The sequence below is a fragment of the Myotis myotis genome, unplaced genomic scaffold (genome assembly GCF_014108235.1).
Source record: "Myotis myotis isolate mMyoMyo1 unplaced genomic scaffold, mMyoMyo1.p scaffold_m19_p_14, whole genome shotgun sequence".
NCBI lineage: Eukaryota > Metazoa > Chordata > Mammalia > Chiroptera > Vespertilionidae > Myotis > Myotis myotis.
Genome location: NW_023416318.1, coordinates 36,048,174 through 36,190,924, shown reverse-complemented (window position 1 = coordinate 36,190,924; position 142,751 = coordinate 36,048,174). Strand labels below are relative to the sequence as shown.

General features: G+C 42.2%; 7 protein-coding genes, 1 long non-coding RNA gene and 1 other non-coding gene across 20 annotated transcripts in view; 5 read left to right on the top strand and 4 right to left on the bottom strand.

Annotated features, from left to right (window-relative positions):
- The window catches only part of GALM (galactose mutarotase), a 47,498-nt gene extending 16,928 nt beyond the window's left edge, over positions 1 to 30,570 (top strand). The window contains exons 4-7 of the mRNA XM_036334804.1: positions 911 to 992; positions 26,669 to 26,810; positions 28,171 to 28,345; positions 29,412 to 30,570. Coding sequence (XP_036190697.1) covers positions 911 to 992; positions 26,669 to 26,810; positions 28,171 to 28,345; positions 29,412 to 29,489 — 477 coding nt within the window. The 3' untranslated portion in view covers positions 29,490 to 30,570. The remainder of the gene's footprint in view (positions 1 to 910; positions 993 to 26,668; positions 26,811 to 28,170; positions 28,346 to 29,411) is intronic.
- On the bottom strand, positions 20,364 to 20,487 carry LOC118669551. Its single transcript, XR_004972020.1, has one exon. It is a non-coding gene; the product is annotated as a small nucleolar RNA SNORA28 (small nucleolar RNA).
- A 9,421-nt stretch (positions 30,571 to 39,991) lies between the features above and the next one.
- On the bottom strand, positions 39,992 to 45,526 carry SRSF7 (serine and arginine rich splicing factor 7). Its single transcript, XM_036335543.1, has 7 exons — positions 45,337 to 45,526; positions 44,362 to 44,542; positions 43,474 to 43,650; positions 42,525 to 42,605; positions 42,336 to 42,437; positions 41,849 to 41,902; positions 39,992 to 40,289 (listed from the first exon to the last, which is right to left on the bottom strand). Exons 1-7 carry the CDS (start codon positions 45,524 to 45,526, stop codon positions 40,235 to 40,237), a joined length of 840 nt encoding a protein of 279 aa, XP_036191436.1. The 3' UTR covers positions 39,992 to 40,234.
- A 260-nt stretch (positions 45,527 to 45,786) lies between these two features.
- LOC118669084 (tetratricopeptide repeat protein 39B-like) lies at positions 45,787 to 53,483 on the top strand. Its single transcript, XM_036334797.1, has 2 exons — positions 45,787 to 46,098; positions 51,302 to 53,483. The coding sequence occupies exon 2, from the start codon at positions 51,459 to 51,461 to the stop codon at positions 53,226 to 53,228; it is 1,770 nt and encodes a 589-aa protein (XP_036190690.1). The 5' UTR covers positions 45,787 to 46,098; positions 51,302 to 51,458; the 3' UTR covers positions 53,229 to 53,483.
- A 9,525-nt stretch (positions 53,484 to 63,008) lies between these two features.
- On the top strand, positions 63,009 to 67,516 carry GEMIN6 (gem nuclear organelle associated protein 6). 5 transcript variants are annotated; one of them, XM_036334803.1, is made up of 3 exons: positions 63,009 to 63,114; positions 63,644 to 63,787; positions 66,812 to 67,516. In XM_036334803.1, exons 2-3 carry the CDS (start codon positions 63,654 to 63,656, stop codon positions 67,185 to 67,187), a joined length of 510 nt encoding a protein of 169 aa, XP_036190696.1. In that variant the 5' UTR covers positions 63,009 to 63,114; positions 63,644 to 63,653; the 3' UTR covers positions 67,188 to 67,516. The 5 variants fall into 5 exon arrangements, with proteins under 5 accessions (XP_036190696.1, XP_036190695.1, XP_036190694.1 ...); XM_036334802.1 differs by having other exon boundaries at positions 63,014 to 63,114; positions 63,582 to 63,787; XM_036334801.1 differs by having other exon boundaries at positions 63,053 to 63,383.
- Positions 67,517 to 68,424: 908 nt separating this feature from the next.
- On the bottom strand, positions 68,425 to 118,059 carry DHX57 (DExH-box helicase 57). 6 transcript variants are annotated; one of them, XR_004971876.1, is made up of 25 exons: positions 117,990 to 118,059; positions 115,925 to 116,130; positions 111,547 to 111,705; positions 110,350 to 110,535; positions 108,902 to 109,740; positions 107,126 to 107,304; positions 105,155 to 105,276; positions 103,496 to 103,691; positions 102,303 to 102,427; positions 100,023 to 100,156; positions 98,576 to 98,630; positions 96,635 to 96,840; positions 90,948 to 91,064; positions 87,750 to 87,846; positions 86,795 to 86,968; positions 85,418 to 85,618; positions 83,574 to 83,850; positions 81,323 to 81,418; positions 81,152 to 81,235; positions 78,607 to 78,741; positions 77,863 to 77,937; positions 75,328 to 75,462; positions 74,098 to 74,298; positions 71,811 to 72,181; positions 68,425 to 71,623 (listed from the first exon to the last, which is right to left on the bottom strand). XR_004971876.1 is itself a non-coding variant. In XM_036334787.1 (24 exons), exons 2-24 carry the CDS (start codon positions 116,122 to 116,124, stop codon positions 72,038 to 72,040), a joined length of 4,137 nt encoding a protein of 1,378 aa, XP_036190680.1. In that variant the 5' UTR covers positions 116,125 to 116,130; positions 117,990 to 118,059; the 3' UTR covers positions 71,735 to 72,037. The 6 variants fall into 6 exon arrangements, 5 of the variants coding, with proteins under 5 accessions (XP_036190680.1, XP_036190681.1, XP_036190684.1 ...); XM_036334787.1 differs by lacking the exon at positions 68,425 to 71,623 and having other exon boundaries at positions 71,735 to 72,181; XM_036334788.1 differs by lacking the exons at positions 68,425 to 71,623; positions 117,990 to 118,059 and adding an exon at positions 117,870 to 117,970 and having other exon boundaries at positions 71,735 to 72,181.
- On the top strand, positions 104,112 to 104,444 carry LOC118669082 (60S ribosomal protein L35a-like). The gene has a single exon (XM_036334793.1). The coding sequence runs from the start codon at positions 104,112 to 104,114 to the stop codon at positions 104,442 to 104,444; it is 333 nt and encodes a 110-aa protein (XP_036190686.1).
- An 11-nt stretch (positions 118,060 to 118,070) lies between the features above and the next one.
- MORN2 (MORN repeat containing 2) lies at positions 118,071 to 124,426 on the top strand. 3 transcript variants are annotated; one of them, XM_036334794.1, is made up of 5 exons: positions 118,071 to 118,208; positions 120,590 to 120,640; positions 121,303 to 121,409; positions 122,442 to 122,578; positions 124,189 to 124,426. In XM_036334794.1, the coding sequence occupies exons 4-5, from the start codon at positions 122,442 to 122,444 to the stop codon at positions 124,289 to 124,291; spliced, it is 240 nt and encodes a 79-aa protein (XP_036190687.1). In that variant the 5' UTR covers positions 118,071 to 118,208; positions 120,590 to 120,640; positions 121,303 to 121,409; the 3' UTR covers positions 124,292 to 124,426. The 3 variants fall into 3 exon arrangements, with proteins under 3 accessions (XP_036190687.1, XP_036190688.1, XP_036190689.1); XM_036334795.1 differs by having other exon boundaries at positions 121,303 to 121,450; XM_036334796.1 differs by lacking the exon at positions 118,071 to 118,208 and adding an exon at positions 118,413 to 118,558.
- Positions 124,427 to 128,277: 3,851 nt separating this feature from the next.
- LOC118668767 lies at positions 128,278 to 135,717 on the bottom strand. Its single transcript, XR_004971758.1, has 4 exons — positions 135,627 to 135,717; positions 133,257 to 133,337; positions 132,355 to 132,456; positions 128,278 to 128,437 (listed from the first exon to the last, which is right to left on the bottom strand). It is a non-coding gene; the product is annotated as an uncharacterized LOC118668767 (long non-coding RNA).
- Between the last annotated feature and the right edge of the window lie 7,034 nt (positions 135,718 to 142,751).

Sequence of the window (142,751 nt, the reverse complement as noted above, 5' to 3'; positions counted from 1 at the left end):
CATTGTCAAATTCTTCCCCGGTGGGGCAAAATCGGCCCCTGTTGAGGACCACTGGTTTAGCTTATTTTTGAGGTTTCCCTTTCTGTATCTTCTGCTGTGGAGCTTTAAAATAAACTCCTATTAATAATCAAAATAATCCCTTAAATTAGAAACGTACATGTGCATCTTCCAATTTGCAAGCAACGCAACACATCTTTACTAAACTGTCCTTCAGAAGAGCCCTGGAAAAGGTGGGGGCACCGTTAGCCCAGTTTTACACAAAAGGAAATGAGATTCCAGGAGGTTATGTGACTCCCCGGGGGCCATTCAGTGGGAGCTGGAACTAGACCACAGGCCTCTGCCCACTGACCAGCCTTTGACTCCCTCAGGAGAGCAGGTGCTTCTTTATGGAGATGGACAAACGCTCTAAGGCAGGGACCCCAGTTCTGACTCCCGGGCTTCTGTCATGTGGCAGGGAATTGGGCCAGAGAAAGGGTGACGTGCCCCACCTCTGGCGAGCCTGGAGGCAAGGCCTTGGCCGTCCAGCCCTGTGTGCTACGGGTCACTGACCCTTGCTCTTGTGTTTCCCAGCGTGTGAGGAAGGTAGAAAAAACCCCTCTGCTAATAAAAGTCGAAACCCAAAAAGCTTTCAGACTACTGGTGTCGCCCTGACTTTGCACCTTTATACTTTCATTTAGTAAAGAACATGCATGCTGGGGTCACGCTTGAAAGCTTCTCCCAAATGTATCAGCTGCTATTTTGAGGCCCTGTCTACCCACACTTCAAGGAACGTATCAGCTGTCTCAGCGGTCACATGGGATGTCTAATGTTTTTGTCAATGCCTGAAAACATTTTTGCAAGAGAAGTTATAAAGCAAATATATGAAATAGGACTAAGCTTTAAATCCTCCTCCCTACCCCTTCCTTCCCAGGGTTCCCCGAATATATACGACCATGAAGTCACTATAGAAGCCGATGCCTTTTTGCCTGTGGACGAAACCCTGATTCCTACAGGTTGGTGAACTTTAACTTTTTATAGGAACATAGAGCTGGGGTGCAATTCGAGAAACATCGAAACGTCTTTTACCTAAATTTATTTTCCCTGTTGGCCTACCAAAATGCCTATGATTAGTCATTTATTTTGGTTAAGGTTGGGTGGCCATATTATTAAACAGAGAAATCAGGACCCTTTTGAGAGGGAAAGGGGATGCTATTACTGATTAAGCCAGGGCAACAGGCACACACGGGGTCAGTCCCAAACACACGGGGTCCTCTGGTCATCCTAGCCCAGTGGTCGGCAAACTGCGGCTCACGAGCCACATGCGGTTCGTTGGCCCCTTGAGTGTGGCTCTTCCACAAAATACCACGTGCGGGCGCATACGTACAGTGCGATTGAAACTTCCTGGCCCATGCGCAGAAGTCGGTATTTTGTGGAAGAGCCACACTCAAGGGGCCAAAGAGCCGCATGTGGCTCGCGAGCCACAGTTTGCTGACCACTGTCTAGCCGAGCCTTAGGTTCCAGCAGTTCTTTACTAAAATGTGGATCTGAAAAAATAAATAAATAAAATGTAAATCTATTGCTTGTTAGCACCTTAGCAGAGATAAATTTACCTAAATATTACCTCACAAATGCAGGGCACTGATAGAACACGTGGTCTTTGATAGAAGAGGGAAAAGTAGAATGAGTTGTAGCCTGAGCAGGACAAATGCAGACAAGTCACCTCTGGGACACAGCTGGGGGGTGGGGTGGAAGAGGGAGTGCCGAGTATCAAAAGGGGAAGCGAGGTGCTGCCAAAATCAAACTTCATGGATGTGTGTGTACACAAGGTTTACATCACCAGCAATGAGACATTTAGACACTACATTCCGCCTCGTACGCTGCACTGGAAAAGCACATCATTTGTGTGGTATTCTTTTTTTTAAAAATATATTTTATTGAATTTTTACAGAGAGGAAGGGAGAGGGATAGAGAGTTAGAAATATCGATGAGAGAGAAACATCCATCAGCTGCCTCCTGCACACCCCCCACTGGGGATGTGCTCGCAACCAAGGTACATGCCCTTGACCGGAATCGAACCCGGGACCCTTGAGTCCGCAGGCTGACGCTCTATCCACTGAGCCAAACCGGTTAGGGCTGTGTAGTATTCTGTCCAAAATGCATAACCTCAATCCAGCCAGGGGAAGACATCCCATGAACCCCACTACAAAATAATTGAGCAGTACTGTGCAGTAGGATCAAGATCATGAAAGTCAAAGGAAGATTGGAGAACGGTCACAGAGGAGATACCAAGGAGATGTGACAACAAAATGCAACGTGGGGTTCCAGGTTGGATCCTGAGGCTGAAAGGGGGCATCCGGGAACTCAGGTGAAGTTCTAGTGAGGTCTGTTGTTTAGTTAACTGCACTGTCCCCAGGTTAAACTTCGTAGTTGTGATCTTGTACCACAGTCAAGTAAGATATTAACATTAGAGAAAGGTGGGTGAAGGATACACAAAGATATACTATTTTCACAACTAAAATTATTTCAAAAAAAAGAAAAAAGAAAGTCCAGGGCATTAAGCAAGACATTACTTTAAGTTTACTGGGCACCGGCCTTACTTTAGGTGAGACCTTTTGTTCTGCTCTGGCCTCTTTAAAACAATGGGGTTGTGTTTATGGTGCCAGATCAAAATGCGTAGGAGGGAAAAGGTAAGAATGTGAGCCTGCATACTAAACAGCAACTTCAGTTAACAGCAGGAACTAGAGACACCCATAAATACAGTGACCATGAAACTAATTAGAATAAGAATGAGAAATCAGGATAAATGGATTCAAATTTTTGGCATCACAGTGTTGAATGTTTTCCTGGCTCCAGGGTTGGTTTTAAAGGCCTTTTTATATTTGTCTTGGTGACATGTGTCATCTTTTGATATTGACATAGCTCAATAGACGGGCCTGAGTAAGCTGGCCCGTCTTGTCCTCGATGCAGAATCGATGCATTTGAACTATCCGTGGTGAACTATACGTTGTGAACTGCAAGTGGTGGCGGCTGTTCTGTGACTGATAAGAAAATGAACTAAGCAACTTATAAGCAGAAGTGATGAACTAGGTGCCTCTTTATGCTGTCCTATTGAGTTTTGATTAGACAAAATCACACAAAAATGTGTAATTCATGCTGTGTACAGATTATTTGTCATGACTGTAAGAGATGACTGTGGCAAAGCACAGCAGAGCTTCCCATGCTGTCTCACAGACGGCATAAAATCGTGTTCATCTTAGTTTTATTTTATTTAATTTATTGATTTGAGAGAGAGAAACATTGATTTGTTGTTCCACTTATTTATGCATTCATTGGTTGCTTCTTGTATGTGCCCTGACCATGGACCAAACCCCAAACCTTGACATAGCGGAACGATGCTCTAACCCACTGAGCTACCCAGCCAGGGCTTCACCTCAGTTTTGCACTGTAAGTGGTTTTAGGATCAAATTCTAGACTCCACCAGCACTGCACACCTGTGAAGTGGAGTAGGATGTAGGAACTCCGGACTCTGGGAGACAAGAGCCCTGGTTCTGGTCTGGGCTGTGCTGTTTCCTAGCGAGGGGACTTTCTGTGCTTGGATTCTGCTTTAACAGTTAAGCTCTCTACACTCTCGTTTTCTTTTCTGCAAATAGGGATGTTGAACTCAATCCAATTTTATGGGCCAGTAAATTTTATTTAAACAACAATTTGGGAGACTCGTCTGGGGGTGCCCAACTTTTCATTTTGCCCAAGTTAGAAAACTATCATATATATAGGAATATTAAAAACTAATTGGGATGTGTGTATGTTATATTTCAATACATTTAAAAAAAACTAATTGTGATAATAATGAGGAACAGAGAAAGACTACATTTATTTCTTAAATTCCAAACTGCCATTTATAATGACTGTCTTTTCATTAAAAAAAAAAAAGACTATTTTAATATGACAAAACTGGGGAAATTTTAATCTCAGACTAAAGAACAATCCTTTAAATTGAATTCACCTTGTTTTTTAAAGAAATGTGATAGATTATCCAAATATATCTCAATTTTCTGTGGACCAGTGAAAATTTTATCATAAACTCATGATTGAAAATGAGTAATTTAATTTGTAAGATCACTTGTAGCTCTTACATTCTGTGATTCTCTGAGGCTCCCCGTAGAACATTTTACTGCTATTTCCTCCACCCTTCAGACCCATCAGAACTCTCTCATGAAAGTCACTGAGTGGCAGGGGTTGGCGATGAACGTCGCTCTCCCTGCATATGAATGAGTTTCACTCCATCAATCAGTTACTTGGCTCACCATCCCCATCCTTTGCATTCTACCCCAAATCCTTGTTTGTGTGTGTATGTGTTTGTTTTTGAAATCTGTCTTCCTAAGGCCATAAAAATCCTCCTTATTTTTAGTTGGAGCTCCTAGAGAGAAAAGTCTCTCATCCTCGTCATGGTACCAAAAAGAAACCCAGGACTCCTAACTGCACCCAGTGTCACAGGGGCAGAGAGCGCTGAGCACGTCCGAAAGAGCGCCTCCTGCAGGCGCACTGTGTCAGGTTTGAAGGACACTCCGGGCCACATTCTAAGTCTGAGGCCTTTTGTCAGATCCTTCCCCGAATTCTGTGTGGGCTTGTCCCACATGTGTAATCTGACCAATTGCAGTTTGTTGGGTTCATTGGGTCAGCCTCCGATGGACTTTCAGCCAAGCCTCCGAGGCTGGCTTCTAAGCGTGTGACACAAAGATGTTCAATAGTCCCAGGCCCTGCCTCCTTCGGCTATTAATTTAGACTCCTGTGGCATGTTTTTCAACTCCTTTCTCTTTGCCCTTCATACACGCTGTCGCCTGAGTAGATCTGGAGGGAAATGCTGATGCAGGTCTAAACTCTGGGCGTGTTTTTCTCCTTGGGTACAGACGCTTGGTAAGTGATGTTTCAGGTGATGGGAAAACCCACTGTGGGGAGAGAAGAGCACCCCTTATTTTACAGTAGCTAACCTGTGGCCCAGGCACTCTCTAAAAAGGGACCTTCCCTAGTGTGTGTCTGGGAGAGGGGTGACGTCCAGGCCTCCGTTTTGTTTGTCATCCGTTTTTGTTTTTGTTTTGTTTTGTTTTGTTGTTTTAATCCTCACCCGAGGATATTTTTCCATTGATTTTTAGAGAGAGGGAAAGACAGAGAGAAATATCCATGTGAGAGAAGCACATCGATTGGTTGCCTCCTGCACGAGCTTCGACCAGGGCCCTGGCTGGGGAGGAGCCTGCAACCAGGGTATGTGCCCTTGACCGGAATTGAACCCAGGACCCTTCAGTCCGAAGGCTGACGCTTTATCCACTGAGCCAAACCGGCCAGAGTTCATCCGCTTATTGATCGGATGTTATCACAGAGAAAGGGAAGGCGTACAGAGAAAAGCCAAAGCAAGCACATAGGATGAAATCCCCTCATCTTAAATGTATAGCCCCATCGGGACCATCACCCCAGGCAGAGCCCACAGACCTCCGGCGGCCTTGGGCACCTGCTCTGCTCCTGCCTTTTTCCTGTAGGCAGTTTTGGAGGGAATAGAAAATATGGGAGACAACAGCCTGTATTATATGGCTTCCTCTGTTGTCCCCTTTCTCTGCTCTGCTCACTATTAAGAAGCTGCCCCTTCCTCAAGCCCGTGGAAATGCCTACATCAGTGTGGGGGTATTTTAAAGTAATTTAAAGTCACCCCTATTTTCCCCATCAGAAATTTCTGCCACTCTTCAGCCCTGGAGGCTTCCTAATATAGGCGAACAACATCCCTTGTGTTTTGTTAGGCTGCAAGACTCAGCATCTTTGTTTTTCTTCTGGGGGAAAAAAAAAAGAAAAGAAAAGAAATGGTTGGTTGGAGTAGCAGCATAGAATCCATCAGCTGGCTTCCGAAGCTACTGCTCTGAATGGAATTTTAGGTACCTGGAGTCGGCAGTGGTGTTTTGAGCACAAGGTCCAAGGTCCTTGCTCTCAGGTGCCTCTCGGCTGTGCTGCGGGTGCGGACAAAAGGCCTTTCTCTGCGAGGCTGAGGGCTCATTTCACCGCAAACCAGAAGCAAGGTTTGCAGCTGAGCTGTCAGGCTGGGTTTGCATGTCGGCAGTTAGTTTAGCTTTGCTTCTTCCGAGCAATTGTTTTCCTTACTTAAAAGCCAATTGCAGGCCATAAAGCATTTGCTCCTGCTTAGGATGGGCACGCACTCTGTTATTGGGCATCTTCAGTACGTGTGTGTGTGTGTGTGTGTGTGTGTGTGGTTATTGTCAGGGCTGTCCCTGTAGTTTCCCAGAGCTGGAACTCCTGGAAGCCATGTACCAGGAAGGACAGGTATGTAAAGGTGTCCAGAGAGAGCGCGCTCCAGGCCCAGATCCCTGGGCTGCCATGCCAGCAGTTTAGCTTTGGGACCAGAGCCCAGTGCCCTGCCTGTGGCAACAAGGGGAAACTGGTCCCCGGTGCCCTGTTCATACTAAGCTGGCTAACTGTGAGCAGGTGAGAAAATGCAAACTCTGTTTCTCCAGAGACAGATTCATCCCCGGGCGGCAAATATCACATTTCACCCTTTCGCCTTACACAACGGTGAGACTTAGAGGTGATCTGGGCAGCCTGCCCAGCAAGACATTTCTGATGTAGACAGCACAGCGTGGAGCTAAGCATGTGTCCTAACGGCAGTTACAGCACATGGCTTTTTTTTCTCTTTTAATTTTGCTGCTTTTTATTTGCAGACAAGGAATCGAGGAAGAAAGAAATGAATGCTTTGACTAGGTCCTTTGCCTCTTAAAATAACATTAGCAAAAGCCCATCTTATTCTTTTTCTTGAGAAAAGATACCTTTTATTTTTATAAAAATTAACCGAACCCACTCTTTCCCCCAGCCCATCTGTGTTCACTTGCTATTCTTGCTGCTCTGTTTTTAAAAGCTCGTTTTAAAATTACATGAAAGCAACCCCATTATGACAAAATTAGAATTCTGGTAGGAAAGGCTTACCGTAGGCTGTGGGGAGACACCCAGCAAGCTCTGTGTATTTTATCTCAACCTCTCTGGGTTCAGCGTACAATTCAGTCAGTTTTATAATTACTTCCCTAGGGCAGGTGTGAGTGTCTGCTCTGGAGAAATAACAAATTCCAAAAGTAGACTCCTGGCTCAAAGATGGCAGAGATGAAGTTTGTTTTGATCTGTGTCATGTTTTTATCTTTCTGGAGCTTCTAACAGAAAATGTCTTTAGACGTCATATAATTCTAAAATATTGGACATATTTCTTTCAACCTTCCATCAATATGCTACCTCTTTCCTTTTCAATCCCACCTCTTCCCCACCCACCCGATATTGTTAGTCGTCGGGTCCTGCTGATTTTTAACTCCTAAGTATTTCTCAAATCTGCTTCCTCAATATGTATTATTGATTCTATGGCTCCATCTTCACAATCATTGTCCTGGTTTAGGCTCTTCTTGTCCAGGTCAGTGCCTGGCTTATATTATGAGCTTCATAAATTGGGATCAGTGAATGAACAGATGAATCTGGACTATAGCTCTATAATTGGGCGGGGGAGAGGGGTTCTCTTTCAAGCTATTTTCCATCCAGTTACTAAAGTTATCTATCTAAAATGCAACTCTCGCTTTGATACTCTTCAGCTTAAAAAACCAACAACACCTTAGATGGCTCCCAAGTCAAATACCAGCTGCCTCCAAACCCATCTCCCACCCTGCCTCACTCACACCCCACCCTGATTTAGAACTGCCCTCCCACCTATAGGGACCACCCAGTACCCCCTTCTTTGATGCATAAACCCCCTACTCTTTCTTTAAAAAAAAAAATCCTGAGAATATAAATTTATTGATTTTAGACAGGGGGAAAGAGAGAGAGAAATGTAAGAGAGAAACATCCATTAGTTGCCTACTGTACCCTCCCCAACCCGGGATCGAACCTGCAACCTTTTGGTGTACAGGACAATGCTCCAACTAACCGAGCTACCCAGCCAGGGCTAAACCCCTACTCTTTCTTCAAAGCTCATATTTTCTCCTTAGAAATCTTTCCCCCACTTCCTGGGCACAGGAGATTCTTTGTTGCTTGGAGTTTTGTAGTGACATAGATGTTTAGAGCTCATCTTGTGCCAGAGCTCCCCTGTCTTCCCCTCCACAAGTCTACCTCAGATGATCTATCAGGATTTCCTTACGGAGCCAACGTTGGGGCCTCAGGCTTGGTCTCTTTGGCTTGAAGCTAGAAAACCAATCTTCACTAAACACAAAATGAAACCAAGCAATAGCCAGACTATATAGTCTGCTCCTTCCTTTCCCCCCCAGTCAGTCTGTCTCTACTCTTCTCCTTTACATTTGTTTTCAACATAATACGTCAAAGCAATACTGTGGGATAACAGATTCGTTAAACCTGGGTGCCTGCAAGTCTTGGTTCTGCTACCCACCACCGACGCCCGTGGTCAGCCTCATAACCTCACCTGTAAAGTCTCATTAGATGGCGGTTACACGAGTTGAACTCTGAGGTCCCATCAATTTCTGACACTGATTCAAAGGCCACATGGAACCTCTAACCCAGATCTTCTCAACCAGGGTTCGTACTTGTACATCTGGGAAGATGATCAAAGAACTTCAAGGGATTCACGAGTCCCTGAAATTCTGTGTAATTCAGGCCTGGCCGTCAATCCGTGTGAGTTGATCATGTCCCCTAAGTCTACAGAGGGGTTTTCGGGCCTTTTACCTCCCTCAAGGTAATGATAGTTCATGGTTGTCCTGCTGTGTTATTATACATGAGTGTCATCGTTTTTGAGAATAGCAATAGTTTGCTTTCCTTTTTGTAATCTTCAGGGTGGTTTTTATTTTTTACTTTTAATATATTTTTTATTGATTTCAGGGAGGAAGGAGAGGGAGGGAGTTATAGAAACATCAATGATGAGAGAATCATTGATCAGCTGCCTCCTGCACACTCCCTACTGGGGTTCGAGCCCATAACCTGGGCATGTGCCCTGACTGTGAATCCAATCTGTGACCTCCTGGCTCACACCTGCCAGGCCAGGGTGGTTTTTAAATTTGTTTTGTTGTTGTTAATCACCATTAGATGTTCTAAAGCAGTGGTTCTCAACCTTCTGGCCCTTTACATACAGTTCCTCATGTTGTGACCCCAACCATAAAATTATTTTCATTGCTACTTCATAACTGTAATTTTGCTACTGTTATGAATCGTAATGTAAATATCTGATATGCAGGATGGTCTTAGGCGACCCCTGTGAAAGGGTCGTTCGACCGCCAAAGGGGTCTCGACCCGCAGGTTGAGAACCGCTGTTCTAAAGAAAGCTGGAAGGCTAGCTAGAGGGGGAAGATGGTGCATCAAGAAGAAAAGTAACTTCCCCCAAGTTCCACCCAGAGGAGCAACAGCAGCCAGCGTTCTTGGTTTGGAGGGCCAGCTTTTCTGTTTCCGCTTGATCAGATGAATGAAATTGCTTTCCAGTATCCACCAGCCCCCAGGTGCCATCAGGATGTCAGGCCTGGCCATCAAGCTGTAGAGCAGGGGTGGGAAACCTTTTTTCTGCCAAGGGCCATTTGAATATTTATATTTATATCAATCATGGGCCATACAAAATTATCAACTTAAAGATTAGCCTGCTGTATTTGGTCAAACATTTAATTATCTTACCCTTAATGCCTTGGCAGGGCCAGGCCAAATGATTTCTCGAGCCTTATATGGCTAGCAGGCCGGATGTTCCCCACCCCTGCTTCAGAGCGTAGGAGCGGCAGCCGTGCTGGGACCTCAGTGTAGGTGGAAAGTCAGGGCGTGGTGTTCTGGTTTTCACTCTTAGCTCTGCACTTCTGCAGATGAGCCCCCGCAGCTCCAGGCCCACTCCCCAAGTTTCTTCTTTTCCCATTCTCCATCACCAGCTCCTATCACGTGCCTCCTGTGTGCCAGGCACTATGCTAGCCCTACGGGAGCAATATTGAGCAAAACAGGTATGGAGAACACACAGCCATGCACATAGCACAGGTTTGTCCTCAAAGGAATAAGGCTAGAGTCCAGAAAAGGCTTGACGAACACTGAAAAGGGCAACTCCTGATACTGGATCTTATGGCATGTTATTCACCCTGGAGCTGTTTCTTCTCCGGCAGGTCCCTCCTCAACAGTGTTGAGGGAGGTTCAATAAGAAGCTCTAAGGACCTCTTCTGGAAGCAGTGATACTCTCCAAGGGAGTGTATTACTGAACCACTCTATAAAAATCCCAAGAAGAGTTTTATGAGGGCCCAGAATAACTCCCAAAGCTCCTGTGCTCTCTGCTAGACACACATCACCGCTGAGAGATTGGTAGACATGAGCCGGCACGGTGGAAATTTGGCAGGAAGCTCAGAAATTAGCACTTGGCCAGGCATTGTGTAATTCCTATGAAAATTTCAGGCTAACATCAAGTAAATTTGTCAGGAGAGTTATTTGCTAGAGCTCTGACTACCGCCCTTGGAGAGCTGAGGGTTTAACACTCCCTCTGCCCCACCCCGGGTGTGGACAGGGGCTGGCTCTCGTTCAAACCTGGCGCACAGCCATCTGTAGAGGTCACCGCATTGTGAAGGGGCCGGAGTCAACCGTGGGCTTTGCACCCTGGGCAGGAAGGCTGACTCAAGCAAGCTTCCAGGGCAGAGTTGCATACAGCTCTGCTAACAGTATAGATCCGTGGTCGGCAAACTGCGGCTCACGAGCCAAATGCGGCTCTTTGGCCCCTTGAGTGTGGCTCTTCCTAAGCCTTAGGAGTACCCTAATTAAGTTAATAACAATGTACCTACCTATATAGTTTAAGTTTAAAAAATTTGGCTCTCACCCGAAGCCGGTTTGGCTCAGTGGATAGAGCGTCGGCCTGTGGACTGGAGGGTCCCGGGTTCGATTCCGGTCAAGGGCATGTACCTGGGTTGCGGGCACTTCCCCAGTGGGGGATGTGCAGGAAGCTGCTGATAGATGTTTCTCCCTCATCGATGTTTCTAACTCTCTGTCTCTCTCCCTTCCTCTCTGTAGAAAATCAATAAAATATATTTAAAAAAAAAAATTGGCTCTCAAAAGAAATTTCAAAAAAAAAGAAATTTCAGTCGTTGTACTGTTGATATTTGGCTCTGTTGACTAATGAGTTTGCCGACCACTGGTAGAGCACTTACTGATTGCTTCCTGCTGCCCCAGGCACGGGTCCTGGAAAAAAGACTGACCGCTGTCTCTACACTAGAGAAGATTCTCATGTGCCCAGACCACATTGGAAGACCATCCAGTGTGGTCAGCACAGTGACGGCGATAATGCCCAGAGGACTAAGGAAGCACAGAGACCAGGGGGGAGGAGGCTTGCTCGAGAGCACCCTGAGCTGCGAGAAGCTTCTTCTATCTGTAAAGATCCAGCAGCAAGGAGAGTGAGAGTGCTAGAGCACAGAATGTGGGGGTGGGGATGCGTTGTCAATCCAAAAAGCTAGAGAAGCAGCGGGCAGGGTGGGGTTAGGGTGATACAAGAGACGTGCAGCAGCTAGGGTGCAACATTTAAGGCAGCACTCACACTCAGGGTTGTGACCCTGCTGGGTCAGCACCTGAGAGTGAGTGCTGCCTTAAATGTTGCACCCTAGGTCCTCACACTAAAAGCGCAAGGGAAATGATCAGAAGAGGCAAAGAAGGAGGAAGGGTGACCAGAAGTCTTGGAGAGACCGACAGCAGCCGTATTCCAGAGAGGTCAGGCCAGGGCATACGTGGGCTGTAGCGGCTGTTCCTGCTGACCCCATTTCACAGAGTGCAATGGTTTGATGCCGGCCTGTGACAATTGGACGAGTAACTGAATGTGAGGAGAGTCAGGGAGTACCGGCCAATGAGCAGTTCCTAAGGAAGGCAACTTCCTTAAGTAACGAATTCCAGGCCCCACCCAGAGATTCCGGTTCATTTGCTATAGAATAGACCCAGGAATCTGCACCTCTAGAAACCACCGGGGTTGACTATGCTTTCAAAATGCTGTGAGAGGAAGAAGAGAAGGTGCCTCCATACGGTGGAGATGCAGGACCAAGGGAGAGGTTTTTGGGGGGGAGAGGAGCTGATTGAGGGCAAGTACAATGTTTGCCTGAGGGTGCGGGGAAAGCAGGTGGGGGCTGAGACCATGAACGGGCAGTGGCCTCAGTTGGTGCGTCCATGGGTTTTCTCCGGTTTCTCTCAGCCACATGGAGTGAGGAGCCGAGAAGGCGGATTGTGGGATGATCCAAAGTTGGGGTTTTGTCGTGTAGAAGGGGCAGCAGGACAGGGTGTAAGGTAAGTCAGTAAGAGTGTCACTAACCAAGTGGCCCAGAGACAATGGGCTCAGGCAGGCAGCAGAGGACCTGACGGCCCGACAGGTGCCATGGCAGGGGCCCTGGAGAACAGGGCCCACTCAGGAGGGGACAGGTCTAACAGGCATGCCCTGCAGGAAGTCTGCAGTCAGACCATGGGCAGCTTTCAAATGGCAGCAAATCCCTGGATGCCCTGTTGATGGGAGTCTAGGATGGAAAAATTCTCTGCGTGAAAATTTTCTTCTGCCCAACCGTGAAGTGTAAAATTACCTTCTTATCTGAAAACACCATGTAACTGGGTTTAGCATACCCTCCCCCACTGCAAGTCGAAGTAAAATCAGAAAATACGCAGTGGAAAGAAAAAGAGAAGAAAACAGCAGCAGCAGAATAAAGCGGCAAACCCCAAAGGCATCGGCAGAGGAAAGGGCAGACCTGCAGCAGAGACGAGCTTTGACACTGTGTGATCTGTGAACATTTACAGAAACGTGACTTCACAAAAAAACCACGGTGCTTTACTTGCCAACCACTGGAATGGAGTCAAAATCCCCACCCAGGGCGTTGCTTTTAATGATCATTCTCTTGATGTTGTTTCCTAAAATAATAACAGGCATTCTAGAGGCGATTTCACCAAGATGGCTTAATTAGGAGTCACATGAGTACCTGTGCCGTGAGCCCGTTACCTCTGCTTCCTTGCGCAAATTTGACGGACTGTTCTGAACCTGACTAGATAAAGAGACTTAATTGGAGCAGCTGGGCTGGAAGCACAGCTGGGCCGTCCCCATGGAGACCAGACTCCCGCGCTCTTCCCATCGCCCCAGCGTTCCTCCCCTCCCTTTCTTTCCTGAGATGAACGCACAGCACGCCTGAGCCTGGGTCTCCCTTAGATGATCCCCACATCAGTGCCTTTCGCCTGGAATGTGCACACAGATCGCTGGGGAACTTGTTCATATGCAGATTCTGGCTCAGCTGGCCTGGGGTGGAGCCTCTGGGTCCACATTTCTAACCACCCCTAGGGGATGTGGTGCTGGGTCCACACTCTGAGTGGCTATTTAAAGGCTCTATAAAGCTGTCTAGCCTCTAGTGACGTTGTTGCTTTTTCCTTTTTGGCACCTATTTGTCCCCATTTGCTCCCCTCCCCAGCAACCCTGTGTCCTCCTGCTGCCCCCTTAGCTACCTTTATTTCTCTCCCCCTCCAGGCTGCACACACCTACTCGGTCCTCTCTTATCAAAAGCCATTGTCATTCTACAAAAAGCAGCTCTCAGCCTATGGCCTCTGTAGGTAAGACAAGCTAAAAGTTTGACTTTAAAAAGAAGTAGGAGACCCTAACTGGTTTGACTCAGTGGATAGAGTGTCTGCCTGTGGACTGAGGGGTCCTGGGTTTGATTCTGGTCAAGGGCACATGCCTGGGTTGCCGGTAGGGGGTGTGAAGGAGACAGCCGATCCATGATTCTCTCTCATCATTGATGTTTCTATCTCTCTCTCCCTCTCCCTTCCTCTCTGAAATCAATAAAAATGTATTTTTAAAAATACATTATTTCTATTTATTTTTATTATTAGTTAAGGTATTACAAATGTGTCCTCATCCCCCCCCCATTAACCCCCAACCTCCCCCCCCCCCCCCCCACCCCGCACACTCATGCTCCCATCCCCCTGTTGTCCATGTCCATTGGTTTGGCTTATATACATGTATACAAGTCCTTCGGTTGATCTCTTCCCCTTACCCCTGCCCTCCCCTACTTTCCTTCTGGGGATTGATAGCCTGATTGCTGTTTCTCAGTCTTTGAATCTGTCCCTTTTCATCAGTCTATGTTGTTCTCTATAATCCACAAATGAGTGAGATCATGTGGTATTTATCTTTCTCTGACTGGCTTATTTCACTTAGCATAATGCTCTCCAGTTCCATCCATGCTGTTGCAAAAGGCAAGAGTTCCTTCTTTTTTACCGCAGCATAGTATTCCATTGTGTATATGTACCACAGTTTTCTAATCCACTCATCTGCTGATGGGCACTTAGGCTGTTTCCAAATCTTAGCTATGGTGAATTGTGCTGCTATGAACATAGGGGTGCATATATCCTTTCTGATTGGCATTTCTGGTTTCTTGGGATATATTCCTAGTAGTGGGATCACTGGGTCAAATGGGAGTTCCATTTTTAGTTTTTTGAGGTAGCTCCATACTGTTCTCCACAGTGGCTGCACCAGTCTGCATTCTCACCAGCAGTGCAGAAGGGTTCCTTTTTCTCCACATCCTCTCCAACACTTGTTGTTTGTTGATTTGTTGATGATAGCCATTCTGACAGGTGTGAGATGATAACGCATTGTCGCTTTGATTTGCATCTCTCGTATAATTAGTGACTTTGAGCAGGTTTTCATATGTCTTTCGGCCTTCTGTATGTCCTCTTTCGAAAAGTGTCTATCTAGGTCCGTTGCCCATTTTTTTTTATTGGATTGTTTATCTTCCTTTTGTTAAGTTTCATGAGATCCCTGTAAATGTTGGAAATTAAACCCTTATCGGTGGTATCATTGGCAAATATGTTCTCCCATGTAGTGGGTCTTCTTGTTGTTTTGTTGATGGTTTCCTTTGCTGTGCAAAATCTTTTTATTTTGATGTAGTCCCATTTGTTTATTTTCTCTTTAGTTTCCATTGCCCTAGGAGCATTATCAGAGAAGAAATTCCTTCGGCATATGTTTGCAATTTTGCTGCCTGTGGATTCCTCTAGTATTTTTATGGTTTCCAGTCTTATGTTTAAGTCTTTTATCCATTTTGAGTTTATTTTTGTGTATGGTGTGAGTTGGTGGTCTAGTTTCATCTTTTTGCGTGTATCTGTCCAATTTTCCCAACACCATTTATTGAAGAGACTGTCTTGACTCCATTGTATGCTCTTGCCTCCTTTGTCGAATATTAATTGGGCATAGTGGTTTGGGTCGATTTCTGGGGTCTCTATTCTATTCCATTGATCTATATGTCTGTTCTTGTGCCAGTACCAAGCTGTTTTAAGAACAATGGCTTTGTAATACAGTTTGATATCTGGTATTGAGATCCCACCTACTTTGTTCTTTCTCAGGATTGCTGCAGCTATTCGGGGTCTTTTTTTATTCCAGATGAATTTTTGGAACATTCGTTCTAGATTTGTGAAATATGCCGTTGGTAATTTAATGGGGATTGCATTGAATCTATAGATTGCTTTGGGTAGTATGGACATTTTGATGATGTTGATTCTACCAATCCATGAACACGGTAAAGAGAGAGAGGTAGGAGAGAAATAACCAGGTATTACCATGTGTCCCTGAAGACAACAACCTGCTTCGTTGTTTGTCACATGAGCCAATGGCCCTCAGCCCTGGAATGTCACAGCTGGAAAGGATCTTATCTTCTCCAACCCCCATCCACCTGTCCAGTGTTTGAATCCCAGAAATGGGGGGTCTGCCGGCACTCGGGTACCTCCGGGGTGGGAAGCTCACAGTCCATCCTGGGTCAGCAGGTCAGAAATGCCTTCCGGACACTGAACTGAAATCTGTCTACTCAAAGCCGAGCCCCACCTGGGCTAGTTCTTGGGTCCCTACGGAGCAGGCTCCAGGCCTTCGAAGGCAGCCATCATGTCGCCCCAAGTAATTCCTTCTTCAGGCAGCACACCCACAGGTCCTCGGCTATTCTTATGCCGTGCGTTGGCCATCTGGTGCTTCTCTGATCCCACTCCTGCGTCTCTCTGCCTGTGATGCCTGTACTGAAAAAAGTAACCGCACACCGTCTCCACCTCTTTTCACCCTACACGACTCCCATCGAACTCGCTGCCAACCACATCCTCATTGTCACACATGCTGGGGCCCAGCCACCTCTCCCCCGTCGGTAATCACTGCAGTGATTAGACTGAGCATTTATGAGAGTTAATATAGCAGGATGGTGAAGAGCCCAAGCTCTGGAACCAGACTGGGTGTGAAGCGCTCTACACGCACCATCTAATCGCTAGCGATCACCTTCGTCACCACCATCATGACCATCGCCATCATCGCTGTGCTAAGCTCTTCCCCTCCATTCACTGTTTTAATCCTCATGACAACTTCATGAGGTGGGGGCTCTGTTATCCCGGTTTGATAAGTGAGAAGTAGGTGTTATGCTTCAGTCATGCCTCAGTTGAAGAAATAGACATGTGGAGAGGTCGGGTAACCTGCACAAAGTTACACAGGTGATTGGTGGGGCCAAGTTTCCCTAAGTCCAATGTCTGTGCTGGTATCCCCCTCAGCTCCAGTCCACACTCAGCTGCACTGCTGAGTACTTCCTACAGGCGGGGCAGGGCGCTGGACATGCCTTATCTGATTTAATTTGCATCATCCCATGAGGTAGACACTCTTGTCATCCCCATTGACAGATGAGGAAAGCAAGGTTCAGAGAGGCTGAGCAACCTCCACAAATTTTCACAGCAAGGAAAGCCAGGCTTTATATCCACCCAGGCCTGCCTGGCTCTAAAACCCATTCTAATGAGTTTGACTGCCAAAGAGGCGAGCAGGGTGCCCTGGGAGGCTGATGGCAGTAATTGGTGATCATGACTCCTGATATCCACTGCGACGCAGGGGGGCACAGTTTGCCTAATCAGCCCCATTTTCTGAGCTGTCATTAGGGGCAATTTCCACATTCTCTGATGCTTCATTTTCCTGCAGTTTCTGAAAGCTGCTGATTTGCTCAGATTAAGACAAGCTTCTGTGCCTTTCACATGGCAGCTTTTTGTACGAGCTGCTAGAAGGAGGAGGCATCATAAACAGGAGACCTTGATGTGTTATGCAAAGCCTTTGCTGTGTTGCAATAGGAAGAGCCTGCCAGTAGACTCCCAGACTGCATTTCTTCACCAAATGCCTGAGGTTATGTGACTGTATCGTTGCAAATGTACATTTCAGTATCAGGTCATGAGAGGGCAACGCGTCTGGTGATGAGCAGCAATATAGGCAGAACATATTCCCCAGCCTGCAGATCGGCGATTCTCAACCAGGCACACATTGGCTGGGCTTCAGAGGGCCTGGGAACATTCTGTATGTGTGTATGCATTTCCTGGAGAACCCATAACTTTTATAATATGCTCAAAGAAGTCCATGACTCAAAAAAAAACCAAAAACCCCAGTTTAAAATTCATTGCTCCAGATTTTAAAAGCACTAAGAAGCTTCAAAAAACAAATCACCTGAATTCCTTTTTAATGAAAATGCCAATGTCCCTTAGAGGTGCAGGAATGCACCTTTCTTTTTCATGAATGATTTATGCTCTGTATTTCTGGGGTGTGTGTGTGCGTGTCTGTGTGTGTGTGCGTGTGTGTGTATGAGAGAGAGAAAGAGAGGAAAAGAGAGAGAGAGAGAGAGAGAGAGAGAGAGAGAGAGAGAGAGAGAGAGAAATGTGCCAGCTTAGATATAGGACCTCCTTCATAGCATTCTCTCAAGTAAACCTCACCGTATCTGTGTTAGGTAGATACCAGTATTAACTCCATTATATAAATGGGGAAATTGGATCTTACCGAGGCATACAAACTTACCCAAGGTCAGTTAGTAAGTCTGTCTAAATTCTAATATGTCATACCTAGATTTGTAAAATATAGGATAAATCATAGAAAAAAATTTTAACAATATACTTAATATTTTTTAACATTGCCTTTTTAAGGGAGAAAAAATTATTGGAGAAATTTTTCTAGAAGTCTTTGCTAGATTTTCCTCCCCCTCTTTTTTTCTTTTCCCTTTTCCCAAAATAATGTGTAGTTGTTACGATAAATAGGACGTGCCGTGCTGAGGACTGTGGGGCGGGACTGTGCTGTTATCCCAGCGACGGTGTGACTGGGCTGTGTGAAAATGAGAGAGAAAGGGACCTGCCAGGAAGGAAGGGCTAAAACGAGCGACCGTGGAGATGCAGCGACCCTTGCAGTGACCATCTGTTCGTCTTCTCAGAGAGTCAGCGAGAGGGCCACCAGGCAGAGATAAAAGCTCTTTCAGATGATGGGAAATTAAAAGCTTTGAATTAAAATTCACCCCAGGCGGATTTTTCTGTCAGACGCTGAGAAAGTGTTCGTGCTCAGCTGTTACAAAAAAAAACCATTTCGCCGACTTAGCTATTTGATCAGGAATCCACAAGAATTAATTCACCTTCTATTCTGTTTCTTCAGTCTTTTGCCCAAAAAAATAAGTCGGAGCTGGGAGTCCATGGAGTAGGTGTAATATAAATGTGCCTTGCCTGTGCCCCAAATACAACTTCCCAGGTGGCAGGAGTCCATTCCTGTGGCTTGTCCAGTGAGCCAACCTGCCTCCCCTTCAAGAGTAGGCTCCTGCCCCCAGGCTGCCTTAGGGGTGCTTCTCTCTGCTCCCCCAGGCCTCTGAGTGCCACTCGCAATTGCCTTTGTCACACTCTCCTGTAAGTTTTTATATTTTGTGTGTCTCTTTGACCAGCATGGGCAAACTACGGCCCGCGGGCTGGATCCGGCCTGTTTGAAATGAATAAAACTAAAAAAAAAAAAAAGACCGTACCCTTTTATGTAATGATGTTTACTTTGAATTTATATTAGTTCACACAAACACTCCATCCATGCTTTTGTTCCGGCACTCCGGTCCAGTTTAAGAACCCATTGTGGCCCTCGAGTCAAAAAGTTTGCCCACCCCTGTGACTCCCTGAGGTTAGTTTCATGCCTGGTACATAAAAGATGCTCAAAAATGAATAACCTGGCCCTAACTGGTTTGGCTCAGTGGATAGAGCATAAGGCTTGTGGACTGAAGGGTCCCAGGTTCAATTCCAGTCAAGGGCACATGCCCAGGTTGTGTGCTTGATCCCCAGTAGGGGGCATGCAAGAGGCAGCCGGTCAATAATTCTCTCTCATCATTGATGTTTCTAACTCTCCCTTCCTCTCTGAAACCAATAAAATATCCTATATAATAAAAGGCTAATATGCAAATTGTCCCCTCAACCAGGAGTTCAACTGGAGTTCGACCAGGGGGCAGGGCTGGCAGGCCAACCACCTGCGGTCCTTCCCCCCAACCAGCCTGGTCCAATGGGCCCTGATCGGGGCGGGCCAGCCGGACCCCACCCGTGCACAAATTTGTGCACCAGACCTCTAGCATGTGTGTGTGTGTGTGTGTGTGTGTGTGTGTGTGTATCACACTATATTGTTTTAAAAAATGAGTAACCTAAAATATTTGTATTTGTTTTTTCCCTATCCAAAAGTAATTGCAAGGATTAGTGTCCTTAAGGTAGAATTATTTAAAATCACTTCTATGTTAAAGGAGGGGGGGGAGGAAGGGGTATGTTAACCTCCCACCAGGACTTGTCAAGTAAGTGACAAGAAGTAATTAACCCCCAAAGGCAGTATACTAGTTATCTATTGCTATTTGATAAATTATTTCACACTTCATTTAATATCTTTGTTTCTTGGGTCAGGGATTTAGACAGCACATTATCTTTCCTCTGCGTATGATGCCAAGGGCCTCTGTTGGAAGTTCAGAACCGGGGGCTGGAATCATCAGGAGGCCCGTCCACTCACCTGTCTGGCAGTCAGTGCTGTCTATTGGTTGGGGACTTAGCTGGGCTGTCGGCCAGAACACCCCACACATGGCCTTGTGATGTGACTTGAGCTTCCTGAGGACATGGCAGCTGGGGTCCTGACAGACAGAGACCCAGGCCAAAGTCATTCTGGTTTTGGAACCCGGCCTCAGAAATCGCAGCATCACTGCACCACATTCTATTGGTCGAAGCAATTGTAAAGTTCCATCTGAGTTTAAGGGAGGGAACGGAGGCTTCACACCTCAGGGAAGGGGTGTCAGCATAAGAAGCGCATGTAGGATGGGATATATACTGTGTGGCCATCTTTTAAAAATGCCATCTGCCATAAGCAGTCATTGGGAAAAGGCCACATTCCTCATAATAGAATGTGTGCAAGAATCCCTTATGGAGATAAGAGGTGGATTTCACGGAGGCAGTGGGTTTCTCCTTTACTCCCAGAGGACAGGTAATTCTATCTCTGCCAGAAGTGCAAATAGAAAGCCGATCTAATGCCTCTTTGCTGAGGTCATCCATAGACCCCACTCCAAGTCATTCTCGTTCCTCGCTCATGTCACTCCAACACCACTCTTGTCATAATTCTTTTTTTTTTTTTTTTTTTTAACACTGCCTAAGTCTATATAACGGCTCGTCTCATAGAGGAGAGCACTGGAATAGGTTGAACTTTGTGGCTATAGCAAGCTCAAATTGTGTCAGACCGTGTCGATCATCTGCCACAGAATGTTGCTTGCAATAATAATTCTTATTTCATTATCCATATTGATGATACCCTGACTTCTCAGCTTCTTCACATCCTCTCTTCCAATGACCTTATCCTCCACCCTTCTCAGCTACTCACTCTTATGGTCATAATTGCAGCCTTCCATGATCACCATTTAAGATGTCTGCCAGCTCCAATAATTATGATGCTACAAGTACCTATATAATCTCTGATCTTACCACCTTTTCACGGGCCCTCACTTCCTCATGACCTCACTCCCCCCAGATTAGGTCAGAAGTCCGTGCTCAGCTCCCTTGCACCCGCCCTCTTCTTTGTATTCTCCTAATAAAACTCAGCTCTGGCTAATACCACCCCGTCCCCCTGCCCCACCCTCCACCGATGCCAATAGGCAGTTACTGGTCTCACTCTAAATCCCTGACAGTAACCTCAGTTGGGTCCGTAGTGGTGCCCACAGTCAGAAATGCGGCCTCAGGTGGCGCCTGTGCCCCAGAGCTGTAACCCGCACCTTCAGGCCGGAGCCCACCATCTGCTAGGCATTGCTGTCAGACTCCAGTGCACACCCGGCCAACCTGCAGAAGGGTCCTCTTCAGAAAACTGCTCCTCTCTGCCAACACCTCAGCTTCCTGGCGGCTTCAAAACCAAAGTCTAGTGATGTGACTCCTCTACAAGGGCACCCTCTCCATTTCCGCTGCGTTTTCTCGACACTCAGCGTTGCTGAGAGAGCTATTTTGACATCTCCTTCTATTCTTAGCATCAAAGCACAAAGTTAGAACTGCACATTCGTGAGAAAAACCAAGAACACTTGGGGGAGGGGGGTGGAAGGGGCTCTAACCAAGCCACTCCAGGGTGCGGTGGAAAGCACTTGAGAAGGGGCCTGGAGACTTTGACACTGTGGGGATGTGTCACCCTGGGCAAGTCCCTTTAGCTGTCTGGATCCCAGCCTCCTCATCGGTAAAGTGAAGGGACTAGATGAGGTCATTCCTAAGGTTCTTTCTAGATCTTTCATTCTGACTTTGTCACAGGATACGACACCATTCACAGTTACCCCCGTTTTCTCATTGTCATCATCAGTTTTTCCGTCCAGAAAGAGTCTGCTTCTTGCCTGGAGGGTACAAAGATAAATACGGCACCACCCTGGCGCTCTAGGAACTCACATTCCTTTTAGACCAGCGGTTCTCAACCTGTGGGTCGCGACCCATTTGGGGGTCGAATGGCCCTTTCACAGGGGTTGCCTAAGACCATCGGAAAACACATATATCATTACATATTGTTTTTGTGATTAATCACTATGGTTTATTTTTTTTAAATATACTTTATTAATTTTTTACAGAGAGGATGGGAGAGGGACAGAGAGTCAGAAACATCGGTGAGAGAGAAACATCGATCAGCTGCCTCCTGCACGCCCCCCAGTGGGGATGTGCCCGCCACCAAGGTACATGCCCTTGACCGGAATCGAACCCGGGACCCTTCAGTCCCCAGGCCGACGCTCTATCCACTGAGCCAAACCTATCAGGGCAATCACTATGCTTTAATTATGTTCAATTTGTAACAATGAAATTGAGGGTCACCACAACGTGAGGAACTGTATTAAAGGGTCGCGGCATTAGGAAGGTTGAGAACCACTGTTTTAGACAAACAGCTTGACATAATCCTATAAATATTCCATAATGTGATGAATGTTTGGGGGAATATATGTTTCAAGTGTGATGGAACAAAGTAGAAAAGAGGGTTAGTTCTCACTGTGGAGGTTGCAGTACTTCACAGAGGAAATGGCATTGAAGAATATTCCTTTTTTAAATATATTTTTATTGATTTCAGAGAGGAAGGGAGAAGGATAGAGAGAAACATCAATGATGAGAGAGAACCATTGACTGGCTGCCTCCTGCACGCCCCCTACTGGGGGGGATCGAGCCCGCAACCCTGGCCTGTGCCCTTGGCCAGAATCGAACCTGGGACCCTTCAGTCCACAGACTGATGCTCTATCCACTGAGCCAAACCAGCTAGGGCAAGAATATTCTTAAATGATCCCGTGGACTGTGCCAGAGTGTGGTGGGTGTGGGGGGCACAGAACGGACATTCCGGTTATGAGAAAGGGCCCAAAGATAGGGTGAATCTGGGAACAAATTCCAAATTTTCTATGTGCCCAACCACTAGGCACATGAGGGGGGTGTATGAGGGCATGAGGCTGGAAAAGACAGATTGGAACCTTTTTTTTCATGTTTTCTTTTCATTTTAGCAAAACCTCACTTTAGAATTATCCCAAGTTTCTCATTTTTAAAATCAGGGCTTCTTTGCCATTACATGGTCGAATATTTCCATGTAACGTGTAAGCCTACAAATAATAGCAGCTTCGTTTTACAGAGAGGAAAGTAAAATAAATACTGATTTGTAGATTGCTCAAGATCAGGCAGACAGACTGGAAATTCGCCGGTGGGTCCTTATGTCATGAAAACTGCATGACTTTCTTTTTTCCAAGTCAAGAGAAGTAAGTAATCTTGACTGACCTAGACAAATCACTGTCTAGGGCTGTCATAAGGGTTAGATTTTGAGACAAGTATAGCTTTAGGGAAGAACTAAATATTGTGAACACCATATAAGGGAAGAGAGCATAACGTAAATTTCCACTTAGCATATGGATGGGTAACCTTAAAATCTGCTGAGCCCATGAGAACAGCTGCTTCTTTTTCCCAGTCTAATTGGTTCATAAGGAAACAGTTGCCTTTTTTTAAAGTCACTTTGGGAGATGGTTGGTCACCCAGACTTCACAAAACAATAGCACCTGGAGCCGGGGGGGAGGGGGGGGGGTGTCACTGCCAAGATTTGGCCTTTGGCCTTACAAATCCAAAAAGTTCAACTATTCATTCTCCCAGAACAGATCAGGGGTTAGAGGGCTGAATCTGAACTCAAATGAGGTCGATGTTTGTTTTATAAACAAAGCTCTTTCTATCGTGTCTCTAGCACCATCTGCTGGGAAAGAAAAGCGCCCTTGGTAAGAATACTCAAAGTTAAACCGTCAGAAACCCTACTGGGCAAAGAGAAGGGGGAGGGGGAGGAAGGAGTCGCTAGGCAGAGTCTAAGAAACAACATTAATTTATTACATTGAAGTTACTTATAGATGTAAAACAAAAATACACACCTTCTAACTGATCAGAAACACACACAAACCGATCATATGTAAAAGATTTTTTTTAAGTAATAACTAGAATTCATAAACACAGAAAGCATGCCACAAAATATAAGGATAGAACAAAGAACATTTAGAACACGTATGTGTCATGTTAATGCCATGGAATGCCCCCGTTAAACACTCCCAAAGCAAAACCCAGCGGAAGGCCGTGTACAAACCGAGTGACTCAGGAAGGTTGAAATATGAGACTTTAGGAGCACACCAAACACCTGAAGGCTGAAGTAGCAGGGTCTCCCCCTTACCAGTACAGGCTGGTTTCAGGACAGAGAGCGTCAAATTACATAGAAGAGGACATCTTGTAATGATAAAGGATGCAACTCACAATGAAGGTTCACACAGAAATGAGCATATCTAAGCCCGTAAAGGAAACCTGAGGCATTGTCACAAAACATAAGTAATACAGCCAATATTGACCTAGAAATGTGTTCACTCTTAATAATTCCTCAATCAAAAAGGAAATCAGCCAGTGCCCTCGGCGCTCCCGGATCTGTCTCTTGCTTCAACTGTGTGTGGACAGAACAGACCCAGGGACGTCCCTTCTTCCAGCCTCCGACCACCCTCCAGTGTCTTATCCAGTCACCACCTTTGGAACCATCTCCAGGACCAGCCAACACACTGGTTTCTTTTTCTACCTCAACTCCTTATTGCCCAACAACCATGAGCTCCCAAATTCATCAGAATGATTCCACAGAGCTGGAGGCTGCGGTCAACCGCCTGGCCAACCCTCACCTGTGGGCCTCCCACACCTACCTCTCTTTGGCTTCTATTCAACCAGGATGATGTGGCCATGGAGAGCGTGGGTCTCCGAGAATTTGCAGCGAAGAAGCGCGAGGGTGCTGAGCATCTCTTAAAGATGCAAAACCAGTGCGGTGGCCGCATTCTCTCCCAGGTCCTGCTGAAGCCTCCCCAAGATGAGTGGGCAAAACTCAGGATGTATGGAAGCCGCCCTGGCCTTGGAGAGGAGCCTGAACCAGGCCCTCCTGGAGCTGCAGGCCCTGGGTTCTACCCACAGACCCTCAGCTCTGTGACTTCCTGCAGAACCACTTCCTGGGTGAGGAGGAGAAACTCATCAGGAAGATGGGCGACACCTGACTCACCTCCACAGGCTGCCGGCCCCCAGGCTGGGCTGGGCGGGTGTCTCTTCTACAGGCTCACCCTCAGGCACGACTAGGAGCCTGTGGAGCCCAGAGGCCTGTGAGGGGCCCATCTGCATCCCCTAGTGTCTGGCTTTTGCCTGAGCCTCTCCCCGAAACCCCTAAACATTTTTTTAACCACCCTGAAGACCACTCCCAGGTATTGAACCAATGTAAACAATAAAGTTTTTTGCAGGAAAAAAAAAAAAAAAGGAAATCAAACTCCAAAACTAGGAATATATAGAAAATAACTAAATAATATAAGTATATTATATATAATGTAAATATATACATATATATTGTATACATACATGGAAATATTATAATATACATAATATTATAATTCTATATCATAGAAATTCCCTATCACCTGTATTCAAGCTGTTTCCTCCTCATCTTCAACCTCCCTCACCCATTCAACCTAATATGATCTCAGCTCAAGCTTCTGCTCAACCCTTGTCATTTCTTCCATGAAATCTCCCAGTCCACCACTCCTACGCCCACCCCACTGCCTGTCTTCTCTCTTACCGCTGGGCCATTCGCGTTAGGAAGGGACTGAAAGGTGACAGAGCAAAATGGCATTGTTTTCAGAACAATGTCCCTTTAAGCTCTACTTGAAATCACTCATGAAATAATCCTAACTTCTTTTTGCCCCCAAATCCCTGATTACTTGTTCATTTTTTTTTACATGTTTTATCCACTCTAAGATGCCATCAATTGTAAAGTTCATTATTTCACATCCCATGAAGAAAGGAAAACTGCCAGTTAAACCATAACATGATTTCAGAGGTTTTAAACTGTGAAGATGAGTGTCTTAAATTAACGAAATGCAGTGTGTCAGTATCATAGGTGGCTGTTTGATAATGTCAAGTTATGTGGGTGGTTCCTCATGTTACATGAGCAGTTTGGACCAGGTGAGCTCTGAGAAACCCTTCGGGTCCAACACCCTTCAGTTCTGTAACACCAGAGGGATGCTCTTGACGGGGCACTGGTTGTGGTGACCACCAGCAGGGCTCCTGTCCATGCTCCTTCTGTGTTTTGCCCTTTAAGAGTTGAGGGGCCCCACACTGCAGTGTCCCCACCTCAGAAGTGAGTCCCCACCCACATCATTGTGAAGAGGCTTCAAGATGTCCCACTTCAAGATAAGCACAGATGTACTGCTCTTAGAGCTTGAGGAGCCTGGCTTACACACACAGCCTTGCGGACTGTAACTCCTCCAGGAATCACACCTGGAGACACAAAGCTTGCCTTCAGATTGACTCTAAAATTGGCAAATAGTAGAGTGGCCATGCGTCCTTGCCCTGGACTGTCCCAGTGAACTCATTTGTCCCTGTGTTGTTATTAACAGCCCCGCTTCAGCTTAGAGTGTGTCTACAGGGAAGTGATTGGGAAGGGGGTTGCCAGTGTCTTTTGGCCAATAATGGCCCCACATGGGTTGCGAATCCCTCCTCTCAGGGACATTGTTGGTGTCTGGTTAGCCACTCCAGGAGCTAATGCTTGGTTATGAGCCCTGGGATAGTTCAGCACTAAAGTGAGAAATGCCATCAAAGTGATTGACGCCATGGTTAGGACAACCATCACCCCTTATCCAACTGAGCCCATAATGGAAATTATGCATCTCCTCATGGTTTTTATTTCTTTCACACGTGAATGATTCTGAATGTTATGACCACTGCCTTTGTAATCCGTAGCATCTTACAATTTTTTAAAAAATCGAATAATTCATTCTCCTTTGTAGGATCTGGACTCCCATCTCCTTTACAAATCGAAATGAAGGCAGAGAGGGTGGGACCTGTGGGCCTTTAGGACACCGGGCCTGAAGATTTGGGTTGGGCACTTATTCCCCCTTTCCCTGCCGCTTCCCACCAGGAGAAGTTGCTCCAGTGCAAGGAACCACATTTGACCTGAGGAAGCCAGTGGCGCTTGGGAAACACCTGCAGGAGTTCCACGTCGGTGGCTTTGACCACAATTTCTGTCTGAAGGGCTCGAAGGAAAAGCACTTTTGTGCGCGGTAGGTACGCTCCACTTCCTGCCGCTGCAGGGAAGAGGAGATAGCAACCCCTATTTGGGGAGCTTTTCCTCTGGCCACACCAATGCCATTTACTACGCTACAGGGACCAAATACCACATCCCATGTCTTTTCAAAGCTTATATTCCACAGGTGAGCTCTGCAGAATTTTCCCGCCCCCTCCCGGCTCCCACATGCCATCATCCCTGCCCCTGCCCGCTTCCCCTCTCTCTCTGCTCCCACTCTCCAGCTCCGCCTGTTCTTCAAGGCCCAGTTTTTCTTAGAAGCCCTCATTCCTCCTGACTGAAGCCCCTTCTGCCTTCCCTGAACTCCCAGAGCCCTCCGTGCTCCCTTGACTTGTGCTTTTGCTCTGCCCACGTCCATGCAAGGTTGGAGGCCGCACTTCTCGTCAGCCCCAGAGGCAGCGTGCACACACCCTCCTCACTAACCCCAGCCCCGGCTGCCACCTCAGCTTTGCGAATCCCTGCCTCTGCCTCGTGCCATGCTTGCCACTAGCAAATGGCCCTGAGTGTTTGTAGAATGATTTTCAGTATGAGAAGATGATCCAAACTCTAAGAAGAAAGAGAACTTAAAAAGCCTGCTTTCCCACGGCGTCCCGGCCCCAGGTCCCGGCTGTGTTCTTGCAGCTCAAGCCTGCTTTTCTCCTCTGGGCCCACTACCCCTCCTCCCGCCCTGCCCTCCCCTGAGGAGACGCTGCCTTCTCTCCAAAGCACCTCTTCCCCGCACGCTTTCCCTTTGCCTTCCTGGCTGACTACACATGGCGGCATGTTTTCTTCCCAGAGAGACTGTGAGGCCCAGGCTTTCTTGACAGAGACCTCTGTAGAGGCCTGGTTTGGAAACAAAAGCAAACAGTGACGTTGCAGAAACCCCAGCAGATGTTGTGGGGACAGCTGACTAAAGAGCACAGCCCGCTCTGGGCCCAGGGAGGAAAGCGTGTCTTTCAAATAACCAGCTGGTTGTTTCGCTCCAGCTCTTTATGAGAAAGAATCCCAGCCGCTCCAGGACCCTAAAACCCTAAAATTGCCTCTCTCCAACCTGGCTGCCCCCAACACACACACACACACACACACACACACACACACACACACACACACACCCCTGGCTGGGGGGAGTCTGTTTTGTCCTTCCCCAGAGAAACCAAAATCAGAGTGAAAAGTTGCTATTGAGGATCCTCAAAACCACCTGCTAAGGGCTCACCTCGGAGGCTGTGAGAATTTCCCATGATGCTGTTCCTCCCTGTCTCCTCCATATATCTTGTCCGGGCTCTGTGACGGGGTCCGATCCCTGTTTCAAAGCTGCTTTCCCAGCTTCTGCCTGTCCCCGTATGTGGCTTTATCCCCAGGGTCCATCATGCTGGAAGCGGGCGGGTCCTGGAAGTGCACACCACCCAGCCCGGGGTCCAGTTTTACACGGGCAACTTCCTGGACGGCACACTGAAGGGCAAGAGCGGAGCAGTCTATCCCAAGCACTCTGGTTTCTGCCTCGAGACCCAGAACTGGCCCGATGCCGTCAATCAGGTAAAGCTACAGGCGGGCCTGTTAGAGCGGTGGTGTGTCCAAGGTCACACTGAAGGACAGAGGTCGTGACTCAGGTCTGTGTGAGTCACACGTCCATGTGTGTTCTCTTCTCCAAGTCATGATCAACACAGGAAACAGTCAAATTACTAGCATGGCATTTACATGTTTTTTAAAATATCTCTTATTTTGTACCTTCAAAGCCTTTATTCAGGTGATTGTTTCTCATCAATACCTACGCATTTTCTACAACCACACTTTTAAGGCAATCCTTCATGTCTTCTCTTCCTATTTGCTTCCTCATAACTTTTTCTAGCTATTTCCTGGAGTAATGAATGCTTTGCAAAGCGTCTGCTTATGATAAGACGCATGTAGCTTGCACCAGAGTATAAAGCCATACACTGCTTCCTTCAAGAAAGTCTTGCTACTACAAAGTGTGCTTAGTGATGTAGTTGATTTTCATTCTGGCTCAAATTCTTTTTTTTTTTTAATATATTTTATTGATTTTTTTTACAGAGAGGGAGAGGGATAGAGAGTTAGAAACATCAATGAGAGATAAACATCGATCAGCTGCCTCCTGCACACTCCCTACTGGGTATGTGCCCGCAACCAAGGTACATGCCCTTGATGGGAATCAAACCTGGGACCCTTGAGTCCACAGGCCAACGCTCTATCCACTGAGCCAAACCAGTTAGGGCTTGGCTCAAATTCTTTATCTCATGGGAAACCAATAATAAATAGTTCTTTTTTTTTAAGTATGTTTTTTATATATATATATATATATTTAATTGATTTCAGAGAGAAAAGGAGAGGGAGAAAGAGATAGAAACATCAATGATAGAGAATCATCGATCAGCTGCCTCCTGCACACCCCACACAGGGGACCGAGCCCACAACCTAGGCATGTGCTCTGACCAGAAATTGAACTGTGACCTCCTGGTTCTTAGGTCAATGCTCAACCACTGAGCCACGCCGGCCAGACAACCATAAACAGTCTTATATTGCGATATGGACTGGGTAAGGGTGCAGCCTGGGCTGGCAAGGTGTAACCTGTGTTTTCCCTCCACAGCCCCACTTCCCGCCTGTGCTGCTGCGGCCTGGTGAGGAGTATGACCACACCACTTGGTTCAGGTTTTCTGTGGCCTAAGGAAGTGTGAAGGCTGGGAGCCCTTCAGCAGCCTGTCTCCTATTCAGAGATGAGATGAAGATAAGAGGCTTTAAAGTGATCCCGTGAATTAAAATCATACAAATGGAAGCTGTCATGACAACCACTCTGAATAATGATCTTTCCAGTGACTGGCTCTAATAATCAGCTCTATTCTCTGTGTGGTGAAGAGAACCCAACCACCAAGCATCACCCAAGCCCTAACCCCAGCCCAGACCCCATGCTGTTGGCTCCATCTCTCCCCCCTGCCTTCCTTTTCTACTTTTCACCCCTGCTTTCTTTGAGCCGACACTCATTCCCTTTCTTTTTCTTCCTCCTCTACCTCAAACCACCTTGCCCTTGAGCATCACTTTGGCGTTCTCAGAGGCCACATTAGTTCACTCAACATGCTGGCAGATGGACCTCTGCCCTGAGTAGATGATTGACAAGTGAGAGAGCTGAGGCTTAAAGAAGCTAAATGAACCACCTGAGGGCCCACAGCCAGGAACAATGTGCCAGGACTTGAGGTCAGTCATGTGAATCCAAGTCCCCTTCTTTGCTCCTCTTCTATCTGCCAGAGCATTCCACTGCCCATGGGCAAAGCGGGGTCTGACCCTTATCTCTTAGAGCCAGCCTTGCTTCCCAGGTTCACTTTTATAAAAAGCATTATCCTGTGTGATTAACTGTCTCCCTGCCTTGGACGTGGTGTGACTTAAAGTACAGTAAAGAACCTGTAATTTTGATTCTCTGCCTTTGAAGTTAACTGAGAAAGCCCAGCCACCGTATGGAAGAAAGGAAACAGATCAGGAGCTATGTCCATGTGAGGAGGGCCTTGCCTGAGGACCGAACATGGCACCTGGAACAGATGTTATATGATGGAGATGAGGCTGGGGCTCCCTCTTTTCCTGAAGAGTTGAGTCATTTGTGATGGGTTGGGGCTGATGGTTTTACAAGAAAGGTACCTGCCGAAACCGGTTTGGCTCAGTGGATAGAGCTTCGGCCTGTGGACTGAAGGGTCCCGGGTTCGATTCCGGTCGAGGGCATGTGCCTGGGTTGTGGGCACATCCCAGGCGGGGGATGTGCGGGAGGCGGCTGGTCGATGTTTCTCTCTCATTGATGTTTCTGACTCTCTATCTCTCTCCCTTCCTCTCTGTAAAAAATCAATAAAATATATTAAAAAAAAAAAAAAAGGTACCTTTTAAATACTAGCAACCAGTTGAAATTTTAAAAAGCTCTACACCGCCCAGCCGGTGTTGCTCAGTGGTTGAGTGTCGTCCTACGAGCCAGGCCAGGGTTCGATTCCCCATCAGGGCATATGCCCAGGTTGTGGGCTTGATCTTCGGTGTGGGGCATGCAGGAGGCAGCCAATCAATGATTTCTATCATTATTGATGTTTCTATCTCTTTCTCCCCTCTCCCTTCCTCTGAAATAATAAAAAAAAGTTTAATAAATAAAAATAAAAAGTCCTGCACTTTCAAAGACTTCAGAGTTTCTTCACTTACCTTCAAATCATACATGGACCAAGTCTATGGTGTGTTCTGTGTTCTATGCTCTCCAATACGACCCCCACATCTTCCTAGAGGAAAGCTACCTAACTGGCAGCCTATTGAGCTTCCCATACTTCCCCTTTCTTAGCAACTACAATAAACCAAAGAGTGTTTATTTTTTAGTTCACTTCAGCATAGATTTTCTGAGTACCTATTTGCACACAGTTCTCTACTGAGTCTTTTAAGGGAAGTAGGAGGTGATGTCTAAGATGTAGTATGTTCCCTCAGGAATATCACTGTCTCTGGGAGAGAAAAGACCAATAGCAATTTGATGATGTAGAATTGCACTGACACGGCTGGGAGCCCTGAACTAATACTAACTTTGCTTCTGGCATCTACTACATGGGCAAGCAATCTAATTTCACTTGGCCTGTTTTCTCACTTGCAAGGCAAAGTACTTTGTTTTTCTCTGTTCTGAAAATAGAATTGTTTTTACCATACGCCTAGCCTAGAGTAGCCCAAATAAGGATATTCAACTTTATAGCATCTGAAAGAAGTTACTGGTATTTTAATTGTGTTTATGAAAGCCAATAAAGACGCAAAGTTTGATTGTCAAGCCGTAAGTCCGATGAAAGTGAAATTTTAGAGAAATTAATCTTTTGTGGTGGCAACCAGTCTATTCTTTTTCGTGAAACACACACATAAAAGAGAACTTTAATGTGCCTGAGGAAAGACACTACATAGTTATGAGGCATGTTGAGTATGGCATGTGAGCATAACTGTATTTTATGATGAAATCGTTGAAGGTGTCAGCAAGAAACAATTTTACAATCTAACAACTGGACACTTCGCTCATATGAAGCGGTGAGAACTAACATGGTATTTGACATGAAAAACATCATGTAACTACAGCATGAAAGCCTTATTGAAAATGCAAGTACCCACTAAACTGCCACATACACGCCCCTCCAAGGCCCCAGGAGTCCAAGCCTTCCTTACCACACACCCCTATCCATAACCATATTAGCGCTTTATTGTTCTGAGTTCTGGCCCTTCACAGGTGAGGGAATCATTGAGTCAGCTCAGTGAACTGTGGAATCCTGTTTCAAATTCATAGGACAGTAAGTTCTTATCAATAGCTGTGGGATTTTGATTATTCCGATTTCATTTTGTCAACAAGATATAATATTAAATAATTGCACAAACATTGCTGTAAAGACTGAACTAAGATGGCATGATGCACTAAGATGGCATGATGAACTAAGATGGTTGAACTGTTGCAACTGTTTGGTGATCAATGTCAGTCAAACCTCAGCTGACTAAAGAAAGTTAGTGTCAATGAATAAATAAATGGATAGTTGGCGAAAAGTAGAACGTGAAAAAAAACAGGACTGTCAGAAGACAGGAAGGAAGCACAACATATACCCATGTCCCATTATCAATCATAACCATTTTAAACAATTGGATCACCAGTTTACAAGGGGCTATTTGAACAGTTTTGACAGGAATGCAATCCTTTTCCAATCAAGGTATTTATCTTCTTCCTCTAAGTTCCAACCTCTCCAATCCAATTACTTCAATCATAACTATCAGGTGCTTTGGGTAGCACTTTAAAATATAGTTTTATTGATTTCAGAGAGGAAGGGAGAGGGAGAGTTAGAATCATCAATGATGAGAATCATTGATTGGCTGCTTCCTACATGCTCCCCACTGGGGATCCAGCCCACAACCTGGACATGTGCCCTTGAACGGAATCAAACCCAGGACCCTTCAGTCCATAGGCAGATGCTTTATCCACTGAGCCAAACCGGCCACGGCTGGGTAGCACTTTAGCTGTAACCACGTAAGGTGCTCAGCAAATCCTCACCTCAAAAAAGCAACTATTATGCTGCAGGGTGTGTGTGTGTGTGTGTGTGTGTGTGTGTGTGTAAACTGACAAAACAACTTTGCTGCTCTGGAAACTGACCAAAAACATAACAATCTTAGATGTGTTTACGTTTGAAAAACTGAACTTTGGCCAAAACCGGTTTGGCTCAGTGGATAGAGCGTCAGCCTGCGGACTGAAAGGTCCCAGGTTCGATTCCGGTCAAGGGCATGTACCTGGGTTGCGGGCACATCCCCAGTGGGAGATGTGCAGGAGGCAGCTGATCGATGTTTCTCTCTCATCGATGTTTCTAACTCTCTATCTCTCTCCCTTCCTCTCTGTGAAAAATCAATAAAATATATTTTAAAAAAAAGAAAAAGAAAAACTGAACTTTGGGTAGGAGCCGTGGGAAACTGGTGTTCTTGCCTGGGGCTGCTTCCACTCCCTACTTTCCCAGCTCAGTCCTGTGGGGGTTCTGCCAAAGCAAAACAAAACATGAGGACCAGCAGGTTGCTGCAGTCGATGAGGAGCTCACTTGCTTTGGAGTGTGGGTTATACCCATGTCCAAACACTTCATCAGTACAAGGGAAGTAATGGCCTCTGTGCTAGGGGAGCACGGAGGACCGACGGCTCTGTTAGCCTGACGTCGCAATCACGATTACAGCAAGCACATTCTGCCTAATCAGGCTGCGCACATGCACAGAAGAGACCAGAGGGTCCAAGCTATTCACACACTCCTGGCCAACGCTCGGGCTGCATGCATGTGCAGAGAAAATTAAGAGGGGCTTAGCAAAAAGTAAAAGCCAGGAGGGACTTGAAAACAGCCTACACACTGAATTCACTCTATCTACACACAGATCCATCAGGAGAGGGGAAAAATCTGACTGGTTTAGGTGTTTCTGTCCAGTGTAATGGCTGACCACTAATCTATGTAGACGCAGGGCAATCCCCTAGAAAGCTGAGCTTAAAAATAAACACAAGATTTTTAAAAAGTAATCAAAATACTAGAGATTATAAAAAGAATCAAGTGAAATCCTGAGGTTGAAACATACAATAACAAATGAAAAGTTCACTAGAAAGGCTCAGAAGCAGATTCAAGATGGCAAAAGAAAGAATAAGAACTTGACGATAGATTAATAGCAATTATTTAATTTGAAAAAGTGAGAAGAGATAGAAGAAAATGGGAAAGAACCTCAGACACATGTGGGACAACATCAAGTACATCAGCATACACGTAATGGGAGTCCAAAAAGGAGAGGAGAGAAAAGGACAAAAAAAATTTCAAAAAATAATTTTGGGGATAAAAACACCTCCCCAAATTTGATGAAAACCATTCTTCTATATATCCAAGACGCTCAACAAACTCCATGCCCAGGTTGCAGTCTCGATCCCCAGTATGGGGCGTGTGGGAGGCAGCAGATCAATGATTCTCTCTCATCATTGATGTTTCTCTCTCTCTCCTTCTGCCTTCCTCTCTGAAAACAATAAAAATGTATTTTAAACAAGAGAGAGAGAGAGCACAAGGGAGGAAAGTTCAGAAAAAGAAAATATATTGGAGCAAAATTTCTGTATTTTATTGAAATATTAATCCAAAATAGACTGTGATAAATTAAGATACAACTAGTAAGGACATAATAAAAATAAAGTTAAAAAAAATCAAAGAGCTAAAATGATACACTAAAAAATATTTAATATAAAAGAAGGCAGTTGAAGGAAGCGAAAAAAAGAAACAGAAAACAACAAAATGACAACTGTAAACCCAACCATATTAAATACTCCAAAAAACATTTTGCTAGACTGAATTAAAAAGCAACATCTAGTAACTATATACACCTATATTCACCAATAAGCTGAAATGGATGGAAAAGATATACCATACAAACAGCAAGCATCATAGAGTTTGAATGGCTATTTTAATATCAGACAAAATAGACTTTAAAACAAGAAATATTATTAGTCAGATATTTTTATAATGATAAAAGCATCAACACATCAGATTTAACAATTGCTTTATATGCACCTAATAGAAGCAATAATTATGACCAAGGCCATGCCTGGAGTAGCATGGGTGTTGGGCATAACCCAATAGTTCTGGTAAATACTGCTCCAAATATCCTAAACAGAACAGTAACTTTTTTTTCCAGATGACTATTTCTCTGAGCACAGTGACCTCTACTGGTACCAACAGAAACTAAAATGCAGATTCTGCCTTTTTTCACAGGAAGGTTCCATTCCAGGCTAGGGTGATTTGGTTAGAGAAAGGATCAGAGAAACCTGGAGGACACAGTCTTAGAACCCAGCTTTGAATCACATGTGAGTGCTGCCAACTTTATTATAATCACCAGGGGAGGTTTTTGGATTTTAATGCCCAGGCTTCACCCTTAGCAATTTTGGTTCCATTAGGTTTTAAAGCTCCTTGGTTCCTAATATAACTAGGAATGAGAACCACTGCCCTAGAGTAAAAGCTTTCCCATTATTGTCTCATAACATTCACCAATATTCAAGTGCATAAATGTGTTCACAGCTAGAATTTGCTTCCTGGCTTCATGAAGCACTTCCTTAAGAATGAGTCACAGAGAAACAATCTTCCCAGACTAACAAAAGTATGTCTTCGTAAGGCCCTGCAAACCCTATCAATAATCCTGGCACCCAAAGTTTCCAGAGATTATTTTGAAGATTGTAAATAGATGAAGATACATGTCTAAACCAGAGGTTGGCAAACATCTATACTAATAAAAGGGTAATATGCTAATTAGACCGGACATCCTTCCAGACAAAGCCATGGTGGCAGGGGCTGAGGCAGAGGTGGTTAGGGGCGACCAGGCCAGCAGGGGAGGGCAGTTAAGGGCAACCCGGCTGGCAGGGGAGGGCATTAGGGGCGATCGGGCCGGCAGGCAGAGGCAGTTAGGGGCAATCAGGCAGGCAGGCAGAGCGGTTAGGGGCGATCAGGCAGGCAGGGGAGCAGTTAGGGGCATCAGGCATGCATGCAGAGTGGTTAGGGGTGACCAGGCAGGCAGGCAGGTGAGTGGTTAGGAGTCAGTGGTCCCGGATTGCGAGAGGGATGTCCGACTGCCGGTTTAGGCCCAATCCTGCCGGCAGTCGGACATCCCTCGAGTCCCGGAATGGAGAGTGTGCAGGCCGGGCTCAGGGACACACCCCCAGCCCCACCCCATGCACAAATTTTGTGCACTGGGCATCTAGTTTTATATAAAGGGCCAGAGAGTATTTTAAGCTTTGTGAGACTTACAGTCTATTGTAATTACCCTTGTCATCGTAGTAGAGTTATAGACAATAGGTAAATGAATGAGCATGACTGTTCCTATAAAACCTGTGAATGCTGCCATTTGAATTTCACATAATTCTCATGTCCTTAAGTATTATTATCCTTTTTTTTCAACCACATAAAAATGTCAAGGCCATCTTCGCTCATTAGCTGTATGAAAACAGTGTAAGCCAGATCTAGCCTGTGGGCCCTAATTTCCTGAATCCTGGTCTAACAAGCTGGTACTCTGAAAAAAAAGCAGTATTAAAGCATAGCATATTCATTCTTAAGCAAGGGAAGCAGTGCATTCTTGTCGCAGGAGTCCAGGAATTCTGGTGATTGCCCTCCTGACTATGACTGAGCAAAACTAGCCCATCTGCCTTCACCTCTATTTTCCCTACAGCCAGGTCCTTTTATCCTTGGCAATGAGAGGATTCATTTCCTGGGATCCAGATTTCCTGAAGATATGTTACAACCCAAAATAAAAACTAACAGGGTATTTTTTGTATAGGATCACATCCAGCCACCTTCAAGCTTTAGTCACTAAGATTCCCTTTAGTCAGGGAATCTAGAGGTGATATTTCTCTCTCCAGAATTTAAGCTCCATAAGGGTACTTTGTTCACTTCTGTATTCCAAGGCTAGCAGTACCTGGCACATTGAAGGGGCACAAAATTTTACTGCCTAAATTCTGTAACATCCTGGCAAATAAATAGTATAAAACATTAAAAAAAAAAAAAAGGAGTGCCATTTTACTTATAGTAAAGACATTAAATGAGAAAAGCAAGGTGTATATATTTTGTGTTAAAAGAAAAAAGGAAAAAATATGTGTATTTGATCAGGCTACGTAACTGGCTAACAATGGCTGCCTTTTGGGAGATAACTGCGTGGCTGAGTTGGGCGTAGGGAGCCTTCTCACTGTATACACCTTGAATATATTACCAAGTCTAAAAATGAAATGAAAACAGGTGAAGCCAATGGTCTGTAGGAAAAGGAAAAAACACCAAGCTTGGTAAGTGCCCTTACATTAACTGACTACTACATTCCAAGTGCTCCAGAATTATCCTTCTACTCCTCATCCTTTCCCCATTAGGTCTGGAAAGTTAACAACCAAGGTATCGTATACAATGGGTAGGAAGGAGCATTGGTTGTGTATTTGATTTTTTCCATAACGTGATTTTGTTTTAAAGCAGTAGTGTTTTATTGATTAAAAAGAGCCAGGACTTTAAAACCATAGGTAGGATTCAAACTTTTCCTACCTCCTAGCAGGTTACTAGTATTGTTACCAATCATACACGCTGAGCCAAGTTACCAATCTCCTCTTCTGTGAGATGGGGTTAACAGTACTATTTTGTTGTGAGGATTAAGTGACAATGTCCTTTGATATTTTTATTGGAATGGTAACTATAAACCTGTTAACATGTGGGAAAAAGAACTATTAGGCTTTGAAACTATCAGGCCCTAACTGGTTTGGCTCAGTGGAGAGCGTTGGCCTGGGGACTGAAGGGTCCCAGGTTCGATTCTGGCCAAGGGCATGTACCTTGGTTGCGGGCACATCCCCAGTGGGAGATGTGCAGGAGGCAGCTGATAGATGTTTCTAACTCTCTATCCCTCTCCCTTCTTCTCTGTAAAAAATCAATAAAAAAAACCAAAACTATCAGTACTTTTTCCCCTTTATTCAAGATAATTCTGGATAACAGCTTTAATATCTAGTCATCTTTCCTTGTCATCAGTTCTCAATACACTCTAAACACCAGCCAGGCCCCTAGTATTTTTTATAACTTTGACTTTTGTTTCATGTCTTTCCAATTATGTATACACCTTCCAGGTTACATAGTCCCGCCTTCCAAAGGTCTCTAAGCAGCAGTTGCTCACTAAGCCAGATCTAATGAATTCTTTGCTATTATTCTTCATTCATATAACTGCCAATTTATCAGTTTTAGCTTCCTATTCCTACTAGTTTAATGAATCTTGGAAATCAGTGCTCCTTTAGACTTCAAGACAAGCTACAAAAGATGACAATCACAATCCTACACCACTACTTAACCAAGTCTCAAACTGATGGCATTTCTAGACCCTCAAATTTGTACTCAGATGGGACACTGCAAGATGTAGGACCACATTTTCACTTGGCCTAGCTCAAAGCCCAAGGGGGAACTACCACTGTGAAGTGCATTACTTACCTCTCTACGCATGGGTGAGCAGACCAGGTAAGGTACTTGGTCCAAAGCATGTCTGGCGTGTTATTACCTAATAATTAGAGCCAGGCTTTAAACTTTAGATCGACCGAGTCTAAATGAGACTTTTCAAGTCAGTCACATAATCTATTTAGTAGTCCTAACCTCTAAAAGGAGAAAAGTGCACTATACCAAAGTGTAACACTTTAACATGTATTCTAAATATGAGGGTACCGAGTTGTACCCCTGCATGAATTCTGTAACATCCAGGCAAATGTACAGTCAATGGTACGAAAGGTGTTCACCTAGATAATAGCCATGTTTCCCTTTCCCCTAAGAATGGAGCTTTCTGTGCTTGTCTCTTAAAACCACTTTTGCCCCTGTTCCTCCTACACTATCTTTTATCCTCATTCTAATATCTTGGACACTGCTAATCATCAGTCCCAAAGCTACAGAAATTATTCCTATTCTTGGCTCAGAACTCCCACTTCCAAAAATTGAGTATGATTATTTGTTTTCTGCAGATTTATTTTTGAGTAAGTTATCTTTATATAATACAGAACAATTAAAGCCGACCAAGTGCAACAAATAAGCCTGCCAATTACAGTTTCACCAACCATAATTCAGCCAGTTTTCAAAATTCCAAAAACCAAGTACCCAAGCTCCCAACATACTAGTGATCATTCAGACCAAATAATTTGAGGCAGAGCAGTATTCCCACATTGCAATGCTATCCAATAACTTTGTTAAACATAAACAAATGGACAAGGGCAGATACCTGTGCCACCAACATTAATCATTGTTTTTGCACATTTTTTTTTTTTTTGCACCAAGACTAGAGAATACCTGGGAAAAGCTTGACCAGGAAACTCAAATAATTGTTACTGCCCTACAAAAGACATTTAGTCTAAATAATCTACTGGCTAGAATAGTCTCAGGTCTACCTGATGCTACCAAAAAACTACATAAATAAGGTATAGCTAAATATAGGTGAGATTTACAAAACTATCTCATGAACATTTCTGCTTAACATCCTTAATCACTTTGTACCAGCCTGGCAAAATAAGTTATGTTGGTGGTTGGGAACTGAAAAAATCTAGCTTAGAATTAACAGATCTCTGCTCAAAATAAGGCAATCCATTTGAAGGAATAGAGGAGTGTCTGGAAAATTTTGCAAAGCTGGTTTACATGAAGATATTTTGTCCCAAATTTAGACAATTCCTCAAACATGCAAGAATGTTATAAAATTCTCAATTAACAGAGAACTTCCTAAAATCGAGTTCTGATTGACATCCCATCAAACAGCCTGAAAACCTGTCACTGTACTTAAAATAGAGCTCAAAAAAATTCAGTTCCTCAAGCATCGAGTCCAATTACTTCTTTAATAAGCTCTTGGTTTAGTCATCACACTTATTTATAGGCAAATCAGTGGTTTCTCTAGCTTGACAGATCGTTGTCAGTAGCCTGGTAATATGTAACTCCAATTGATTAATTCAGGGACTTGTCATGATGCATTCATGCTATTAAGGAGGATTTGAGTTATTTTACCCAAACCTCTATAGGTAAAAGGGAATTTTCCAAGTGTATAGATACTACAGTTAGTGATGTTGAAGACTTCACACCATTAAACTTTGAATGTAGGTCTGTACTTATATGGTTGATATCAAGGTTGACTACTGAAGCTTACCAAGTATTAATATTGAACACAGATCAAAAATCTAGTTAGAAACATTTTATTTAAATGTGCCAAATAAAAACTCACATTTGCAAACCATAAGATGTTAATACATTCAACAAAAATTTATATTATCTTACTGCTGTGAATTTACAGAGTAATAATCCAGATCCATTTGATTAGATGGTTGAAATAACCTTCCTAGGTTACTTTTTACAAACATCACAAATCCCTTATAATAATGTAAACAAAATAACTTTTCCCTAAAAGGTGAACTTGAGAACTTCAGTCCACTCTTTCAGGACTTGCACTTCTTCTTGGACTTCCTGATGGGGAACGACTAAAAAGAAAAACATGTTTGGAACCCATTAGTGTCTACTGAAACGTACTCTTCCTACGAACATGTTTCAATAAATTCAAAGGTGGCCAAAGGAACTTTCTATAGCAGAGATCTAAAAATTCATAAATAGTCTGGCCAGTGTGACTCAGTGGTTGAGTGGCAACCCATGAACTAGGAAGTCATGGTTCCATTCCCTGTCAGGGGACATGCCCAGATTGCACGTTTGATCCCCAGAGTAAGGGGCATGCAGAAAGCAGCTGACAGATGTTTCTCTCTCATTGATGTTTCTATCACACTCCCTCTTTCTGAAAAAGATTTATATACAAATCCTTGTCCCTGTTTAAGATTAGCATCCTTGCAAAAATTGCAAAGTTAAAGAGAACTATTCGAATGTTGGGGTTTTTTCTCTGGGAGGGTAATTAAGTAGCAACTAGACCAGGGGTGGGCAAACTTTTTGACTCGAGGGCCACAATGGGTTCTTAAACTGGACCGGAGGGCTGGAACAAAAGCATGGATGGAGTGTTTGTGTGAACTAATATAAATTCAAAGTAAACATCATTACATAAAAGGGTACAGTCTTTTTTTTTTTTTTTTTAGTTTCATTCATTTCAAAACGGGCCGGACCTGCGGGCCGTAGTTTGCCCACGGCTGAACTAGACAGATAATAGTTTAGCTTCAAGATTTCAACCTACAAATTTTTCTTCATTTCCTTTTTACCTATGTGTGGGGAAAGCATGTGTCTTATGAAATTATACAATTAAGGGTTCACAGGACTAAACACATCTTGATTGTCATTCTAACATTTTATGACTAAATATTTCCAATGAAAGTATAAGGTGATAATGAAGCAGGAAAAGCAATCCTTTAAGAAACTTAGTATTTATACATACAGCACCAATTCTCCAACGAGCTCAAAATCAAAGCCTGCAAAGTAGGCAGGAAGCAAACAAATTCTGCAGAGGCCACATTTGACTGTTAAAATTTGGCAACAAATTATTTAGCTTACCTTCTTTTTTGGAGATGGAGATCTGGACTTTGATCGGCTGTCAAAACACGAGAAATTCTATTAAGAAAAAGTACTAACCAATCCCTTTCTTACAGTCACAATATCATGAAATGAACCCCCAAATTGTCCTGAAATTAAAATATCAGGCTGCAATTAAACTGGGGGAAAAAATGCCCATCAGCTTTTGCTAACAAAAGCCCATCTTCCAACTCGCCTTCATAAAATGAACTGCTTTTATCATGATTGATCTGCCTAAAGCTCACCTATCTCAGAATGCTTCTCCATGCACCTGCAGGTTCTAACAGGGGCCTCTAACACCAAGGTTACAAACTGCTTTCTGACTGCACCCTGACATTCCCTCGTCCAGGACATCATCCAGAAGAGGCCACGTACAAATGAAGTTCTAACGTTCAGTTCATTAACAAGGTACCGAGTTCCCACTCAACACCTCGGCTTAGAGTTGGCACCTGAAGCCTCGATAACGCAGAACACTTTGAACTCTGTGGATATTGGTGCCATAGAACGAGAGCATTGTTCAGCTTTTCACCCTTACCTGCTTCTTGGTCGTGAAATAGACCTGGATCTTGATCTTGACCTTGACCGTGATCTTAAAAACAAAAATTATCCCAATTAGTCCACACTAGTAATTTCCTTACACACCTTCTGAGCACCTCATTAGGCAGGCTCGGAACAGAAGCTTAAACTGAGCAAGATGCCACTCTTGCCTTGTATCAGTCTAAGATTCAACAAGTTGCCACATTTTCAACAAGGTCTAGTATCAAATAAATAAGGAACTACCATTTTAATTATTTGCTTCTACCATACCCAATGAGCTAGATTGTTAGGGAAGTATCCAAGAGAAAGTAAATGGCTAAACAAGCCATGTTTACCCATATGTACACTACTATTTCCCTAACACCTTTCTAAGGTCTCAAATTCACCCCATCATGCCAAATTATGTCCTTAAGACACTCTCTTTTGTCATTAAGACGTGACAACCCAAACACAAATAAGCGGGGGATGGTATGTACTGGAAATACCTCGATCCTTTTACAGAACCAGACCCAGACCGTCTGAGTGAAGCAGAGCGTGATCTACGAAGGGACACAGATCTTGATCGTCGAGGAGATGCCGATCTCGACCTAAAAATTAAATCAAAGAGGTTTAGGTCCATCTCCAGTTTAAGTATTTTTTATTGCTCGTTAAAACGTGCATTAAAGATCTCTCACCTCCTTCCCCTGCTCCTGCTCCTGCTCCGTGAGCGAGAATATCGTCTACCTCTGGATCTCGAATGTGACCTAGACCGTGACCTATTTCTCAAGTTGGGAAAGTAACAAAATGTTAGATGGCAACTCGTATTTATAGTGTCTGTCCCTCTGCTGAAATCAAGTCTCAAAACTACTTAAATTTACTATCTCATTTGGAAATAAATTCTGGGCCTATTAGTTGTCCAGTTTTTTTTTTAACTACCTAAAAAAAGATTTGTTAAAGGCTGAATTACATCTTAGAATTACATAATATCAAACACTGTAATGTGTATTTAAAATAAACCTTGCAAGTCTGCAGGTCGACCTTCTTTGGCCCATGGTCTAGTAGTAGATCTAGACGATATAGAAGTATCTACAGCCGATCGCTGCATCTAGATGTTTTCTTCAATCTAACGACGATCAAACCGACAGCCAAATGAGCCAGGTGAGGCTTGATTGACGCAAGAAGATTTTTCTAGTTGGAAACGTGGTCAATCTGGTGTTCCTCGTTCTAAACTGGAGGGGGCCCCAATTGTAAGCCAAATTACTGTTACGGTGATCACCGACTCAAATTTTCTGCCCTTTAAAGAATAAGGTGAAGCTAGGTGTAGATGACTCGAGGGGATCTGGCCTCTTATGCTGATCACCTCAAGGTCTAGGAGGATCTTAATTGTCCGAGTTGCAAGGCGCCTCAGCATGTCATAAAGCTCGTGACATTCTGAATCAAGGCGACTGACTCAAACGAAGAAACCTGCAAGGTTCTGACCAGGTTGATGATTAATATATTAACATTTGTTTAATTGAACAAAAACTGTAAAAATACACCTGTACAATTAACATTCAAATTTATATAAAAATATTAGTTTCTGCCTTGCTAATAAAAGAATTACTTCATGAACCAGTACAGCAACCATTCCCCTAAGATAAGTACCTGCTTCTTCTTCGTCGGCTAAAGCGATGACAATAATAAGCATAATGTCCCTTCTCACCACACTCATAGCATCTATCATTTGGATCAAAGGGATGTCGGGCAGGTGGTCTATCCAAATAAGATCTCCGAGGCATGCCTGTTGATAGTTCAACCCTCACTCGGGAATCACAAATCACCCTGCAAAAGAGAAGCAACAAAATTCTAATGCTAAAAAAAATACATACCGCCCCTGGATCTGGAACTTTCCATCCCTGTTTTCACAGACTTCAGCTATCTCTGTAGCCCTTTGAAGGCCACCTCCGCTCCCTTTCGTAAGCAAATAAAATGATTAGCTATTTACATTTGCCTAACTGGTTTGGCTCAGTGGCTAGAGCATCAGCCTGCAGACTGAAAGGTCCCAGGTTCGATTCTGGTCAAGTGCATGTACCTTGGTTGCAGGCACATACCCAGTAGGGAGTGTGCAGGAGGCAGCTGATGGATGTTTCTCTCTCATCGATGTTTCTGACTCTCTATCCCTCTCTGTAAAAAAAATCAACAAAATATATTTTAAAAAAAAACGATTAGCTATTTACATTTTCCTCTAGACCAGTGGTTCTCAACCTTCCTAATGCCGCGACCCTTTAATACAGTTCCTCATGTTGTGGTGACCCCTAATTTCATTGTTACAAATTGAACATAATTACAGCATAGTGATTAATCACAAAAGCAATATGTAATTATATATGTGTTTTCTGATGGTCTTAGCCCCCCCCCCCCCCCCGTGAAAGGGCCGGGACCCACAGGTTGAGAACCGCTGCTCTAGACAGATCCCAAGCTTAGCACCCCCCTCATTACCCAGCCTAGCAGACTAGCCTCATGAACCTGTTTCGTAACTGGCATCGTACTTACTTGCCATCCAGGCCTCGAACTGCATCTTCTGCATCTCTCGGGTCCTCGAACCCCACAAAGGCAAATCCCGGAGGATTTCTTGCAATCCACACAGTTGTTAAGGGGCCATAGTAACTGAAAGCCCTTTCTAACTCTCCTTTGCCAGCACCAGTTCCCAGGTTACCAACATACACCTTGGTTTCTGTTTAAAAATGCAAACGGAAGAGCGCGAGTTATGCCAAATTTGACCCACGTTTGAATGAACTCTCTGCACACCCTTAAGCCCGTGCAAAACGTTATCTTGTGCTCTTATCAAGAACTGAACGTGGCCTTAACGCCAGCAGTGTCGGCACATTTCTGAAGAGCTGGGCGCAGGACAAAGTTCTCCCCGTTCTAATATGGTGGGAAAATGCCTCGAAAACACGGGAGCAGAAGAGCGGCAGGATGTTCCGAGCGCGAGGCGGTCCCGCCCCGTCCCGCCCCCGAGTCCCGGCAGCCTCGGGGCTGGGAGCGCGCGGACCCGGGCGGCGGGCGGGCGGGCCCCGCCGGGGGCCGGGGCCGGGCCCGGGGAGCAGGGCTGCGCCGGCTCCCGTCCTCCGCGAGACTCCGGCTCCCCGCCCCGGCCATAACCCGCGCCCGAAAGAGCCGCGAGAGAAGGGAGAGAAGCCAGCCGGCCGCCGGGCGGAAGGAGCGCGTCCCCACACCCGCTCCGCGGCTCGGAGCCGCCAGTTGTGTTCAGGCTCGAATTCGCCCGTCATCTCACGGCTGCGACCAGACTCTCCGCTAAAGTGGCGGGAAAGCGGCTGGGAAATGCGCCACCGGGCGCGCTCGTGATTGCGCGCAAAATGGCAGCCGAGGGCGGGGGACGCCCGGCGGCTCCCAGGGCACCGGTCAAGCAGGGGCCGGGCGCCTGCCTGGGGTCGGGGCGCGAGACCGGAAGTGCCCTGGGATTAACCTGGAACTTGACCCAGACCGACACCCACCCTCCCCGACTACCCTCAACATCCCGCCCGCTCCGCCTCCGGCTTCGTACGGTGCGCGCCCAGGCCGCCCTGACGTACGCGGAAGTACCGTCTCCCAACCGCCGCGCCAGCCCCACGGCCTCGCACGACTCGCAGCGCCCACGATCGCGTCCCTCACGGGGCCCTACCCTCTGACCTTCTCGGTACCGCCCGTAGCGCGACATGATGACTGGCCCGCGAGCGGGCTCGGCTCGTGCAGCTCGCGGAGCCCAGGATCCGAGTGACGCCAGAAGCTGCAGAGACCACGCGCACCAACGGCGCCAGCGGCATCTACCAGGAAGTGCCTGTGTTCCGGCTGATATATCCGCGGCGGCTGCGTCTCTCTGCGCATGCGTCATTTCGGCGTTCTGCGCGGCACAAAGGAGCTGGGCGGAAACGACACCGGAGCGGCGGCGTGGGTGGGGCGGGACTGAAGAGCGTAAAGGACCAATCACAAGCGGAGGGATTCGTTTCCATGGGAACGTCAGAATCCCGCCAGTAAACCCTTGGCCTTCCCCGCGGTGTCCCGCCCCATCCTTCCCCCCTTTCCTGTACCCTCCTCGTTTTCCCCCTTCCCTCCCTCCTTCCCCCTCCTATTTTCCTTATTTTTAGGGGCCCTCAGCTCCAGTAATGTTGCTACAGGTGCATTAGACCGGCCTCTGAAAGGCTGTAATGGCTGATGTTGCAGCCGCCGCCACCGTTCTGCTGCCGGACCTGGCCTAGGCTAATACTTGGTGATCTCTGGGGCTCATCAGAGGTAATCGGGAGTTTGGCCAGGGTGAGAACGCCATGAACCCGCTATTCTGAGTAGTGGTCCCTACATTATAAGCCTCAAAAGGGGTGAAGCCCCTAGGGACATCCCGCCCTGCACCCACCCAAAAATCCCTTAAGAACCAGCTACCAATTTTCACCAACACGTTCTGACTTATTGGGGTCTCGGGGACAAAGGAATAGAGTTAGCTTTTTTGTTGTTGTTATAATAAAATTGTGACAAAACCCTAAATCCTTATTTTTCTAGGAGATATTTTTATTGATTTCAGGGAGGAAGGGAGAGAGAGAAACACCAATGATGAGAATGATTGATTGGTTGCTTCCTGCACGCCCCCTACTGGGGATGGAGCCCTCAACCCTCGCATGCGCTTTTGAAGGGGAATCCAAAACGTGACCTTTCTGGTTCATAGGTCAACACTCAACCACTGAGGCACACTGGTGGGGGCAAAACCCTAAATCCTTACAGCTGCCAGTCAAGTTCAGGCTAGGTCAGGGGTGGGCAAACTTTTTGACTGGAGGGCCACAATGGGCTCTTAAACTGGACTCAGAAGAAGGAGCTGCAGCCGCCTTTCCCCACGTGTTTCCCGACGTTGCCATGTTAACACTGCTGCTGGTGACGGAGCGGAGGGGAGAGCAAGAGAACCCTCCGCTCTTTTGGCTCCGCGGCCGGATAGACCAGCCGAAGGCGCGGCTGTAGTTTGCCCACGGCTGGCAATAGTGGCAATTCTGAAGTTACTTGCATTTGAAGTACAATTGATCTGTGCTTCCCCTCTAGTTCTTTTTTGTGTTGTATCATAGTAACACATCCACTAAAGACTCAGTTCCTAAGGACTTTTTAAAAGATGTTTTTATTGATTTCAGAGAGAGGAAGGGAGAGGGAGGGATAGAAACATAAATGAGAGATAGAAACATCCATGGGCTACCTACTGCAAGCCCCCTATTGGGGATTGTTCCTGCAACCGGGGAATGGGAGTCGAACTGGTGACCTCCTGGTGCATGGGAGGATGCTTAACCAACTGCGCCACACCCAGGGCAAGCCTTTCAGTTGCAGCCTCCGGCTGCTTAGCCACTCTATATAGCAAATAAATGGAAACCGGTTCATTTCGTTAGAATCGCTTAAAACCCACTTTTGATTTTACACATTGCATTTGCCAGACACCAACTCTACAAATACAGATTTAACTTTTTTTTTTTTACCATCCACCAAAAAAAGACATTGCACCATAAATACTTGGGATACACAAGTTGGAAATGGTCCACATAAAAGAGCAATTCCTTAAGTATTTGTACTTCTTTTTTTAAAAAAAAATCGGCTGTATCTTCCCTTGGTGTATATAGATGTTGGATAGAGTATAGGAGAGAGGCTTAGTTGAATAAGCCTTTATTTAGGTGAATAAAATATAGATTTTCTCCAAGCAATGCCATGAATTTATACATATTTTTTCAGATTTATCAAATTATGGAAAAAATTAGTCTGTCTCAGGGATTCTAGCAAGAAAATAGAAGTTCTGGTACCAGACACATTGGGTCCATTACTGCCTCTTGCCACTAGGCCAATAAGCAGAGACAAGGTTGAATTTTTTATGAGTGTTTATTTGAATTACCAGCAATAGGAGAGAGCAGTGTGCTTGGTACCTTGAAAAACCTCTAACATCTCCTGCCAGTTGGCTGCTTATATGGGGTAAGAAAGAAAAGCAAGGTACAGTTGGGAAGGTAGAGCAGGATAAGGGCTGTAGGGTATGTGATCAGTGTGTCTGCTTCCAGTATCTTAGAGTCAATAACAGGATAGTTAATCTTTTTACGATGTCAAACCAGCTTAGCCCTAGCTGGTTTAGCTCAATGGATAGAGCAGTGGTCGGCAAACTCATTAGTCAACAGAGCCAAATATCAACAGTACAATGATTGAAATTTCTTTTGAGAGCCAAATTTTTTAAACTTAAACTATATAGGTAGGTACATTGTTATTAACTTAATTAGGGTACTCCTAAGCTGGCCTTTGCTAAAAACATCCTCAATCTGATTGAGGTACGTTCCACACTCGTCTTGTATACTTGTTTAGTCTATCTCCTTTCCAAAAACCGACTTCTGTGCATGGGCCACAAAGTTTCAATCGCACTGTACAGGCGTGCCCGCACCTGGTATTTTGTGGAAGAGTCACACTCAAGGGGCCAAAGAGCCTCATGTGGCTCACGAGCCACGGTCTGCCGACCACTGGGATAGAGCATCGGCCTGCGGACTGAAGGGTCCCAGGTTCTATTCCGTCAAGGGCACATGCCCAGGTTTGTGGCCTCAACCCCCAGTAAGGGGCATGCAGGAGGCAGCCGATCAATGATTCTCTTATCATTTATGTTTCTATCTCTCCTTCTCCTTTCCTCTCTGAAATAAATAAAAACAAGATAAATAAAAACATATTTTTAAAAAAGAACAAAAACAAAAAACAGCTTAGCCCATTTCCAGAATTGGAGAATAGACAGCATACCTGAGGCAAACTCCCAGAGGGGGGGGGTCAGCGTCCGGACACAGCAACCAGGTCAGGGTCCACTTTCTTTGATCAAGACAGAACAGACTTGATTAATTAATATCTATGAGCATTACGGGTGCCCCACCATTCCCTCTGAGCCCCTATCAGTTCTATGTAGTATGTTATATTTGTTCCCTATTAACCTTATTAATCTTTGTTGTCAACTACTTAAAAGGGTTAAATGATAAAGATATTTTTACATACTCCCTGAAAGATAGAATACAGTATCAATTTTATAAAGCCTCACTAATTCAACTTCCTCCTATTAAGAATTTATTAAAATTGCTGTTAGTCAAAACATAGATAACTTACGGAAAGAGAGTACTTACTAGTCACTGCCATACCACTCTGAATGCCTGAGATCTGGTTTGACCTCAGGAGTTAAGCAGGGTTAGGTCTGGTTAGTACTTGGATGGAAAAGATGATACTTATTATGTTGTGTAGCTCCTAATAGGCCTCAATAAATATTTTTTGGCTCTGAATACAAAGTCTACTGTATAAAAGAGAATTTCTAAGCAAATAATAATGCTAACAATATGAAAAGAAGCAATTTTCTAACTTATAGCAAACTGCTTTCAAGCACATTAACGAAAAAGGGGTAACCCCTGACTGGCTTGCCTGCCTCTCTCAGAGACAGGCACTTTGATAAGCCAACTACATATTATTTACCTCTATTACAAGAGGGCCAATTCTAGTCTGGGCTTTGCTAACACAGTTGCCATGAAAAACATAATAGTACTGGCCGGTGTGGCTCAGTTGATTGGGAGTCATCTTGTGCACCGAAGGGTCGCTGGTTGGATTCCAAGTCAGGGCACATGCCCAGGTTGTAGGCTCCACCCCGGGGTGCATGTGGGAGGCAGCTGATCTCTCACATTGAGTTCTCTCTCTCTCTCTCTCTCTCTCTCTCGTCTCTCTCTCTCCCTAACATCAATAACATACATTTTAAAAAATAAATAATAGTACTGTACACTATTTCTGTACACTTTTATACTAAACACTCTTTTTCTAAGAACATGTAACCAGTTCTTGTCACTAAATGTCCATCTAAATCAGGGAGATTTTATTGTAAAGAGTACTTCTATTCCTGCTGATTCTTTCGAAATCAGTTTCACCTACATTTTTGCCTCTAGGATTCTGTGTTAATTAAAATCACATTCCCAGATTCAATTTGAATGTGAAAGCTATTCAACAAATATTCTGATATTTTTAATATGAAATATTAAGTAACTCTTAACACATTACTGTTGTTAAACATTGATAATATTAGCTTTGGAGGGGTCAGGATTTCTTAACCTTTTACAGCAGTTTTCAAAATGTATTTGCATTTCCTAGATCAGTATTTTCAGGGGAGCATTAAAGAAAAAGTTCATTTTTTATCTTATTTTCTTCTCCATTTTAGTTTCACTTTTAAGTCATTGTCACCATTTTAGCTTGGATGTGAAAACCTTAAAACAGGAAAATATAGTTTAGGCCTTTTGCACATGTATCAATTTTTAATCTAATGAAATAGTCTGTAGTTACAAACACTAGTCTTTTAATATGTATTTATGTATGTGCTGAGTATAGACGTACTGTAGGTCAAGCTATGTTCAGCTACAACTTTTTTTTTTTCTTTTCCAGCATTTCCTAATCTTCTGTTTCTTCTAGAATGTTGTTAAGAATTCTGGGAAGGAAAAATTATTAGAGGCATATTTATAATTTTTTCATAATTTATAAAGAAATTAACTTCTCGCCCTGGCCAGTTTGGCTCAGTGGATAGAGCGTTGGCCTACGGACTGAAGGGTCCCAGGTTCGATTCCGGTCAAGGGCATGTACCTTGGTTGCGGGCACATCCCCAGTAGGAGGTGTGCAGGAGGCAGCTGATGGATGTTTCTCTCTTGTCGATGTTTCTAACTCTCTATCCCTTTCCCTTCCTCTCTGTAAAAAAATCAATTATATATATATATATATATATATATATATATATATATGAAATTAACTTCTCATTTAGCCAAGTACTGGACCATAATCAGTACTGAAGTGTGGGGTGGGGAGGGGCAACAGTTAAAGAAAGCCAGTGCTCTGTCCAATGTCAAAGAGTGAGACCAGGAAGAAGGAAAATGTGATGCAGATATTACCAAATATTACCAAAATGGGTGACTTTATAAAAATCGAGGAAGAGTGAGGCTTTCTGAGGAATGCCTGATTGCATTAAAAAGTGGGAAACTGTAAAACCATCAAGCCTTCAACTAATCATTAATATTCTAAAGAAAGAATATTAATGAAAGGAACTTGGTTACCTTGGTGTCTTAACAAGAGGGCTAGCCCGGCCTGCGTGGCTTAGTGGTTGAGCATCAACCTACGAACCAGGAGGTCACGGTTCGATTCCCGGTCAGGGCACATGCCTGAGTTGCAGGCTCACTCCCCAGTGTGGGGTGTGCCAGCAGGCAGCCAATCAATGATTTTCTCTCATCATTGATGTTTCTATCTCTCCCTCTCCCTCCCTTTATGAAATCAATAAAAATATATTATAAAAAAATAACTCATCTGTTTACAAAGGATTTTCTTCACAATGTTGTTAAAATAACATGTTTGTTGTTGTTTTTTAGTACATTTCAAATGACTTGAATTTTTCAGAAATACATTTTCGAGGTAAATAATATCTTTTTCCCCCGTTTGTCTGACCTAGATGAGAATATCTTAATGCTACACCTGCAGTGCTTAAGTTTGTTTGCCTCCATTATAACGCCAACACGTCAGGTTGCAGAAGAAGTGACGCAATCAGGAGAACAGGAGCTTCAGCACTGCAGCCAAATACTTCCCATCTCTAGAGTGAGGAAGCGAATATGTCACGTATTCTAAGTAAAAGAGAAAATTCTAAGAAAGATGTCATTACATCATTTCCTCTATGGAAGGAAGAAAACGACAAGGAGGACACGTATGAAGACGCCTATGAAATTATCCCTGCGGCAACAACCATGAATCTAGTATCTTCCCTGGAAGAATGCACAACTGGGTTGTATTTGTTTCTAAATAACAGATTCTCAGATGCCATAAACCTCATTTACCCGTGGTCAAAAAACAGCATATACCACGCTCTAGTTAATGGCATCCTTATGGTTGTGAAAGCCATCTTGACTTTTGATCCACAGGATATAGACATTGGAATGACGGCTGCAAAAGAAGCGTTGAAAACGTGTAACAGTTTCCGAAGAAAAGGCAGGATGACAAGTTTTTCTCGTCTAGTGAGTAAACAGGGGATAAAGGCTATCAAAGAAGAGGAGCTGCATGCTGAAGTCTGCTACGCTGAGTGTTTGATCTTGAAATCTGCTGTGACATTTATACAGGATGACAGTATGTTTGGCTTTCTTAAAAGTGGGATCAACATTGGGTTAAGTTACCAAATATACAAAGACTGTCAACAAATATTAACACAGATACCTACCAACCAAAGCAAAACCTCTAGACACCTGATTGGAGGAGTAAAATTTGGACTTGGGGCCTTCAATCTGATATTATCACTTATGCCACCAAAGACACTTAAAGTACTCAATGTTGTTGGATATCATGGTGACAAACAGGTAGGCTTGACTTTGCTTCATGAGAGTGCATCTGAATCCCATATAAATAATGTCTTAAGTATTTTGACTCTACTCTTCTATTACAGTTACGTCTGCGTAGCTTTTGGTATTGAAACGAGTCACAGTTCTCCTATAGACCATCTCTTCCTAGTTTATCTCCAGAAATTTCCAAAGTGTGTCATACTTAAATTTTTTTACGCACGTTTCAGTATGCTGAAAGGCAAGTTTGAGCATGCACAGCTAGCATTACAGGAGTGCATTTTTCTTCAGAATGAATGGAAGCAACTTGATCACATCTGTTACTGGGAACTCATGTGGTGCCACATTTTTGTACAGGAATGGAAGGAGGCCTACCGCTATGCTGATCTGCTACTTCAAGACAGCAAGTGGTCCAAGGCAATGTATTCATACAGTAAAGCTATGCTACTGGCTTTGCTGCCTTCTGAATTTGCTAAATCAGTAAGCGAGGACATGAACTCTCTTTTCTTAAGTGTGGATAGGCTGAGAATCAGACTTTTAGGAGCTTCTGTGCCAGTAGAAAAGTTTGTTGCTGAGAAGGGTCAGCGCTATGGTACTACTAAAGGCTGGTTTATAGCACAGCCCATTCTAGAATTCACTTATGCCTGGAGTGGTTTCCAAGTCATGAGCAAAAGACTACACCTTATTTCATGCTGGCTTGCAATAATTAACAGAGGAGAAGAACTTTTACGAGAAAAACCAAATAAAGAGTATGGCACGGATGACCTATGTTTGCTAAATTTACTGAAAGGTCTCTGTCTGAAACACTTAGGCAAATATTTGATGGCTGAGCAGTACTTTAATCGTGTCATTCAAAAGGAGAAATTGTTAAAATATGACCACTATTTGGTGCCGTACACTTACTATGAACTGGGAATTCTATACTATCTGAAAGGAGATTATAGCAGTGCAACGAAAAACCTAGACAACATAAAAAACTACAAAGACTATTCCATGGAAGCCCGGTTACAGTTTAAGGCGCATGTAGCTCTTGAACAAATAGCTAAAGAAAAGTGATTAAGATACAAAGTGTAGTTTTGTTTCCTATGAGTGAAGCATCTACAGTCAGCAAGATCATTAACAGGTAGATAAATAATTTCTTTGTGGAAGAAATCCAAGAAGAGGCAGCTACTAAGAATCTGATGTAACAAGAAATTCCTTTTCCCTCTTTCCTCCTGCATACCGATAAAATGGAATGTCTTACACTGGCAAATGGAGTGACGTACATTCTTGAAAAAGAAAAGGCAAATGATGTACATTATAAAAGACTAGGGGCCCAGTGCATGAATTCATGCACCTTGAAAGGAGCTGTGGGCCATGAGGCTGCAGTGGGCACAGGGGCGGGTCTTGGCCCATTACCAGGACCCCCGGTCCTCTGTCTGCCGGCAGCCCCACTCCCACTGCCATTGCTCCCACATGCTGCCAGCACCAGCCCCACTCGCACCCACTGATGGCATGCAGCCAATGATTGGAGCAGCGGGTGCAAGCGGCGGCTGCTGCCCAGATCACCCCTCAGGAGAAGGGGGAGGTGAAGAAGCCCTCAGGGGCGATCAGGGCTGGCAGCTGCTGCTCTCACCCGCTGATGGTGCCGAGTGATCGGGACTGGTGCCAGGCACTGGTAGCGGGTGCAAGCGCTGGCTCCAGTGCCGGCAGCGGGTTTGAGCAGGGCCAGCGCCGGCAGCAGGTGCAAGTGCCGGGTGGGATCACGGCGTGTGGGAGCAAGGAATTTTCAGTAACCACCAGAGGCTCGCCCCTATGACAGTGACCGGCACCCCACTTTGGTCTGGCGCCCCTGCTCACCTGCTCCACCATCCCACCATGGCCAACGCCTGCCATGTTCCGCACCGCCCCCTGGTTGTCAGCGCACATCATAGCTACCGGTTGTTTGGTTGTTCCGCTGTTCGGTCTATTTGCATATTAGCCTTTTATTATATACGATACTCTCTTACATACTTATGAATTTATCAATCATGTTATAGAAAATTTTTAAAAAACTCAAAAAGTATATATATATCTATATATATATATATATATATATATATTTTTTTTATCCTCAGTTGAGGATATGTTTATTTTAGAGGGAAAGGAAGGGAGAGAGAAACACTGATCAGTTGCCTCCTGTACATGCCCCCACCTAGGCATGTGCCCTGACTGGGAACTGAACACACACAGGTTGATACTCCAACCAACTGAGCCACCTGGCCAGGTTTCAAAAACTATTTTTTGAACATCTCATTAGATAACTAGAGGCCCGGTGCACAAATTCGTGCATGGGTGGGGTCTGGTCAGCCTGCCCTGAAGGGGGCCGATTGGGGCCAGTCTGGCGGGGGGGGGGAGGGGACGTGGGAGGTTGTCTGGCTGACCCCACCCCCTATCAGGGTAGGAGGGCCAATCAGGGGCTGGGCCAGCTTGGGGGAGGGGCTGCGCAGGTTGGGGTGGGGGCAATTGGGGCCCCAATCGGGCTGGTTGGCTACCGCAGTGCACATCATAGCGACTGGTCATTCCAGGCGTTCTGTTGTTCTGGTTGCTTGGCTTTTATATATATATAAGTGTATACAACTCACAAATAATATAGGAAAAGTAGCTACACTAGGAATCCCAGTGCCCTGCAATGTTTTTATTTAATTGGTAAAAGAGAGAAAAAAGTTTAAAGTCTTACTGACATTTCAAAACAATGAACTGAAAAGCATAGACTCTGAATGGTTTTCCCTCATACTCAGCAATTTTTTTTTAATTAAATCTTTATTGTTCAGATTATTACATTTGTTCCTCTTTTTTCCCCCCATAACTCCCCTCCTCCCAGTTCCCGCCCCACCCTCCGCCCTCACTCCCCACCCACTGTCCTCATCCATAGGTGCACGATTTTTGTCCAGTCTCTTCCCACATCTCCCACACCCCTTTCCCCCCCAAGAATAGTCAGTCCATTCCCTTTCTATGTCCCTGATTCTATTATGATCACCAGATTATTTGTTCACTTGATTCTTAGATTCACTTGTTGATAGATGTGTATTTGTTGTTCATAATTTGTATCTTTACCTTTTTCTTCTTCTTCCTCTTCTTAAAGGATACCTTTCAGCATTTCATATAATACTGGTTTGGTGGTGATGAACTCCTTTAGCTTTTCCTTATCTGTGAAGCTCTTTATCTGACCTTCAGTTCTGAATGATAGCTTTGCTGGATAAAGTAATCTTGGTTGTAGGTTCTTGGTATTCATCACTTTGAATATTTCTTGCCATTCCCTTCTGGCCTGCAAAGTTTCTGTTGAGAAATCAGCTGACAGCCGTATGGGTATTCCCTTGTAGGTAACTGAGTTTCTTTCTCTTGCTGCTTTTAAGATTCTCTCTTTGTCTTTTGCTCTTGGCATTTTAATTATGATGTGTCTTGGTGTGGTCCTCTTTGGATTCCTTTTGTTTGGGGTTCTCTGCGCTTCCTGGACCTGTAAGTCTATTTCTTTCACCAGGTAGGGGAAGTTTTCTGTCATTATTTCTTCAAATAGGTTTTCAATATCTTGCTCTCTCTCATCTTCTGGCACCCCTATAATTCTGATGTTGGTACGCTTGAAGCTGTTCCAGAGGCTCCTTACACTATCTTCGTATTTTCGGATTCTTTTTTCATTTTGCTTTTCTGGTTGGGTGTTTTTTGCTTCTTCACATTTCAAATCTTTGCCTTGATTCTTGTGCTCCTCTGGTCTGCTGTTGGGAGTCTGTATAATATTTGTTATTTCAGTCCGTGTATGCTTAATTTTTAGTTGGTTCTTTATCATAACATTGAGGGTCTCATTAGATTTCTTGAGGATCTCACTACATTTATCGGCGGCTTCTAGACAGTTCTTAAGAGACCTTAAAAGTGTGGTTCTGAACTCAATATCCTCCATTGACAGTTTTGTTCTGTTTCTTTGTCTCCGCATTTTTTATGCTTTCTTGGTGCACCCCCTAGTGGTCTTTGTGCGCAGTCTTATTGTAGTTAAGCCTTGATTGTTGTCGGCAATACTGGGGGTGATTTGATCTCCAGGCTAACTGGCTATGAGAGTCCGCTGTGTCTGCAGTGGGAGAGCTTCTGTGCTGGATCTCTAGGGCAGTGCTAATCTAGTGTTTGCCTGAGGCTATCCGGCAAATGGCTCTGCGCAGGGCTTGGGCGGGGCGGGTCCCCGGGGATCTACAGAGCGGGTGGAGCGAGCAGTTATGGCTGCTCTCAGTTCCGTCCCTAGGGGCTCTGCCTCACAGAGTCCCAGCAACCGCTGCAAACCTCGGAGAGAAAGCTGCCTTCGAGTTCCGACCGAAGCCAGATAGTCCCGCTTCTCCCGTTTGAGTCTAGGTCCCCAGAGACTCGCCCGGATCTGGAGCTCAGAGTCTGAAACTCCCTCCCGATTGAAAACAACAACCGCGCCCTCCGCCTCCAGCCCTCTCCACGTGCACTCCGCACCTTAGTATTTCACTTCAGCACTGCGCCTCCTCTGAGTCTGGGTATGATATTCTCTTTCCTCCTAGTTGTAGAATTTCCACTCAGCCAGCCTTCCTGTGGTTCTGGATGATGTCCGTTCCATCTTTTAGTTGTTTTTTGAAGTGGTTGTTCGAGGCAGCAATCTCCGGCATTAACCTATGCCGCCATCTTGGTTTCTCCATACTCAGCAATTTTTATTGGCTTTTTATATCAGGGAGGATATTTTCCCTCTGTGTGCTCAGTAGTATATTTTACCTTTTTTCATTAGGAAGCTCAAACACGGGGCTATAGTTTACAGCAGGACAGAAAAGAAAGAGCCCTCCTCACCCCCATCCACACGCAAATTATAAACCTTTTGAAGTTAATTGGAGGGGGCCAAGAGGATAAATACAGTGGGTAGAAAAAAAAGACAAGAGACTTTAGTTACCACTAGCCCTCCCTTTAGCTGCTCTCCCGAAGGTGTCATTCCTAAAACCAGCTTTTCAGTGTAATTAGCCACTTGCATCATTTGTTAGTGGGCTAACCTGAAAGTAAACAGAGGCATGGGGCTTGGTATTGTTTTACCCACCTTAGGGATAAAATCAGTCCCTAGTTTTTATTTTAATTTTTTTAAATCTTTATTGTTGAAAGTATTACATATGTCCCCTTCTGCCCCCCCCCCCATTGACCCCTTGTAGCTCCCCACCCCCCAGGTCTTCACCACCCTATTGTCTATGCCCATGGGTTATGCATATATGCACACCAGTTCTTTGGTTGATCTCTTCCCATCCATCCACCCATCCACCCCTGCCAGTCCCTAGTTTTTAGACCATTAAGTTTGCCTGAGTGTATCCTCTGTGCAGCCAGCCACCCATGGAAAAGAAGTTGCTGGGAAAGTTTGCTTTGCTACAACACATTATCTTAATGCTTTGGGTGTCTAAACAACCCACTGGGAACACATCCTGGGGCTAGTATTACAGATTTAGAAATGCTTAGGTTGAAACACATGTTTCTCATTAATTAAAAATGACTTTCAGGCACACAATTGTACTTGAGTTATTCATCATTATTTAATAACTAGTGGCCCGGTGCACAACGTTCATGCACGGGAGGGGGGTTGTCCCTCAGCCCGGACTGCACCCTCTCACAATCCAGGACTGCTGGCTCCTAACTGCTCACCAGCCTGCCTGCCTGCTTGCCCCTAACTATCCCCCACACTGGCCTGCTTGCCCCTAACTGCCACCCCCCCCCCCGCCTGCCTGTTTGCCCCCAACGTCCCGTCCCCCCCGGCCTGCTTGCCCCTAACTTCCCCCTCCGCCGGCCTGCTCACCCCCAACTGCCCTCCCCTGCCGGCCTGATCACCCCCAACTGCCCTCCCTGCCGGCCCGATCACCCCTAACCACCTCTGCCTCGGCCCTGTCACCATGGCTTTGTCTGGAAGGGCGTCTGGAAGGTCTACTGGAAGGTCTACCGGTTTAATTAGCATATTACCCCTTTATTAGTATAGATGATGGGACCAGAGAGTGGTTAAGAGGGCTGGCTCTGGTCTGATTGCCTAGATTTGTATCCTAGCAGTGTCAATAACTAGCTGTGTGGCGCTGGGCCTCCTGGGTCTCAGTTCCTTAGCTGTAAAATTGGGATAATAATAGTTCCTATCTCACGGTTTTCTTGTGTTAAGACTGAGTTAATATACATTTATTATCATTAATAAGAATAATAATACATTGTTCCTCAGTGAAGAGAATTTAAATTATTTTCTTGGAAAAAGCGAAAGTTCCTTTGTTACCTGCTTTGCCAATCTAAAATTTGATTGGTTATTTGCTTTTTCTTTTTTCTTTTTTTTTCATTTTCTTTTTTTGCTTTTTCTGTTCTTATTTTATCTTGGTCACTTATGAAATAAGTAACTTCCTGCCTAAATTATGATTTTGTGTTCTGCTCCAATTTCTAACAATGAATAGAAAATTTATTAATGGGTTAAACAAACATCTGTTGAATGCCTGCTATGTGCAAGCACTGAGCAGAGGACATAAAGATAAAGCATGGTCTCTCTCCTGAGGACCTTCCTGGGGAGACAAGTTAGGAAAATATTTTGTTGGGAGTGGAAACACTGAAAGCAGCTGCTTAAACCGACAGGAGTTTATTCATCCCAAACAAAAGAAACCTGAAATAGGTCTGGTCTGGCTCTTTTTAGCTTGTATTTTTCTGCTTGGCATAAGGCCTTCTCTACAGGAAACAATGCATGTTTCCTCATGGTGGAAAGAAGTTGCCTCCCCTCCAGGCCTGTGTCCAAGCCAGGCAGACCGGAGGAGAAGTGGTGAAGGGACAAGAAAGGATTTGTTTTCCTTAGGAGGCTTTGCTTTTTTTACTTCAGAAGAGACAGCCTTCCTAGGAATGCCCATCTGTACCTCATTGGCCTGAAATACTTCTATGGCCACTTCTGCCTACAAAGGAAACAGAATGAGTTTTAGCAGTCAGGCCTCATTAATCAGAAGGTGTGGGAAAGGATTGTTAAATGAACCGACCAGAGGTTACTGCCCCAACACATATGTAAATAGCAATAGGCTACCAAATAGTATGGGGGGGGGGGGGCACAGCTGAAAAGGTGACGAGGCAACAATGAGAATAAGGAATCACTTGGAAAAGACTGCAGATCTAACAGGACATTTTGTGATTGACGTTTCCTTGGTGAAATTGCTACCCAACAGCCCAGGTTCTGGCCTTGAACTGGCCCAGGTTTAATATCTGCACAGTGTTAAATTTCTTTATAATTTTAGGAACTCAGTAGTGGATATCCTTTTTTCTTTTTAATCTTCACTTAGCATATTTTTCCATTGATTTTTGGGGGGAGAGTGGAAGAGAGAGGGAAAGAAAAAGAGAAACATCAAAGTGAGAGAAACACATCAATTGGTTGCCTCCTGCACGGGCCCCCCTGACCAGGGCCCGGGCCAGGGAGGAGCCAGCAACATATGTAGGTGCCCTTGATCGGAACTGAACCCAGGACCCTTTGGTCCACAGGTCGACACTTTATCCCCTGGGCCAAACCGGCTAGGGTTGGATATCCTTTTTTTTTATTCCAAGACAATTGCAGGGAAAAATAAAAAAGGTTAATCCCACTTTGTTTTTTTGAAATCAAAATAAAATTATGTAAAATCTATATTCTTCCTACTGAGATTGTTTACCTCATTGAATAAGAGGAAATCAATAAAAAAAAAATGGCCCTGATTTTTAGCCATACGATATCACCTGGGCATATTTGAAGGCGTACAAAGTAGCAGCGTTCTAAACTTTCACATGGCACATTTGCTTAGTATATTAGAGTTCACAAAGCCTGTTCAAAGCACTTTCATCTTAGGGAAGTCCTGTCTTCATTCTACCGCCAGGGAAAACCATCTTCCCGCTCTGAGGTTATAAAATCTCCGCTCTGGGCAAGGTTGGGGAGGCCTGCTAACGAATTCATTTGGAGATACTGCCTCCTGTACACTGGAATTCCAACTGAAAAGTGGTTCTGGAATCTCCCCCCCGCCCCCCTCCCACATACACCTAATAATACCACTGCTTTGTTGAGTAGAGAGGCTACATTTTACACAGTTTCATGCTGTACGTGCTCTATATGTCCCTATCTATTTTCCCCCACATCCAATTTCTCGGTATCCTTCTAACATACCAATTTCATTATGTCATTGCATCACTCAAATTTTTCACATTCTCTTTGGTTTATTCACTCATATAAAATGAGTTCATGTTTGAAAGTTATTAAAATAATGGCTGGCACATATTAGGTGCTATATAACTGATTAAGAAATAAGAATTCAATTCAAACTGGGCACCACCTACTAATATTAGGCAATGCTCTAGATCAGCGGTTCTCAACATGATTTTTTTTTTGCCAGTGGACAAAAAGGAAATTCATTTTATTACAACAGCACTCACATCTGCATCAGAATAACCAAACCACCCATCCATCCAGCAAAAGAAAGAAAGAAGCTGAGATGTAAGGACACTTGCTTCTTTTGAACTTCAGGAGCAGGAGCAGGAGCAGGTCGCAACCCACAGGTTGAGAACTGCTAGCTTAGAGGGTTTACAGGGCTTACTAAGGACCATGTGTGTCTTAGTCATGAAAATTTAGAGTTGAGAGGATATTGGACCATCCAATCCCACATTTAGCTTATAGATAAGAACTCTAAGAAGGCAAATGACTTCCAAAGTCCTAAAGCCAGTGTGAGTGCATAAGAACCAGATTAAAGTGGCTCAAAAGAACCCACTGTAGCCCTAGCCGGTTGCTCAGGGGTTAGACTGCTGGCTTACCTACCAAAGGGTCGAGATTCGTTTTCCAGTCAAGGACACACCTGGGTTGTAGGTTTGGTCCCCTGCCTCATGTGGAGGCAACCAATTGATGTGTCTCTCATGCTTTTCTCTGTCTCTTCCTCTCCCTCCCACTCTCTCTAAAAATCAATGGGAAAAACATCCTCGGGTAAAGATTAACAACAACAAATAGATGTTTCTAACAGGTTCTACTTGCTGAATAAATGAAAAAGCCAGAACATTAAAAAGTCTTGGGTCAAAATGACTGGGGTTATTTTTTTCTCCCCTTACCTTGCATGGAAAATATGGTAAATTTACCGTCCCATTCCCACTTCATTTTTTACCTACTTTTAAGACCACCCAATAATGAATTGAAATTTGTGACAGTTCAGCCATGGCAGGTCAGGGTTATCTTTGCACCATGATAAAGAACAGTGAACAATATAAGACTATTGACAATTTTTAAACTTATCAAGGCATTTAGGAAACTTTTCTTTAAAAATTATTTCTTTTTAAAAAACATTTTTATTGATTTCAGGGAGGAAGTAAAAGGGAGAGAGAGATAGAAACATCAATAACGAGACAGAATCATTGATCAGCTGCCTCCTGTACAAGCCACACTGGGGATGGAGCCCGCAACCTGGGCATATGCCCTGACTGGGAATCAAACCAGTGATATCTTGGTTCCTGGGTCGAAGCTCAACTGCTGAGCTACACCCGGCTGGGCAAGAAATATTTCTTGCTAAAATTAACATATACTCCACAACCTAAAATAAACCATTTTGGTATTGGCAGAGGAAGGGATTACGTGTGTGTGTGTGTGTGTGTGTGTGTGTGTGTGTGTGTGTGTGTGAAGGTTTGAGGGGGAGACAGACCTTAGGAAGGAGATGGAGGGAGAGGGACTGGGAAGAGAGGGAGAAAAGGAGAGAATGAGAGAGAAGGGACACCAACTGGTATGAGGGTGGGCTGGGGAAAGGACGTGTACCATCTCATCTCAGTCAGTACAGACTACAGAAGAGGGGCCTACTGAGAACCTGTGTTAGGGAGGATTTGCATCAGGGATGCTGAGAATGAGCCTTTAGTTAGGAGACTAATGAGATAATGGAGAGAAGGGAAAGAAATTGCTCTGTCTCCACTTTAAAAGGGGTAACTTAAGCCAAGCTGGTTAATTTTCAATGTTTTCTACACTGTGTGTATGTGTTTTTGTTTTTTTTGTTTTTTTAAAATTCTTATTGATTTCAGAGAGGAAGGGAGAGGGAGAGAAACATCAATGATGAGAGAGAATAATTGATTAGCTGCCTCCTGCACGCCCGCCCCCCTACAGGGGATCCAGCCCATAATCGGGCTTGTGCCCTGATCAGAATCAAACAGCGATCTCCTGGTTCACGCTGGCTCAACCACTGAGCCACGTGGCTGGGCTACACCGTGGTTTAACAGTCCTCTAATTCAGTTTTAGTGTTCACCTTGTATCACTTTTCAGGATCCAACCAGGTGCCAACGAGGTACGCGTCCAGAAACCTGTGGTTGGAACTCGTCTTTTGCACTTTTCCACTTGGGTGCGGGGGCGTTTGTAGCGAGTTTTTGGCTAGATGGAATTCAACCAAACCCCGTGCTTTTCTCTCCAGCTTCTGCACCTCCTGCAGGACTGCACCGAAGACACACCCCAAAGGAGCAGGCGCCTTAACGGCCTTACACAGAGCAAACAAGAAATGCCTTGGCTCTGCCGCTTTTGTCCAAGGCACTTTCACCTCACACGCCCAGGGCTTTAGGATTTACCTGGAGGGTCCATGTGCTTTGAATCCATGGCAAAGTGGAGGAATTCCATTTCTACTATCAACGAGGACCTGGCACGAACATTTTCCTCTTTAAAAAATTTTTTTTGAAATATCCACCTTAGCAGTGGAGAGGGGTGGCCCCAGAGAACAAGAAGGCTTATTATTATTACACAAAAAATATCTCAGCCCCTGCCCACACCCTGCACCCAGCCTCCAGCACTCTGGGACCGCGGCTCTCAGACCTCTAGGTTTGATAACAACCAGGGACTACAAAACAGAGAATTCTGGGGGGAGGAAGTGACGACACGGCGCAAAGCATGCCGGGCCCCGGCGGGCTCCGCTCGGGAAGAGACTCCTTCCTCTTAACGTGGTTGCCGAGTCCTGGGCGCTGCCCTCAGTTTTAACCGGTATTTGTCTCGTTTTTGAGGGTTAGACGTTAAGGACCACCTGGCTTGAGGACGGCTCTAGGTACCATGCGGCTGCAGGAGAGGCCAGGAGTCTGAGCTCTGCAGCCTCCGAACAGATGTTCGGAGGACGTTGTGACCAATCCGGGCCGGAGAGATCCTGCAGACACAGCCAGCGAGCGAGTGGGTGCCTAGCCGAGTTTCCTTTTCAGCTTTTGGCGGAAAGTGGCGTGGAGCGAGCTCCTCCGGGGGGAGGAGAGCAGAGTTGAAAGGTTTGCGCCTCCGCAGACGGGCGTTGAGAGCCCGCGAGGCGGCGACCTGGACCGGGATGGGTGGACTAGGAGGAGGCCAGATGTTACCCAGGCGGCCCCGCGGCCACGCGGCGGCTTTCAGACCGAAGAGTAAATACTGTGTTGACTGTTTTTCTGATATGGATCTTGAGGCAAATGACAGGATTTCTTGACCTCTAGGGTGAAGATTAGGGATTTGCTGGCGTGGAACATGTATTAACCCGAACTGGTGGTGGTTTTAGATCTAGCCAGATGGCAGCCGTGAATGAATGGACGAAGAGAGGGCCCTTAGAATGGCAAGATTACACTTACAAAGAAGTCAGAGTGACAGCGAGTGAGAAGGACTATAAAGGATGGGTTTTAACCACAGACCCCGTCTCCGCCAAGTGAGTATGGGTCCTGCTTCCCTGACATCATGACACCCCTTTGTGCTGCCTCTCTTATATACAAACTCCGAAAGCCGATAATGAAAGGCTAATTATTCCCATATAAGAATTTCATTGTCTTTGAATCTAAGTGCAGCTCTACCTATGGATTACCTTGTCAGACCAACCAAGTTAGTAGAAATGAGACATTTTAAAAAATATATATTTTATTGATTTCAGAGAAGAAGGGAGAGGTATAGAGAAACATCAATGATGAGAGAATCATTGATCATTGCCTCCTGCATTCCCCACACGGGATCGAGCCTGCAACTCCGGGCATGTGCCCTGACCGAGGATCAAACAGTGACCTCCTGGTTCATAGGTGGAGGTTCAACTACTGAGCCACGCTAATGGGGGAGACATTTCTTTTCTTGCTACATTTTATTGTAAAATTTTAAACATGCCGAAACCGGTTTGGCTCAGTGGATAGAGCGTCGGCCTGCGGACTGGAGGGTCCCGGGTTCGATTCCGGTCAAGGGCATGTGCCTTGGTTGCGGGCACATCCCCGGTGGGGAGTGTGCAGGAGGCAGCTGGTCGATGTTTCTCTCTCATCGATGTTTCTAACTCTCTATCTCTCTCCTTTCCTCTCTGTAAAATCTCAATAAAATATATTTAAAAAAAAAAAAAAAAAAAAAAAAAAAATTTTAAACATAACACAAAATATAAAGAGCATGGTATAACACACTAACCTTACACCTCCTTCCATGTATTTTATTTTTTTAAAATATATTTTATTGATTTTTTACAGAGAGGAAGGGAGAGAGATAGAAAGTTAGAAACATAGATGAGAGAGAAACATCGATCAGCCGCCTCCTACACATCTCCTACTGGGGATGTGCCCGCAACCCAGGTACATGCCCTTGACCGGAATCGAACCTGGGACCTTTCAGTCCGCAGGCCGACGCTCTATCCACTGAGCCAAACCGGTTTCAGCTCCTTCCATGTATTTTAAAGCCAACTGTAGGCATATAAATTTTGTTCATAAGTACTTCAATATCTCTTAGTAGATAGGGACTCTTTAATAAATGTAAGCACAATATTATAACACTTAAGAACAGTAATAATAATTTTAATATTAGCTAAATCCTCTGAGTTCAGGTTCACTTGTCTTCAAAGTATCTTTATATTGGTTTATCAGTTTGGTTGATATGTCTCTTAAGTATCTTTTTTAAAAAAATATATATTTTTATTGATTTCAGAGAGGAAGGGAGAGGGAGAGATAGAAACATCAATGATGAAAGGGAATCATTGATTGGCTGCCTCCCGAACATTGGACCAAGCCGGCAACCCAGGCATGGGCCCTTGATTGGAATCGAACCTGGGACCCTTCGGTCCGCAAGCTAATGCTCTATCCACTGAGCCAAACTGGGTATGGCTGTCTCTTAAGTATCTTAATCTATAAGTGTGCAGTTTCTCTTTTTAGTTTTCATGTCTCTTATTTGTTGAAGAAAGGGAGTATTTGATAGAATTGAACACATTCTGGGTTGAGCTTATTGCATTATTAGGATGTAGTTTATTAATTTTTACTGATTTGATTTGAGAGAGGGAGAGAGAGAAATGTATTATCAGTTGCCTCCTGCATGCCCCCTACTGGGGATCAAGCCCAAAACCTGGGCATGTGCCCTGACTAGGAATCGAACCTGTGATCTGGTGCATGGGATGATGCTCAACCAACTAAGCCACACTGGTTGTGCTAAACTAGTTATTTAGTTTTTATTTTAAGATTATAGGACTACTTACACTCTCTCTCTTTTTTTTTGAGTCAATAGTAGAAACATATTTTCCAGAAAGTTTTGTTTTAAGTTCAAAATTATTAGCATAAATGTGTTAATATTTTATAATGCTTTATTTCTAATATGATTTATATGTATCTTCTTTAATTTTTTAAAAATTTATTGATTGTAGAGAAAGAGAAAGAGAGAAACATTTATTTATTGTTCCACTTATTTATGCATTTATTGATTGCTTGTATGTACCCTAACCGGAGAGTGAACCCTCAGCCTTGGTGTATCAGGACAACGCTCTAATCAAGTGAGCTACCTGGCCAGGGCCTTCTTTATTTTTTGTTATTAATCTTGCTGAGTTTTGTGAATTTGTTTTAAAGAACCAATTTTTGGCCCTAGCTGGTTTGGCTTACTGGATAGAGCATTGGACTGTGGACTGAAGGGCTCCGGATTCGATTCCGGTCAAGGGCATGTGCCTTGGTTGCAGGCTTCAACCCCAGTGCAGGAGGCAACCAATCCATGTCTCTCTCTCACATTGATGTTTCTCTCCCTCCCTCTCTTCCACTCTCTAAAAATCAATGGAAAAATGCCCTTGGGTAAGGGGAAAAAAAGAACCAATTTTTGGCTTTCATCCTCTTACTGACTCTTGTTTAATTATTAATTTTGTGCTTTGATATTTTCTTTGGTCTGCTTTGAAGGGGAGTATTCAATTTTTTTTTTTTAATTCTAAAAGTTAAATCTGTACCCTCGCTTCTTTTTAATACACATTTAAAGCTTTTATAATTCTTGAAGTAATGCTTTCACTGCCTTTCACAATGAGTGCTTTAGGCTGGACAGAAAGTTTAGATGTTTAGGACCCTCAATGAATGCTTACTGAACAAGTGAAAACATCTGGTGGTGAGAGGATTTTTTTTTTTAATAAATATATTTTACTGATTTTTTACAGAGAGGAAGGGAGAGAGATAGTTAGAAACATCGATCAGCTGCCTCCTGCACATCTCCTACTGGGGATGTGCCAGCAACCCTGGCACATGCCCTTGACCGGAATCGAACCTGGGACCTTTCAGTCTGCAGGCCGACGCTCTATACACTGAGCCAAACCGGTTTCAGCGAGAGGATTAATTTTAAACAGGGAAGACCATTCCCTATTATTCTAATGACTTGCTGGAGGTAATGCCTCTTATTCCATTGCTTCTTCCATAGTTTTATGGGCCTTTAGGTTTTTCTTTTGCAAATCTCTGAACTTACTTTTTCTCCAAAGTATTGTCCTCGTGAACTTCCTTGAAGATGGCAGCATGTCTGTGACCGGAATTATGGGACATGCTGTGCAGACTGTTGAAACTGTGAATGAAGGGGACCAAGGGGTAAGAGAGAAGCTGATGCATCTGTTCACATCTGGAAACTGTCAGGCACACAACCTTGAGGATCTGGAAGAGAGAAAGAACAGCCTAAAGAAATGGCTTGAGAAGAACCACATCCCGGTCACTGAACAGGGAGATTCACCAAGGACTCTGTGTGTGGCTGGGGTCCTGACTATAGACCCACCATATGGTCCAGAAAATTGCAGCAGTTCTAATGAGATTATTCTGTCCCGTGTCCAGGATCTTATTCAAGGACATCTTGCAGCTTCCCAGTGAGAACCCAAGAACTATGGGTGCACTGAAATAAGACTTTTTTTCTTCATAAAATGTTTTGAATTTTAAGGCCATCATACTACAGGACTTTAAAGGCACACAAGTGTGTGTGTGTGTTTTAATTTGTTTTGGTAAAAATCAAAGATGCGGATTATGAATGCTAATAAGTGTACTGTTGCAAGGATAACATCACATGCAACAAAATTAGCACAAGGATTGTAAGTCCTTTCTTCTGAGGGAGCTATACCTCCATTTTTGTTAGGCAAGAAATGTATTTGGAAAAACACAACATGTTACATTTAATATTAAATGCATTAGTCCCTTGCACTAACTATATGTGTCTAAATTTTTTTTTTGGTGTGTGTGTAATAATGAAATTGCTTGAAACTTGAAAGTTTTGACTAGTGGTAAATATCTTAACACACAAGCCATATAACCCTCAAAGCCTTTAAAGTGAGAACAAGTTGGTATCTCTGAGGAAAAGGTAAATGTGACAGTAGCCTGCAGCTGAATTCAACGCAGTTCCTCCACCCGGCCCCATTCCTCAGGTTAAGGCTTCCCCGAGGGGAGTGCAGGCAGTGTGCTTCGCTACACCTGGCCACGGGAGCCAGGCAGCAGCAGGACTAGATGGAGGCCTCTGGCCGAGAAAGGCAGCTCAGGTTATTTGGGGTTCTTTCCGTGGGCATGTCTAGAGTGACTGCAGGGGCGTATTAGATTAGAACTCCAAGGCCCTGACTCCCTAGGATAGGGGTGAACAAAATTTGGGCCCTTGGGACAAATCCAGCTTGCTACCTCCATTTGTTAAAAGTTTTTAAAAAGTATATTGATTTCAGATAGGAAGGGAGAGGGAGAGAGAGAAACATCAATGATGAGAGCGACTCAGTGATCGGCTGCCTCCTGCAGGCCCCACAGTGGGGATCGAGTCCGCAACCCACGCATGTGCCCTGACCAGGAATTGAACAGTGACCTGGTTCATAGGTCGACACTCAAACCTCTGAACCACACCGGCCAGGCAGCACCCTTCCTTTTAATTTCAACATAATCAGTCTTTTTAAAAAATCTTTATTGTTGAAAGTATTACATATGTCCCCCTCGCGCCCCGCCCCCCCCCCCCCCATTGACCTGTTCTAGGCCACCTCCCTCCCCCCCCAATCAGACCTTCATCACCCTATTGTCTGCATCCATGGGTTATACATACAAATTCTTTGGTTGATCTCTTCCCACCCAACCACCCTTCCCTACCTTCCCTCAGATTCCAGAGTTGTTCCATGCTTCTATGTCTCTGAATCTATTTTGTTCATCAGTTTATTCTGTTCATTAGATTCCACACATCCAGTCTTTTTAGAACCTTCAGAGGCTCTTGCAGGGGGCATATTATGTTCCTGATGAATTTTCTCAAGTAAACTTTATTGTCACCCTGTTTTTCCTGTGTCCCTGCTTATCTCAGTATCCTGAGTTCCTAGGGTAACTGGCACATGGCACCTGTTTAAGTTGGTTATATTGATATTGGCATAAATGGAAGAATTTCTGAGGTCCCAATATGGGTCTCAAACTAGATAGGTAGCACACAGTAGGTATAAACTGAACAACTGGCCTCTTGTTCACTAATCAGACTTCATGCTTCAATTAGTCCAGTCTTAGCCAGGCTTACTGTACAAAAGGATGGAATAAAGATTTATGGGCTAGAAATAATGGGGACAGCTGGAGTTTAAATGGGACAGTGCACAGGTGAATTTCAGACAGAGGGTGGCATGAACAGAAACGTCTATAATTGCGGATTGTTCTGGGTTTCTAACCCGGATTTGTTTCCTCCTCATGCAGCTAGGCCAGCAGTGGGCAAACTACGGCCCGCGGGCTGGATCCGGCCCATTTGAAATGAATAAAACTAAAAAAAAAAAAGACCGTACCCTTTTATGTAATGATGTTTACTTTGAATTTATATTAGTTCACACAAACACTCCATCCATGCTTTTGTTCTGGCCCTCCGGTCCAGTTTAAGAACCCATTGTGGCCCTCGAGTCAAAAAGTTTGCCCACCCCTGAGCTAGGCCCTTGGTGCCCATTGTACAGCATGGCCCCTGATTTGTAAAGACACCTGTCTTCTAAAGAACACATCTTTGACATTCAATCTGGTAATCTTACTAATAGTGAAGTCCTAAAACAGGTTTCCCCAGTTCAAACTATAGAAGGGTTACTGAGCCTAGACATTATAGTCCCTAATGAGGCTTGATGTTAAATTTAAACATTTTATGGTCATACACCTATAGAACTATATACTCCTTTTAACCCTATTTGTGTTTAGTATATTGGCCAAAGTCTACTAGGTTGGACTCTTTTAAGACAACACAAAGATAAGGTAAGGGTGTGTGTGTGTGTGTGTGTGTGTGTGTGTGTGTGTGTATTTTAAACTTTTTAATGTGGGCCTAAGTGCGAGAACCCGAGTTTCAAAGTGGAAAGTGTTAGCAGTAACAGAATCACACATAAGTCATATCTTCGAAAGGCACAGTTTAACTTATTTTCACATTTTCAAAGTAAGTGCTTTAAAAAACAAAGTTTAATGGCAGGACTTTGTTTTTGTTTTTAATGGTAGGATATTTTAAAGATATCTCTACCCATATGTGCATCACTTTTCTTATTTGTATACAGAATTTTCTCAAATTCTTTTTTGCTGTTGTTAGTCTTCACCTGTCTTCACCTGAGGATATTTTCCATTTTGGGAGAGGGAGAGGGAGAGAGAAAGAGGAAGAGAGAGAGGGAAAACGCATCGATGTGAGAGAGATACATCCATTGGTTGCCTCCCGCATGCGCCCCAACTGGGGCCGGGATTGAACCTGCAACCCAGATATGTGCCCTTTACAGAGAATTGAATGTGTGACCCTCTCGTGCGCAGGCCTACGCTCTAACCAGATATGAAGTCCAGGAGGAAGACAGAGCTAATGCTCTGTCAACCTATGACCACCTCTGTAAGAATGGTTAGCTCTTCTAATTTTCTGAGAACTCAGCTAGACATAGTACAAAACAGTAGTGCAGACTAATTTTGTAGCCAGTATTTTATTAATACGATTCCCTAACTAGAATCCAGTAAAAGTAAAACAAATATTTAAGAAAACATCCACAGAGTTCTTAACAAAATTAACATTACGTGCTGACAATCTTGTTGGGGCTTAGAAATCCAGGCCACAGTGAAATACTATACTGCATTTTGACCTTTAATCACAAAGGAGTAATCTTTTTTCATAGTTCATAAATTTTAAGAGTTTTGGGGTGAGGATTTTCTTATTCAAGGTGTCCAACCTTTTCACATCCTGGCCACCTATGAAAGGATAGGATTTGTGCATTTGTATGTGGCTGCCAGTAACCAGCCCAAGAAGGGCTTCCTGAGGGGAGCAACTTCTCAGCTCTTGGAACCGGAAGTTTTGTAGTCAGCGCGCTCCCAGCTGTGTGCTCTGCTGCAAACATGTGACCAGTCCCCACGGCTCCGCTAGGGCAGCACGTGCTCCACTATAGCACCAAGAGTCAAAACGGCTTTTACAAACTTGTTTAGAGGCTCAGTGCAGTTTTAGTCTTCATTTCTCCTAAGTGTCCAAGCCTAATCATTTTTGTAATCTGAGCCTGTTTCAATAGCAAGTCAGGGCTTGGATACTGTCTGCACTCTGCTTAAGTGCACTGGTGCTTAAATACACCTCATAATGATCAATTTGGACAGTCTAAGAGTCTTATTTAACTAAAATAAAATCTTAAAAAGGGAACACCCTTCATTGAGGTGGTTTTTCTCGATTAGTTTGAATGTTAGCTATGGTATGAAACCCGAGGGCTAGACAAACAGGAATATTTTTCCACCCAGTTCTTTGGGATTCTTCCTGGCCACACTGATAAATGCCCGGGGAAAATATACATGTACTCCTATTTTTTCAAAATGCCAGTGCCCCATTAACCTAAGTGGTGGCTGAAATAAGTCTCATGGAAGGCATTTTTATGGCTGTAAATCTGACACTGGCATGGCAACCCTTTCTCCCTCAACCATGCCAACTTTGCTCTGAGAATACCATTAAAATTCCTTTTAGGTAATGTGAAATGTGGCCATTAGATCCGGGTGAGTTCAGAAGAAAGTAATTTCTAAATGGAAAACCTACAAGAGAATAAAGACACTCAGACAGTTCTGCTTTTAAGAATTAGAGTGTTCTGGATAAGACCGCATGCGCCCCAACTGGGGCCGGGATTGAACCTGCAACCCAGATATGTGCCCTTTACAGAGAATTGTATTTTAATAACAATTAAGAGCTCATTAAGTTTGTTTTTTAAGGCTTACCTTGAATGAGTAAAAATAAAAATCCCTCACAAATCAAGTTTACTCTGTAGCCAATAGCCTACAATGAAATTTTAATCTTTCTTGCTCACATGATTTTTTTTCTTCTCTGTTCTAACTTCTCTCAGTTGAGCCTGTATGATAGAAAAAACAATCAGTATCTCTCCTCATGCCCTTATCTCACCCCAGTGAAAAGCAGGAGAAAAAGAATATGCAGATTAAAACAATACACATTCACTTGTGTGTTATCAGGTGCATTTCATTCATTCTAGGACAGTCCCAGGGAAAAAGACAGGCAGGCGGGTTTGTAGACTGTCTTACCACGACACTCCAATTGTGCTGGGAGTGCCCACTGCTGTTAGAAACACTCAGTCTGGACAATTTCCCTAAGGGAATGCGGTGTCTTGGCAGCCTGGGCAGTGCAGGCCCTGGGCTCCTTCATCAGGGCCAGCCCAGCACAGAGCTTGAGTTCGAGGTAGAGGTGCTGCTGCTGTTTCCCGGGTGAACAAGAAGCAGGTGAGTAGCAAGCACTCTCCTAAGACGGGTCTTTATTGCGTGGTGACAAGCTTCACAATCGTGCTGATGATGCGGGATCCTCGAGGACACATGCACAGGTCTATGCTCGGGTTCTTGATCTTGTCCTGGAGGAGCTGGTCAAGCTCGCAGCGCAATTCCTTCACTAACTCAGCCACCTAAAAGGGAGTGCCATGTCAGTGGCGCGTGACCAACAGGAGAGGGAGATTATCAAAGGAAATGCCCGTTATCATTCTTTGAGACTCCTGGTATGAATTTTAACTTCATTAGTGGGGTGGTGGTGGAAACTAAATAGATTTTCATTCTAAAAATTCTTATAAAAGTTCTTGACCCAACAATAGGAACATTCACTCACTGTGAGCTCTGATACACAAAATGGGCTCCAATATAAAAAGGCTCCTCTATCCCATCTCATTGAAAGAATGGCTTTTATGTAGTGTTCTCCACATTAAAGCTTGCCCAACTTTTATAATTTGCTCTAAGAAGAGAAGCCGGTAAATGAAGAATTTAAAAAAATCTTTTAGCTTTGGGATACACTTTATGCTTTTGTGGGGAGAAAAACCACACTTTTATGTCACTTTGCTTGTGCTGATGTTTCAGTGGCACTATAGATGTCTTCCCAACATCTGCCTTGCCCCTCCCCCATTGTTCGGCAACGTGTAGTTTGGACCCTGATCTAAATCCAACAGGCTCGCCAAAACTGGTTTGGCTCAGTGGATAGAGTGTCGGCCTGGGGACTGGAAGGTCCCAGGTTCGATTCTGGTCAAGGGCATGTACCTGGGTTGCGGGCATATCCCCAGTAGATGTGCAGGAGGCAGCTGATCGATGTTTCTCTCTCATCGATGTTTCTAGCTATCTCTCTCCCTTCCTCTCTGTAAAAAATCAATAAAATATCTTTAAAAAAAAAAAAATCCAACAGGTTCATGCCATCCTTGCCAGGGTGAATGGCTCAGGTAATTCCGGCCTTAGCACCCATGACATTCCTTTGGCCATCAGAACTGGTTTAGGAAGAGAAGGTTCAATGGAACTTTTAGGAAAGGATTTGGTTTCCCCTCTGGACAGTATGCTGCATGAGGTCAGGCCTGGTGCCACCACAGCCATCCTGCTACCCACAGGTCAGCCAGGCTTTATCGCCATTGAGCCGCTGAACTGAATCTCTCTGCCTGGCCTTTCTGACCTGCACTGTCCAATATGGCAGCCAGCAGTCACCTGCGGTCAATCTAATGACCATGTGAAACGTGGCTGGTCCAAAGCGAACTGTCCTGTGAAGGTAAAACCCACACCAGAGTTTGAAGACTTAGTACGAAAACAGAATGTAAAATATCTCAATAAATTTTTATATTGATTATGTGTTGAAATTAAAATCTCTTAGATGTATTAGGCTACTTAATATATATTAAGATTAATTTGACTTCTTTTTACTTTTTTTAAATGTGGCTACTACAAAAATTGAAATTACATAGTGGCTCACATATTTCTATTGCATTGTGCTGCTTTAGACTTTACAGTTAAATACACCAGTATATTCCCTTTGTTTGAGTTGGTGTTTTTGCTTCTGGCAATGTAAGATTTCTAACAGATGCAAGTGTTAAGCTGAGTTTTTATTCCTTAAACATATGTACTGCCCCTTAAATGTTTTCTGCAGGCTCCACATAGTGCATAACTCATACCTGAGAATAAAGAATTCAGATCCATTACCTGTTTTTTTAATGGTAGAGGTAGACTCAGGGTTGATTTTTATTTATTTTTGCTCATCTATACTTCCTGATTTTTCTTTGGTGAGCACATTATTTGCATATCAATGAGGAAGGTCCAACACCTCACTCACAGCTTCTGTCCAGAATCGTCCACACCAGCCCAGCCTGGGCTCCTCCTCTCAGGTGTGCTGCCGGAAGTCTTATTAAGGCTCTGCCCCTGGCGTCACTCCAGCCTCACCCTTTCTTAGTATCTCACTGCAGACCCATCATTCACTCTTAACCAGCTCTGTTGTCCTTGGTCCCTGAAGGAATGCCCTATACTTCATATTATCAAATCCCTTCATGGCTTGAGACTCACAGGATGGATCTGTCCTTACCTGATGCGAAGCAGCCGCAAAACGAATCCAACCATCATCCAAGGAGACAACGAACTCTCCCCTTTGAAGCTGCACATTCACTTGGCCTCCTCCGAACAAGACCAGTGGGTACACAGACACCATGCTGCAGTCGCGGATGAACACCCGACTAGTTTTGATCTTCTCGTGGTACAGCAGGTAGGGGCTGTCAAAGTGTCTGACCTGGAGCATAAAACCTCAGGTGATGACAGCAATGTCACTGGCAACATGAGGGGGCCTCCACCAGTCCCATGGATGCAAATACCACCTGTCGGTAACTTACAAAATCATCTCCAGTCTGTACCTTTCCAGACTTGTATGTGCAACTACCTACTTGACATCTCCACTTGGGCTCCAATAAGCGCGTCAAATTTCTTATGTTCAGAAGAAATTCCTGATTTCCCCTCCATGCAGTGTTCATTATCTAAGTAAACGGCACTCCCCTTCACCCCGTTGCTCAAACCCCAAAGAGTCACCCTTGATTGTACTTCCCCCCCTCACTCTATCTACATCATCGCTAAGTCCCGTCACCTTGCTAAGTCCTGCCAGCTCTATTTTCAAAATACATAATGAACTGACAGGTTCTGACCACTTCTATAGCCATCCCCTTGCGCAGTGCCGCCTACGTACTCGCCCTGCTCCTTTGCATCTTTACAGCTTCTATTCCACACAGCAACCACAGAGATGGTTTAAAAACACAAATCCAGTTAAGGGCTCAAAAGGCTCCAATGATTTCCCACAGACAAAATCCCAGATCCCTGCCATGGCTCACAAGGTCCTACATGACCTGACCATTGCCTACTTGTCCCCATTCACCCGCCACCCTCACCCTAATCATCCCACTGCACTTCCTGGAACACACCAACATGCTCCCTCTCGTGGTCTTCACACTTAATTCCTCTGCTGGAATGTTCTCTTTAGGTACCTGCATGGCTCGCCCTTCCCTGCCCTTAGGATTTGCTCCATGGTTTGCTCCGCAGAGCTCTTCCCTGACCACTCTACGGAAAACTGCCCCTCTCCTACCTCTCAATCTCTCTGACTGATTTCTCTTCATAACATGTGTCACCAAGCTGAGGTGGTTTGCTTGCCTGTCTTCCCCAGTGATGCTGCTGGGCACAGCAAGTGATAGAGCACGGTTTGGCGGAACTTAAGGGACTGTGTTTCCCACCCCACCTGCCATATGTAACTGTGAGTACACCCTGCTATTCTGACCTGATAGTTCACTGATGAAGGGTGAATGTGCACATATCCATCGTTCTTGGTGACAAACTTCAGCTCATCTGATTTTGGTTGCATTCTGACAGCTCCAGTACTGGTCTTCTGAAACTTCCCTTCTGGGCTTTTCACCTAAACAACAGGTATTTGTAAAAATAGATATTTAAAATGTACATTTCCACTCAGGATGTATTCCTTGGCACAAAACCAGTCTTGTTTGAATGCCTTTGCTGTTTCTTCCCTCTATTACCTAGTTTCCTTTTGAAAGCAATATAAGCATACTTTTTGCTTTTCTTTTCAAACCATCAAGAATGTGCCAGGTCGGTGTGGTTCAGTGGCTGAGTGTTGACCTATGAACCAGGAGGTCATGGTTCGATTCCCAGTCGGGGCACATGCTCGGATTGCGGGCTCAGTCCCCACTGGGGTTCGTGCAGGAGGCAGCCAATCAATGATTCTCCCTCATCATTGATTTTTCTTTCTCTCTCTCCTTCTCTGGAAAAAAAAAAAAAAAAAAAAAAGAAGTGTGAACGTAGGTACAGTAGCACTGGGTGGCTACACCACATAGCAGCCACATGGGGGAGAAACTACATTGATATTTCAGGTCTGCACTAATTATCAGGTGCAGAGATTTGGAACCTGCTGATTATCAATCTCAATCCCACATTTCCAAATGAATTCCTTTCAAAACAGCAAGAAAACATTGTATGAATAGAAAAAATCATATGAATAAACAGATTAGTCCATTTGAAAAAAAAAACTGAAAAGCTATGTATACACACACATATATGAATTATATATATATTACAAAAATAATGTTTCCTGTATAAATAACATATTAGGAAAAAAGAAACTAAAGACTTCCTGTAATCATCACATAATTAAGAAATAACTAGTATTATTTAATAAATATAATTTTAGTTTGTCTGTTAGATTTATGTTATATGCTATATGTAGAAAACTAAACACAATATAAATACAAATGTACATATACACTGAAACTAATATAGGATCATTTTCTATAAATATACTTTTAAACTTAATATATTGAGAACTTTTTCCTGTTTTAAAATATTTTCCTAAAACATAATTCCTTTAAAAAAACCCCCCACATAATTCTTAATGGCAATATAGCACCTCATAATTTACCAATAAACTCTCCATTATTAGAAGTTTAGATTGTTCATTCTAACAGTTTATAATTGCAAACATTTCCCTGGATGCATCTTTATGCATATACTAGAGGCCCGATGCACGAAGATCCGTGCAAGAATAGGCCTTCCTTCCCTTGTCTGCTGGCACCAGCTTCCCTCCGGCACCCAGGACTCAGGCTGCTTCGCTCCTGCCACCATTGCCACCCACTGGGGGCGTGCTCTGAGCTGTGCCGTGGCCACTGGAGCACGCCCCCACCCCTGGTGTGTGTCCGCTGAGGGGGGGGTGGGGGGGGAAGTGGCACGCAGTCCCCTCCTGCCCATCTGCGCGCAGCTCCTCCTGAGCAGCTGTGATGCAGCTTCCTCCTGAGCCGGTTGTGATGCCCGGCTAATTTGCATATTACCACTTTATATCTATAGATGCAATTATTTCTTAATAATAAATCTTTAGAAATGAAACTGCTATGTAGAAAGGATGTATCAATTTTATTCCTACCAAAAGTCTGAGAGTGTTCATTATGGGGGGCTTATGACAGTAAATTTTGTCACCTCATAACTACCCAAAATCCATATTTTACTTTAGGGTTCACTCTTGGTGTTATATATTCTATGGGTTTGGATAAATGTATAATGGCATGTATCCTTCATTATGATATGTATTATTCTCACTGCCCTAAAATCTACTATGCTCTGCCTATTCGTCACCTCCCCAACCCCCGATTTTATTTTTGTCTCCATGGTTTTGTTCCAAATGATTTTTTAAAAATAAATTTCAAATGATTTGAAAAACATGCAAGTACTAAGCAGAAAACGAACCATAAATCAGTGAATGTCAACTGAGAATTTAACAAAAAGTTAAAAGAGAAGTGATTCAGTACTCCAACAAACTCAAATTCTAAGGTGACAAGGACTGGATAATGAGAACTCAGATGAGAGCCCAACAAGGGGTTTCCAGAAGTGCGTTGGCACAGGTGGTCCATGGCAAAGCACTGACTTGTTTGACTTTGTTCTTAGTCTAATTTTAGTCCAGGGAAACGGCATAAGAGAAATGTAGTCAAATCAAGTTCCTATCTAACACAGAAGGATAGTTATTTAGGCATAGGTTTGCTGAGAAAGTAAACCTAAATTAAAATATGTCCATTTTAATTCCTGGAATGTCATAATATGTCAGAAGGATTAAAGAAGCAACCCATTTTATACAATAAAAGTTCTTGAACAATGCATCTAAACAGGTTAAGGAAGTGAAGGTTTAGAAATATACACTAAGTTTAAAAGGCTGTGTGTGTGTTTGCATGTGTGAGATGATTAATGCTAAGACTTAACTTATATCCTTAGCTCCAAGTGAGACAAGTTGTGGGAGAATCCAGGAAAAGCATTTTGTTACCTGCACTACATTTGGATACAGAGCAGCACACAGCATTGCTGATATCAGCTTGGGGTTCTCAGCATTTGAATTTGCCTGTGAGAGAAATGCAGCATTAATTTCATAAGTAATGTGGCTACTTTTGTCTGTGCCCTGGAATTTACCATTATGTCATTTGATTTCTATTTTAAAACAGACAAAAGCTTCTAACTTCTATGCCTGTGCTAAAAAAATTGTATTTTCTAAGTGAAAAGTAGATCTATTGGAACACATTCACACAGGACCCACTCCAAGAAGCCCATGAAAACTCTTCCCACATTTCTGCAAAGCAGCTACAAAGCCAGTGTTCCTAAGGCTCAGTAGAGAGAAAGATTCTGGTTCATGAGATGCTCACAATCTCCAGAAAGTACTAACTTCGCTTAGAACAGAGTGGCATCAGGTTCATCTTGAAGAAGTGTTCTTCCTATAGTTATACAAAAATTACTATTGGTTGGGAAAAAGCTGGTCTGATTTAAGAAGACATTATTGGAAAGTCGATTCTACCTCTTACGGATTTATCAAGAATCAGTGTGAAATTTAAAAAACAAAAACCCGTCTGGTTTTATCAGTGTTAGCTGACACTCATTAGTGGAAAGAAGAAAACCAAGACTGCCACAAAACCACTGCTCACAGGCTTGAGTGAAGGATGCCTACATGTGTTCCTGAGTTAAAATAGTATCCATGTGCGAATTAGAGAGAAATAAGAGCTAATTACACATTCTTTACCTCTTCTCCTGTGGCTTCCAGGATGCCATCTCCTCCCAGGGCCCTTTTCTCAATTTCTCTGGCTCTGAGTCCCTCCTTTGCAAAGCCTATATCTGATAACAGTTCAGTAAATTGCCGTTTGAGACTGGCCATTTCCTGAAAGAAGTAGAGAAAGTGTTTAAGCAGGGGCATCAACATATCAAAGGTAGGTAGAGACAGTCTTACAGTGATGAATGAGACAGAAACTCATTACTTCAGTGGACAGTAATGAGGCTCATATGGGTTCATCAAACAGGTCATTTCCAAAAAGGCAGTTTACATGTATGCAAACCAGCAGAGCTAAATAGTTACAGAGAAATCAATAAGCTACAAAAACCCCAAAGATCATCCATTTACCTCTAGATTACATTTTAAAAATCATGTTCATTGGATTTTGGATTTTGGATAGGTCTGATGTTCCTGGAGATTCTCAGGTCAGCAAAAAATGCGGTTAATTTTGTTTGGGACCCGACTCCAGGTGACACTGCCTAGGTCTTTCCTACCTGCAGCTCTGCTCAGGTCCTCTTAGTGCTTTACCTGAGCCTAGAGTGGTTGGTGCTGCATTCACCACTTTCCCTTTCGCTTACCTTGAGGTCTCGCTGGCTCACATCTTTTCCTAGGAATAGGAACATTATTAACTGGCTTAGATTAGACCCTCCTTTTTGTAGCTGAACACAAGTATGAGAAAGAAAAAGCCCAAACCTCCTTCTCTTCTGGCTTCTGTTCAAATATAAGCTGCACATCAGACAACAGAAAAGGAGATAAAGACATCATGGGAACCGAGAGCGAAGCAACACTATCCTGTCTCCTGATGACAATGTGAGTGTTTTCTAGGAATGTCTCCAGTACATATGGAACATGGCAAAATATAACCGGAGTTAAATATGCCATAAATAAAGACATGGCTTTCTCTGACATCTTGTTAAAGCAAGCTAGAGTTTAGTGAAAAGAGGGAACTCTATTTGATGGACCTCATAGAGCACAGCAAAATCTACATGTATCCTGGAAAAAAAAAGAATAAGTAAATTTAGTAAAAATTGTAATTTAAAAGAAATATAATTTATACTTAAAAAATCTTAATGACCACAGGAAATATGTATTATTGCATCTTACATATAAAAATGTCCTTTAGATTAGTGACTCTAACTCTTGCTGTGTATTAGAATCACTTGGTCAACCCAACAATGACAGTAAACAGATGCTGAGGCCCTACCCCTGGAGAGCCAATGAAACTGGCATGGGGTGGAACCTGGGCATTTTTACTTTTTTGTTGTAAGCTTCCTCAGGTGAATCTAATGTGCAGCTATGACTGAAAAATTATTGCTTTTGATGTACTTATAATACAGCTAGAACCTTTGCTTTCTCAAAATGCCTCACTGAAGTACATCTAAAGGCAGATGAGAATGAAGGCAAATACTGGCATGCATGCATTGTTCTAGGCACTGGGGATAGAGTGTTGGACAAAACAGATAAGGTCTCTGCTCTGATGGAGCTTCTGGGATAGAGAGATACATAAATAATGTCAGGTTCTGGTAAGTACTAAGGACATTAATTTTGTGTTCTACTCCAGGCCATCTTTTAATATGAAAGGAACGTTCTTCCCCCTTCCAGCCTCAAAACCTTCAAGTAAAACATTACTCAAAGATGTGCACCGCCCTAACCAGTTTGGCTCAGTGGATAGAGCGTCAGCCTGTAGACTCAAGGGTCCCAGGTTCGATTCCAGTCAAGGGCATGTGCCTTGGTTGCGGGCGCATCCCCGGTGGGGGGTGTGCGGGAGGTAGCTGATCAATGTTTCTCTCTCATCGATGTTTCTAACTATCCTTCTCCCTTCCTCTCTGTAAAAAATCAATAAAATATATTAAAAAAAAAGAAGAAGATGGGCACCATCAGTATCTGGCTTCTTGTGCCACTTTGGAGGGGGATCTAGAAACACTGTCACAACAGAGGGCAGAGCCCTGCCTGCTACCACACAGAAGATGATACACCTTTTTCTTTCCTGTGTACTCATCATTGACATAGTAGCCTCTGATGGGCATAAGGAAAACTCACGAGGAAAATCTGGTTCAGTATTCATTCTTTGGTTTTAGGGGGAGGATTGGGGTTAACGATGCTCATAACCCACTTTGAGAACCTGCTAAAAGCATGATTCCTCTACCAAAATAAGGCACATATGTATAAGGATATGATTTTGCATATAATTTCAAGGGTTATGGACCCAGGTTGAGAATGCCTGGTAAAATTACTAAAAAAAACTGACTTCCAGTAAGCAGCAAGCTTCGGAGAGCCTATATTTCCCAGCCCTCCCCGTAAGTAAACACAAGCTCACTGAAAAAGGGAAAAGGTTTAGCACAGGCCGATGTCATGCATAGTTCAGGAGTCTGTCTCACACAGCTGGTGAAGCTGAGCATATTCCAGAAATAACGTTTTCAATGTCAAGGCAGGACACACAAGATGAAGCTGCAGCACCCTCTGACGTGCTACTCCAATAGAAAATGAATGAGAACAAACTGCCACAGAAACGACTCACCTGAAGAACCCTGCCCGACAAGAAGTTCTGTCTGCAGTAATTATAACTTGTTCGCATACCTTCTTTCAGACTTAGCTGCCACCCCTAAATGTGGAAGAAAATCAAAATGAACTTTCTCTGTCTTTAGCACCAGCTCTGGAATAATCCTCAGCTATTAGGTTATATACTTACCTTATATGCTTGTAGAAGGGCCAGATAATCACTGTTTGCGAATGCAAATTCTAACTTTTTCTGGTTAGCTTCCTCTTTTTTATCCCAGGGAGACACCTAAGTGAGGAACATCAGATTTGAAGGACACATTTTACCTCCGGTTTCACATGGACTTTCCTACTGCTGAAGCAAGGTGCCCTGGGAAGTGTGTGTGTGGCACAGAGAGTACTCAGTTTGTGGCTGATTATAGGCATTACGGGCAAGCTACCGCTATGTGCCCTTGTGAGTCTGTCTGTCCACCCCAAATAAGCTCTACTAGGTCTTTTAGTTCCTGGTGGCAAGATGTCATTAAAGAGACACTCATTCTGAAAGCTAGATCTGAAATCTAAAATTCTAACTTTTCAAACACCTTCCTTTTTAGGAGGGCCGGTGGGAAAAGGATTATATTTGGGAAATTAACATTATGTTTACAAAACCCAGCAAAGGGCAGATGCTTAAGTTTAGGCTAAGGATGACATCAGTATTTGTAATGAACATTAATATTTCTGTATTTCAATAAAACAAAGCAGCCAGTGAGAGGTTTATTTAGACGATTTGAGACAGAGGTCCTACTCACAACAATACCGACCCACATGCCCCTGAGTAAGCTACATTACCCACTCAGGTCCTTGGTTTTGTCATTTGTTGTTAAATGAGGGGACTGAACTAAGATCTTTTTGCAGATCTATGTGTTTACAATTTTATGAAGTATAACATTAAAGCTGAATAAAATGGATACATTAATCTATTCCCCGATCTCTCTGAGACAAGCCACGGTGAAAAGGCCGAGTGACACTCTATCCAACAACAACAGAACATCCACTCTTAAGTCCACATGACACACTCTCCAGGACAGACTATATGGTTGGCCATAATTCAAAGCTTAATAACCTTTAAAGGGCTAAAATGATACAAAGTATGTTCTCTGGCCATAATAGAATGAAATTAGAAATCAATAATGGAAAAAACTGAGAAACTCATGCGTATGTGGACATTAAAGAACACATGCCTAAATAACCAACTGGTACCAGAAAAACTAAAAACAGAAATCAGAAAATACTTGAGATGGAAACAACCACAAATGTCCATCAAGTACTGAATGCATAAATAAAGTGTGGCATATTCATACAAAGGAATATTATTTGGCCATAAAAAGGATGAAGTACTGATGCATGCTATAATATAGATGAATCTTAAAAGCATTACACTAAGTGAAGAAGCCTGTCAGAAAAGACCACATATTATATTATTTCATCAATATTAAATGTCCAGAAGAGGCAAATCTATAGAGACAGAACGTAGACTGGACTGGAGTGGATGGGAGGATTAAAGGGAACTGGGGAGTGAGGTGGTAAAATATTCTAAATCTGACTATGGTGATGACTGCACACAGTATTAAAAACTAATGAGTTGTACACTTTGGATGAATTATCTATAATAATAAAAGCATAATATGCTAATTAGACTGGACGTCCCTCCAGACGACCTTCTGGACAAAGCTGTGGCGGGCGAGGGCTGAGGCAGAGGTGGCCCCCGCAGTGGGCAGGGGCTGAGGCAGAGGCGGCTGCGGGGGGTCCGAGCCGCTTGCATGAATTTTGTGCATCAGACCTCTAGTATTTCAATAAAGCTGTTAAAAAAAAGAAGTGGTCCAATGTATTTACTCCCTGGTAAAATCATGCAGAGGTACCTTTTACTAGTACTTGTTTGCATTTTCTGATTTTCCTATAATGAGCAAGTTTAGCCAGTTTTTTAATTAAAAAAATTTAGATTATTTTAATAAGTTAGATCTCCAGTTCTTCATCTTCACTTGGGGTATGGATTTATTTGAGGGTCAGATAAAAGTTATAGACACTGTACCCTGAAAAATTCACATACAAGTACAAGAAAATTTTTAGGTGGCTCACATAACCCTGTAGCCCCACAGTCCCCTTAGAGACCAATGGACTCTAGTTTATTTTATTTTAATTTTTAAATATATTTTTATTGATTTTGGAGAGGAAATGACAGAGAGAGAGAGAGATAGAGAGAGAGAGAGATAGAAACATCAATGATGAGAAAGAAACATTGATTGGCTGCTTCCTGCACGTCCCTCACTGGGGATAAAGCCTGCAACCCCGGTATGTGCTCCCACTGGGAATCGAACCATGACCTCCTGATTCATAGGTCGATGTTCAACCACTAAGCCACGGTGGCGGGGCCTGGACTCCATTTTAGATGAATGTTGTTTACTTACAAAAGGAGATTTAAAAGCCAAACTGGCAGCGATGGTGAGAGCAGGATCCAAACAGCGGAAGATAGACCCAAATAGCATCAGTTTGCCAATTCTCACATCCACAGGCAGAGAGGCTAAGTGATACCCAAGGGGAGTCAGTTTTTCATCTGTAGTTAATGCTCCCAAGTCTCGTAATCGTATTTTTGAGGCACGAAGAGAATCAGGGTGTGGTGGTTCAATGAGCCGAGAGAACACTGATTGGAGATTATGAGTGCTAAACATTTCCAAAATTTTAATTCTGGGGAAAAATATAATTTGACAATTTTATTTATGATGGGATCACACCAAGAAATAAGCTTCTTTCTTGAATAAAAATTTATATATATAAAAGCCTAATATGCAATGTGTCCCCTCGGGAGTTCAACCACTTGCTATGACGTGTGCTGACCACCAGGGGCCAGCGCGGAATGAAGGAAGGCCCTGGCAGGCAGCTGCTAGGGACTCTGCCGTGCATGAATTTTGTGTACAGGGCCTCTAGTAGTTTATAATTTCTTAGATATATGCTTTCATAAGCCAGACAATGTTGGTTAAAAAAAAATCTCTTATGTCTCCTCATTCTCCAGCAATAAATTGCAGAAACACATTCAGATTCTAAAATTTATTGAGATTAAGAAAATTCTCTCTATAAACTTTCAAAATGCTTCTTTCCATAATAGTGGAATCAAATCATGAAATAAAATTGGAATGATCCACTTATTCTCTTTCCCACATCTGAAATTGCATAATAATTGTTTCTAAAATCAATCTGCACTGTGTCCTGACTTCACAGCTCTTGAAAAGCTATTGTTTTACATTATGAATTTAAGCATTTTTCAGAGGAGAAAAATCTTATATTTCTTTATTTCACTTATATGCATTTCCTTTTTAAGCTGTGAACCTTTATAGGTTCACATATGATTTATTATTATTATTTATTTTTAATTTTTATTTTTTGCTAAATAAAAATTTAAGTGGATTACTGTCAAGGCATATGTTAAAGTGAAACATCTATGTGATCTAAGTGGAAAAAAGCTAGATACCATATTAAATCATATGTGCTACGTATATAACATTTCCCCTTCTCTCATACTCCCTCAAGGGTCAATCAACTTCAAAGCTCTCTCCAATCCCTTCACTGCTCTTCATTTGCATTGTTACTACCTTAAGTCAAGGCATCTGCTTGCCCAGTTTCTTCACCATGAACACTTGTATCCTACAGTACCCCTGTGCTTAGCCCAACCTCTGGCAAATGGAAGGCTCTTAAAATCAATTTGCTGGATAAAAGAAGAGCTATAACATCTTTACACAAGTAACTTTTTTCCTTTGCGTTACTATTTTATGGGCATACATCACTTAGACCCAAAGTGATGAGTGGGTCTAAGGGCATGGACAGTTTTAGAGTTCTTGTATGATGCCAAGCAAATTTTCAGAAAGGTTGAACCATAGATTTCCCAACTGCAGTAATGTTGAGTTTGATCATTCATTAAATTCCATTTTATCATACTTATTCTTATTTGTTCATCTGGTAAATAATGGAGTTTTTAAGTAGTTTTTGTTCACTTTGCTCTACCTGATAATGAGGCTGTTGATTTTTCCATGTGATGATTTAATATTGATGGAACCCATAACTTATTCTCGATATGTTAGATTCCTTTTCTGACTCACAAAGGTATTCTTAAGGTCTATTATAGGACTATCCTCTCCAATGTAACAGATCTTTATGTGCAGAAACTTAAAAGGAATGGTATAGGTAACACTGAAGAGCTCTTTCCATGTCCATTCTCAGCAAAATGTCTCCTACTAAGAAAAAGAAAACATGGATGTACCTTAGACAGAGCTGTTCCAATGGCACTCTTTGTATTTCTGGCAGCTGCTGCTTTAAAAGCTGGTGACTGAAGTGATGGCTAGTGAACAAATGAAAGCAGACCCCAGATGCAACACGACCAGCTCGTCCTTTTCTTTGCAGAGCATTGGCTTGAGAGACAAAAGTATCCTCTAGACTTTCCATCCCTTTGCTGGCATCATATCTATAAAGAGAAATTAAATGTCAGAAAGGGCTATTTTATAAAGACATGGCCAAGACTCGACTTAGCATGGAGATTAAATGAAACACCTTCCATCTGTAGGACACAGTGTCCTCTGGGTTCTGCGGTAGTTGAGTCCCTGGCAGGAGATTAGTGCTACTTTAAAGGGTATCGAACGCTACTACATACAATCTATTTAACTCTTCTTCTTTTTTTTTTCTCCTATAAATGCATTTATGTGGAGAAAATGAAATTTAAGACTAACCAACCACAAGCAATCAACTAGGTTTTCCCAAAGGATTTTCTTGCTTTGCTTCCTGGTCTGTTTTCTAACAGCCTTTCCCACAGCTCCTGTCCAAAAAGTGCTCCTAACCACTTCCAGTTTGGCACCGCCCAATGCCAATCGGTTTGCTCAAGACAACTCATGAAAAATTTAATGCGCCTCAGTTTCTCCTGTAACATTGGATATCACATTGTCCTTCCCGATAGGGATTCCTCAGAGTTCACATCTGGCCCGTGAGAAATACCTGTAATTTTTGCTGGTCAGCTAGAGAAGTGACTTGGTTTCCAGTGCAGCTCTCTCCTCTCGGCTCTGTCTCCTCAGGCCTAAGCAGCCTTCGCCTCTCACTCCGTCTTTCTGTGCCTCAAATCCAGGGGACTCCTGCCCAGCCCTCCCAATGATTCTCCTGAAGATCCCTTTATCACTTGGTGACGAGAAACATTACCCACTCTTCACTAAGGTGGAGATGCACAGTCGAACAATGTTGTTAGAGAACCGTGCATCTTCTCTTTTTAAAAAATTTTTTCATCTTTATTTTTGACAAATAAAAATTGTATATAGTTAAGGTGTACAATGTGATGTTTGGATATATGTAGACTTTGTGAAATGATTTCAATATCAAAGTAATTAACATATACCAACTTCCATATCAATGCTTTTTCATTCAAGCACAAGTAAAGCATATAAAAAAAGGAGGAAAACTAATTAATTACTTCCAAAACCTTAAACTTTCCATCTCCGTCTGACTTTAAGAATATGAACCAACTATAGACTCACTCATATATCTATATAGTTTTCATAAAATATTTTTTCAAACACAATCCATTAACTTTATTAAGAGCTTTGTCATTCTAATGAGGCATCTTTAGCCCCTCCCTTATACTGCCAAAAGATAATACCTCTTTTCTTTCATTTTCCCAGAATCGATGACATAGACAACATCATCAATGGTTATGGATGTCTCAGCAATGTTGGTGGAAATTATAATCTTAGTTACACCTACAGGAGGTTTTATGAACACAGCTTGCTGCTCTTCACTGGATAAAGATGAATGAAGTGGGTGAACAACACATCTGAAAGGCAATAAAAGCACAGTGAGTGTTCTAGTGTAAATGCTAAAATTGGACTACAGTGGGTGGATTTCTATTTAACCATCACACCAAGAATCAGCAGCTTCCCCATCACCACCCACCCTCAGGGCTCAGCTCTTCTGAATGGGAAGGTGCTTTCTGATTCTGACAAAGTATTTACTCATCCTATGAAACTCAAAACCTTGCATCAACTTGGGGAAAACTGGAGTGTAATTCAGTAGTAAATAATCAAGAAGGCTAAATAGTTGACATTTTACAAGAGCACACATTCATTTTTTCCCTACTTTTAAATCCAGAGCACGAGAGGCAGAGACAGTGATGTACACTAAGAAATTACATTCTTATATTTCTAGGGAGTTTTCATCTGTCAAGTAGTTGTCTCCTTCGATATGAAGACACACCCAATGTTTCTTTCCACCAGAATAGAAATTACTGAAAATTATTTTTTTCTCAAAATGGGATCATTTCTTTGTTGTTACTAACTCTGGCTTCTCCCGTGCCCTGTATCTGGCAACTAGAATTACATGCAAATTTGCTGAGTCACTATGCTAAGTGAAGAGAAATATTTTTATTTAATGGCATGGGAATGACTGTTTTTTGGAACAAACAGGTTTGTCTATCTCCAGCTGGCATAAACAAATGTATTCTAGAGGAGTGACAGCAGAATCTAAAGAAGGTGATGACTGTAAAAAGACCTTTCTGGTTACTCTTCTTTGCATATAACTGCAATAGAGATTGCAGATACAGAAAGCAATTAACTTACCGATAACTACGTCTGTTGTTGAAAAGAGAATTAGACTGTAGCTGTTCATAAAGCATTTTGATTTCTGCCAATCCCGGTAAAAATACAAGTATAGCACCTGGGTATATAAAGAGAATCAATCAGATAGAGGCAAAAAGGGAAAAACTAACAGATTATAAAGCTATTTTTAATGGAAAAAAAAAAGCAATAATCTGAGATTTTTCACTTTCAGTTTTCTTGTAAAGTCCCCAAGGAATTAATAGATAACAAACTTTTAAAATATATTTTCTGACTACATTACTACAAGATAAATGGGATATTATCTTTCTGCAACAGGAAAAACAGCAGAGTGGGAAAATATAATGCCTTAACTTATACAAGTATCATTAGCAAAGCTCTTTAAACATATTTCTTCAGTGCACTGGTCACTGACATTTCTATAGGAAGATTATCCTTCTCATCTGTTAAGGTAGGAAAACTCTTCTTTCTATTACTAAAAAATATCCATAAACATTTGACTGAAAATGAAACAAAGAAACTATAATTTGCTTGCCAACCTGGTAATCTAAATTTAGACATATGTGGAAATGTAGCACATCAAATAACCATGCCATTTAATGGTTTATGGGCTTAAAAAACAAATCCTCACTCAGGACTATATTTTATAGATTTATTTAGAGAGAGAAAGGAAGGGAGGGAGGGAGGCAAGGAGGGAAGGAGAAAGAAAGAGCTAGATTATCCGTTGCCTCATGTACATGCCCTGACTGAGGACTGAACTCACAACCTAGGTATGTGTCTTGACTGGGAATCCATGCGACGACACCCCAATCAACTGAGCCACACCAGCCAGCATGGTTTATGAGCTTTTAAATTTTTCATTAAAGAAAATAAGCAGTGATAACTGATTATATAGTATATTTCTGAAGAGCAATCACTCAGTGATAGTTACCTTCTTCCATGCTTTATTCGGAGAGGAAATTGGCACACATCTTTAATCTCACAAATATTTATTGGGTACCTATGTCAACTCTGTGCTAGGTACAATGGGATATAAAACAAAGATCTGTCCATAAGAACTCCTGACCTGTTATTTATTGCAGTTATTCTCCCCACTAAATAAGTAAGGAAACTATCCTATATAATCCTAGATAATAAAACCATAATATGCTAAGTGTCCGACCGATTGGTCGACCAATCGCTATGACGTGCACCAACCACTAAGGGCCAGACTGATCGGGACTGGGCAAGAGGGCCGGACATACCCTGGAGCCCTCCCGTGGTCACTCCCTGGCCGGCTGGCCCTCATTGGGACTGAGTGAGATGGCCCCAATTGCTGGCTGGGCCAAGGGACCCCATCCGTGCACAAATTCGTGCACCGGTCCTCTAGTCTATATATATAAAAGGCTAATATGCTAAGTGTCCGACTGTCCGACTGGTCACTATGATGCACACTGACCACCAGGGGGCAGACACTCAATGCAGGAGCTGCCAAGCTGCAGTGACTTGGCAGTGGTGGTTCTCGGGTGATGCACCTGGAGACCAGAGGGGAGGGAGTCCATTTCCTCACGGGGCCATGCAATTCCACCTTCGGCCGTGGGTTATGTTGTTGTTGGGGGCACTGTTGGCCCGAATCTGGTTTACTGCACATTTGCGTTTGCATTCCACACCCTGTACGACAGCAACTTTGCAGAGTGCCCTCTTGCACTCTGGGACCCCTCGGGGGATGTCGGAGAGCTGGTTTTGGCCCAATCCCTGCAGGCCAGGCTGAGGGACCCCACCTGCTGGAGGGACCCCGCTCACTCGGCAGATGCTGGGGAGGGACCGCAGGAGGTTGGCTCCAGGGCCCGTCTTGCCCAGCCCGCCCCACCGGCCACCTTCTAATTAATTTCCTTTCAATGTGCACGAATCCATGTACCGGGTCACTAGTATTACAGTGGGGTCTTGACTTACGAGTTTAATTCGTTCTGTGACGGAGCTCATAACTCAAATTACTCGTATGTCAAATCACTGTGACGTTTGCTGCGCCAACTAGTGGTGGAGTATCTGAAGCTGGCTCATAACCCCAATATTTTTGAGCTTGCAACTCAAAGCAAAAAATTGGCCGAGGGCCGAAACCGGTTTGGCTCAGTGGATAGAGCGTCGGCTTGCGGACTGAGGGGTCCCGGGTTTGATTTCGGTCAAGGGCATGTGCCTGGGTTGCGGGCACATCCCCAGTAGGATATGTGCAGGAGGCAGCTGATGGATGTTTCTCTCTCATCGATCTTTCTAACTCTCTATCTCTCTCCCTTCCTCTCTCTGTGAAAAATCAATAAAATATATTAAAAAAAAAAATTGGCCGAGAGACAGCTCGTATCTCAAAAAAACTCGTTAGTCGGGACACTCGTAAGTCAAGGCCCCACTGTATTACAAAAATGAAACTCTGAAGAAGGGTGAAGGTATGTTTTTGAGCTGGTTTTAACACTTCATAGTATACAAAGCATGCTCACAGACATGATTTCATTTGATCCTCACAGCCACCTTAGAATGACCCTGTAACTTGGCCAGGTCACAGAGTCAGTAAGAGTGGAGCTTGGACACAAACCTAGGGTTTCTGGTATCAGACCCATTCTCTTTCCATTACATACTGTATGCTCCTCCCTACTAAAATACCACACCATTTAAGAGTGGTACGATAATCTACATGAATGGAAGAAAATATTTTGTCCATATATTTATGTGTCTTCTGATCTGTTCTGCCCTCATGGCTTGGCCATCTATTTCAGGGATATCTGTAATAATCACTTTACCCAAGGTTATGGAGTTCCTGAGTAGCACAGCTGGGGTGTTTATCAGACTCTAAAGCTGTTCTCTTAACCCCAATGCCCTTTGGCCTTGGTGTGCAAAGTCTTCATGAAATTCAAACACTCACTACTAGGCTCCCATTTAGCCAGGGCCTGAGTGGGTAACAATGGATCATCCAGGCCTTCTTTTCGGTTTTCTTCCTTTGGGACTTTGTATTGTTAACATCTTTTTGTTTGGTGAGAGCAAGAGTGAAGAGCAAAAAAAGTGGGTGAACCTCAAAACGTAAAAGGTAAAATTTCTCCTGAAAAGCCTAACAAGCAACTTTACATATAACTGGGGTGGGGTGAGGGCTCCAGGAAGGGAGGTGCCCATGATCTTGGAAAGTAAGCGCCTTCCCTTTTGCCATCTTACACATAAATGGAGACAAGAAGCAGTTACCTGGGGGGTAGGAGTGCTTTCCCTCCACAATCCATTCTAACAAGGCCTCGATTAATTCAAGATTAACCTTTTCAAAATCCATGATGGACATCGTTTTGATGACTGATTTGCTAACCCCTGAAAGAAAGGTAAAAAGCAGGATAATTATACCTTATTGAAGATATATGCCTGGGAACTAGGTGAGTGTCTTGATGTGATTTAACAACACAGATGTTAACATTTGTTGTACTAAAATGAATTTTGTTTCTTTCAGTTTCTCAGAACATACATGCTTACTCAAAAAACTTCCTGCTTGAACAATGACCAAAGAGCAAGCTCCTAACCCTGCTGGGAAGGTCCAGATATGCCACTTTTTTTTTCTTTTGGTTAATCCTCACCCGAGGATATCTGTTCATTGATTTTAGAGAGAGTAGAAGGGAAGGGGAAAGGCAGAAATAGAAACATTGATGTGAGAGAGACGACTGGTTGCCTCCCACATGGACAGGCGGACGCACTATCCACTGAGCGAAATCGGCTAGGGTGAGATAGGCCACTTCTTTTCCTCCTTCCTTCCCCTCCTTTATCTACCACACACTTGTTGACAATTTCAGTCCTAGAAATAAAACTCCAAGTCAAATACATTCTAGAAACCTCTTCCAGATTTAACCAAGTCATAGTCTGTCCAGGTAACATTAACCCATGGAAATTAATGGACAGAAATCACAACTTTCACCAGCATCTTTGCAACAGAAACTCTTAACCTTTTGGTTCACTTGAGAAAATGATAAAAGTTATGATCTTCTTTGAAACATACATGTGATTCCAATGGCTTCACCAATATCTCTGAAGTCTATCCATAGACTTTCAGGTTAAGGGTCTATAATTTCCTTTTAATTTATCTGAGGCCTAATAAAATATACAGGTCCTGAGGTTGCATTATAAGCCCCAGCTCTGTGAAAATCAAGTATCATGGGGAGATAGCTCCCTGAAGACTGCTGCCCTTTCCTCTTGGGTCCTCCTAATGGTCTATCACCCTAAGTACAGCCTAATTGGGACAAAATAACTGCAACTGGTATCGAGGAAGGGAATGCTAAAAAGTTTGAAGAAGCAAAAAAGCAGTTTCTAAACAATGCTTTTCTAGGCTCTGTTGTTCAAACATGAAAAAGAAGGAAGAAATAGGCTACATAAATAAGGGTGTGGTTGGGTGTGGAAGGCAGAGAAGGAAGCATTTCTAGTTGTCAAGGTTCCAAACAGACTTTTCAAAAAGGAAAAAGGATTAACTAACTGCACAAAGAGGAAGAGATGTGAAAAACATTTTTTTAAAGTATTTTGGCAGTTTTTATTAATCAATTATATACTTTAAAGGACTGATTTTTTTTTTTTACTAGAAAAAAATTTAAAAATTGAGCTTGGGAACATATTTAATTTTCTGAAAAGTGAAAGAGCACTGAGATCAACTAGATCAAGTACTTTTTTACAGGGACAGGGAGGCTCAGAGAAGCTAAACAACCAGCCCAGCACCCAACAGAAACTAGGGGCAAAGCTGGGTTTTCTGACCCAAATCTGCCATCCCTCTTTCTTAGAAAGGAAGTCTCAGAAGTGCTTTCTGAACGTTGGTAACCTCTATGTTTGAAATAAGAAAGGCATTGCTTAGATCCAGTCATAACTCTTTTCTTTCTTTATTGATGAAGGTATTACATATGTGTCCTTATCCCCCCCATTGCCTCCCCACCCCCCCGCTCATGCCCTCACCCCTCTGGTGTCTGTGTCCATTGGTTAGGCTTATATGCATGCATACAAGTCCTTTGGTTAATCTCTCCCTCTTACCCCCACCTTCCCCTACCTTCCCTCTGAAGATCCAGTCCTAACTCTTAAAGAAAATTCTAAAATTTCAAAAGAAAAACCAGCCCGGCTGGTATGGATCAGTGGTTTACATCACTAACAATAGGACAAATCAACATTGTGTTTCCTGATATGATGTACTGAGAAGGACTCAAAATTGTTTCTGTGGTTTTCTAACCAAAAATGCATCACCTAAATTGAACCATGGGGAAATATTAGACAAACCCAAATGGAGGGACAGTCGACAAAACTGGCCCAAACTAAAAAAATAAATGTGTCAAGGTCATAAAAGAAAAGTAAAGGGCATTTTTTTCAGATTAAAATAAAAAACAAAAATAAAAAAGCTAAAGGCACATGACAACTAAATACAATATGTAATGCTGTGTTGGATCCTGGACCAGGAAAAAATAACAATAAGGGACACTGTTGAGATATTTGGCCAAATTAGAATATGGACTGTTAATTAAATATTAGTATCAGTTACATGCCTTCATTTTGAGTATGTCCTATGCTTATGTAAGAGAATGTCCTTATTCTTAGGAAATACATACAGTGGGGCCTTGACTTATGAGTGTCCCAACTAACAAGTTTTTCGAGATACGAGCCGTCTCTCAGCCGATTTTTTGCTTTGAGTTGCGAGCTAAAATTCGGGTTACGGAGCCAGCTTCAAATACCCCACCACTAGTTGGCGCAGCGAACGCCACAGTGAACGCCACAACATCAGCCCAGCATCACGTGTCATTGTAATGGTGAAAATTGATTTGACATACCAGTAATTTGAGTTGCGAGCTCTGTCACAGAACGAATTAAACTCGTAAGTCAAGGCCCCACTGTACTGAAATATTAGAGGTTAAGCAGCATCATAGCTGCAACTTAGTCTCAAAAGGTTCAGGGAAAAAATATGTACATAGAACAAATGATAAAACAAATGAAGCAAAATAATAACTGATGAAATGGGGTAAAGGATATAGGAATTCATTGTCTATACATTGTTTTTTTAAAAATTTTTTTATTTTTATTGATTTCAGAGAGAAAGGAAGAAGGAGAGGGAAAGATAGAAACATCAATTGGCTGCCTCCTACATGCCTCCCATGATCGAGCCAGCAACCCTGGCATGTGCCCATGACTGAAATCGAACCCAGGACCCTTCAGTCTGCAGGCTGATGCTCTATCCACTGAGCCAAACCAGCTAGGGCTCTTTTTTTTTTAAATTTAAAAATATGTATTTTATTGATTTTTTACAGAGAGGAAGGGAGAGGGATAGAGTTTAGAACAGGGGTGGGCAAACTTTTTGACTCGAGGGCCACAATGGGTTCTTAAACTGGACCGGAGGGCCGGAACAAAAGCATGGATGGAGTGTTTGTGTGAACTAATATAAATTCAAAGTAAACATCATTACATAAAAGGGTATGGTCTTTTTTTTCAATAGTTTTATTCATTTCAAACGGGCCGGATCAGGCCCGCGGGCCGTAGTTTGCCCACGGCTGGTTTAGAAACATCGATGAGAGAGAAACATCGATCAGCTGCCTCCTACACACCTCCCACTGGGGATGTGCCTGCAACCAAGGTACATGCCCTTGACCGGAATCGAACCCGGGACCCTTCAGTCCGCAGGCTGACGCTCTATCCACTGAGCCAAACCAGTCAGGGTCATTGTATAGTCCTACAAACTTTAATTTTGAAATAATATCAAAATAAAAAATTACAAAATACTCAAGAATATAATTTATACTTTACTACCTCCCAAATTTCCTATACTGAACACATTTCTTTTAGGAAAAACCCACTGGTAAATATCCTCCTATCTAATAATAGACAAACATGGTAATTAACCATACCTCCAACACGCTTCCCATTGGCTAATCAGGGCGATATGCAAATTAACTGCCAACCAAGATGGCGGCCGGCAGCCAGGCACCTGAAGCGCACAGGAGGCTTGCTTGCTCCAGTGATGGAGGAAGCCAACGTTCCCCGCCTGCCACTGTTGGGCTCTGAGCTGCACTCTAAGAAACAATGTTGCAATTATAGAAGCTAAACAAGCTCCAGAAACCTGCTTTCAGCCAGCTTCGGCCTCAGAGCTTAGAGCGGCAGTGATGGCAACAATGTTTCAATTATAGAAGCTAAACAAACCCAGATACCTGCTTTCAGCCAGCCACAGCCTCAGAGCTGGAGCTGGCTCTCAGCTCCAGTGACAGCTATAGAAGGTAAATAAATCCCAGAATAAAAAAAAAACAAAAACAAACAAACAAAAAAAACAGAAAAAAAGGAGAGGCTGGGAGCTTCAGTTGCCCGCCAGCCTGAAAACGGCCCTCAGCCCCTCACCCAGACTGGCCAGGCACACCAGCGGGGACCCCTACCCTGAAGGGGGTGTGACCAGCTGCAAACAGCCATTACCCCGTCATCCAGGCTGGCCAGGCACCCAAGCGGGACCCCCACCCTGATCTGGGACACCATACAGGGCAAACCAGCCGGCCCCCACCTGTGCACCAGGCCTCTATCCTATATAGTAAAAGGGTAATATGCAAACTGACCCTAACAGCAGAAAGACTGGGAATGACTGGTCACTATGACACACACTGACCACCAGGGGGCAGACGCTCAATGCAGGAGCTGCCCTCTGGTGGTCAGTGAGCTCTCACATGGAAGAGCTCTGCTCAGCCACAAGCCAGGCTGATGGCTGCTAGTATAGCGGTGGTGGTGGGAGCCTCTCCTGCCTCCTCAGCAGCACTAAGGATGTCTGACTGCAGGTTAGGCCTGCTCCCCGCTAGCTAGTGGACATCCCCCGAGGGCTGCCGGGCTGACAGAGGGATGTCTGATTGCCAGCCTAGGCCCAATCCCCCAGGGAGCAGGCCTAAGCCAGCAAGTGGTCACCCCCGAGGGGTCCCAGACTGTGAAAGGGCACAGGCCAGGCTGAGGTACCCCCTCCCCTCGAGTGCACAAATTTTTGTGCACCGGGCCTCTTGTATCTAATAAAGAGGTAATATGCAAATTGACCATCACTCCAACACACAAGATGGCCACCCCATGTGGTCAAAGATGGCCAGCAGGGGAGGGCAGTTGTGGGGGGACCAGGCCTGCAGGGGAGGGCAGTTAGGGGGATCCAGGCCTGCAGGGGAGGGCAGTTGGGGGGGACCAGGCCTTCAGGGGAGGGCAGTTGGGGGGGGACCAGGCCTCCAGGGGAAGGCAGTTGGGGGCGACCAGGAAAGCAGGGGAGGGCAGCTGGGAGCAATCAGGCTGGCAGGGGAGCAGTTAGGCATCGATCAGGCTGGCAGGGGAGTGGTTAGGGTTAATCAGGCAGGCAGGTGAGTGGTTGGGAGAAAGCAGTCCCAGATTGTGAGAGGGATCCCAGATTGGAGAGGGTGCAGGCTGGGCTGAGGGTCCCACCCCCCCGCCCCGCCCGCCCGTGCACAAATTGTTCTGATGAATTAAAGGCAATGTAACTATAGAACAAGAGCTCCATCTTTCTCCTTCAGGATCATGGTGCGGGAATAAAACTACAGCTGACCCTTGAACAACATGGGGGTTAGGAGTGCCAACACCCTGCGCAGTCGAATCAATGCAACTGCTGACTCCCCTAGGAATGAACTACTAATAGCCTGTTGACCAGAAGCCTAACCGATAACATCAACAGCCAATAACACTATTTTGAATGTCATGTGTATTATATACCGTATTCTCACAATAAAGTAAGTTAGAGGAAAGAAAATGTTACTCAGAAAATCATAAGGAAGAGAAAAATTACATTTATCACATTTATTTAAAAGACATGTCTATAAGTGGCCTCGCACAGTTCCCACTGGTGTTTTCAAGGGCCCACTGTAGCTATCCTTGGCACAACTGCCCTATCCCCGCCAGAAGCACAGTACCTTTATAGCGGGCCAGGAGCTGCTTAAAATCTAACTGCTGATCTGGCACTGCATCTCTGACAGAATCCTGATCCTGGAGGTGAAGGGAAAGCCTCAGGTCTTCCTCTACTTCTTCAAACGCAGTTCTGCTGCGCCTTGCTTTAAGCTTCTCCTTTGACATCTGTTTCATGGAGCGCATATATGGGCTCCCATCCGGTATCACGTACCTGAGGGAGGAAGACAAAGGAATGTATCTGTGTGTATGTGGGTCTGCTGGTGAACGAAAACATTCACCGGTTTTATGCGCTCGTTCAGCAGAATGTTGCTGCTTCTAATTGTGGTGCCATTCTTCCACCAGTCCAGGATTCTGCTGGCTCGGCCCTATGTCTGGTGGGGAACACACTGGAATGCTCTTGGCTCTATTTGAAGATAATTCTGGAGGCAGTGAATTTGAAAAAGTGAGAGAATAGAGGCAGGTAAACTAGTTGAAAGATGTTTTGCCCAGAGATTCACATTCAATAGAAGTGGAATAGGGCCCAGAAAACAACAGTTTTAAGTATGTTTGCTGCACACTAAAGTTTGAGAGCCAGTTTTTGGACTTTTGGTTTGAGAATATGGTCCATGAAATAAATAGAGAATTAACAGGGAGGTTTATTAGGAAGGAAAGGAGCAGGGAGGAGAAAAATTCTGAGTTGAATGTAAGGTGCCAGACATCAGGGTGTTTTTATTCTGGAGCTCAGGCGTTGGGAGTAAAGATACTGGTCTGGGAGTTCCTGGCGTACAGGTGACAACTGGAACCACACAAGTCTACGAGACTAAGGAAGAGTTTAATAGTGAGAAGAAACAGTGCCAGGATAAAGCCCTGAGGAATCTTTAGGGTTAAAGAGTAGGAAGAGGCCGAAACCGGTTTGGCTCAGTGGATAGAGCGTCGGCCTGCGAACTGAAAGGTCCCAGGTTCGATTCTGGTCAAGGGCATGTACCTGGGTTGCGGGCACATCCCCACTGGGGGATGTGCAGGAGGCAGCTGATCAATGTTTCTCTCTCATCGATGTTTCTGACTCTCTATCCCTCTCCCTTCCTCTCTGTGAAAAATCAATAAAATATATTAAAAAAAAAAAAAGAGTAGGAAGAGGATGCAGGGTTTACAAAGGAGAGAAGTCTGTACCCAGTGGACATTACCGTTTTCCACCCTGCACTAACATTATATGGACATCTTAATACGCAAACTATACTGCAACTTCTTGAGGGCAGAATGATGATAATAACAGCTAACATTTACAAACACTTGCTATGTACCTACCAGGCACAGTCTAAGCACTTTGCAACTATTAACTCCAAGAATTAATTCATTATTTAATCTTCACAACAACCCTGTGAAGCAGCTACCATTAATGCACCCATTTTATATATAATTAAACTGAGTTATAGAGAGATTAAGCTACTTACTAATGTTATAGTTAGTAAGCAGAGGGACTTAAATACTGGCAGTCTGTCTGAAGAATCAGTACTTTTTCTCTCTCCATGTTACACTCTCCATACATTTGGTCCTTCATCATTTTAAAAAATAGACAATTTTTAGGTTCAAAACAATATTGAGCAGAAGGCACAGAGATTTCCCATATACCCTGTCTCCCCAAAACATGCATAGCCTCCCCCACTGTTAGCATCCCCCACCAGAGTATACATTTGTTACAACTGATGAATCTACATGGACACATCATGATCACCTAAAGTCCATAGTTTGCATTAGGGCTCAAGAGTCATTACTCCTAATATACTACCTGCAAATTGCAAATAATCTGTATAATAAATATTTGCTGAAAGAAAGGGAAAAACAAAATCCTCAAATAGAAATATTAGAAGAAAATATGAACACATGTATAAGTATCCCAATACTCTGAGGTAAAATAGTAATTCTGTTTTCAAAGACTTTCACCAAACCTTAATTAATGTCTTCCTTACCTTGTCACAGCAATTGCATCTTCCAGAAAAAACTGATCAACTGGAAAAGTACGACCTTGAAAAACAAAATAGACAATAAGTAAAATAAAATAGGAAAGCCTCAGAATACCTGTTGAGCTATCCTGAAATAGTTTATATATGCAAAATTCTCTTAAAACAAAGCTTAGCACAATAACGTACTATTTGTTTTGTGGTCTTAAAAGTATTAAAAAAAGTTTTAAAAATTTCTTATTTTTTAATTATTTTTAAAATTTATCTTTATTGTTGAAAGATGTCCCCCACCCCCAATGAGCCCCCCACCCCGTCCCCAGGGAAAAAAGAACTTTTGATGATAGAAATTGGAAGGGGTAAGATTCCAGTTTTGTGAAGAAGAAGAAGAAGTGTAAAGGTGAAAAGATGATTATGTGCTAATAAACCTTTTGCCTTTTAAAAACCATTTGTTATGCTTTTCCTATCCTCCCCTGCTCCCCCACAGGGACCTTTAAAGATTTAACAACCCGCCGAAGCAGGTTTGGCTCAGTGGATAGAGCGTCGGCTTGCGGACTGAAGGGTCCCAGGTTCCATTCCGGTCAAGGGCATGTACCTGGGTTGCGGGCACATCCCCGATGGGAGATGTGCAGGAGGCAGCTGATTGATGTTTCTCTCTCATCGATGTTTCTAACTCTCTATCTCTCTCCCTTCCTCTCTGTAAAAAATCAATAAAATATATTAAAAAAAAAATAAAAGATTTAACAACTGTACTCGAGATCAAGCATATAATTTCTTCTTTATTTTTATTTTTTTAATGGTTTTAAAGTCAGTGTTTATTTCATTTTTTAAATAATTCTTTATTGTTGCAAGTATTACATATGTCCCCTTTTTCTCCCATTGGCCCCCATATAATTTCTTCTTTAAATCTACTGTCAAAATTCTCTGTAACTAGAACAAACTAATACTCATTAGTCAGTGCTTCCCAATTGTTCCTTCGCAATCGACTGCAGGAGGATAAACAGGAGTTGTAGGTGATAAATTAATCCACAATGAAACCGTGAAAGCACCATAAGAAGACACAAGCTATCCAACTTCACTATTTCTCAGAATGGACCAATATCTAGAAATTTAGCAGAATCCAGCAATGAACGAATATGCGCTTCACAGAAACAACTTTCTCCTTTCTGACAGAATACCCTTATAAATTCACATTTTTAGATTAAACACAATGAAATGCAAGAAACACTAGTAACCTGGACTTTTCAAAACAGCACATATAAAATTAAAATCTCCCAGAAAATGGACATAATGTAGCCTCTTTATTAATTTTGTTACGTGCTTATAATTTTGTTACAAACTAATCACTTCTTCTCTAGAAAGAGGAATAAATACCTATAAATTTATGTCTCAATTTAGCTTTAAAATAATTTCATTTGCTTATTAGAAGAATATATATTTAATGATGTATTTTAGTCACCTGGTATAGTAATAACTGGGCAGGAACTGAAATACTCTGAAAAGAGCTCAGCATTTAAAGTTGCACTCATCAGAATAACTTGGAGCGTTGGTCTCTGCAACACAATGTCCTTCAAAACTAGCAGCAAGAAGTCACTAGAGGAAATAAAAGAAACACCTGAGGATCAAACAAATTCAATGAATGAAAATTAATAACTTTTGATCTATTTTGAGCAAGGAATGTTTAAGACCTATGTGAAAACAATTATAATGTTTATACAAAGATGTGTCATATTCCCAGATGTGAAGACTTAATATCAAAAAGGTATCAGTCCTAGTTGGTTTTGTTCAGTGGTTAGACCAGCCATGGGCAAACTACGGCCCACGGGCCGGATCCGGCCTGTTTGAAATGAATAAAACTAAAAAAAAAAAAAGACCGTACCCTTTTATGTAATGATGTTTACTTTGAATTTATATTAGTTCACATAAACACTCCATCCATGCTTTTGTTCCGGCCCTCCGGTCCAGTTTAAGAACCCATTGTGGCCCTCGAGTCAAAAAGTTTGCCCACCCCTGGGTTAGACCATCAGCCTTTGGACCGAAGGGTCACAGGTTCAATTCCTGGCCAAGGGCATGTACCTCAGTTGCAGGTTCGATCCCTGGCCTTGGTTGGGGTGCGTGCAGGAGGCAACCAGTTGATGTGTCCCTCTCACATTGATGTTTTTCTCTCTGTCTCTCCCCCTCCTTTCCACTCTCTCTAAAAAAAGAAAAATCAATAGGAAAAGTATCCTCTGGTGAGGATTAACAAACAAACAAACAGAAGTATATCAATTTCTCCCCAAATAAACTAAATTTAGTGTAGTACCAATTAGAATACCAGTAGGATTTATCACTGCATTTGATAATTCTATTTCTTGATATCTGCATGTACATAAAGAGACACGCATATACAAAGACATTCATTATGGCATTGTTCATAGTAGTAAAACAATGGAAACTACCTGAATGTCCACCAACCAAGAAACAGTTAATGTAACAATATCATCCATTCGGTAGAATAGCATGGGGCAGATAAAAGGAATAAGGTACAGTTCTAGATACTGACATGAAAGCATCTCTATGGCAATGTCAGTAAATAAAGCTCAAGTTGTAGAACAATATTTTCTGTAGAATAGCAATATCCTAACTGTTCTCCCTGCTCCACCCTTGCCCCTTGAAATCTAGTCTCAATACAGCAGACCAATAATTCTGTTCAAATGTAAATCTGATTGTGCTACCCTTCTGCTCACAATCCTTCAATGACATCAATGTCCTCACTAACAAGGCTCTATGTGACATGATCTGTACCCCACCACTCACTTCCTACTACTCTCCCTCTTATTCACTACACACCAGCTGCACTGGTTTTCCACCAGTTTTTGGAGTCCACTGAAGCCCATCCCACTGAAGTCTTTTCAAATGCTGGCCTTGCCCCCATTTGTCACATAGGACTCCTCATACTTTAGGCTTTAATTTAAATGTGGTCTCTCCAGACATATGATATCTGGCTATCTTCTTGGTCTGTCCCCCGAACACAGCTTCCTGTTTATTCCTTCATAGTACTTATTCCAATTTGTAATTATTTATTTGTTTGTTTGCTTGTTCATTATTTGCTTTTCCTACCAGACCATAAGAGATGAAGGAGAGCCATATACATTTGTTCACTATAACATCGAAATGGATGTCAGGACAGAATGACTGACCAAACGAAGTCCATCAGCTGCTGCATGCTTTACATCTGTTATTTCTGCTAAGTACAATGCTCAGCTCAGCATGACACCAGGAGGGTGTTATCACTTATTACATAATGTCCACGTACCAGGATGACTCTTTTTTTTTCTTTCTAATTTTTAATTGATTTTTTAGAGAAAGAGGAAGGGAGAGAGAAAAGCATCAACGTGAACATTGGTCGGATGCCTCCTGCACGCCCCGAATAGGGATCGAGACCACAAGCCAGGCATGTTCCATGACCAGGAATTGAACTGGCAACCTTTCGGTGCACGGGACAGCGGCCAACCAACTGAGCCATACCGGCCAGAACAATAGGGTGACTCTTTTAGTGATGAACATGTGCTCTCCTAGCATTTTTAGTATTATTGACCCTGGGGCCAGAAAAGCAGTTCCCGTTCTATGACTTGGGCCTTCTCTTGCCAAGTTACCTTTACTCACGCTAAGAAACTGAATTGGAAGCAGAATAAAATGCTTTCAGCCATGTCTTCATATATTGTGTGGGTATGTATGCATTTGGAAAGCCTTTGTTTACCTTTCTTCTGTCCTCTCATGGACTTCATCAACAATGATATGGGTGACTCCTTGTAGGGCTGTGTCTCCTTCAAGCCTTCTCAGCAGCACTCCTGTGGTGCAGTATAGCAGCCTGGTGGCTGAGGACTGGCATGCAAAAGGGCAGAGAAAGCATTCATGAAGTTTTTGAAAAGGAAACATTTTAACTGGCAAAGACATTGTGAATGGATAGGGATAAAAAATATTGAAAACAATAGCAATTTCATTTAATATGAAACCATACTAAGTGCAGTTTCTTGCTGGTGACAATAAAAGCTTTTCTACTTCATATCAAAATTTTAACTTTAGGCCCTGGCTGGTGTGGCTCAGTGGTTAAAAAAAAAAATCAATGGGAGCCCTAGCCAATTTGGCTCAGTGGATAGAGCGTCAGCCTGTTGGACTGAAGGGTCCCGGGTTCAATTCTGGTCAAGGGCATGTACCTCAGTTGCAGGCTCCTCCCCGGCCTGGGCCCTGGTCAGGGCTCATGCAGGAAGCAACCAATTGATATTTTTTTCACATCGATGTTTCTTCCACTCTAAAAATCAACGGAAAAATATCCTCGGGTGAGGATTAAAAAAAAAAAATCAATGGAAAAATATCCTCAGGTGAGGATTAACAAAAACAACAAAAAAAGTTTAAGTTTAGGATGCATAAAAAGCATTTAGAAAATATTATTAAACATAAAAACAATAGTGAGTGATAAAATCAATTCTGAATTTGTCCATTCCTTATTCAACAAATGGATTAATTCCCTAGATCACTTCTGCCAATAAAGAATAAAAGGTCTTTGCCCTGCCAGCGTGGCTCAGTGATCGAGCTATGAACCAAAAGGTCTTGGTTTGATTCCCGATGAAGGCACATGCCTGGGTTTCAGGCTCAATCCCGAGTATGGGGCGTGCAGGAGGAAGACAATCAATGATTCTCTCTCATCAATATTTCCTTCTCTCTCCCCTCCTCTCCCTTCCTCTCTGAAATCAATAAAGATATATTTAAAAATAACAATAAAAGGTCTTTATAGAGGAAGTTAAGTATACCAATAAAAGTTTTTATACCAAAACATTTCCAAAAGGACTTCTGAAGTATATCCCAAATTTTCTATTAATCTCCAAACACCAAGAATTCTTTATACATGAAAACTAAATTTCTGTTATCAAGGAAGAAGCAGAACATACAAACCTTGACACTCTCCAAGCGGATCTGGTATCCCACAGTCAGACCCACCCTTTCTGCTCGCTCTTTAGCAACACGCTCAGCGACAGAGATGGCAGAGATTCGTCGGGGTTGGGTGCAGATGATGTTAGCCACCTTCTCCGGTGGTCCGTTCAGAGACTCATCCAATATGAACTGTGGAATCTGTGTGGTTTTCCCACATCTGTATGTCAAAACAAGTAAGTTCTAAAATGAGAACTTACAAGTGCCAGTTAACCAAAGAAGCAATCATATGCGACGAGAAAAGACAGAAAGCTAAGTAGAATAAAAGTAGTTCAGCTTCATCTATCTTCTAAACCCATACTGACTTATTACCTATAGCTAATAACTCCTAGAAATTTGCACTCACTAACAGAGCAATCAAAGAATAGTTTAGTATCACTTATATAATTGGGACTATTGACTAGACATTACTAAGGTCTATAAATGACTCTAGGAACATGAACTCTACATATGACTCCTAAAGAAACAGGAGTCTTGGCCTTGCCTTCCTTTTTCCATCTTGGACCCTGTGGAGGTGAGCGGAAGCGCTGCTGCTGAACTTGAGGGGCCTGCGGGGAACAGGATTTTTATGAGGACAAATATGTCTGGAAGGCTGTGGTCCAAGGCCACGTTTGCTGGCTATAAGCGGGGTCTCCAGAACCAGCGGGAACACACAGCTCTTCTTAAAATTGAAGGTGTTTATGCTCGAGATGAAACAGAGTTCTATCTAGGCAAGAGATGTGCTTATGTGTACAAAGCACAGAACAACACGGTGACTCCTGGTGGCAAACCAAACCAAACCAGAGTAATCTGGGGAAAGGTAACTCGGGCTCATGGAAACAGTGGAATGGTTCATGCTAAATTCCAAAGCAACCTTCCTGCTAAGGCTACTCGACCCAGAATCCGTGTAATGCTGTGCCCCTCGAGGATTTAAACTTACTGAAAATAAATAAAATGGATTTGTTTTCCTGTTGGGGGGGGGGGGAGGGAGAAACAGGAGTCTTGTCTAAGATTAGAATACTTTATATTTTTCCCTTTGATGTGTATTGACTTGGCTACAAGTGAACTGAGGTTAAAAAGATAAGAAACTACAAAATACAAAGTTACTACTATATCAGTGAGTCTGGGCACAAATGTAATGATTAAATTGAGAACCCTTAAATAGATAATTAAATTATGCCTGTGACTTGTCCCTGCTAAGTAGTTTTTGATAACATATAGAGAGTGTGAAACAGGAAAAATAATGTGCCCTAAGTTGTTCTTAAAAGAACAAATAAAAGCTCTAAGGAAAGCAGAATAAATTTAGAAGATAAGTTTTCTGGAGCTGTTCTTTACCTTTTAAAATGGGCTTTGTTAAAAGCATTCAGCTAAACCTTTTGCCTTAAAATTACATCACAGCAGAGGTGTACGATGTCCATAAATTCCTAGATGTATTTCCGAGTTTTATGTTTGTTTTGTGTAATTTGGCTCTGCTGGCTACAGATGCTGTAGTATTAATTCCTGTGAAATATTATTTAATATTTGATAGGAATAAGAGCAAATAACACCAACTACTGGCTTTTCAAAAACAGAACTGGCTACAGTAAACAGGGTAATACCATATTTACAGATGAAAGCTGCATTATAAGTAAACTGTATTCTTACCCAGTCATACCACTGATAACAAGTACTTGGTGCTTGCTCAACAATTTAAGAATGGTTTCTCTTTCTTCCCAAGCAGGCAGTGACTGTCTTTCTTGCAGAATTGACTGGAACTGTCTGGAGGTCTAAGAACATAAAAGATAAGTATTAGTTGGGTTACTTTGAACCACCTCTCATAAAGCTCTGAATGTGAAAAACCACAGACCCACCCTTTCTGCTCTTTAACAATTTATTCAGAGAAAGAAACTGCAAATTTGTTGGGGGTGGATACTGATGACTTTAGTCAGAAGGCTGCTCAGAGAATCAGCCAGAATAAGCTGTGGAATCTGTGGTTTCCTCATCGGAATAAACAGAAAGACCTTAGGAGAGAAATAAACCCCTCTTGCTGAGTACTTATTCAGTTCTTCCTGCAGGAGTTTTTACACCAGCACTGTCTAATAGAACTTTCTGGTGTGATGGAAATGTTCTATATTTACACTGTCTGGGATAGTAACCCTGGGCTACATGTGGCTACTGAACACTTTACTGTGGCCAGCGCTACTGAGAAACTGATTTTTTTATTTTATTTTAATGAATTTAAATTTAAATAGCCACACGACTAAAAGCTACCATATTGGACAGCACAGTTCTACACAATATCAGATTTCTACCAAAATCAATAATAGTAAGAGTACTGATTAAAGGGTTCTTTTTGGCCAATTATCACATCTACGCAACTCAGCCTGACATCTAATGGTCAATGCTATATGGTGTTACACATTAACAGTGGATGTGTTTTTGAATAATGCAAGAAATTTATACCAACATATCATTTTCTGCATATAATTTTATCACATAAATTTATCACTTCTAAGCACACTGACCAATTGAACATGCTACTTTTTTGTTCCTATCCTTATGGTGTGATTTTCTATTCATTTTGACATTCTATGGGTATCCTATATAATAAAAGGCTAATATGCAAATCGACCGAACAGTGGGATTACCAATTGCTATGACGCACACTGACCACCAGGGGTCAGACGCTCAATGCAGGAGCTGCCCCCTGGTGGTCAGTGCACTCCCACAGGGGGAGTGCCACTCAGCCAGAAGCCGGCTCACAGTTGGCGAGTGCAGCGGTGGTGGAGGGAGCCTCTCCCGCCTCCGTGGCAACACTAAGGATGTCTGACTGCCAGCTTAGGCCCACTCCCTGCAGAGAGCAGAGAGTGGGCCTAAACTGTCAGTTGGACATCCCCGGAGGGCTCCCGGACTGCGAGAGGGCACAGACCAGGCTGAGGCCCCCCCCTCTCCAGTATATGATTTTTGTGCACCAGGCCTCTGGTTGTACTATATATGGGACAGTTTTATACTGTGTCAAAATCAGAATCACAGAACTTTAGGACTGGAAGGGCCCTTACACAGCATCTCTAATCCAATCCCCAAATTGGTTAAGCCACTCCCCTTTGTCCCACATCCAACTCTGCCTTCACAGTCACTGGCAGGTTCTTTTAAAATAATCTTCATGTGAATGGGGTAAAAACAACACAGGCTTTGGAAACAGAATTAGCTTGAACCTCTATGTTACCGCTTACTAACTATTTGTGTGACTTAGGGGAAGTTATTTATCCTGTGAGCCTTTGAAATGGGTAAAAATTCCCCCTTACCTGTTTCCTTTTCTACAGTGATTCCTCTAATGTAAATCACAGTACAGTATTAATTTTCCTTCCACTCATCAGATTGTCTGTCATAGTACCAAAGCCACGTGATTCTGAGAATACTTGGTATATAGCTGTGTATTTCATTTTCACCAGCCATTGGACTTTCCAAAACTATCTAGATTATGTGCCCAAGTTTGCTGTGGCATGCATAAATTGACCACTCAGTAAAAGAGAACCAGAAGTATACTAGGGAGAGTAGCCAAAGCTTCCCAATTCCTCAATCCCTTCGTCCATACATAAGGGAGACAATGCTAGCCATTCTCTCAGAATACCCTACCTGTTTTATTTGGAACTGCTTGCAGATTTTAGCATTCTCAGCATGTACTGATTTTGCCTGCCAGTCATATCTTTTGGAAATCTTTTTCTTAAGGTTCACATAGCTTTCATTCTCCACTACCACTGGTGCAGGACCTTCATCCTCATCTGTCTCCTCCTCAGGTAATGATTCTTTTTCAACTTGAAGGGGACAAAAGGAAACATTTTCGATATGGAGCCCTTTCTTTATCAAAGGGGGAAAATCATCATCTAACAAAGTAACAACAACAATAAAATCATAAAATAAGAGAAAAAGTTAAAGCATGAATAAAGCAGGTTCATTCATTTCAATACTACTACTTCTACTGCTAAAGAACTTAAAATGCACCCTCAAACAAACTTTACTCAAGTATAAGTGGCTACTGTTAAAAACAAAATTAAGTTAAAAACAAGAGAAAATCATGGCATGGCTAAATGTTAACCCAGTAGACTTTTTACATTCAAGGGATTAACTGAAAGTTTAAACTACTGGCAAATGCACCTAAAATTCTGTGATACAAACAACCTATCAAATGATGAATCAATTAAAAAAATGAGGAATGCTTACATAATGGCCTATTATTCAGCAATGAAAAGGAATGAAGTACTGACAAATGCTACAACATGAATGAACCTTGAAAACATGTTAAGTGAAAGAAGCCAGACACAAAAAGGCATGTATTGTATGATTTCATTTCTATGAAGGGCCCAGAATAGGCAAATCCATAGAGAAAGAATATAGGTTCTTGGTCATCAGGGGTTGGGGGAAAAGAGGAGTGACTAATAATAGGTATGGGGTTTCTTTTTTGGGGTGAGGAAAATGTCCTGGAATTAGACTGTTTATGGTTGCACAACTCTGTGAACATATTAAAAATCATTTGATTGTAAGCTTCAAAAGGGTGAATTTTATGGTATGCAAATTACATCTCAATAAAGCCATAATTTCTAAAAAGTCCACAACCCACAATTTGTCATTTCTTGAGAAATGCATTTGAATCCTGGTGCTAGAAGCTGACATTTGGGAGTGAGTCAAGTGGCGAGGAAACTGGACAACTGTTCGGCACCCATAACTCAGTGCCGCGTTCTCTACTTATTGACGTTTACCTAGGAACTCTTGTGAACAATGAAAATGTATTCCTCTGAAAGAAAGATAGCAACAAATAAGAGAGAACTCTCTGATGAACTGAAGGGATTTACTTGTAGTATAAGAATTGTATAACAAACCTGGATCTGGACAAAGCCAGAAGCCTGTGCAAACATTTCTTTATTTGAGGATTTAGGGATTCATGAAGACAGCCCTACTCCAGTGAATTTTGGCAGTCTAGTGTACTAAGAGCAAGAGAATACGAATAGTAGTATATAAAGAGAGCTATCTCTAAAAACTCAATTGAAAGTAATGCCACAAAGTATCAGAAATAAAAAAGTAAAACCAAATGAATTAAATAAAACAGGTTTGTTGGGAAGATGCTATAAGTTTCTTCCCACCCTCAACTGCTAGAGTAAACTTACAAATCACTTCAAACTTTCAATTCAGGGAGCCTAATCACAGTGACAAAATTGGGCCTTCCAATTACAGTCAGGCCCTAGTTCAGGGGATTCACATTCCTTTTTGCCCTTGGCTGAGGAGAATGACCTGCCTGAGATCCCTGGGAGATCCTAGACTGTCCCTCAGAACCTCTGACTTCTTTAGTCCATCATTCTGAATGCCCCTGCCCCCTGTACCCCAAAATGCACTCCACGTGGTCAATGCCTTACATACCTTCTGGAATTCGACTTGAAACAAAAGAATTATGTGGAATCACTGGTTTACGACAGAAAGGATTAGTTATTCTGATCCCAGAGGATACTGGCAGAAAGTTCACTGGAGGATCACTGTACTTGTGATGGGTATTTGTTAGTAGATTGACTATTTCTGATTCTTCCCCTAAAAGGGTAATCAAAGAATATACAACAGGTTCTGCAGTTTCTGCAAAAGTCAAGGCCTTGCCATAAAGGAACTCAGAAATATGTAAACGACAAGCCAGAGGTAGACTCTCATTGGTGGAATAAAATGCCACCAGGGGAGCTTCATAGGGGTATTTGTGGTCTTTAGAAAATCGAATTTCAAGTTCATATAAAAAAGATTCATCTTCATGAGCATTAAGGTGAGAATCATCTACACTTCTTTCTACTCTTCCAACAATTTGATTTGGGGGCACTTCATGTTTGAATTTGCATTTTGATCCAAATTTACAGTTTCCTTTGAGGTAAAATTTACAGATATCAAGTGAAGTCTCCTGTATATTTTTGGTACTTTCCTTTTGCTTGGATTTGCGGAATTTACTTGTCAAATACTCCAGTTCTAATCCAATGGTCCAAACTCTGTTCTGAATTCTTTCCACGAATTTTTCTCCACAGATTGACTTGAGAGCAAATGCCTCTTCCTGTCGCGGTTCCACACACTCATCCTCACTCATATGTGCAACTGCCTCAGAGATTTTCATCCTCTCTCCAAATGTCTCGGAAAAACACTGGATGAGCAGATATTCTAGTGATGCCCCCACATCTCCGTCACAAACCCTCAGGGCTGCCTGACAGCGTTCAGTGTTGAAACCATACCTGCCAAGTGTGAAACATGACAAAAAAGGAGCAATAAGAATTCATTTAAATACATTTATGTGAAATTATAACTGTATCTATGCAGGGTTTGTATTTTGAAAAAGAGTCCCTGATAATACTAATTCCTCCTTAATCTCTCTAACCCAGTGGTTCTCCACCTTCCTAATGCTGCGACCCTTTAACACAGTTCCTCATGTTGTGGTGATCCCCAACCATAAAATTATTTTCGTTACTACATCATAACTGTAATTTTGCTACTGTTATTAATCGTAATGAAAATATCTGATATGCAGGATGTATTTTCATTGTTACAAATTGAACATAATTAAAGCACAGTGATTAATCACAAAAACAATATGTAATTATATATGTGTTTTCTGATGGTGTTAGGCGACCCCTGTGAAAGGGTTGTTAGACCCCCAAAGGGGTCATGACCCACAGGTTGAGAACCGCTGCTCTAACCTAAAAGAGAATATTCGACATATCACCAACTTCTGGGACGCATACAATAGGATAACAGTCAAAGCAGGGGAGGGTAGTTGGGTTTACGATATGCCTTCTGTTTCCCTTAATTCTCTTCCAACTGGTATGAACGTTGAAAACAATCACCTGGAAAGTTTTTGTACTGCAACTGTTGAGACTATAAGTTCTGGATTATAAGGCTCCACTGGGCCTGAGCCAGCATAATCTGAAGGATCAGCGTCGGGAACAAGGGAAGCTTCTTGTCCAGCCAACCAGTACTGCGCGTCATCACAGTCAGGCTCATCCTCCTCCTCTTCCCCAGAGATGCTTCTTCTGGAAAAGGTAACGTTTTCATATATTACATATTAATTTCTACTTACTTCAAAGAAAAACTTAGCAAGAGTCTAAGCATTTAATTTAGAAAGCCAAAGGACAGAGGATTCTGACCACTATTCAGTCACTGATTTAATCTTTTATTCACCTATTAATTTATATCTTCGCAATTAACATTTATCAGGCATTTACTGAATGCCAGATACTATGTTTATGTACTACCTCTTTCAAAATCTTCCCAATAACCCAACGAGATACTATTGGAATCTCCATTTTTCAGATGATCAACTAAAATTTAGAAAGGATTAGTAACTGCCAAAGGTTATACAGGTAAGAGCAACTAGAGACTTTAACCACATCAGTAACCCCAGAGCCTGCATTCTTTACTGTATGTCTTGGCTATCCTCTCTTTTTTATCGTTCATAAAAACCACCTCTAATTTTTTGCTTTGCTGCATAACCACTTTCCCTAAATCTAAGATAGATATGAGATTTGTAGATAGGATGGAAATTGAGCTGCTCATGACTGACCATTCATTAATTCTGGCAAGTGGAAAAAATTAACTACTGCAATGAAAAAGCAAAATAGTCAAAAGAGTAGAAGTTGTTTCTCTTAAGCAGATGGACATGAGTAGTATAAATCTTAAGACTTTATTGGATCAACTCATTATTTGTTCCTAGAACAATACTTCTACTTGTTCACGATAAGGTCTTATTTGGAAAGTTGTCAATAAAGCAATTATTGAATTCATATTAGCATTGTCCTAGGGGGGCGAAAAAAAAGAAAAGGCAATCTGTACTAGTGCTCACAGATACTGCAAAAACAGATTCACTCTAAAACTGTTGCTGAATACTTTTATTCTTGCATTTCTCTTAGTTCACTTTCAACTAGTTAGTCACAACAGGATCAGTATTGATACAGTATTCTAAGGACACACAGGATCTTCACTGTATGTGAAAATGCCAATGCATCTTCCTTACTATCGTAATTTATTCAAATAAAATAATTTACTCAGATCCAGCATCCGCATCTTGTTCTTGCAGGTCTCGGAGAAGAGCTTTCACTTTCTCTTGATTCTCAGAAGTCATATGGAGAGTCTGTAAGGGCACTTTGGCTTTGGGCTTCCATTTGGGGCGTGTGTCTCCTTTTCTTACGTTACTGTTGCTATGTCTGCAAAGGACACAATAACAAAATTACACATTTACCTGTAATCAGAATTTTTACACTCCCCTGTGAGTCCCCAAATATATATAACATGAACTAGATTGTCAAGTATCTTACAAAAGATGACAAGGAATAGGAAGAGGTCCTCTGTTTCCTACAATCTCTACTAGACTTCATTATGTTGGAACTGCTGGAAAAAACAATGATCAGATTCTTAATCATTAAAACTAGTTCACTAATTCAAGAACACTCTGGAAAAAGCAATGCTATCATGGAGTTCTCTGCACTGGAGAACTTTTGAAAGAAATATGCTACACAAAGTGTTTATTGTATTCTATGTTAGGTAGCCAATCTGAAAGTAATCAAGAGTTCCATTTAGTTGTCAATACTCATGAGTTAATACTTGGCCTACTTTTGAAATATTTACCTAAATTATCATTATTTCCTGATTATAAAAAATAATCACTGTAGAAAAGTAAAGAACAAAAAAGAAAACAGAGGTTATCCTAATTAACATTATCTTTTTCATATACATCTTTTAAAAATTGTACAGCATATACAATTTTTTATAATTTGCTTTATTTCCTTATTAAATTTAAGCTGACATGTCCCTAAAATTAAATATTCTCCTACAAGAAACATCAATCAGAAAGAATATATGCATCCCCATGTTCATAGCAGCACAATTTACAATAGCTAAGATTTGGAAACAGCCTAAGTGCCCACCAGCAGAGTGGATTAGAAAACTGTGGCACATCTACACAATAGAATATAACGCTGCTGTGAAAAAGAAGGAATTCTGCCCTAACCAGTTTGGCTCAGTGGATAGAGCTTTGGCCTGCAGACTGAATGGTCTCAGGTTCGATTCCGGCCAAGGGCATGTACCTTGGTTGCAGGCACATCCCCGGTAGGGGGTGTGCAGGAGGCAGCTGGTCGATGTTTCTCTCTCATCGATGTTTCTAACTCTCTATCCCTCTCCCTTCCTCTCTGTAAAAAATCAATAAAATATATTTAAAGAAAAAAAAAACAAACCAAAAAAATTAAAAAAAAAGAAAGGAATTTTTACCATTTGCAACAGCATGAATCGATACGAAGAGCATTATGCTAAGCAAAATAAGCCAGTCAGAGAAAGATAAATATCATATGATCTCACTCATTTGTGGAATATAATGACAACATAAACTGATGAACATAAATAGAACCAGAGACATAGAAACATCGCAGACTGCCCAACCTATGAGGGAAGGTGGGTGGTGGGAGGTAAGGGAATAAGAGGTCAACCAAAGGACTTGTATGCATGCATATGAGCATAAACAATGGACACAGACAGTAGGGGGGGTGAGGCATGTGCTGGGGGGTGGGAGCCCCCGGGGAGAGGTCAATGGGGGAAAAAGGAGACTCATGTAAAACTTTAAACAATAAAGAATTTAAATAAAAAAAAATTCTCCTACAACATAATTTTAAGTGATTACTTATATAGATCTACTAGAATTTATTTCACCAACCTTCATTGTTGGAATTTTAATTTTTAATATTTAAATCATAAGTTCTAAGGTTTAACTTTATTCACTAAATTTCTTTTCTTTTTTTAGAGGGGTGGGCATGTTTCATTATACATTTTCACAAATCTAGGGAAGTGGAAGAAACGTTCTCTGTATTTATTTATATATTTTTTAAAAAATATATTTTATTGATTTTTCACAGAGAGGAAGGGAAAGGGATAGAGAGTTAGAAACATCGATGAGAGAGAAACATCGATGAGCTGCCTCCTGCACACCCCCAACTGGGGATGTGACTGCAACCAAGGTACATGCCCTTGACTGGAATCGAACCTGGGACCTTTCAGTCCGCAGGCCGACGCTCTATCCACTGAGCCAAACCGGTTAGGGCCATTCTCTGTATTTAAATGCAACATAGTACGGAGGCTTTGAAAAGAACCACGGGGGAAGCAAAGGAGAAAGCAGAGTTGAATGTGGTTTTTAACTACTAAGTTGCAATCTCAGAAACGAAATGCTACCTCAAATCCATAATTTCCACTAACATTTTGTTTTGAAAAATTTTAAACCTACAAAGATACTAGTAAACACCTTTTATCTAGCTTCACCGGTTCTTAACACTGTCCATATAGATATGCACACAGCTCCACTTGGAGAGTACCTCCCAGCCCATCTTCCAGGTTCTAATCCATGCTCCCTGTAGTCTATTCTCCAGAGTGAGTCAGGGCTACTGAGTGTGACTGCACAGACTGTACACTGTGCAAAGACTCCTGGCAGGGGTGGGAGATGGGTGAGGGAGGAGGGAAAAGCAAGAGTTAAAATCCAATCCATGCTGTACTCACCAAATCATGCACCCTGAGGCTACAACGGCCCAAAGAAAGGGCACCATTTTCTAATTCACACAAAGGCATATACTGAATAGTAGCAACTCTGATCAGAGTGATTAATGTCACACACCCTTGCCTTAAACCCTGCAATGACTTCCCATCTTACTCAAAGCAAAAGCCAGAGTCCTCATAATGGCCCATAAGGTCCTACAAAGTGGAGCCTTTCAGACCTAACTGCCTATCACTCTCCTTTTTACCCATTCACTGTAGCCACTGGCTTCCCTGCCATTTCCTAAAGCTTCCACGCATACTCCTGGCTTAGGGACTTGGCAATTGCTGTTCCCTCTGCCTTGAATGCTCTCCCCTCAGCTAGTATCACAGCTCACTCCTTCATTTCCTTCTTGTCCCTGCTCAAATGACACATTATTAGAGAAGCTTTCTCTGATCACTGTAAATAAAATAGCAACTACTGAAAATATCAGCAATCTATTTTGGTATTTTCTGTCACTTCTATCCTTCATTTTTCTCCATAGCATATACCACCTGAAACAGTACATATTTGTTTATGGTTTTTATACCTCAAATCTCCTTCTATAAGACAAGGATAATATTTTAATATTTTACTCATTGCTGTAATTCTAGTCCCTGAACAGTACCTGGTACATAGTAGGCACTGTTAATATTTGCTGCCTGAATGGACATCTAAGACTGCAAGAACCTGTGATATCTGTTTTCAAAAAGAATGGCGCTGCACTGGACTCAGAAATTGGGCTCTTAAGTCAAAAGCGACGGTGAAAACATAGTTTAAATTACTTTGGAAAAGTCCTTAAAATGGTGTCAAGCTTGAGACTGCTACATTATTTCTCAATATGTCCAAAATGACAATTTGAATACCAGATGAAGTATTTGGTTGTATTAGGCACTATGTGTGAAAAACCTATTCTTAAACCCTAACATCAATACTCAGTACATCAGAGGCTTAAACTCCAACAAGTACTTGCAACTGAGACTGACTGAGGGAATAGCAGATTCTTCTCCATTTCTTGCTCACTATGGGACTCAGATTCATTTAGTGGCTAGTTTAAACTACTTAAATGCTGTTTTCCTTTTTTTCCTGAATGCATGTAGCTGAATTCATTTAAGTTAAAAGCATGTATGATACAGTTAAACTCTAGCACTCATCTATATTCCTTCTAATGATATTTAGTTGAGAGTTATTCTCAGAAGAGTGTGTGTGTGTGTGTATGTATGTATGTAGCTTTAAAGAAATCCCTCCATCTCTAAGAATTCCCATCGAAAGCTCATAGTGCAGTTTGAGAGACAATTACAATTTTACATACATATTGTACAGTATGCAGTAATACATCTTTACTTTCATTAAATATTCATTAGAGTTATCAGAATTTATTCATTACTTAAAAGTTGACTATGAGAGAAGCCCGGATATCGTTAGCTATCAGGTGAAGCACCGGTGAAGATTTGGTCAATCTGGTTGGGAAACAGATCATTCATCAATGAGAAAGACAGAGTCCAACCAGGTCACATACTGGAACCTTCAAACTATACAGCCTAAGAAATACTTAAAATAATTTTCATTACTTTTCCCATTTCCAATATTCTCATAACATTGGTTACAATAATGATATTACACTCAATTCACAGCATCATGTGGAAGTTCAAGTTCATTTCACATTTTGAACTTCCAAAAAGGAAAAGCTGTTATTTGCCATCATACATTCAGATTATATTATAAAGAGGGGGACTGCAAAGTTTTAAAATAAGAGGAACAACTAACTTGAGCAGAATTACTTGACTTTTCTTCCTCCTTCTCTGAGCAACTATTGTCCCATATATTAGGAATTGACACCGTTTCCATCTTTGAACATTCAGAGAGCATAATACCTGGCTGAGGACCTTGATTCACTGAAGATACAAAAGTCATCGCCATCATCCCAAGTTCTACTTGAGGCCTTTCTATTGCCACCACTGCCGCCGCCACCGTGAGATTTACTAGCGTTACTCCTGCCTCCTCTTCCTCCTCTAGAAGACCCTTTCCCACTTCCTTTGCCTGGCTTGCCTTTTCTTCTTACTGAAGAACTCATTTTCACCTGCAAGAGAAAAAAGGAACACAGACCTCATGACACCAGACAAGTATAATAATTCTTTGTTTTCAAACTTATGGATATAGCCTATTTTTTAAAGCAGATCTGGAAACACTGCTTTTATTTTTGTTATTTATTTATTTTTGCGTTGTTAATCCTCACCTGAGGATATTTTTCCATTGAGGAAAAACCTGGATAGGACTGACTTATGTGTTAAAACAATTACTTTAGTGCGATGTGAAGAATAAAAGGACTGGATGGTGGTAGTGAGGAGGAGAAACCAGGAGGCCAGTTAGGAAATTACTGCAGTCATTCGGTGGGCGAAAGCAGGGGAGCAGGAGCAAAAGAGCCCCACAAGCCCAGAGTCACCGGAGTCCCAAGAGAAGCAAGAAATAGAACTCCTCTGTTTAGGGAACTAGGCATTCCAAACCCTAGAGCAGGGGTCCTCAAACTACGGCCCGCGGGCCACATGCAAATACAAATATTGTATTTGTTCCCGTTTTGTTTTTTTACTTCAAAGTAAGATATGTGCAGTGTGCATAGGAATTTGTTCATAGTTTTTTTTTTTAAACTATAGTCCAGCCCTCCAACGGTCTGAGGGACAGTGAACTGGCCCCCTGTTTAAAAAGTTTGAGGACCCCTGCCCTAGAGCCCATGCATTGCCACACCCATTCTGGACAACCATTTCTGTCCCCAGGCATTACTGACAGCCAGCACCTTCCCTAACCCCCTCCAACCTTACAGGGGGCCTACATCTATCTTCCTTTGCTGGAGCCCTGGGGAGTGTAAAGCTGCAGCGTCCTGGTGAAGCTGCCCAAATGACGAGCCTGTAATATCTGGCCTTCCCATGCTCCTTTCTATCATTAATAACCAGCTAGTTACAATGGTATCAAGGGAACATACAACAACCGACCAATGAATGCATACATAAGTGGAACAAATCAGTTTCTCTCTCTCTCTCTCAAATAAATCAATAAAACATAAATAAATACATAAATAAAGAAGAGTGGCTAGCCACCCAGACCAAGCCATCGCAAGCTTGCCTAAAGAGTGATCCACAGCTTGTCTCACAGCAGCCCCGAAAGTATGACCTTTACACCTTGATCTGAGATCTGCGCTCAAATTCTACATTCAGACTTGCGGGCTGTATCCAATATGACTCTCTCCAGCCGTTTTCCAGGGAACAGGAATCATGCTGCATAATCCATACAGACAGATTCCATCCACTGTTCTATCCCAGGCTGCAGAGGCCGATTTCAGCTATCTTTTTTCACCGTGGACACAGGGGCCTAAGTTTGGTTCCAAGAGTATCCTTTGTTTCACGCCCAAGTTTGGTTCCCGGGCACAGAACCACTAAGCTGGGCACTCAACACTGACACACACCTCTCCCCTTCCAGGCAGATCTCCGACGGACTCCTCACAGCCAGCTCCATGCAGACACCCACACCTGGGACCTCTCCCCGAGCATGCAACGCCCCCCAAACAGCCATTTGGTTCGAGATGGAGACGACAGGAAATGAAACCTGGCCCCTCCAAAATCCATCCCTTTGCCCCTCCGAGCACGAACGCAGCGCTCCCGCAGGCGGGGCCAGCTCAGCTGCCGACCCCCGCCTGGCCCGGCCCCAGGGCCTGGGGTCCTGCCAAACAGCGGGATCCTCAGCACCGACCGCTTCGGGAGAGGAAGGCGGGAGAAGGTCGGCACACTGACAACCAGGACGACGCGCAGACCGCGCACACGGACACACCCCTTGGCCGCGGAGGGGGCGCCGCCGCCGGCTCGCAGCGCCGCTACCCGGGCGGCGGTCGGGAGAGAGCGCTCAGGGCCGAGGAGTCCCGCCGGGTCCCGCCACCCTCGCAGGTCTCACCTGGAGCTGCTCCGCCGCGGCCCAGTCTCGGCGGCACAGCCCTGGCGTCTTCTGATTGGCTCAGACTTGGCCCCTCGCACTTTCGCTTCCGGGTGAGAGGTGCTTGGTCGCCCCGGCAACCGAGTCGCACTCTGCGCTAGGTTCCCCTCTACGCCACGGAGCTGGCGACTCGGCGGGAATCGCTGAGTCCAGAAAATGTCTCCAGCACCTCTCTGCCAAGTGAGTGGCCCCCGTCCCGACGCCCCGAGCGGGGAAGGGCGCCTTAAATTAGAACTCGCCTTGGTCCAGAGCTCAGCCCCTGGTAACCCCGCTACCGGTGTGATACCTTTCCTGAGCGTCCACCCTGGGGCGGGGGCGGGGGCGGGGGCGGGGCGCGGAGGGCACCTGGCCTGAGAGTCAGGAGACAGGGGTTCCAGCTCTGATTCGGCGGTGGGCTTGCTGTTGTGCCGACCTCTCTGGGTTTCAGTTTCCTCTGCGCTGCCGGATGACCTCCGTCTCTCAGGTTCTTCTCTTAGCTCTAACATTCCAAGGTTTCGAATGTGGAACCATTTAAGAGCAATTGAAAACAGGTCGGTTTTTCGTATGATCAAGTTAAATGCTTTGTATTTAACGATTGCTTTCCAAGTGCCATTCATTCACTGCAGTTCCTGCTATAAGTGCTAATAACTGAGCTGGACACGAGGGCGAGAACAGAAATGTGACTAATCCGTGATCCCTGACCTAAACGACCTGCTGTAGTGATGGGGATTCTGGCACAAAAGCGTTGCTTTAATAGGGCCCTACGTGCTATGGGCGGGCTAGGCCCAGAGTGTTGTGGGGGCTCCTAGAGGAATGGGGGGGGGGGGAGGGAAGGTAAGAAAGGTTTTGCTGTTTTTCTTTGTTCCTCTTTCTGGGGAAAATTTTCAACCTTGTATTCCAGTTCACTAATTTACTTTTCAATTGCATCTTTGCTCTTCAGCCCTTCAAAGGAGTTTTATTTCATTAATTATTTATTTTCTGGACTGCTAATTTGTTGTTTTTCATAACCACCAGCTCCTGTCTCAAGGATGTTACAGTATTTTAAACTCTTCTACCTATTGTGTTATTAACTCTGCTTCTTCAGAGGGTATGAGCCTCTAGCTTTTCTCAACTGGCACCTAAATTAATTTTTAAATTAAAAATATCAGTTCTGTTGCCTCACCCATAGAGACTCTGAGTCAGTGACATAGGGTAGAGCCTAGGCACTTGCATGGTCCCTACTTTGGGTAACATCCTCGACGGCTCTATTGTCCTAGAAGTTTATTTATTTTAACATACGCTTTCTTAAGTTTTTAATGTTTTTAGAGCACTACATGTCCCAGTGCTCTGCGGCATAGGTTCACCCCGGCCCTTGGTTTCTTCCTGCCTTTTTTACCTGGTCTCCATTCCAGTCTTATTCTTTTTGCTCACCCCCACACTCACCCCTCCTCGTTTACTATCTTTATTTTCTTTTTCCTCCTTCTGCCAAGTCAGAGGTTCCTTACTTTACCTTACCTCTGAGACAATCAATAGGCCAGATAGGCTAACCAAGAAAAATAAAAACGCATGTCCCTATAAAAACTTACATGACTCTCCATAGAAGCATTATTGATAGCTGCCCAAACTGGAAACAGCCCAGCTGTCCATTAACTGATGAATGATAAACAGAATCTGTTCTTTCTGTACATGGACTATTATTCAGCAATAAAAAGAGATGAAGTCCTAATGCATGCTGTATCATGGTTGAACCTTGAAAACATTATGCTAAGGACTACATATTGTATGATTTCATATATATGAAATGTCCACAATACGAAAATCCATACAGAAAGTAGATTATTGGTTGCCAGGGGTTGGGGGTGGGGGTGGGGTTGCATGGGAGTGGGGAATTAAGGGAATGGAAAATAGCTGAGAATGGGCAAATGATTCTTTTTGGGGTGATTAAAATATTCTAAAGTTAGATTGTAATAGCTACACAACTCTGAATATTCTAACTATTGAATTGTGTAAAAGGGTATATTTTGTGTGTTTTTTATTTTTTTATTATTAGTTAAGGTATTACAAATGTGTCCTCATCCCCCCCATTAACCCCCAACCTCCCCCCCCCCCCGCCCGCCCCGCACACTCATGCTCCCATCCCCCTGTTGTCCATGTCCATTGGTTTGGCTTATATACATGTATTCAAGTCCTTCGGTTGATCTCTTCCCCTTACCCCCGCCCTCCCCTACTTTCCTTCTGGGGATTGATCGCTGTTTCTCAGTCTTTGGGTCTGTCCCTTTTCATCAGTCTATGTTGTTCTCTATAATCCACAAATGAGTGAGATCATGTGGTATTTATCTTTTTCTGACTGGCTTATTTTGTGTTTTGTAAATTATATTTTAATAAAGCTGTTATAACGAACAAATAAGTAAAAATAGGTCATCTAGACAAAATTATTTCCCCAGGACCCTACACTGGATAATGGAATGTCAAGTAATCATGACATGCTTGTGATCATATGAAGTGAATCTGTTTGGTTAGCTCTTAAAGTGCATTTGTTATAGGTATTATGACATAAAAAAATATTTAAGTTTATGTGACTTTTCCTAAATCTTTTAAAACAGCTGAAGAAGTACATAAGATAAACTTTATATTTCCAAATGGAGACAAGTATGGTAAGCATACATTTCTATTACTTTTTCTATACAGACTTAAATGAAATAGCTTAAGAGTGAAAAAATGAGACTCACATTTTATAAAACTACTATTGGAATGTTAACTCAATTTAATAAAGTAACGTAGATGAAAAGATTTTAAATCTGAATTCTAATGTTAAGTCTAGGCAGTATGCCTTGGTAACCTATGGGATCTGTCTGTCTTCCTGGTCATTGGGTCTTAATGACTATAAGTCCTTGTAAGCTCCTTATCTCTGGTCTCATTTGTTTCAGTGCTAGGGAGCCAAAGAGACCCATACGTACAGTTGTGATTAGGCCTAAATACAAATACTTAAAAAAAATTATTGTTTATCTGTTTGTTTTTGAACTTTTTTTTTTAAATCCTCACTAGAAGGTATTTTCCACTGGTTTTTAGAGAGAGTAGAAGAGAGAGGGAAAGACAGAAATATCAATGTGAGAGAAACATTGATTGGTTGCCTCCTGCACTTTCCCTGGAGCCTGCAACCGAGGTACATGCCCTTGACTGGAATTGAACCCAGAACCCTTCAGTCCACAGGCTGATGCTCTATCCACTGAGCCAAATTGGCTGGGGCTATAAATACTTTATTACCTAGTCAAACAGGGTTCCCATTTAAAATATTCAGTATTTCTCTCTTGTTTAGATGGTGATTGTACAAGAACACCTTTTGGAATTGTCGAGAGAAATGGAATAGGTGTTCATACCACTCCGAATGGGATTATCTACACAGGAAACTGGAAAGATGACAAGGTATTGTTGGTTTGAATACTGACAGTGGATAAGTAAACCTAGTAAGTGACTCCAGGTATTTCTCCATTAATCAAAAACACGAGTAGACTATACAACAAAAAACCAAATAGTTATCTATATATATATATAAAAGGCTAATATGCTAAGTGTCCGACCGTTTGACCATTTGACCGGTAGCTATGATGTGCACTGACCACCAAGGGGCAGACGCTCAATGCACTGGCATGGAAACATGGAACAGACTGATGAATCTCAGAGGGAAGGGGGAAGGGAGGAGGGTGAGAAGAGATTAACCAAAGATCTTATATGCATACTAGAGGCCCGGTATACAGATTCGTGCACCGGTGGGGTCCATTGGCCTGGCCTGTGCCCTCTCGCAATCTGGGACCACTCAGGGGATGTTGGACTGCCAGTTTTGGCCCAATCCCCAATAGGCCAGGCCGAGGGCCCCCACCGGTGCATGAATTCGTGTACCAGGCCTCTAGTATTTAATATATATGAATATATGAGTAATATTAAACTTATGCAGAGAGCTAGTTATCATCTTTCTCATCTTCTATTCATTGAGTAAAACTAAACTCATTACAAAATTTTCTCATTTAATCCTCAAAGCAATCATTAGCACTCCTACTTTATAAATGAGGTAAATCAAGTTCAGATTTCTTATACCTAATAAGTGATGAAACAAGAATGTGTACCCAAGTCTGCTTGAATATAATTTTTGTTCTTCACAACTTTTGTACTGTTTCCTAGGTAACTAAACCAGTTGCCCTTTAAGATTTTTGATAACTCAAGGTATTTCAAGGACCCTTATTGTCATCATCATGGTGTTCCAACCATGATGTTCAAATGCCCCAGATCAGGAACATTTGACTTGGTGGTGAGGTGGGGGGAGGAGAGGCCTCACAGAAATAAAGGGTAATATAATGATAGATTAAATAATAAGTGGATGATAGATATATGTGTACATTTTCAAAGTATTCTAGGGAAACTGAAGGTTAGCTACTGAGTTATTTCCTTTGTTACAAACAGATGAACGGTTTTGGAAGACTTGAACATTTTTCAGGAGCAGTCTATGAAGGATACTTTAAGGACAATATGTTTCATGGACTGGGGACTTATATATTCCCATCTGGGGCAAAGTACACTGGAAATTTCAATGAAAATAGGTAAGCTTAAAATGTCACTATAGTTCTAAAAGATTCTTTTCAGGCATGTTTGCTTAAGTATTTTATTTAGTTAATGTTAAATATTCTTTTGTAATATATTTTGTTAGAATATATTTATAACATTTAGTAAGAAATGTCAGGTTATTTTTTTAGGAGAAAAAAATCTTATGAGATGCTAAGACCATCATGAGCCTTCAAAAGAAAATCATTCAGCCCAGCCAGTGTGGCTTAGTGGTTGAGCACTGACCTATGAACCAGAGGTTCAATTCCCAGTCATGGCACATGCCCTGGTTGTGGGCTTGAGCAGTCGATCAATGTTTCTTTCTCATTAGTGTTTCTCATATCCCTCTCCCTTCTTCTCTCTAAAATCAATAAAAACATATTAAAAAAATAAATAAAGGGAGAAAAACCTAACCATGGGATAAAGGTCTGTTTGTGTAAGTGAAGTGCATTTTTATCACTCCAAAGAGTCCAAGGAAACACCAGCACAGAACACAGCACTCCAAACATAGTTGACAGTCAGTAAATGTTTGTTGAATAAATAAATGACCTAATATAAACTTTTCATTTTTTAACTGATTGTTTGGGTTTTTATGTAAACTTAGCATATCCTAGAACAGTGATGGCGAACCTATGACACGCCTATGACAACATTTTTTTGGTTGATTTTTCTTTGTTAAATGGCATTTAAATGTATAAAATAAATATCAAAAATATAAATCTTTGTTTTACTATGGTTGCAAATATCAAAACATTTCTATATGTGACATGGCGCCAGAGTTAAGTTAGGGTTTTTCAAAATGCTGACACACCGAGCTCAAAAGGTTCACCATCACTGTCCTAGAATCTTGTACACCAAAATTTGTATAATGACTATTTATTCAAAATAATAATATTAGCACTTTGTGGTCCAATTTTATTTTTGGAATTCAAACAGTCTGGTCTGAATTAATTGACGGGATTGAATGTTGAAATGGTTTGCGGTGTCGGCCTCAGCCTTGACATTGGACCTGCTACTAGCACCTGGTCTGTCAAGTCAGCCTCCACGTTGGACCTGCTACTAGCGCCTGGTCTGTCGAGTCAGCCTTGATGTTGGACCTGCTACTAGCATCTGGTCTGTCGAGTCAGCCTCGATGTTGGACCTGCTACTAGCATCTGGTCTGTCGAGTCAGCCTCCACGTTGGACCAAAAAGGGTTAATAGTGTTTTGTTGTGTTTTTTTTTGTAGGATATGAAAACAGGATGCTGGGTTTTAAATCAAAGTCTCAAAATGGAAAGCTATAATTCTTCAGACATAGTATTATAATATGTTACGGTCTAGGTCAGTGGTTCTCAACCTTCTGGCCCTTTAAATACAGTTCCTCATGTTGTGACCAAACCATAAAATTATTTTCATTGCTACTTCATAACTGTAATGTTGCTACTGTTATGAATCGTAATATAAATATCTGATATGCAGGATGGTCTTAGGCAACCCCTATGAAAGGGTCGTTCTACCGCCAAAAAGGGTCGCGACCCACAGGTTGAGAACCACTGGTCTAGATAGTCTTAAATCTGGACTGTAAATTCTTAGTTTTGATTAATGAACAAACTTATTTTTTACTATTACAGGGTGGAAGGTGAAGGACAATATACTGATATCCAAGGACTAGAATGGTGTGGTACCTTTCATTTCACAGCCGCTCCAGGCCTGAGACTAAAGCTCCACATGTAGATTTTCTGCATTCAAGTTTAATGTAGCAATTAAAGATTTAGTTGTAAGGAAACCAAATCTGTCATATGAAATAACTTCATACACTACCTCTATATTATAATATTGCCAATAAAATCATCATTCACTTATGCCTTTTTTATTAACTTTACTTTCATTATCTTATAATTAGTTCAAATTATGTGATTCAGTTCAGAGTTTTCTCATTTTAATAAACACAGCAAAACTATCCAAATCTTGGCAAAGTCAATGTCCAATCCTGTGCCTGAATTTTGTCATCTTTAAAAAGTATGTCTGTATTAAAGGAAATTATCTAGAAAATGAAGACAATTCACAGAATGGTAGAAAATATTTGGAAATCACATATCTGGTAAAGGTTTGGTTTCCAGAATATTAAAGAACTCACTCATATAAATAGCTTATATAATAAAAACATAGTATGCAAATTGTCCCCTCGACTGGATTTCTTCCAGGAGTTTGACCAGGGGGTGGGCCAACCGGGGGAAGGGAGAGACTACCCGGCCGATGGCCGGCAGCCGCTAGGGATGCTACCAGTGCATGAGTTTCATGCACTGGGCCTCTAGTATATAAATAAAGAGACAACCCAATTAAAAATTGGGCAAGGAATTTGAATAGACATTTCTTCAAAGAAAGAAAACATGTCTAGTAAGCAAATGAAAAGATGCTTAACATCATTACTTTTTAGAGAAATATAAATTAAACCCACAATAAGACACAACTTCATAATCACTAGATTGGCTATATTTAAAAAGATAATAAAAGTTAGCAAGGATGTGGAGGAATTGGAAACCTCAAACATTGCTAGTGGGAATGTAAAATGGTGCAGCTGCTGTAGAAAACAATATCTCAAAAAGTTAGACATGTAGTTACCATATGAACCAGCAGTTCCTAAGTATGTACCCAACAGAAATGATTTGTACAGGAATATCCATAGCAGCATTATTCATAACAGCCCAATATTGGAAACAACCCAAATGTCCACCAACTGATAAATGAATAAACAAAGATGGTATATCCATACAGTGGACTATTATTCAGCCATAAAAAGGGATGAAGTACTGATACAAGCTACAACATGAATGAACCTTGAAAATATTGTACTATGTGAAAGAATCCAGTCACAAAAGGCCACTTATTGTATGGCTGTTATGTGAAATGTCTAGATTAGTGGCTGCCAGGGGAGGGAGGAATTGGGAGGAATGGGTTTCTTTTTTGGGTGATAAAAATGTTCTAGAATTAGTGGTCATAGCTGTGCAACCTTATGAATACTAAACCACTGAATTGTTCACATTAAAAGGGAAAATTTTGCATATGATATATGAATTATAGCTCAATTTTCTAAAAAAATAGATCTGTGTCCTTGCATATTCTATGGCTAGAAAGCTTCTTCACCTTCTACATAAAATTGTTTTCAGTTACCAGAACAGTACATGACAGATACATATTAAAAGTTACAATAAAGACCTGAGTGTTTTTTGCCGAAACTATTATTCTGGAACTGACAAAAAATAGTGCATGCAAAAGATAACTTCTGTATCATATTTCTTCAAAATCTTATTAAAAATATCTATTTCTCAATATATTATTGCCAAACATTTTTTTAAATTTTTTGGTTGAACTATAAATCTGTGTTGAATGTATTTTAAGCCCTAGCTGGGTAGATCAGTTGGTTAGAGTATCATCCCAATACACCAAGGTTGCAGGTTCCATCCCTGGCCAGAGCACACATAAGAATCAACCAATGAATGCATAAATAAGTGGAACAACAAATTGATGTATCTCTCTCAAATTTAAAAAATTTTAAAAGAAATATATTTTACAATATTGAAATAAAAATGGTATTTTTGTTAGTTTTTATAATAGCTTTATATTTAATTTCAAAAGACACTATTAGTGCTCAAAGATACAGTTTAAAAATTAGACATTTTTGGATTTGTTGCTTAGCATTAACTAGTATTCTTTTAGAATTAAATATTATTGTACTGGAATTTATAACAAGATAAATACTGGATAGGTTAAGATAAGGCAAGAGGGTGTCTTTTGAGAGCAGGACATACAATGCAAATTCAAAACTTCTGGAAAATAAAAAAAAATATCTGCTTTACCGCAAACTAAAATTTCCCAAATATTTATCTTTGAATTATTTAAAATGGCAAGCAACATATTTTGCTTTTAAAATCTTTAACTTTATTGATATATAAATAACTTTGTAATGCTCAAGTTTCCAATTTTCTAAGATACCAAAGTCATCCCTCTTAAAGTTTTCCTTCTTTAACTCCTTGAAGCTAAACACATTCAGTTATTTGATTAGTTGATGCTAGTATTTGACCTAGAGCTTATGTAATTAGAAGAGACACTAGTTTTAGCTCATTTAAAAGCCTAGCTAGCATATGACAGTCTCCTTTCCGGGAAGTCAAGCCTCTCCACTGCTTCTTTTTATAACCTTTAAGTTAATTCAGAATCCAGATAAGCCTTGATCCAAGGATGATATAACCACAGCAAGCACCATGGGGTAAGTGTGCTTTTATGTGCTTTGAGAGGCATTGAGATAGGAAACAGTATCATAAGAGAAGAAATTCCATCAATCCTTAGTAATTTTGATTCAAAATATGCTGACATTAAGAATAAAATTTAAAAATAAGTAACTTTTTATTCAGAAGTTATAATTTATAAAACATTCATTTCCTTGCTTAGTTATAAAATTGTCATAATCTGCCTTTGTAGCTTATCAATGAATGATATGTTTGCGGACTGAAGAGTTTTACATATTTACATATTTAATGGAAGCTGAGTTAAATTTTGAGAGCAATCTTAAAGAATGACAGGGTTCTTTCATTGAAAAATAGTTATAATTTTAAAATTTTATATTTTATGTACTGATTATATTTTTGAAATGTAATTCTATGTCTATTGAATCTAATAAAAATCAGGATTAAAAAAAAGAATCACAGGGTTCTTGATTTACACAGAAAATAAATCCAACATTTCTTTGGGATTAAGAATAAAAAATGAAAACATTAGGAATGAAGGGAGGTTGGTTTGTGCCTTTTGTATCACAGAAAGGGATAAAGGAGTTCACTCCTCTATATACATAAAAATGTGTACTGATTAATTACACAGAGACATTAGTGAATCTTAATTCTAAACCCTTTGCAGGGTTTTGGGAGCATGATGAGAAGAATTGGGTTTCACTTGAAAGGTTTCTATTCTTAAGTGAGAAAAGTATTCCATAATAATATAGGAATTATGGGTTTTATATGCTAAAACAATCGTATTCTGAAAATATAGAAATTTATTTTTTATCACCATTTTGTCTTTGTTAATAGCTCCTTTGAATACAAGATTATATTGCTGCAAATGACATAGCTATTTCATTGAAGGCGCTTCTGTAGGGTTTACCATAAATGAACAAATTTATACTAGAGAAATAACTTTTTGTCATGTTTATTCTAAAGTCTCCATGAATATAATTAACATCTACATCTTTGTCAATACCCTGGGTTCTGAAAATGCAAGTTGAACCAGTCTGAAACCTCAGAGGCTTTTGAAAGGAAGATGATCAAAATACTGTTAACTTTTAATATAAAGGTTAACAGATAAGTGCCTTGTACAAATTTCATATACATTTGTTTCTCCCTCTTCCTCCCTTCTTTTTCTTTAATGGCAGTAGTTCCTAACCTTTTTGGGAGTCAAGTATAATTTTAAGAATCTTTGAATACCAGCCCACCTCCTCTGCAAATCACACAAAATTTTCCATACAAATTACACAAAATTTCCCATGCAATTTCAGCATATTTACAGATTGTCTGAATCCAATCTATGGACCCCAGTTAAGAATCTTTGATTTTGAGGTTTAAGACTGGAGTATGAGTTGCTAAATATTTATCGTAGTTTCTGTATTTTTATAAAATGTAAAAATGTTTAGGTTAATAATTTCTCTCAGGGACAATGTTGAAGATGCTGATTCTCACACTGATCACCTCTCAGTACACACACACACACACACACACACTTTACATGAGAACGAAACACAATTACCAATATCCATAGTTTTGACGATCACATTACTGCTGCTTGTCCCCAGTGATTTGATTAATCGTTTGTGCTTTCAAGAGTGCCAGGAATCACCTTGGGAGTCATGAAAGGAAAAAAAAAACACCCTCATTATTTTATTTTAAGCTGCTTTCAATGCTCCAAATAAGGTGAACTAAACCATAAATTGGTAGATATTACACAGGACACTCTTCTAATTGGTAGGTTCATGATTGTTTTGTTGTCTGCTCCTGCCCTTATTGAGAAAAGAGGTTAGTAAGTATTAACACCCACTTAAGTTTTCCTAAAATAATTAGAAAAATAAAAAGTAGCAGCTGATCAGATGTTCAAATTTGTGTATTTGAGGAAATCTCTAGAATAATCCCTAGAAAATGAGAAAATAGATGTTTGGGATTACTGGGGGGAGGTGCTTGGGGGTACTTATCTCAAAGCTATTTGAAAATACAGTGCCTTTATATGGGTCTATGCCAGCTCTTTTTATTTTTCTTCAGGCGATGCTGGCACGGTTTTAGTGAGCAACAAGAGGCAAACATTAGAAAATTCTTATGCACGCTAGAAAGCCTCCTCTGTCTCTTAAATTTTCACTGGATTTCTATGGGTGTGTAGGTGTGTGGAGTGAGTAGGAATATGAATAAGGGTGGGTAAAGGGATAAATGGAGAAAAGCGGAAGAACCTTACTTGTAAGCTACCCAGATACCTGCTATTTACCTTAACACCTGGGCAAAGGATGCACAATGGGAAAGAGGGATGGATGCATTTCTTTGCTGAGATACATTTCAATCCTCTTTCCCCATCTAGCAGTTACTCAGCACATTCCCGATTGACATCTGGGGGAGGGGGGGGCTTTGTGGGGGGGAAGTTAAGGCTCTGCTAAAATTGTAGAAGTTCATGGTTACAGCATGATCAGCTTTCTTTTAGTTTCCCAGTTCAAATAACGTAGAAGGATTTTAAAAGTTATTTAACAGATATATTCTCCACTTCTGAACCTGAGAATGACAACTCTTTCCTGGGCAGAGCAGATACGTAACTCATGCAGTAGCCTTTGAAATGTTGCTTCTATCTGTGCCTTCCTTTCCTTCCTAATGGTTGCTTCCTTAATTCAGGTCATGGTTACCTTTTACTTAGATTATTAAAGGTGCCCACTCCCTGGCCTCTTTGCGGCTGGTCTTTCTTCTAAAGTGCCACAAGAGGCAGTTTCTTACTGAAGACATGTGATCTAGTTACTTACTCCCTTGCTTAAAAACCTGCCAGTGACTCCTTCATCTCTCTACTGCAGAGCAGCCCCTGAAGAAGATATTCATGGCCCCAACCTCCCTGTCTTGCCTTACCTCCTACTCTACCCTCGATGCTCCTAGGATCCCTAAATAATGTCTTGTAAGTTCCTACCTCTGTTCCTTTGCTGATCCTCTTTTTATCGTTTCTACACATTGTTCAAAGCCCAGCTCAAACCCTATATTCATGGAACTTTCTCTGATCCCCACAACTGAACTCTCTCTTCTTCTGAAAGCTTTAGGCACCTTATACTTTTCTCATTGCATTTCTCACAGTTTATCACACTTGTGTGTCTCATCTTTCTTACTAGATTTCCTACGTGAAGGAGGATCAATGTCATCTTTATAATTGTCCCAGCACCTGACACAGTGCCCTTTACATAGTATGTGCTTAGTAAATGCTTATTGAATCAAAATGAACTGTTTTTCCTATAATCTACAATGAAAGCTAAAGACTTAATTTTAGCTGAACTTCCTTTTTCTTCCCCTATAGAGTGGCCCCATTTTCCACTATCTGGGAGTTAAAATTCCTATCTGAAGAGGCCAAATGAGTATAATATCCAAAATATGAGTGACGCAAGGGAGAAAGGGTGGAAACAAGGACTGGAGCGACACATTAGAGGCTTCTGAAGAATGAAGAATTTGTTAATAAATAGTACATACATGTTCAAAGGAAGCAAGAGGGAAGCTTTAAGAATAAAAAATGGCTCTTGGTTCTAGACAACTTCCTGGAGTGCCAGCCTATAGGGTTGGGGTCATCTACAATAATAAAAGCATAATATGCTAATTAGACTGGGTGTCCTTTCAGGCGACCTTCTGGATGAAGCTGGGGCTGCAAGGGAAGTCCAGGTCCCAGGTGCCTGCCAGCGGCCAGAGGGAAGCCTGGGTCCCAGGTGCCAGAGGGAAGCCGGTGCCCGCAGCCAAGGGAAGGGAGGCCTACTCTTGCGTGAATTTTGTGCATCGGGTCTCTAGTCTGTATATAATAGAGAAACCAAAATAATAGTGGCTTAAATTAGCTAGAAATTTACTTCTCTCTTAGATTAAAAAAAAAAAAAAAAGCCAGACCAGCCCAGAGCTGTTGGAGCAGGTTCTTGTGTGAGGGACGAGGTTCCCACCAGCTTGCCCTCCTGCCATCCTTGTGTATCACGGCTTGACCCACAGAGATGCTAGGACTCCACCTATCTCACTGGTGTTCGGCCAGCAGGAAGGAGAAATGGAAAAACATGTATTCTCTTTTTGAAGGAGACTTCCCAGAGGTCACGCACATTATTTCTACTCATACCTCATGGGGAGAATCTATTCTGGTGGATACACATAGCTATGAAGGGGAAGGGGGAATGTAAGTTTTGAACTGGGATACTAAAGAAAAGGGGAGAATGGATACTGGGTGGCAATTAGCAGTGACTAATAGAGCCAAGATCAGGCCTTACACTGCTTCTTGTACTCCTTCAGGACAAAGAACAGCATTATGCACCAAAAGGATTCTCTTAAGAAAAGTTATCTGTAAAGGTAAGAGGAAAAAAAAGAGCAAGCTTAGCTGGGAATAAGCATAGATTTGCTTAGGATAATGGACAGGGACCTTGACAAAAACGACATAGGTGATTAAGCCTCTGGTTCCCCTACTGCTTGTCATTACCAATGGCATTTTATTTTTTATAGACTGACTAGAGAAATCAGGAAGCCTTCATAAAACATGGTGTGATGTCTACTGGTGGAGGCAGGACATGAGGTGAGTGGAAATTGCAAAGAACTTGTTTCTAATAAGAACCCAGACAAACTGAGAGCTTAGTTTAAACCGGTGCCCTTGTACTTAGTTTAAACCAGTTACTTGTACTTTTTTCTTGAAGTATAAGCATTATAAATGGCTTTGAAGAATTTTGTAACCCTTCTTTGTTTAAAAACAAATAAGTAAACATAGTATTGGATTCCATGACTGGTTAGCTAACAGTCAGGATTAATAGCCACCTTATAAACTAGCTATGTTACCTCAGAGTTTTATTGTATATTCAGAGTATTGAGACAATGAATGCTTACTCAGAGTATTGAGACAATAACGAACTATGCTTTAATTGAGTTTTATTTTCGATGTCTTTGTGAATTGCAAAAAAAAAAAAATACAAATCCTGTAAAAACAACACAATTTACATTCAATTAATATTTACTGAGTCCCTACTTTATGCTAGGCTTTGTGACATAACAGCCATGTGGGATAGATAAGCATTATCCTCATTTTACAGTTGACAAAATGTAGGTTTTTAAAGGTTAAGTAAGGTTCCCAGCATCAAAAAAAAAAAAAAATGAGTAACACAGTAGGGATTTGAAGCTAAGTATCTCATGCACTTAAGAAAAAAGTCCCATATTTAAAACATTATTTTTAAGTTTCAAAACTAAAATGTACACATTGTAAAACAAACAATCTTGATTAAGACAGAAGAGTGTAAGTAAACTTTGAAAGCCCATCCCACCCCTGTCTCCATACCTCTTTCCAAGCATAAGCACTGCTAGTAGTTTGGCATAAATTCTTCCATATCTTTCCTTTTGTCCAATGTACTCTTTACAGCATCACACTCCCTATCTACTTAAAGATTTAATAAATAGAGGAGGTTGAATTTACTATATATTTAATAGTATAAACATCTATCTTTAAAATAATAACTGAATTGTTCATTTGGCTAACATTAGGCATCTCACTATAGAGACTGGAAGAAGAACAGAACTCACCCTCTTTTTCTGAGGGATTCATAGGCTAGTGCAGTGTTCTTGATGTTGAGAGAGTGCATATGGACTCCTCTGAGAGTATGTTGTAAGCTCCAAACCTTCTCCCTAGAAGAAAATGAACCTACATAAAATTTTGCCTATAATTCAGGAACCCTGCGACAATATGGACCCCTGCTCTTGTACAAGTAAGATTGTTAAATTAATAATTTATCATAAATACTAAAATAGAAATGTGAACAAGATACTATAGCAGCACAGAAAAGCAAGGGTTTTACTGAGACATGTCAAAAAAGTCAGGGAAGGGGGATACTTTCACAGAATCTTGAAGGACACAAGAAGTTTGACAGCTAGCTCAGGGTAGGGGAAGGAGGTCCACTGAGGAACTACATTCATAAAGCCCAGACGCTAGAAAGGACAGGGATCCACAGAACTTTCTTTGTGGCAGGAGCCTAGTGTGTATGAGAGTGACTGAAGACAAGTTTGCAGAACTGAATAGAGGCCAGATCATGAAGGCAGAAGTCTATTGTGTTAGGATGTTTGAACTTTAAGAGTCACTGAAGAATTCTGATCTAGATTTTCAAAGGTAGGTAAGAAGTCTAAAATTAATGCAAGACTAAGTGATAGTGGAATTGATACAATGGATGATAGAATAAGAAATAGAACAGAGATAAGACCATTTAATTCAGATTTATTGGAGGATCATTGATAAAATGTGTTGTTAAAAAGGTATGTTGCTAAAAATCAGATGGAATCTATTAGAAGGTCACTGCTTTTACAAAGGAGATTGGGAAAATAAAGCTCTGAAACTGTCTTTGTAAGATAAAATTTAGGTGCACACCCGTCACTCCATGCAGTGTCCCATGCACAATCAGGCCAGTGTCAGTCACTCGGGGTGTATCACTCACTTCTGATCTGCACACCCCATGCCCTCTGCTGTTCTCCAGTAACTTCTGATGGACTGTGTGGTTTCCCAGTGACTATTCTACCTGCAAAGAGTAGGAAGGAGGAAGAGGGGGAAATGGGTCAGGTTCTCAATATTTCTACACTGAGCAGGTATTGCTTTTATAATTTTTTTTTTGTAAATTAGGTTTTAAAATGATGTAGTTTAAAGTAAGGCATACAAATAATGTCATAGCTCAGTGATGGTGAACCTTTTGAGCTCGGCGTGTCAGCATTTTGAAAAACCCTAACTTAACTCTGGTGCCGTATCACATATAGAAATTTTTTGATATTTGCAACCATAGTAAAACAAAGACTTATATTTTTGATATTTATTTTATATACTTAAATGCCATTTAACAAAGAAAAGTCAACCCAAAAAATGAGTTCGCGTGTCACCTCTGACACGTGTGTCATATGTTCGCCATCACTGTCATAGCTGGTTCATTTTTATTTGGCCGTACTTAACCTAATATACCTAACTAAAAATCCAGTATTAGTCTCACCCACTTCTTGGCAGTGGCTTCACAACTGAGGCAAGACTATAAAGTCTCAAGGGTATTTTACTTGATAATATTTATTATTCATTTAAAAATTCTATGTATCAGGTACTACAAAGGCTTTGAAGACTGAACTTGTACCTACAGTATATGTGCAATTCTGGATGATGTATCATAAAAAATTAATACAAAGAAGCATTTGGTCTTTGCCTAAGGGTAGTAGTGCTCCAGGTTTCTCAGTCTATATGTTTAGATAGTGAACTTTTACTAAATCAAAATTTAAAATTTAGGGGCAATAGCATTACTTTTTCCTGTTTGCCTTTTCTAGCTCATTAAAAATGTTAATTAATATGAATAAATAAAGTTCTGTGTTGTTTTCTTTTTTCTCCAAATGTATTGAAGCATAATTGACATATAAAGTTTTAAGATATTTAAAGCGTGCAATGTGATGATTTGATATACCTGTGAAAGGACCCTCCCCCATCAAGTTAATTAACACATCCATCATCTCACATATTTACTTTTATTTTTGAGAGGTGAGAACATTTAAGTTCTACTTAAGAGAGAACTTTCAATTTCAATTATACAATGTAGTCTTATCAACCCTAGTCACCATGTTATATATTAGATCCTCAGACCTTAGTCATCTTACAACTAAAAGTGTGTACCCTTTACTATACAGCCTCTCCCTATTGTTTTCTTTAAAGAAAGAAATCATTAGCCATAAACAATCTTTGGAATTTGATTAAACTCAAACTTGTGTTAAGTGTCCACTACAAAACGTTCTCAAAGTTTTCATGCCTATAATTCCCAGGAGGGAGAGATACCAATAGTATGGTTGAGAATGTAGTAGGAAAGGGATGACTAATGATGACTTGGAGGATAGGAAAGGCTTCGTAGAGAAGGAGGTGCCTGAACTGAGCCTTGAAGGGTGAGAAATATTTCATTAGGCAAGGAAAGACATGTGAGGCGCAGAGGATGGGGGGAACAAATGTAGAGGCAAGTGTTGGATGAGATGCATGAACTGTGATCACCTACATGTCTATATGATATAGGCTAACTATTGTAGAGTTTTATTTGGAATACTATAAAACAAGGGAACAAATTAAGTAGGTTCAGCTAGTCCAGCCATTAGCTGTAACAAAATCATATCAGCTAATTTAGAATTTCTAGGCCTTTGGATAAACTACTTATACAGGGAGAATGCTGTTGTTTTACTGGTAAGAGAACATTGCTGACCACTGTCAATGATGCACAGGCTGTGGGCTATTCTTCTGACTGAGCTTATAGATTTGCAGGGTTTGTCTATGATTCCCAACTCCTGGAGTCTTTGTTCACTGGGAGGTAGTGAGAAATTACAATAATTCTGAAGACTGGGTTTTACTCTCTTCTCCTTTTTAGCAGTTCTGAAAGTGCCAAAGGCAGATCCAAATTGGATTCATCTGAACTGTGAAAAAAATTCTCCCAGGAGAGACAGCAGTAACCCGGTTTCCCCTCTCACCTACAAAAGGCTTTGATGACTAATGATCTATTTCACAAGGTACTACTAACTCAGCTTCGTGACTCTGATCTTGTGAGTCTTGCAGTTGCCTGTGCTGCTGCTGCAGGAGGAGCTCCTCCTGAGGACTAGTTAAGGTTTTACCACTTTGCTGTTCCCTCTCTGCAAGTTGGGGTCCCCCTAGGGGTGCAGGGAGCTTTTTCTGGAGCTCAGGGCTTCTCTCCTTCACAAGTCTCTCGGGAGCCTCTCTTGCCTTTCACTGTCTTCCCTCTTCCGCTGAGTGCTGACCTAGTGAAAACAGGGCGACAGGCACGTTTCAGGGGGAAATAGGTACTGACCTTGTATTGGGGCAATGCTGTGCACGGAGTGTCTCGAGAGGCTCTTATCTTCCACTCAGATGAATCCAGGGAGGGAACCTATTTGAAAGGCTGAAATTAAAGCAAGTCAAACCAGCATAAGAAGAGAGTTTGAGCACATCTTCCTGACCAGACCTATAGCTCACAAAGCATTCAGGCTCACAAATCAGGCTCTGACTCATTCAGGTATGCACATCAATGCAACAAGTCGGAAGAGCCCCTGGAAGTAATATGGTCTGAAACTTTTGATACATTTTGATGTCTAAAATGAAGAATTTTTAAATTTAAAACAATTATCTCTAGACATTGGGTTGTTTTTTATGTGTAATAACATGTGTTCTTTTTTTTCTGATTGATGTTGACACATAGCAACTCAACCAAATTACTCTATCCTACTGACATTATCTATAATAATAAAAGGGTAATATGCTAATTAGACCGGGCATCCTTCCTGACAAAGCCGGGCCGAAGGGAAGCCAGCCCGGGTCCTGGGTGCCTGCTGGCAGCCAGAGGAGGGAAGCCTGGGTCCCGGGTACCAGAGGGAAGCCGGTGCCAGCAGCTGGGGGAAGGAAGGCCTACTCTTGCATGAATTTTCGTGCATTGGGCCTCTAGTTAGGTAATAATAAAAAAAATCAACATGCCAGTGGAGTGGAGGTAGGGGGAGCTCTGTTATTCCATATGTTGACATAAAGAACCTTGCTGGCTGCTGAGCTACGGAACTGCCACTCTCTGTGCTTTGCCCTCTTCTCACTGGCTCTGGGCCAGGTTGTTGGCAATGGTGGCACATCAGTTGCAATTAGATTTGGTGTGGGACCATTCATTAGGAAATCCTGCTCTCTCTGGGTCTCCAAGCCTAGTGGTGAGCAGGGGGTATATTTCTGCCAGTGAAACTTTACTTGATACAATAAAATAGGATGGTGTTTTTCCCCCTAACAAAAATCATCTCTGGGCTATAAACTGTTTCTGTATTTCCCACTCCTTTTTTTTTCTTATGTGAAGCACGTGTGGTAAAAAATGTGTTTCTTTTGCTGTCTATCAAATGAGAACTCAATTACTTCCACTGGTTAGAGAACATTGCTGACCACTGTCAATGGTGCATAGGCCTTGGGCTATTCACCACAAAACTTGTTGAACCCATGCCCAGAATAGTATTAAGAGGTGGGGATACAAAAATGAATAAAAGACCCCTCTGCTCCCGAGTGGCTCACAGTCTGGTGAGGGAACTAGCATTTAGGCAGTTAACTAAGGATGGGATGCGATTGGGATGGTGGCCTTATGGCCTGGTTCAGTGGCAGGGGCCAACCATCTTCTAGCAATAACCATATTTGAGAAAAGGTCAAGGAAGAGGCTGACCTGAGGACCAAGGTCCATTTTCAAATTAAGAGTAGTTATTGTTTACAGTGGTTGCCAACCTTTCAGACCTCACAGACCACCAGTGGTCCTTGGACCACCGATTGACGAACGCTGCTCCAAAGGTTTCCTTAAAACAGCGGTCGCCAGCCTTTCAGACCTTGCGGACCACCGGCTGGCAACTGCTGGTAGGATGTCTCATGGCACAGACCTTATTTCATTCTTTAATTTATTGCCTTTGCCACTTTTAAATTGTTGTGTATTCAAGGATGATTTGATTGTACATTTATTTGGAAGTGGATATAAAAAGTTACATTATCATTGAGGTGTCCTTATTTTAAACACCTACATACATGCCTATGTATTGTGAAATTTATCTCCTTATCATATTGCTTCTAAGTGTCACACTGTGCTTTTTGTTATCCTGCATTATGCTGATTAAGGAATTATATTAATAAATTTATAAGTATCAAGCCATTTTTATATTCTGAAACTCTACTGATCATAGTATTATATTTGTATTTTCTGAGATTTTATTTAGAATATTTCTATATTTATGCTATCTTAGAGTAGATTTGGTACCAGAACCTCATAGAGTGGATTTAGTAAAATTTACATATACCCTATTCTGAGATATGGATTAAATAACTATACAGTCATTGTTATTGATAGAAACTTCCTATTTTATTATCCTGGGTTATTTCTTATTTTGGGGGTAGATATTTGACACCTCCCTTTTAATATATTCTATAGATAGTTATTCTAGTTAAATTCCAGTTTTAAAAAAAAGAATTAAGCAATTTGTGTTATCCTAAAAAATTTTTCCCATTTCATCTAGCTTTAAAAAGTTATTGGCAGCACTGGCTGATGTGGCTCAGCTGGTTGGAGCTCCTCCCATACACTCCACTTGGGGAGTGTGCAGGAGGCAACCGATTGATGTTTCGCTCTCACATCGATGTTTCTCTCTCTCTCTTTCTCTCTCTCCTTTCCTCTCTCTCTCTCAAATAAATAAAAACATGTCCTCAGGTGAGGAATAAAAAAAATTATAGGCAATAAGTTATGAGTAGAATTTTTGAAAGTAAAATTTCATAGCCTGTGAATTTGTGGTTACATCTCTTTTTGTACAATTTTGTGCTCTTTCTCTTCCTCTCAATCTCCCTCTCTCCTCAGACTTGCCAGAGTTTTTCTCATTTTATCAATTCACTTAACTTGTTTTTTTCAAATAGCTATCAGAGCCAACACAGGAATAAATATATATATATATATATATATATATATATATATATATACACACACACACACACACACACACACACACACATGTATACATACATGTATACATACATGTACACACACACACACACACATACTAGAGAGGCCCGGTGCACGAATTTGTGCACCAGTGGGGCCAAAACTGGCTCTCTGACATCTCCCAAGGGGTCCCAGATTGCAAGAGGGTGCAGGCCAGGCTAAGGGACCCCACCAGTGCATGATTGGGGCCAAGGAGGGACGCGGGAGGTTGGCCAGCCAGGGAGGGACCACTGGAGGCTCCAGGGCATGTCTGGCCCATCTGGCTCAGTCCCAATCAGCCGGACCCGAGCAGCAAGCTAACCTACCAGTTGGAGCGTCTACCCGCAGTGGTCAGTGCATGTCATAGCGACTGGTTGACTGTCTTCCCCCTAGTGGTCGGTGTATGTCATAGCGAGCGGTTGAGTGGCCTTAGCATATCATTAGCATATTACGCTTTGATTGGTTCAATGGCTGACCGGACAACTGGACACTTAGCATATTAGGTTTTTATTATATAGGATATTGATGTCAGAGAGGAAGGGAGAGGGAGACATAGAAACACCAATGATGAGACAGAATCACTGATCGGCTGCCTCGTGCATACCCCCTACTGCGGATCAAGCCTGCAACCTGGCAATGTGCCTTGGCCAGAATTGAACCCAGGACCCTTCAATCCATAGGCTGATGCTCTATCCACTGAGCCAAACCAGCTAGGGCAGGAATTGATATGTTTTTAATGACAACAAAAGTGGCTCTTTATCCTACGACATGAAGCAATTTATTTAAATAAATAGAATAAAAAAATAATGGTCTTACTTGGAGCTACTTGCTATGTAACTGGGTAAATCAATGTTCAAACTAATTTCCTTCCATAAAAAGTGAATGGTGACATGCCCTGCCCATTGGGCAGCACAGCTGCAGTGAACAGGTGAGGTAATGTATACAAGTGTACTTTGAAAACTATAGCACAGGTATAAACAAGGTAATGAAATATGCTATTTCATGAAATATATGTCACTTTTAGTCTGTATAAAAACAACAACCCTTTTAGTATATTTTTAAAACATTTTTCTATACCATAAGGAACTTATAGCCTCTCCACTGTGAAAATATTTGCAGGATTTGTCCTGATGAATTAGCTTCAGGGGAAAATATTTCCTCATTATCCTCCCCCCAACATAAAAAGTTCTCATTCTACTAAATTAGAAATGTGCACTAAAGACCCATTCAATAAAGGACACTGAAATGGAAATTAACTCAAGTCTGCTTTCAATTAATTTCAATTCCCCAAAGTGCCAGACTTTCCTTTTCTGTCACAGCAGTAATTGGAAAGTAATAACAATCCTAAGCTCCCGTGGTCTTATCCGTGTATGTGTGCGTGGGGTATACATTCTAGGTCAGCATGGGGGAGGGTCAGGAAATTTTCCCATATTCTTTAGGTTTCTATTAACTTTATTATTTGAATTAATTATATAAAAATCTGTTATAAATTCTTAGGTTATTGTTTCAACATCCCTATTTCTCTATTGCAATAATTTTAGAGCCTTTGTTTTTTAAGCAGCAGAAACTTATTTTAAAAGGAAATCTTTCCCCAAAAGCTACAGAATGTGAAACAGAAAGGAACAGTGAGACTCTGGTTGGATGGGATAGAGAGGGAGGCCCAGAACCCCTCTAGCTTGGTGGCTTTCTCTCTGCTCCCAAGGCAGGCTCAAAACAAGCCCGAGGGCTTTAAAGAGTACAGACTGAAAACCACTGTAATGACTGGGCACAGCTTAGACTAACAGGCTTTTTCTAAGAAGGTAATAGTACTTTCCCAAGGGTCTGCCCAGGCGCAGATGGGTGTTTTTAGAAGCTAACACAGCTATTGTGGAGTTGGAAAGAAAGGAGGGCTGGGGAAGAAATTGGGGCCATATTAACTTGATGGGAGAAATATGGTAGCATCTGACGGTCATTTATGCAAAGGTAGGCAGTGATTGAAGGTCTATGAAGGGCAGAGGAAAGAATTACTGGGCTCAGAGAGTGAGGGATTTCCATGAAAATAAAGCGCAGACTACAAGTAAGATCTCACAGGGGATTTCATCATGTAATAAGGCTCTTTTGTTATTCTCCCTTTTAAAATGTACCTTTCAGTATATATTACTTATTAATATGATCATACTCTTCAAACAAGTAATTCTCATCTGGAAACCTAGCCTAAGGAAACAATGCCTTAATTATGAGGGGAAAAGCTATATACCTTTTTATATTCAAAACAGAATATAAAACTGAAAAACAGAAAACTGTCCGAATATTCAAAAATTAGGGAAGAAAAAAGTGACAAATTTCTTCAAACCACTATTTTTCACTAATTAAGTATAATAATTGTGCAACTATATGGAGAAAGCCAGGAATGATAAAAACACCAGTTCTGAAATCACAGAGACCTGAGTTCAATTCTGGCTCCCTCTGCCTTTTCTTTTCCGTGATCCTGGGCATATTACTGCCTCATTTTCCTAAGCCTCAACATTTTCATCTATAAAATGATAACAATACATACTAAACAGGGTCAATATATGGAGTCAATTAAATGTGACAATATAAATAAAATATGAAGTGCAGCACTGGGCACACAGCAGCTGTTCAGTAAAGGTCAATTCCCTCTCTACCATTCCTGGTATAGTGCACGGAGAGCTGATTATGCTCTATTAACAGATTTGTACACAAACTTAAGGAAATACATGGTTTCCTAGGAAAATATAAATCACAAAATTAGAAAAGTTGAGTAGATCAATTATCTTTGAAGAAATTGAAAAGAACTTAAAGATCAGTCTACCTTTTCTAAAAAGGCACCAGGACCAAATGTTTTCATAGCTATGCTCTATTACATTTTTAAAAAAAATATTTTTATTGTTGATAATATTATAGATATCTTCAATTCCCTCCCCCCCTTTACATCCCTGCTCCCAGCCCCTATCCATTCCCCCAGGTCTTCACTACCCTACTGCCTGTGCCCATGGGCTGTGCATATAAGTATATAAGTTCTTTGGTTTATCTCTTCTAGTCCTCCCACCCCCACGTTGAGGTATATCAGTCTGTTCCATGCCTCCCTGCTTCAGATCTTCTTTTGTTGGTCAATTCATTTTGCTCATTAGATTCCACAAATAAGTGAGATCATGTGATATTTGTCTTTCTCAGTTTGGCTTATTTCATTTAGCATAATATTTTCCATGCTGTTCCAAAGGGTAAGAGATCCTCCTTTTATAGAGCTACATAGTATTTCATAGTGCAAATGTCCCACAGCTTTTTTATTCATTCATCTACTGATGGGCACTTGGGCTGTTTCCAAATCTTAGCTATTGTAAATTGTGCTGCTATGAACACAGGGGTGCATATATTCTTTCTGATTGGTGTTTTGGAGTTTGTGGGATCACTGGGTCAAACGGAAGTTCCATTTTTAATTTCTGGAGGAAACGCCATACTGTTTTCCATAGCGGCTGCACCAATCTGCATTTCCACCAGTAGTGAACTAGTGTTCCCTTTTCTCCACATCCTCACCATTTTGATGATAGCCATTCTGACAGGTATGAGGTGATATCTCATTGTGGTTTTAATTTGCTTTTCTCTGATGATTAGTGACTGAGCATTTTTTCATGTGTCTCTTGGCCATTTGTATGTTGTTTCTGGAGAAATGTCTATTCAGGTCTTCTGCCCATTTTTAAATTGGATTGTCTTCTTTTTGTTGAGTTGTATGAGTACTTTATATATTTTGGATATTAACCCCTTATCAGAAATGTCATTGGCAAATATGTTCTCCCATTCAATGAGTTCCCTTCAATTTGGTGGTGGTTTCTTTTGCTGTGTAGAAGCTTTTTATTTTGATGTAGTCCCATTTGTTTATTTTCTCCTTAGTGTCCTTTGCCCTAGGAGATATATCCATAAACATATTGCTGTGTGAGATGTCTGAGATTTTACTGCCTATGTTCTCCGCTAAGATTTTTATGGTTTCATGCCTTACATTAAGTCTTTTATCCACCTTGAATTTATTCTTGTGTATGGTGTAAATTGATGGTCTAGTTTCATCTTTTTGCATGTGTCTGTCCAGTTTTCCCAGCACTATTTTTTGAAGAGGCTATCTTTACTCCACTTTATATTCTTGCCTCCTTTGTCAAATATTAATTGACCATAATGGTTTGGGTCAATTTCTGGGGTCTCTGTTCTTATTTATTGGTCTATATGCCTGCTCTTGTGCCAGTACCATGCTGTTTCAGTTATAATGGCTTTGTAATATAGTTTGATATCTAGTATTGTGATCCCTCCTACTTTGTTCTTCTTTCTCAAGATTGCTACAGTTTGGGGTCTTTTATGGCTCCATATAAATTTTTGGAGTATTTGTTCTAGCTCTTTGAAGTATGCCATTGGTATTTTAATAGGGATTGTGTTGAATCTGTAGATTGCTTTGGGTAGTATAGACATTTTAATTATGTTAAT

Bases quoted from the DNA above. Each gene is read 5' to 3' on its own strand.
- DHX57 (XM_036334787.1), bottom strand. From the start codon at position 116,124: ATGAGTTCTTCAGTAAGAAGAAAAGGCAAGCCAGGCAAAGGAAGTGGG. The intron at 109,741-110,349 runs GTGATTGTTTTC...CACACTTGGCAG, and splicing joins GCAGTACAAAAACTTTCCAG to GTATGGTTTCAACACTGAAC. The intron at 103,692-105,154 runs GTAAGAATACAG...TTTGACATACAG, and splicing joins GTTATCAGTGGTATGACTGG to ATGTGGGAAAACCACACAGA.
- LOC118669084 (XM_036334797.1), top strand. From the start codon at position 51,459: ATGTCACGTATTCTAAGTAAAAGAGAAAATTCTAAGAAAGATGTCATT.
- LOC118669082 (XM_036334793.1), top strand. From the start codon at position 104,112: ATGTCTGGAAGGCTGTGGTCCAAGGCCACGTTTGCTGGCTATAAGCGG.
- MORN2 (XM_036334794.1), top strand. From the start codon at position 122,442: ATGAACGGTTTTGGAAGACTTGAACATTTTTCAGGAGCAGTCTATGAA. The intron at 122,579-124,188 runs GTAAGCTTAAAA...TTACTATTACAG, and splicing joins GGAAATTTCAATGAAAATAG to GGTGGAAGGTGAAGGACAAT.
- SRSF7 (XM_036335543.1), bottom strand. From the start codon at position 45,526: ATGTCGCGCTACGGGCGGTACCGAGAAGGTCAGAGGGTAGGGCCCCGT. The intron at 42,438-42,524 runs GTGAGAGATCTT...TTTAATTTTTAG, and splicing joins AGCAGGAGCAGGGGAAGGAG to GTCGAGATCGGCATCTCCTC. The intron at 41,903-42,335 runs GTATTTCCAGTA...TTTGTTTTTAAG, and splicing joins GGTTCTGTAAAAGGATCGAG to ATCACGGTCAAGGTCAAGAT.
- GEMIN6 (XM_036334803.1), top strand. From the start codon at position 63,654: ATGGCAGCCGTGAATGAATGGACGAAGAGAGGGCCCTTAGAATGGCAA. The intron at 63,788-66,811 runs GTGAGTATGGGT...TTTTCTCCAAAG, and splicing joins ACAGACCCCGTCTCCGCCAA to TATTGTCCTCGTGAACTTCC.